General features: G+C 41.6%; 3 long non-coding RNA genes across 4 annotated transcripts; all 3 read left to right on the top strand.

Annotated features, from left to right (window-relative positions):
- The first annotated feature begins 12,271 nt into the window (after window positions 1-12,271).
- LOC125183728 (uncharacterized) lies at window positions 12,272-41,272 on the top strand. Its single transcript, XR_010834322.1, has 5 exons — window positions 12,272-12,454; window positions 13,157-14,940; window positions 15,653-15,819; window positions 28,912-28,975; window positions 41,167-41,272. It is a non-coding gene; the product is annotated as an uncharacterized lncRNA (long non-coding RNA).
- A 14,600-nt stretch (window positions 41,273-55,872) lies between these two features.
- Window positions 55,873-81,352, top strand: LOC125183721 (uncharacterized). Of its 2 annotated transcripts, XR_007166188.2 has the most exons (9): window positions 55,873-56,007; window positions 56,088-56,367; window positions 61,566-61,663; window positions 62,875-62,943; window positions 68,711-68,921; window positions 69,110-69,248; window positions 73,428-73,487; window positions 79,587-79,673; window positions 80,125-81,352. It is a non-coding gene; the product is annotated as an uncharacterized lncRNA (long non-coding RNA). The 2 variants fall into 2 exon arrangements; XR_007166186.2 differs by lacking the exon at window positions 68,711-68,921.
- A 7,923-nt stretch (window positions 81,353-89,275) lies between these two features.
- Window positions 89,276-109,753, top strand: LOC136791689 (uncharacterized). Its single transcript, XR_010834200.1, has 4 exons — window positions 89,276-89,451; window positions 90,419-90,502; window positions 102,202-102,434; window positions 103,990-109,753. It is a non-coding gene; the product is annotated as an uncharacterized lncRNA (long non-coding RNA).
- Window positions 109,754-131,061: the final 21,308 nt, after the last annotated feature.

The following is a 131,061-nucleotide window of genomic DNA, read 5'->3' as shown; positions in this document are numbered from 1 at the left end:
AAAAATACCTGGCTGTTTGGAAGGGTTTGAACTCTTAGCATAAGGCTTTGGAAGATGGATGAGCGGTCAGGGAAGAGGTGACGGGGGTTCAGAGGTCCTGTGGCGTAAGTCACGGATGCGAGGAGTCACGGTCTCGCAGTGAAAGTATTGGAGCTGGCTGGCAGCAGTGTGTTCCTTTGCAGTCACCTCACCAGAAGGATTTCCTGTCTGAATATGCAGATGTGCATGCAATTATTTTACCTATCTGCCCAAACACCATCCGCGTCCCCGCACGCTTAAATAAATCTTGGCGCTGTCCCTTTCAAAAGGCATTTCGGGTTCAGCCTGGTTGCCTGCATCCTGCGTGGTTTTGTTCAGCAGAGTCCTTGCAAACAGCCTGTCTCCTCTTCCCTTTCCGCTTCCCCTTCCTCCTCCTCCCATCCCACCACAATCACTGCTGCCCAGACCCATCCTTCACTCGCACAAAACTGATTTCTGTTTATGGAGCAGCTGGCAGCAGCGCCGCTCGAGCGCTGAGCGATGACTAAGAAACAAGCCCACTTTTCCCTTAGCTGTCAGGAGCTTTTAGAAATAACACCCTCCTCTGAGGAAGTCAGAATAGCAACAGGAAAATAAGTAAAACCTATTATAAAACAGTTGTCCAAGAACTTAGGCACGGCGCGGGGTAGAGATCAATATGCTGTGAAGGTTAAATCTATTTTCACACTGTGTTCTATTTCACAGTTTAATGGTGTTTTAATGTGTCTGTCACTGAGCCCCTTTCATGTTATGCAGGTAGAGCCTTTACAAAGGAGAAATAACGTTGGCTTTACAAGCTTCACAGTAACATCTTATTTACCAGCTGAGATCTGACGCTTTCCTCTCTGGAGATACGCCAGGGTTTGACTATTTTATTTTATTTTTATTTTTTTAGAAGGCACAATGTGGTGTTGCATTTACAATAATCTTTAGATAGCTTTTGGGGAATGCCTGTAGGGATGGGAGCAGCAGGAGCGTGTGTGTGCTTGTGTAGAAGGGACAGAAATATCTACCGCTGTTTGCACAAGCTGAATGCATGGAGGATGTGCAAAATTCCCCAGCTCAGGTTTGCATCCAAAATGGTGTGCTCGAATGCTTTAGCTCAGACTTGGCTGAAGCTGGGATATCGCATTGGGCTTGGGGAGAGTGTAGGGGACAAAGGCAGTGGAGAAAGAGGAGTGATCACAAAGGCAAAGAAGGAGACATGGTACAAAATCCAGGGTATGTGTGTGCTAAAGCACACGTACAGACCTGTCGTCAGTGTTTGGGAAGGGGTTTCTGTTTGCCCACCTCAGCTCATGCCTTTTGCCTAGAAGACTAAGAAGGAAAAAAAAAAGGCAAAACAAAACAACAAAACACCTGTTTTGCTTTAATCCTCTAGGAACAGGCTGTAGGAATAGAGCACACTGGAGAATGAGATAATATTCAGGATTATTTGGAGCAACTTGTTAAAACCCTCAAGCTTTCCCTCCCCCGGCTGCCTTGCCAGGGCAGCATGCGTTTGCTCTGTTGGGGGCTGTTGAAGGCTGCCGCTTGCCCAAGTGTGAGTTTTTAGACTTGCAGAGTGTTGACTTGGCTTACCCTGTGTATCCCTCTGTAGCAGAAATGCCTGCAATGTGTGTTTTGGCTTCGCTGCGCTGCGTGCTCTAAGTCCGTCTCTTTCCCCCTTCCGTTTCCCATTGTTGGAACAACAATCTTCTGGTGGGTGCTGAGCGCCACCGGCCCTGTATTGTGGGTCCAAAACAAACTCTCCACTAGTGAGTTTTCCACCCTCCATACGGTAAAACTCCAGCGCAAACAGCAGCTGAACCCCTGGTGGGAGTCTGCGTCTGGAAATCCTGCGACTGAGCTCATGGGACAAAACTTTGTCTCGAGCGATACTGCTGAGAAATGAGCTTGTGTCCTTCGGAGCCGGGGGATCAAAGGGTTCGGACTCGAGAGCAGAGGTGACCTGGTTTGGGAGGGCTGCAATGGTCCCACCCTACACACACTGCCACCAGACTGCAGCTGGTTGCATTGAAACGGTCACCAGTTTGCTGGACCCCACAGCATCGAGGTCCTTGCTTTACCTCTCCTTTCCAAGCAGGTGAAAACCTCTGTGAAGGTGCACAGCTGGGGACAGAAAACTTTGGGAAGGCAGAGTCTGCTGCCAGACCATTCTTCTGCCCTAATTTTGCAAGTGGGAGATATTCAAACTTCCTACCAAGGCAGGTTGTCACTCCTAGGTTGTCACCTAGTACTCCAAAGTCTATGGTACATTCATTACATTCATACCTGGCATTGTGTAAAAGGCTTAGAAAGATATTTTCTTATCCACACCAGAGCCTTTTTTTTTTTTTGGGGGGGGGGGGGGGGGGGCTGGGGGGGGCGGTGGTAGTGATGGTGGGGAATGGAAACGAACATGAACCTTTTAGGTTCATTTGCCTCTATTGTTTACAGCAAAGCACTAGTCCATGGATATTTGAATTACGAGTTTGGATGTATGCTTCAACAAACGCCCAAGTGAGGCCACCTTTCTGGAAAGAGAACTGGGCACCTGTTGGGGTCCTAACATTTAGGGACCAAATCTATGCAAGTTTGGCTCCTTAATTCTAGAGTTAAAAGATTAAACTGAAAAATAGAGAAAGCTTGCCTGATTGAGCAGCTTTGAAGTTTAATGCCAGCTTTTAGAAGTAAAATTTTAATACCTTTGGCAGTCCATAGCCATGTGCCTTTTATTAGGGGTTGAAGTTTTGGAAAAGTGACAAAAACACCACTAAAATAGAAATGCTTCATTATTATAAACTCACTCTTTCCTGCTTTGCAGATGAGACCTGGGGAAAAATATGTTTGTTTGTTTTGCTCAAAAGAAACATTTACTGAGATCATTAAGTTATAACCTCAGATTTACTGCGAGTTTTCTCCTGAACTATTGAAACACCAAAATCACAGAATAGAAGAAAATAAAGTGTTAGAGACAGTAAGATGTCTAAAATGATGTGACTTTTAAAGAACTAGTGAACACCCAGGAGTTAGGTATTAGTAGTAACACACATGGTAGTTAGGTGCTCATCTGCAAGGCCACATTGGGAACAGAGCATGGCAGCGGAGATAAACCCCGGAGATATGAACAGGTCCATGAAAGGAGAGGGGACTGGATGCTCACAGATGGAAGGACATTAGAATCACTGAGCATCAGCTTGGGGAGAGGTTGTGTTACTGTCAAGAGAGACAGAACGCTGAAGATTTGCTTGCGTGGTCCATAGAAATTAGTTCTAATGATATATAGTTTAGTTTCTCTTTTACATTTTCAGTTCATAAAGCTTGGAAAATGTGTTGAACATTTGAAAATGCTGCATGATGCCACACAGAGACCTCTAGCAGCCTGCACGAAGGTTGTGGCACTGGGCTCCGAGATGTCGACCTTCTGCAGAAGGTCATAGCCGGTCCCACCTGCACATCACATCATCTCCAGTGGACTCATACCTATGGAAATTTTCAGCTTCTTGAGCTGGGTGAGCATGTTTTTGAAGTCATGCTTCTGATGCTGAGGTTCACTTACGTGTGCACTTATGCTCACTTATTGTCTGTTCCAATAAGTTTCCTCACTTCACATAAAATTAATTCTCTGTAACATTAGACCTACCAAAAAAAAAATATCAAATAAGCCTCCAGTGAAGCAACACAATTGAATTTAAATATCCATAAAACATTATTTAAAACTCCTACCTGGGTCTAACAATTTGTGAAATTTAATGGAGAACAAACATCATGAAGAAATCTCTTATCTTGCTACTCAGTAAGTGGTTTCTTTTAAAGAGCCCCTAGTTACACAGCAGTGACATACCAGTACATGCCACCAGACTATTTTTTCTGTTTTTATAATTATAGGACCCAACTTTATATCAGGTACATAGCTTAATGTTTTGTCAGCAATGCTTCTATTTATTTTTTTATATTATTATTTATTATTTTTTATTTTTTATTTTACTGTTAGCTTTGCAGATGTCCAGTCAGTTATGTCTGAGAAGTAAATCAGTTCATAACCTGATAGTAAGTACTGTGCCACAAATAGAAATGTAAATGTTGCTCTGAAACTCCAAGATTTTTTCCATTTCCAAAATAGAAAGTGGCAAACAGTTTAAACTTCTAATCACATTTTGTACATTTTATTTAAATTTCCAGCTATGTTTCATTATAAGACTTGGGAAAATATTTTGTAACAAGGCAATAGTTCTGATAATAAGTGAAATGAAGTTATCACAAAAAAAAAAACTTAACAATTATCCTTCCCACCCAAACCTTTTCTTAGAAGCCCTATTAGAAATGTTTAATGGCATTTTACTCCCACTGCTGCCAAAGAGAGTTTTATCATTGACTTAAAGGGAAGCAAAGTTTAACTCTTTAATTTTTGCATTAGCAGAGAGGAACAGTTCAATAGTTAGTGGATTTTGGACTTAACCATAGCTGTTGCAAATAAGCCTGGTACCATTTAACCCGAACTGAGCTGATCCCAGTTCACCCCATTTAAGTTCTCATCCTCTGCCTGCAATTCCCTGAAAAATCACTGCCAAGGTGTCATCATGATGCAATGGAAAAAAAAAAATCCAGTGATTGTAAAGAAATTGCTATAGTCTGCTGCAGGCAATGCGCAGCCTGAAACGCGATAGTCATGGTCCTGACACAATGCCGACGGGAAGCCAGGAGCTGTCAGAAAGGTCAGAATTTCAATAACATGTCTGTGCATTTAGTGCTCTTTGCATTCTCTTGTCCTGCTCCATTTCCTTTTCATGCCCCTTTCTAGCATATGCATCCTCTCGACAGAATTTCCTGGACAAAAATGTAGTGAGTAAATAAATGAGGAAAGTTTCAAAGCCAGAAATCTCCTTCAAAACCTTATGGAAAGAGGTATATTTTGGAGCATAAAGATAGTTATGGCCCACTGAGCTCTCCCGAGCAGCACTCCTTTCTACTTCAAAAAGTTTGTACTTTTGCTTTTTCTAAAATAATTTGCTAAAGCCCTTCTTATCTTCTCTGTACTTGCCAGTTCTGCTTACAGATGTTGCATAAGATGAAGCGCTTACAAAGTGGGATTGGCTAGGTTTAGGTCTGAAATTTAGTCCTCTATACCTAACAATTTAAGAGTTGTTCTCTGGTTTGTGACTGCAAAATTATATAGACCCAAGTGCAAACTAGATGAGAACTGGTGTCCTGAGTTTATCCAAGTAGCCGGTGCCTGGGGAATCGAGTTGTGGACATTCAGTCCAGTGCTGTAAGTCCTACTTCTGAGCAGATTGCTGATCTTTACTTTCCACTTATGGACCCCTAAAATATTACCAGCAGAGAGGAGGATTCCTGTATAACCATCAGCCTCTGAGAAAGGGCTTGATTTTCACAACTACCTTTGCAGTCTTTTTGGATGCACATATACGATTCCATTCAGTTTGAAATGTTTAATGGCTTATTTGAAACTGGCTGCTTGCTATTTGTTTTTGCCTTGAAGGAAATGTTTCTTTGAGTACAACAATTAATAAATATTTAACAAATAGAGAAATACCCCCAAGTCAGCATCCACAGCCAGTCATTCCAAGCAACCTTTGCTTTTAGATACGCCATTTCTACAGCCTCTTTGTTAAGGCATTCATGTTTTCAAGCCTGTTGTCCACTCTGAGAAGGCACACTGATGTTCTGGTTGCAATTCATCACCGATTGTATCTGAGCCTTTCTTATTTCAGCAGATAAAACAACTACCAGAGGCTGCATGTCTCTCTTAGCAGGCCTTTCTGCTGGAAATGCAGTAGTTCTTTTCTTCCATGGAGTTCTTTAAGAATGAGGAATTATTCACAGCTGCTGGATTTATGAACTGAACACAGCAACTGCATGCTCTGTATAGCCTAAAAATGAAGCTAACTTTGACTTTCAGTTTGTTTCTTAGCAAATCAGCCATGTGTATTCCCAGCAGGACTGCTGGAGAGAAACAGTGTCCAGTGTGTTCTGGCCCTGTGTAATCTGCATTTCTAATTAAGGCTATTCGTAAGTCTACTTATCTGACATGTGCAAAGAGCAAATAATAAAGCAGTGAGAAACCAGCAATCTGCAATGAAACCTTTGTTTTAAATTCCTTCTTTTATCTCTCCCTCATATAAATGCCGTGTGCCTGTCACACAAAGGATGCCTTGACAATGGTATCCGCGGCTGCAGAGGCTCGTGGCACTTTTGGTTGTTCTGATCTGCTTTCTATCTCCAGACCCTTCTCTAGGGAGTTACGCACTTGGACACCATGCATTTGATCAGAAATGGCTCTGAACGCTTCCAGATCCTGTTGATTTACATGGGATTTGGGGTCGTTCAGCACCTTTCAGGGCTGGGACCCTGCTGCAGCTAGGAGTTGATTCAGCTTTTAATTGTACTTTCACCTTGGAGCCCAACATGGCTGGTTCAGGAGCTGTGCTAAAGCACAACCATGTTCAAAACAATGGCTTTTTAAGTTACTCACTTGTGGTGTCTTGAGTCTTTGGTATCTCATCTCTATCAGGAGAAGGGCTGGATTTTAAAACTTTTAAAACAGCTTATACCTTCAGCATTTTCTCTGATAATTTATCCTGTTTTGCAAATAACCTCTGCTTTCACCCAGCTGGAGCCTCACCGAGGAGCAGAGTTTCTTCTACCCACTGTGCCACCCTTTCTGCTTGATACCTTGGAAGCTGACTTGGGCTCCGGTGTTTGCTGACAAGGTACTATGTTTTCAGTGAAGCCTCCTTCTGGGAGAGAAAGTCATCCAGCCTGCCCCACTGATCATCAGGCTGGGTACCTTTGTTTGGGAACTACTCAGAAGAAAGGGGAGAAATGGTGTGGAAACCGAATCTCCAAAGGTATAAAATATTAAGGGAAAGGTTAAAGGAAATAGTACCACCTCCCTGGGATGTGGGGTACTGATATTTCCTCTAGGAGTTTATCACAATCTGTTGCTTCAGGCAAGAATTTAATGGCATTGGAAAACATTAGGAAATGTCATTTTGCTGATCTTTCAATTTTTGATATGTAGCTATAAAGGAAAACTTTTCCAAGTGTTTTAACCCAACATCATCATGCTGCGTAGGGGGAAACTGAGGCTGACTTTTCATCTTTTCTATAACAATGTAAATGTGCAGGTAAATTTTATTGTTTATTTTCTAATTTACTTTTCCAATGCTGATAGAGTACAAATCTTGAAGGTGTGCTGGTAGAGGACTACTCTGTAACACCACAACTTCCCTGCGCATCCATCTGTTGGATTTAGACAAGACTTCATTTCAGAGGGGATTGGTTTAGATCTTGAGACTTCTGCTGTTTCCGTCAACAAAGGTACAACCTGCAATGTTAGATCACAGTTCTAGTACACAGAGCTTTGTTACTATGACAATTTGTTCTGAAACCCCACTATTCTGTCTTTCTCAGGTACCTCATCTAAAATGGTGTGTCTCCTGTACTCAGAAGTCACAACAGACTTGTCTAAATCATGGATTGCTTTAAGAAAGCAAAAAAATTTAAAGCTCTCCGAGGCTTTTTTTTAGGCTTCTTCTCACTGCTGAACTTGCAGCAGTCCCTTCTTTCTGTTTTTCATGATTTCTCCACTGTTCTCTTGCTGAGATGTTTGTACTGTTTCTTGCTTTTAGAAACCAGTGCTAAAAAAAAAAAAAAAAAAAAAAGTCTTGTTATATATAACCACAAGAACTTGGCAATAATTTATTTTTCCTTCAAAATTAGCATCATCTTTTCATATACAGGTTTTCTCAGATTTCTGTTGCTTGAGGAAGGACTCTGGAGCTTTGTTTTTGCTGGGCATAATAGAAGATATAGAAGATAAAAGAAGAGAGAAACGGTGGCCCACTGCTGCGATTGGGGAACCTAGTCCTTCCCTTGGTCTATCAAGTGAGTCAGTGATGGACGGATGGATGGATGAGCTTACTCTCGTGACCAGATGGAGGCAGGTTGGAGCTGGGGCGCGTGATCTTGAATGCTCTCCTCTGTGAAGAGATGGGGAACATAACTGGAAGGGAGGACTCAGAAAAGAGGTAAAGAATCTCTGAAGTGGGTAATCTTTATCCCATTTGGGCTGTTTTGTCTCCTCATCTTTGCGTTGCTCTGCCCATCTTTCTTTTTTGTTGCAATTGAGGTGTGCCATGGACATCTCCAGTTGTACCTTTCAGGGTTTCTGCTGCCTTTGGCACTACGTTTTGCAGAACTGCTTGGTGAACAGGATCAGAGATGCGTTTCAATCATTTCTCACCTGCCACCTCTTTCCCTGGGTTAAAATTCTGCAAGGTCTCATTCCTGGTTTGATTCATAGCCTGGAAGACAAGAACACAGCTGGGGGCTGCAATATGCAACAGGTATGGGAAGGAAGGGAAATGCTTTATGCTGCTCTTGTCACTAAAAATAGATCTGTAGAAATCCTCAAGAGTAAATACAAATAAGAAAGAGTAGAACCAAATCTTTTCTTTTTTTTTTTTTTTTTTTTTGCTAGCCACAGAGGAATAAATGTGTTATGGGCACACACGCACTTCACAATCCCAGACTGCAACATGCAGCTTTTATTTTAAATATGATCTTAGAATAACAACTTGTAAAATGAGAATTTCCTGCTTCTCTCAGTCCTTGCAGAGGCCTAAACCAAGGTCAAAGACATCCCGTCTGTGACCCTTGGGTTAGGAAGATCAGACCTGAGCAAGTCTCACCTACTGCGTGAGAACAGTGACAACCCACCTACCTCACCCATCGGAGGCTGTGAGAATGAACGCACGGGGGTAAAGTGCTTTGAGATCCTCAGACTGGGAAAGGTCAGGAGAGCATCGCCATCTCTTTCAGGAGCTCCAACACCAAGGGGAAAAATAAATCACACAAAACCTTAAATAGGAAACCGCAGCAGCTGTCAGATTAAATCTGTTACAAGTGCATTCCACTGCCTCGCTGAACAGTGTTTTATTTCACACCTCAAAATGTGAGCCCCTGTGCCATGGACTTGCTCCTTTTTCCCTATTCCCCCTAGATGACTTAACAAGCTGAAAGTGCAGCTGGAAATTAATGCTTCCTGTCTTTTTAAATAATGTGACATTGAAATCCCAGTATTTAATGCGTTGGCATTTAACATGCCACAATATTTCAGTTACTTTGCGCTGGTTGGGGTGCAGAAGTGTTATTACAGCTGTTCAGAAATTCTGACAAAGAGGTGCATTTCTCTTTTTTTTTTCCCTCCACTATGTCCCACCATAATTGCTTTTTGCTGCATCTCTGAACCGTAACCATGGCGATCCGCCACATTCATCAGAGGACCCTCTTGTTGTTTTGCTTGTGCGAATGTAAGAAGAGGGGGGGAAAGCAAGAAAAAAAGAAAGGGGGCATAAAATATTTGTGGAACTTTCCCAAAAAGCAGTGTTTTTTTTTTCCTTCTTCTTCTTTTTTCCCCTTTTCTTTTTTTTTCTCTCCTAATGACAGAAGCTGCATTGGAGAAGTGGCCTGGCCTAAACACCAAGGACTTGTTCATAGCCTAAAAAAAGGGAGAGGAGGAGTCTGGTTTTGGAGGTGTCACTCTTTGTGGAAAACAGACTTAGATAACTGGAGCTTTCAAGCCGTTCCCCCCTGAAAGGAGGAATTGTTTTAAGTAGAAGGGGCAGAAAAGGTTGACCCTTTTCCACTTCTGTCTGACAACAAACTGGTCCTTGTTTGGAGAACAAGTTAATGTGGAACATCATTACCATATTAAAGTTGTGCCATTTCTGACTGGGAAGAAGAAACTGCCTGGCTTTGGACAAGGATTTGGAGCTGACCTTTCTCTGGGCTTGCAGGGTAGGTTGTCTGCTACTCATGTCATGGGCAGAGAGGAAGAAGAGATGCAGAAATCAATAGCTGTGGTGGGGCTATGAAGGGGAAAGGCAATGCTCTAGCCAATTCCATCAGCCACTGTTAGTGGATTCTCCAGGACATAATTAAAGAAAACTCATCAGTGGTTCTTAGAGCTTCTGTTTGGGATCCTGTAATGTAGACCATGAGCATGGCATAATTTCTACTGTCCAGTATGTCGGGTGAGATGGCTGGAGGTGAGGGTTTAGAGCCCTGTAAAACCTAGCTGTTCTTTCCTGAGGAGATCTAGGAGCCCCTCAACATGTGTTCATGTTGATCTAGTTGCAGAAGAGATTTGTCCCCCTGTACAGCTAATACAGCTTATTTTCACAGAGTGTGAACAACTATGTGAGATTTCCCTATCCTTCAATGTGAGAGCAAGGCAGGGCGTGATGAAGCAGCTGTGCTCTGGACCCTATGCCAGCAAGCACCAGGTGATCTTGAGAGATTCCCCTAATGTCCTTGCTGTGGCAGTCACCTGTGGCAGTACCCGACTGCCTTGTAAAGCAGTGACTTGAAATAAATCCTCATCTGAATTAATAATTCAATGTCCCAAGGCTGTTAGATGCTATGGTCAAGGACTAGGATTTGTTTAGGTTTTACAGCATTTGTCACGGGGGCTCTGGTCACTGGGACTTCAGAGCAGCAACAGGCAGCTGCTGACTCAATTAATCCTAAAGTCCAGCTTGAAACTCCTTCGTTCAGAATCCTCTTGTACTCCTGTTCTGCAACAGTGGGTAGCACTCATCAACAGTGCACATGGAGCCATGGCAATTAGAGGGGTTTCTAACCCTCCTTTCCCTAGCAGCCAGCTAGGCCTCTGCCATCACTACCTTCCTCACTAGCAGTACTGGTGGAGTACAACCTATGTGCATATCTCCAGCACCCCAATTTGAAGTTAGGGACATCACCAACACATCCAGCCCATGTTGGTGACTTCAGTCAGTTCGCTGGACCACGTGTGGTGCTGTCTGAGGCAGGGGCATGCATCTCCTCCTGCCAGCAGCACGGAAACCCTGGAGGAGGAAGGTTCCTCAGGCAAAGCTACTTATTGAAATGCCTCAGATTGGGCATTTGCAGGAGAGGCAGAGCCACCAGAGCATTGCTCAGTGACCTGAGATGTATTTGGTTGGAAAATGTCTGGTTCTGTTCTCGTCTGGGAGCCATTTGATCCGTCCCCAAAGACGCGGTGTAGCAGAGGGCCTGGGGCCCTCCCATGGGTGACAGTGGATACACTGGGGTCTGCAGAGCAAAATGGGTTGTCGACAAGTCAAAAAGTCTGAGACCCATTTCTAGGTGGGATTGTCAATATAAAACAACAAAGCAAAAAGGACTCCAGGCTAAATGTTAGCAATGATTATTTTTAATGTTATTTTTACTGTTTCTGATGTGTTCTTCAATCTGTCTTGTTGATGTTTATTTTTCCATTTGTGATAAGGGTCATATGTCATGCCTCCATTGCATCAGGTACTATACAACCATGTACTGTCCTTCCCCCAAATAGTTTACAAAGTCTTTCTATGTGGATAGGTTCTCACTGGCACTGAATTGTGCATGCCCTTTAACAGCAGTTTGGTAGAGGATCTAGGACTACTTCTCTTCTCAAAAGCAGTGAAGAGTTATGAATGTCCTTTATGGAAATAAAATGGGATTTAAAAAAAAAAAAAAAGTGACATTTTGAAGTATTTTCCATAATTAAAATGTGAAGCTATTCATAATAATTATCAACATCTGAATATTGAATGGTCTGGATATTAGTATAGTGAATTCTGTTTGTTCCTGGCTTCTTTTCTTCATGTCTGTTCCCTTCTCTCACATAAGGAAAACGTTCTTCCCACTTACTCCCTAAAAATGTGGGCCCTAAATGATGATATCAAAATATCTTCAGATATTTATCAACCTAAATACACAACTTCCAAAATACTCACATTCTTTGCCATATTCAAAAGAAGTGTCTGTACATGGACAAAAGCTCTGTATGCTGCTTGCAGTGTGCAATCAGAAAACAAAGGCAGAACCTTGTTTATGAGCAGGACCTGCACTAAACGCATTTCCAACCATGCTTAATTAGGGATTCACTAAGTAGATGTCTGCAAATGTAGAAACCTATTAGTGAAAAATTCTTATATAAAGCTACTCATGATATAAATACTGAAAAAGGGTAATTTAAACGGTGGTGAGTAAAAAGTGAAATGGCAAGTTTTCATTAAAGAGCTGCCTTCTCTTTTTAGGAAGGAAAACAACACACTGAAAGAGCTGTGTAAGGTCCCACTGGACCACGTGAAATCCCAGCCCGTGAGACTGCAGGAGCTCTGGGAGTACAACTTCTCATCCCAAGCAAAAGGAGTGCAGTATCAGCTGGGCTCGGGAGCTAGCTTTCAAACAGTGCGTGCTTACAACCCTGAGGTGCCAATTTAAACTTGGCTTTTTTTTTCCCCCAGACTTGAGCAACGCCTAGAGTCGTCAGTCTCCTGTGGGTGAAAAACGATAAACAGACTCTCAAGGGATGCATCTTGGCGGAGCTAGAAAGGTGCACTTTCCATTTTGCCAATCTCCGAGTGAATTGCTCTGGTATCAGGTAGGTTCTGAGTCACAGATGATTTACTTTTAACTCTGTTTCAGTTGTTGTGGCTGAACGCAGAACGGGGCTCCGTGGGGCCGTTTGGTGGAGCTGCCACAGGCAGAGGAAACTGTTTGAGGTTTCCTCGGAGCAGCATTGCGGTGGTTTGCATGATGAGCACCAGCGACTGTACTGCCAGGTAGAGCAAATGGAACTCGGAGCTGAAAATTAAATATTTTTAATTAAAATCCACATCTGCAAGCCACTCGCTGGGAGCCAGGATTTGGCTGCTAAATTATGCTGACACGCTGGGATCACCAGTGTCAGAGACAGTAATCCCAGAGTGTCAGCCAGCAGATCTCGCTGGTTAATATTTAAAAAGCTGCTGGCGCCTGATGGAAACCTTTTTGTGAAATACTCCATCAAAGCTGATTGTTTCTGCTTGTGAGTAGTGTCGTACGTGGGCAGCCTTGCTGCCCTTTCTGTCTGTGGGGTAAGCCTGGTCTTGATGCTGCCCGGAGGGTAGGCTCCAAGATGGCTTTAAGATGTTTTGATGCAATGGCCATCAAATTTGGTGTTATGCCAGCAGTGTGCCATGAGCTAATGTGCGATGGCCTAATTAGACCATCCCCAGAGTTCTTCTAAATTGCTCCACTGCTATTTCAGTGGCTGTGGATAATCTTTCTTGACCACTCTGTCTTTTCTCCCAAATGTTTTTAGGCAGGAGGAAGCTGGGGAGAGATGGTTAATGTGCTGCTATGGCCATCAAGCCAGGGGCTTGTACCCTGTGCGTCCTACTCCACTGCTGGTTTGTGCCCCTCTGCTTCCCAGCTCATCACCTTGCAGCATTGGCCATGGCCCTCAGCTGATCTCCAAGAGCAAGGATGTTGTCTTGGTGTGATCTGAAGACACTCTGGAGCTGGAAACACACCAGGAGAAGTTTCTGTTCATCATCTTTTTTGCTGTTAATAACGTAACTCTAAATCCATCTCGGGAAATCCTTTTTAATACAGCTGTAGAGACAGGGAAGAGTTAATTGCGTTCCTCTGCTCTGCTCTGTGTACATTATAGGCCATGAGAGAAAGGGTTTGAAGCCTTTTAGCTGGGATTTCAAAGCCAGAGAGTAGAACAGCACGTTTATAGCTGGTTAATATATCTCAGTTCTCATCAGCATTTAGTAACCCCCTACCCTGTCTTTACTGCTTTGTTGTTGTTTATTTTATTTTATTTTTTTAATGCAAACTTATCTAACAGTATGTATTTCATTAAAAAACAAAACAAAACAATACACATCAGAGCTTGCATCCTAACACCTTTTAGCAGGAAAGGAATGATGTCAAGAAACAGATTAAGAAAAAGGAACCAGAAAGGATTTTTGGAAGAGGAAGACTGGAACCTCCTCTTCAGCTCCTAAATTGCAGATTTGGTGTTTGAGTTTGTGTCGACTTACAGGGAGAAACGGGTGGGTAAGAGAGAACTGAGAATTTACTGACTTCAGACATGAAGATCTCCGTAAGACAAATGCTTGTCACCCTCATACATCTTCCCAATCAGTTGGGAAACAAGACTTAATCAGTTGAGACGGTCTGAGCAAATAGGGTTATCTTGCAGCTCTCTCTAAGAGTGGCCAGATTAATACTTAATTCTGTCGAACAAGAAGTGAAGCCTGGAGAAGGCAGCCTGCCTCGGAGAAGGGCTGCCGTCAGCGCCACAAAGGGGACAATGAAACGCGAGCGGTCAGGTTCACTTTTGTTTAAAATCAATTTCATTTGCTCTATCACAACCTGGTTGTGTTTGTATTTTCAGTAATGGCTGGGAATAATTAATTCTCCTTCATTTAACAGATTCCTTGCTCTCTCATCACTTGAAAGAAACCCCCAAATTATGTTAAAAAATGACTTTCACAACAAATTAACTAGAGATTTAAAACCAGTTGTCGGTGTCCCTTTAAGTCAAATCCTCTTTCTGCTTATAGCACAGATGCATGAAAGAGGAGGATGCTGTTCCTGAGCAAGCGTGGAGGAAGATTGAGTTGTGCGTGGGAGGACAGAACAGGAGAACACTCCAGTTACTTGGGCCACTCCTCCAGCAAATTTAATAAGTATTGTTAGAAAGTACTTTGCAAGGAAAAATAAAGTTAATCTCCTAAGCGTAGTTGAATGATGGGGCTGAGCTGGCAATAATAGTAATTAAGAAAAAAACTTTATTGAAAAAAAGTTGGCTAATTTTCTACACCATTCAGCTTTATTCTGGGGGAAGAGGAGGTAGTGGTTTTTATCACACAGTTTCCGAACTGGATAAATCACCCAATCTATAAGCCATAACAAATTCTTCTTCTGTTCCAGCTTTTTCTGAAGTTATTTTTCCTCCAGAGAGGGAGAATTGTAGCCCCAAACTTGATTCAGAAAGGTCCAGGATATTCAAGCCTTCAAAGGTCATTCAGACACAAACTAAGACAGACCATCTCGCAAGCATATGGGGATTGAGTTCAAAATCAAATCTAGGTAGTACAAATACCCAGAAGAATTTTCTTTCCATTTTCTATTTTGCCCCATCACTCATATATTGTACTATTGAGTTATCTAAAGAAATAAAGCATGTTTATGTTATCTAGGTATATTCAACAAACTTTATTCGGCTCCCAAGAGTTCATCCTTCAGTTCCAGCCTCCATCTAAACTTGGGATGTGTGGATCTGTAAATATGTCAGTGCATCTTTCTACATCCTGTTCCTAGCAATGGCCGATAGCAATACTTCAATGAAAGGCCAAAACTGAACCCAGAATGTCTCTTAACGTAAAAAATTTCTTTCTTCACTCTTCCCCTGGCCCCACCCTCCTGAATCCTGAATACATTTAAGAAGAGTCATAGTAACCTCTTTTAATCTTTAGCTGGTGAAACAAAACAAACTCCCTTAATGTCTTCATAAGTGAGCCATTGCATTCCTGTAATGTATTGGTACCCTTCTTTATACTTGTAACAGTAACTTTGTTCTTAAATACAGGTACCAGAACTAGATGAAATACTCCTACAGGTTTTTACCTTTCAACACCGATATCATTATTTTTGTTTTTAGTAAAAACTCCTCTACTAATGTATTCCAGCCACTCTTCAGGTTAAAAAAAAAAAAAAAAAAAAAATAAATGCTAGATTCTTTTTTTCCTCTGTGGCACTTAATCGATTAAATTGTTCAGAACTATAACTTTCCCTTTTCCAGGGTTTGGTGGATCTTGGGAAGAGTACAGCTGTGGCAATTTCAGTTCGATGAAGCCAGAGGACCCTACACTGTTAATGAAATATTACTCCTTTTCTTGGCATCTCTCCGGTCATTTTCATCGTGACTTGTACTCAAAGCAGGGATGTCTATGTGCCTGGATGGGACTGGTAAGATGAAGAGAAGTCACAATTCTGTCATAATAATTCTATAACAATATGCTAGGTGATTCCCTCTTAGCCTGTGTTCCTAATGTGTTCTCAAACATAGAGATGAAAAAAGGATTTTCAAACACTGAATGGGAGCGTTGGTTGTCCTCTAAGAACCTTTTGCTACTGGGTTGTGCAAAATTAAAAATCGATTCATGTTGCCTATCAGGTTTCTGAAGAGCCGCAAAATCAGTCGAAGCAAATGCTGGGGACTGTGGATTGCACAGATGGTGCTTCAGTAGCTCCATTGTGGTTTCCTCTGCATCATCAGTTTAGTCCAGTAGGGACTGTCCCAAGTTATCATTCACTTTTAGATCAAAGATCATATTTTTTATATGAAGAACACAATTATAAATAGTTTATAAAGCATTAGTAAATTATTAATAGAGAAGAATACTCAAGTCATGAATAACATGTTATAGATTATTAAAAGCACATCAATTCTAGGGGCGTAGATGAATAAACCTGACTAATAATACACTATTGAACAGCCCATAACAATTGATTTACTCATTATTAATATATCTATTGCTACCTTATTAACTTGTTGTTCACTATGAGATTACCCTGACAGTAAATGATTCTAAAATGATTTTTTTTGAAAAAAATAATTTGGCAAAGCCATTTTTCTAGATGCTGAATTTTGATTGTATTAAAGATAAAACATAAGTATTTTTTGTCCCTTTAATAAATTAAAAAATACGTGACTCATTGGTTTTAATGGTTTTCCATAAGCTGTAAGCTTACGAGTAAGCTCTGTAAACTAATTGAGTTAATGTGCAGGCAGGGGAGTAAATGAAAATAATTACATTCATCTAGGGTTTTGAAAGAAGAAAAGTTGACCACTTGTCAGATGGAAGTTAACAGGACTGGTGAAAGCGTTGTCTCTGTGTAAAGTCATCGGTGGTAAGCCTGGGATATACATCTCTCTTGGTAGAAGATATTATCTGAGTGTAGCTTTGGGATGACAGTGGGCAAGGACAGTGGAGGGGGAACGTCAGGAAATGTTTCCTGGCAGCAAGGTCTGTCAGGCTGTGGGATGATCTCCCTGGAGAAACGTCGGAAGTCCTGTCGTTCGAGTCAATTAGAGGGTAGTCTAGACAAATACCCACAAGGATATTCTCCTAAGGACCAGCCTTGTAGCTGGGGAGGGAAATGACATGGGGCATGGGAAAATGACTTCATCAATCTCTGTCACCTTTAAAATGCAGAGGTTATGTTGGTATTGGCTACCCTTCCACAGAGGATGCTAGTGAAGATGTTAATCATAGGGATGGTTTTGTGATATGGGTGGGAAGGAATCAGTAAATACGAAGGTGACTCATAAGAACTGGCAAAAAGTCTTTAGGAGGTGTCCTCTAGTTACTATTTTTTAGTGAGGTCTGTATTAGCTTAGCACATGTGAAAACCTCTTTGGCCTGTTAATAGTGCCTAATCGGTGAGTGTTTGGATTCTGAATGCTCAGATTTTATTATTTTAAACAAAATGTAGAAAAACAAACAAAAAAAAAATTTCAGAGTACCTAAAAACGTTGGAGTGCCTTATGCTGGAGACAGTCATCCTGGCTCCATCCATGGCTGCATTACCCCAGAATTAATGCTGTAGCATAATCGATAAAAGGAGTTCAACCCTACAAGGGTAATTGCACCTGGCTGTACTTCTGTCTTATGGCAGACCTTGGCCCTCTGCAGCAGTGATAGCAGCTCAGTAGCCCTTACTGATGCAGAGCAGCTATGCAGGTGAGGAGGATGATCACCTGAGGGCTTCACCCACCAGCAGAGAGTTGCTTGTAGCAAATGAGCCCCATTGTGGCATTTCTGCTCTCTCCTCCCTGGTTTCTGGCAGATGGGAGGTAATCAGGGCCCCCATCTGCCTGCTTGACCATGGGGTGTTGCAGCAGCCCCCGTTGGTTTTGCAGTCAATGTCAGTGCAATCGGATTTAGAGCTGCTCCAGTTTGGTCAGCACTGGCACCTCCAAGACAGCTGGAAACCAGAAGTGGCTTTAAAGCATCTCAGGGATGCACCAAATAAGCACTTAGCTCAAAAGCCAGCCCTATGCCTCATGCAAGCTGGTAAGGGTCTGTCAAGCACCATCTGTGCTGAGCAATAGGGAAAGAGTTAATGATGGCTTTTACCTGAAGGTAGGAATTATTTTAGTCCTGTACAATAAAAATGTAATATGGTATATCCAAGGCATGACTGTACAAGCCAACCTGTTGTCAGAATGTTATACTGAAGACTGCATTGTAGTTAAAGCACACAGCAATCCTCTCCTTGTCCAGCAGCTTCAAGTCCCCAAAAATCAGGTAGGGAAGGCTAAAAGTCTTTTTCTTTCTCTCACACTATGTAAATTGCCATTGACCTCTTTTGTTTTTGTTGTTATTTTATTTTTTTTTTAAAGCGAGTTCCCAACATCATTAAAAATGAATGCGGGCCTTTACATTTCTAAATACCGGAGGAGCTCCCATTAGCTCTCGCCCTCCTGTCAATGTCTTTTCGGGAATATCAGAGCCACAGATGCAGAGGAAATGCACCCAGCCGGTAGATAACGCCTGACTGCCCTCTGACCCCCGGGTTAAACTGCTGTCTGGGCTGTGCAGACCAGGAGCCCCCTTCCAAGGGATGGAAAGCTGCCAGCCCGCTGTCAGCCTGCCAGGGCATTGCATCCAGCACAGGGACGCGTACACACAATCTCGTTTGGATGCCCTTTCTCTTTGTGCCCCCCTCCCTGCATGACCAGGGCTGGGGGATCGCGCGAGTCGGGGCTGAGCCTCCTATCGGTCGTGTTTTTGTAGCTGCCAACTAAATCTGATTAGTTTGTCTACGTTCCCGGGAAAGCAAATCTGCTGTTTATCGCCAGGTCCATCAGATCCTGGCTATTTCGACTGATGCTTGTTAAGGCGTATTATTATTTATTTTCGTTATTATGCAGTAGCCGCGAGGGTTTTTACAGTCTGTTGAATTATAGGTAAATGGGTGGTTTATCAAGCTAATATAATGAGACTGGTGAGCCAGAGCCAGCGTCTCTGAGCCCCTGGTGCAGTAAGGGAAGGGAGAGGAAGAAAGATGCAGGCAGCTTTGATGTGGTCCTGATGGCACTAAGGAAGGACGAGTGATTGCCTTGATATGCTACAGCTCCATTAACATCATCCTGAGCTGATTGGGGTTCAGTTTTTGGGACTGGAGCTCTTGTTTCTCTTTATCCTATCAGCTGATGGTGTCTCCAGCTGCTATAGCCCTGGTGTGTTCCTCCTCGCCGTGCACTGTCACGGCTGAGCACCTCCCTTGCCCCATCAGTATTTGTGCTCGCAGTGACGCTGCGAGCTCACAGATGGGAAAATGAGATTAAGTGACTCGCCTTGAGTCATGCAAGAAGTCAGCACAGAGCCAGGTGCTGAACTCGGGGCACTCAGGTCCCGCACTCACCCCTTGGCCACCCCGACAGCATCCTCCCTGCCTGTCCTGTCCCATCCCAGCACCACTTACCTTCCTCTGACCTGAGATGGAAAACAGAGGTCATGACCAGGCACACTTTAAAGCACAGCATATAAGCAAGAGTAGTCACAGGACTGAATGGCTTCCAAACAGGATCTTTCTACCTAAAATACATCCGGCTGCTCAGCTGCAGAAAAGTCTTCATTTCCCTCTCTATTATGCTTAGCTGCTGCCTACCCCAGATGTGTCTGTATCTCTGGTGGGTGAAAAGCCTCCTGGGAGGACACAATGCAGAAAGCTTTTATTAGAGTCATTTTTTGTGCACTTGGAGATTCCCATGATTTGCTTTGGCAATGACTGTCAGTGGGACACAGTGTGGTCTTGACGGAATATACACAGACAGACAAATTCCTGGTACTCATCAGTCACCTGGGCAAGAACTTCTACTCTTCACATAGATACTTCTAGTTTTTGTTTTTGCTCTTATTATTATTATTATTTATGCATTTATTATTATGCATTTAGAAAGTGGATTTAAATAAATGTACATATATTTTTCCCACTGTTACTACAAAGGGATTTTTCTTAGGAAAATACAGAAATAAATTTCAAACTGTGAGAAAAGCAGTGAGTACCATGAAAAAGCTTAAGTCAATCATGGATCTTTTCTCAGGTGAAAAAGACCTGGTAGTCTCAGGCTGAATTTTACCTGTTATGCCTATAAAGAAATTGGAAAATGGCACTCAGAATACTACAGGTGCAGCAGGTTTGGTTAGCACTGTCTTCATTTGGAAGCTAGAGGATAGCTCAAGAATGAATTGCTCCAATTTGGATATAAACCATTGCATCAGGCTTAAACACAGCATCACTTAAGCTTCATCCATATGTCCCTCCTGCACCAAAACCCCTCACACACAGAAGCGTACAAGTCTACGCTTAAAACACATATAATCTTGGGAGAGCACATCTGCTGGCAGCAGCTGTACAAAAGCATCCCCTTCTTGCTTTCATCTCCTTCCTAATGGAAAGGAAAATGGAGCATAAAGATATTCTGCAGAAGGTTAAGTGCTCCGTCCAAGCGCGGTGGGTTTGGAGGAGTCAATGAAGCAGAGCCGGGGGGCGGGAAGTGGGCAGGGGGGCCTGGAGGGGATGCAGGGGTTTCTGTTGTTTGGCTGCAGATGTGTTATTCCGATTAACTTGAAAGTGGGAATGCGAGGGGTGAGCAGGAGGGAAGGTGAGGAAGCGTTTTTATGGCAGGAGGTGAAGCTTAGGCTTTAGACAGTGATGGAGATGGCCCTCCTCGTCCCTCCAAGGCCATCTGTTTTTATGTGAGGCGAGGGGTGTAAAACCGGTACGTGAAACCCAAACAGAAGGGGCCCGAATGGCACATGTGGAAGAGCTTAGCAGGCAATGCTTGACCCAGGGCCTGGGCTGCTGCTCACCACTGAGCAGCCCCCGTGAATATGGGCTTTGCTGGACGTGTCACTGGGGTACAGGATAACCCACCTGAAGGGATGGATGATGAGCTCTGCAGTGCGACTATGGTTTTTGTCAAGCTCTGTGGAAAAACTTGTTGGGTTGATGGTTGGCATCAGGGTAGAGATGGAAGGAAGGCTCTACAAAGTCTACCTTCTGCACTATAATACCAAATGTACTTATAACAGCACTGTGGTGAGAGCGGTGTGCTAAACAGAGTTCCAGGCTGGAAGCAAGGAGTAAAGTAAAGGGGGGAAAAAGTACATGATAATATTGAGAATAAAAGTTAATTAAAAAATAAAATCAAGAGAAATGTGTCTCTAAGGCCACTTCTTTCGCAGAGACCACCTGTCAAACACTTCCCTGTCTATAAACCCAAGATTGGCTTCCAATCTACTCTGCAGTTCTTTAATTTTTAATGCCTCTCCCCTGGTCTCACAGGTGGCTATTATAGACAGAAGCTGTCGCCTGTATAGATACAGATGTGCACGATGCAGGCGCTGAACGTGAGTGCTCAGGATTCAGGCACCGACACCAGCCGGGAGTTGGAGCTGCCAAAAGAGGTTGTTAAACTGCAGAGAGCAAGGCGTCTTGGCATTAAGTATTGCCGTGTCTCTTTTCTTCATTCTCTTCTTATTTCTCTCTCTTTTCTTTTTTTTGTATTATTATTATTATTTTTGAGTTTCCAAAACGTCATCTCAATGAGTTTGAACTGACAGCAGCACTAGGTGCTGAGCTGGAGGCAGACAGCTCAAGGTGCGGTTTCTGCATAGGATTTTGAATCTTGAAGCACTGGGTTTAATCCAAGCCCCCTACGTGTTACGATACTTAGCTTTCCCATCACTGTGTTTCCAGGTGAAAAATAGGGGAGTTGTAATTCTTTGCCTGATTCACAGGGGTGTTGTGAGGCTCAGTTAGTTAATTATAGTAAAGCTTCTGAATAATAATCATAATAACATTTAGCAAATGAAAAGCAGGTATTATTATTGTTAAAGTAATGACAAGGCACCCTGCTGAAAGAAGCAAATACGACACTGATTATTAAAATCATTTGTATTTAGTGGTGTAAATGTAGTGGCTGCTTTATAAACCTAGAGATGCAATATTGTCCCCAAGCCATAACAATAAGTAATTCAAAGTGCTTTGTTTGGTTTCCCAGGACATAAGAACAAACAGGTATGTTCAGTCAGAGGGGCCTTCTTTAAAAAAAAAAAAAAAAAAAAAAAAATGAAAGAAAGCAGTGGAAAAGAGAATAAAAGCAACATCTTGTTGAGATGAGGAAAATGCGAGAGTTTTATCTGAGCACAAGTTGGTTACCCTGCCCGATCTGTCTTGTTCCAGCATACTAGAGTTAGGGATGAATTTGGGAAAAGTTGCATGGGGAGTGAAAGAAGCTGGGGCTGTTTTTAGTGCAAGTGGTTGCAGCTATCTCCCCAAAACTTTCCTGCCTTGCCAGGGTACAGCAAGAATATACCCCAAACCCAGCAGGATCTGACCACAGAAGTGCTGTGTGGCATCCTCCTTGGAAAAGGAGCTGACACAAGGGGAAAAAAGGAAGAGTTTGGGTCAAGCCTACTGAAAGCTGGAAACTCATGATTTTGAAGTAAACATCCATCTTTTGGGTAATACTGTATTTTTTTTCTTCCTTTTTCTGCCCTTTAAATGTAGTTTCAGATTTGAGCAGCTGGAAGGGGCCAGTCAAAAAGTCACTGCTGTCAACTGCCCATGGAAAAATGCCTGCTCCCATCAGAGCATCCCTGCCGCTGCTGGTCATAGCCAGCTGACACCAAAGACGCCGTCTCTGAAAAGGGTAAAAATATTGTACAGGGCTCTGGGGAATCTCGTCACTCTCCTGACATGCTATCTTTGAGTCCTGCATTAAAACAAGTGGTAGAGAGAAAAATCTGCGGAGTCACTGTTTGTGTGGTATATTTTTTGTTGATGGATGGATTTGGTTACTAGGGCTATTAATCCAGTATTCTTTTTAGGAACATAAAATTAATTTGGGGGGGGATGTGGGGAATAAACTACATAAATAAAATTAGTATAATTGGATATTGCGCTGGTTACACTGATTCAAAGGCAGTAAATTGCACTTGATGTTTCCAGTGTCGGGCTCCGAGGTCTTTAATTCGGTTCCTCAAAGATGACTTATGCAGTGAGGGGCGAGTGTTTGCTTCAGCAATTTTGAGTAGCTCAAGGGAATCCCAAAATTGCTTTAAAAGAAAAGGACTTGCTTGTTAATAAAACCTCTTTGCTTTTGAGCGGCAATATTTCACCTTAAAGATGGCTTTTGATCCCAGGAAGTGTTATTATTCATATAAATCTGAGGCATGTGACTGTGGCATAAATATTTAGGCTGATGTTCAGGTATTGCTTGAAGTGTATTTGTTCTGTACTCCTGGTTCTGCTGTGGCTGAGGTTGCATTGTTCTCTTGGCCCAGTGACTGCACATCTCTGCTTCTTCCAAGGTCTTTTGTGGCTGGTTTTGGAGAGTTGAATTGTAACTGTTTTCAACTCCTGGGGGGAGAATACATGTATTTCAGCTTGCGAGCAAAGGCCCTTTGACAGAATAAGCTTTAAGGTGCATTAGGCAACTCTTTTCTCATCTTAGACACCGGCCAGTAGGTTTTGATTCATTTCTTCTCTGAAGGGCAACTTTTGAGACCTGGCAATTCATTGCCCTGACTGTAGTGTCCTTAGCACCATGAGCTGCCAAGAATAGGAGACAATTTAGGTGTATGTATTTCCTTTTCCTCTCGTAAGTTCTGTCTTGAAGCTGACATGCTGCTGGATAGTCAGGTGGAACAGAAACTGAATCCACAGAGGTATCTCTTCTGGTCCAGTCTGGCAGGGGCACTTAAACTCTTCACTCTTGTTATTTCTTTGTTTAATTTATTATGCTGTCATGTACAAACATCTTCAGGAAAATATTAATTAGAGTGTGTATTCCTTGACAACTAACTCTAAATGGATTAAACATGCTTTACTCGATGAAGCAAAGAGGTGTTGATTAAGAGAAATTGAATTGTATCCCTGAGATAATTTTCTATCTCTGTGTCTAGAGAATAAATGCAAACCAATGCTTGTAGAAGAAACTGAGCTGCTACACTCCAAGTATCTCAAAACTAATATTCGGGACATACATATTAATTGATTTAATGTAAAAATGCTTGATGCAAACTTGTACTGAGACTTTAAATTGAGGTCCTGACCATACTCTGTGGTCACTAGAGGATCCTCCAAGAATGGGAATGACCTGGCAATTTCCAGTTTGGATAATTATGTTCTGCCTCCTTAATATTTCCCATGCCCTTTCAATTAGTATGATAATCATCTCCACTTTGCAACCTAAACTGAAGTACAAGTGATGGTACATGCTGTTAAATAGCTGCTGTGCTCCACCCTGGAAAGAGCCGCTTTCCAGCGGCGGTGCCAGAGCTGAGAGCTTCAGCGTGCCCTGTCTGATGGGAGCAGGGACCTGGGGCTCCATCAGGGACTCGCAGCTGCCCCTTGTCTGTGAGCTATTTTGGAAACACTTCTGGATGGAAAATCCAAGAGCTCACTTTAAGCAAAGGAGGGACAAATAAATGAACTGCATGGAAAGGGGGGAGTCATTGTAAATTCAGTCAAACAGCAGGTGAGGAGACCTCTGCTGCAGCTCAAGGGTGAATTTTTAGTGTGAGTGGTGCAGTCCATCAAGCAACTGCAGAGGAATTAGAAGGTGCTGCAGCTCCCATCTCCCTGACAGCGTGATTTAAAGAACTGCTCTTCACTGGCCTGGCCTTGTGTCTTTCAGTTGCCTTGAAAAGGAGAGAGAACCACGTCTCTGCTCCCTCATTGGCATTTGTCTTAAAAATAATAAAAATGAAAAAAAAAAAAAAAGAAAAAAAAAGAAGGGAGTGCATGAGAGAGTGTGGGAGAGAGTTTTCCATGCTGAGCACCCTGCTCAGCCACTGAGTAACAACAGGAGTGTTTTGCTGAGCATGGCATGCTTTGTTTAATCTCTCCTTGTTGGTAGAGCGTTTCGTTTTGCTGCCACTACACCTTGTACCAGCTACACTTCACACAGAGTCGGGAGTGCCAGCTGCCTTTGGGACAGCAGAGTTTCCATGCAAGAGAGATGTTGCTGTTTTATATGTTTTCTTGATATGCAGCCTAAATGAAATCTCTGAAGGGGGATCTGTCTTTTCCTAACAGCCGTCATTTTTGTATAAAATCGAAGGTATTCATATTATGTCTTCATCTTCTATATCTCAACTAGTAACAATATCACAACTACTCCCTCTTGACAACTATATTCATTTCTCATTAAAGATATTTCATGTTTTATTCAGGAATTTAAATGAAGCTATCAGAGCCTGTAATAGCAACAGTTTGGGATAATTGTATCTCATTGATGGCAGCCTCAAGAGTTCTAATTAATATATATTTAGCTCCCTGGCTGTCTTTAGACCAAGCGCCTCAGTGTGAAAGACAGGGAGAGGCGACAAGGGGAGAGGGGGAAGGGAACAGGTTCCAAAATAACAAACCCATGCTGAAATTTGGATGGGAAAATCTGTCTTGCAAGAAGAAACTGTGTGATTTGGGATTATTTCCATCCAAAATAACATTTTGAGACATAGGGTCCTTCTCAAAAAAAAAAAAAATATATATATATATATATACACGCACATATATAGATTTACTGTTCACTTTTTGTTGGGGAAGGACTGACAAATTTGTGTTTTTTCTCTAGTGATACACCTGGTATCTGAGTTCAGCTTATCAGTGGTCTCTGCTTTTATTACCTCCTTCCCTACTGCCTCCTCTCTAGCACTTCTTCAGCCACAGAGTGCCCCATTCAAAACTGCTCAGCTTCACAGATATGATCTGCCATGCAAAGGCTCTTGTTACACTTTTTCATACCCCAAAAGGCTTACTTTGGTGTATGACTTAGCTCTTGCCATACAGCTCTTATTTTTCTTATTTCCTTTGGGCTTTCTTATTCTGCCCCCCACCCCTTTCATTTATCACCACCTTTCCCTCTGCTGTATGAAATGAGAATATAGGAAAAGATTTGGGGGTGGGGGGTGTATTCTGTCATTGGAATTCATAGCACTTGTATTCACTTACAAGCTTGAACTATTTTCTCAAATCACTTCAGTCTCTGACTTTCTCAGACTGTAGTTTATAAATCACTTTTGTGGTACACTATCTAGAGGGGATCAAGACCCCTGGAAGCTTGAGTCATATTGAATTGCATTGTGTAACGGAGAGTCATTAGGAGTTTACAGTCGGGGGAAAAAAGAAGTCTTATAAATAGGCTAATTCAACTGGCACTTATATGTTTTAAAGGCATTACTGAAGAAGGAGGATGGTAGTATTATTTGCTCCCAATTTTGCTCTCATCAGCAGCAGCTAAGGGTGGCTCTTGAATAGGACAGGAATAAAGATTTTATAGACCTCCAGCCTCAAATTTTTTTTTTCTTTCCCTTCTCTCCTTTATTATTTAAGCAAGTACTAAGGACTGTTTAGAAGTGTACTTAACTGGCGTCAAAGCTGAAAGCTAATGCAGCATATACGGTCTCAAATTGCCTCAGTTTCTCCTGAATGAGAGTTGCTTTTCCTTTCAGCTGATTTTTTTTAAAGGTGTCTGTTTGATGGAAGCATCTTATGTAGAGCAGAGCAGGGGCTCTCTGACAGTGAAAGGATTTTTGTTAGGAAGTTTACATTTTTTTTTTTTCAATCAGTTTATGACAGTGAAGCTATTCCAGTAAAGTTTTTTTTTCTTTTTTTTTTTTCTCTAACAAAGAAAAGAAAAGGAAGTGATGCCGTAATGAGAATTTATTTATTTATTTATTTATTTATCCTGCTGGGGTGTGTTTCACTTGCAGAATCATCAGCACAAAAGTGGCAAACTCTGGGCGTTGTCTCGCCGCTGTCTGGGTGTTCTTGGCTGCATTTGGAGGGGATCAAATACCTGGATATCCTCACTGCATGCTCACGTGCTTACAGGTGTGGTAGAGGCAGAACAATGACCAGAAGCAGGTGCCTGGCCCTCAGGAACTCCAATTCATTGCCAAAAAGCTTGCTTGTAGCTGAAATAATAATAATTATTATCTTAAAAGGCAATTTTCAGTATTGTTTGCAGATCTCAATCCCATGTCATCCGCTTCCATGCCATCTGTTGGGGCGCTTGGCTTGGTCTGGACAGGATTTTCTCAGAACAAAAAGAATGCAAAGCAAGCCTTGGCAAAACAAGAGTTGTGTCAAAATGTCAGAAGTTTGGAGGATGGAGAGCTCGCGTGGCCAGCAGCAAGCTGTTGTGCTCTGTGGTGGCTTTATGCGAAGCATCTCCTCGGGACCCGGCTGATGGGTTGCTTTGCAGCTCTGCCCCTGCTCTTCTCTAACCTGGGCTGGGAGCCAGCCCAGGCCTGAGAGATGGAGGGTCACTCCGGTTTGATGGTGTAAGGTCAGAAATGGAATGAGGCTGGGATATCTCAATTGAGATTCGAGCGTATAAAAGCATAAATCAAAAAAGCAAAATCCTTGAAGGGACACCTTGCAGCTGTCTCGGGAAATGAAAGGCTTTGAAATGAGAAGGCTGGAGAACAGGAGGATCCTGCAGCCAGTGCAATAATGATGCTCTTCAGCCTCGACTCAGAGAATAGCAAAGTCCTTTCTGTTGTCTGGAAAAGTGCAGGGCGTACTCTCAGACCTGGGGAGAGATGCTCTGCCTTCACACAGTAGCTGCCAGGGTACTGGGGGCGTTATATGTGCATGTAAATACAAATCACATCACTTACACAGCTGCTTTCTGACTAAATGCATCTAAAAGATTATTCTAAAAAGTCTTTGGCAGCTGTATAGCCCCTTCTTGTGTGTCCTTGAAAAGTCTCAATAGGCCCAAAGTTCACCAGCAAAGTCAGGGAAGGAGAGAAGAATGGGCTTTTTCATCTGCACTACCCTGAATGCTGCTGTCTCATTTTGCTGCAGGATACTCATAATTTTATGCTTATTTAAACAGACACATATCTAGTTTATGGGCATATTTCAGCAGAAAAAAAAAAAAAATCTTGTAGCTCAGAGTGCATTTCTCATGGGCAAACACCTGATCCCCTTTAATAAGAGATAAAAGGGAAACTATTCCCTTGCCAAGGGAATTACAGGGCTTTTACTGACAGGAGCACGCTGGTAGCTGTGCTGCTGCCTGGTATGTGGTGCCGTGGAGGCTCAGCTCACAGGTTTGGGGAGCATCCTTGGCTGGCGGCAATGCCATGCGAATCCACAGCAGCAGAACCTGTGGGTATCAGTGAGCACCACACAAGTAGGCTGCAAAAGAGGTCTAGGAGTTCAGGATGTGCACATCTGCCAATCACACATGGGTCAAGGGTGGACCTAATTGATGGTTCAAGTTGCATCAGTCTAAGTCCTTACTCTTTTAAGGATTTTAGTGGTGTTTTTTTTTTTTTCTTCTTCAGTAGTTCGCAGTGGTTTGATATTTTTATTGCTATTAGTATTTTCCATGAGGAAAGCGAGTTGAGTGCTCAGCTCCCATGTGCTAGTCGATTTCCCCACTCCCAAGGATATTTATAAGTTTACCTTTGTGGGTTGTCTGTGAAATAGTTCATGCTGGTGCACTTCTATTCTCTGTGGTGTCTCTTATCTAGTTAGTTCTATGCTTTGGATTACCTTGTTTTGCCTGCAGAGATGGTCAGAGCAGTTTAAAAACTGTTGGCTCAGGTGTATGAAATGACAAAAGCTATGCAGGCTACAACACCAGCCCCACAAATACAGGACCAGCCATCGGGTGTCTCCTCTCACACCTTTAAAGCTGCTGCTTCTGCAGCATTGTCTTTAACCAGGAGCACAATGAGAAATGGTAAAGGTAGGTGCCTGCCTGACACCTAATTGGTCATCTGGGGTCCTTGGGGACCCAAAACAAACGATGTAGGCTGACCTCTATAAGCGCCTCCTCCTGTGAATTAGAGAAAAGTGCCATGAAGGTTTCTATAAGAGGAAGGAATATGCAGAGTCTGGTGCTTGTTATCACTGAAATGAGGAAGCTCATAAGCTCTCTTCTCTAGCTTGGATTCATGAATCTGATCTCCCCTTTGGTCTCTTCTGGATGGAACTGTGGTTTTATTCACTATTTTTCAGGACATTCAAGAACTGATCTCCGAGCATCATTCAGGAGCACCGATTTCAAGAAAAGCCACCATCGGTGAGTTTATTGGTTCTGACTTGTCAAAGTCCAGCAAGTCCTTTCATTCATTTTTAAGCAGAAACATTGTGGATTTTGACAGAATAACTTTGCAGTCAAACTTGTATCTCCACTGAACCAGAAGGTTTCTCTTATTCACACCGATATGGTCACACCAGGAACACTGTAAGAAACTGCGTTTAGAAAGTTCCATTGAGCAAACCCAATGTGCACTTAGTTCAGATAAGCCCTAGAGATTCAACCAGTGAGACCTCAAAGTCCAGTGTAATTTGCAGGCTGATGTATCCCAAACAAACTTCACTGCTCACTTTCTACAAATCAAATGGGGAAAAAAAAAATAAAAGAAAGAGACAAAATTATCAGCTGGATGTGGCTCCAGAATAAGTGTGCAGTCTGTTCTGTGGTGTCCAGGTCTTGTTTGATTTCTGCTCATACACCATTCAGGAAGTCAACATATGTTTTAGTTTGATATTTAACCTGTGTAGAGGCATCTACATGTTTAAAAATAAGGTGGACATTATTCAAATGTAATTCAAGGGTGATGTTGGGATTTTTTGAGAAGGAGAAGAAATTTTAAAGACCACTGTACCCTTTTTTTAGGTTTCATTTCTTTTGGTGGCATGTTACTTCATACCACGTATCCAAGGAGTTCAAACCTTGTGGAACTTCTTGGAGGATGATCAGGATTGTTTCACAATTCAGAGATAGAGACTCTGGATTTGGGTATCTTCTTGTCTGTAAAAAGCAGATGAATGCTACAAGAGCATGGTCTGTAGAGCATATTTTGGGCTTCATCCACTTCAACGAGCTTGCCACTACTAATAAAATACTTATTCTAAAAAAATATAGTTATTTTAAAAATGACTTAAATAAGTGGAAAGACTTAGTTCAAAAGTCTAGTGTTAAATGGGAACTTGGCCTGGGACTGGATGGAGCAAGCAGATGTCCCCTCTGCTGAGTCCAGGCTTCGTGGCCTCGCTGCCCTTTTTTAGGATTTGTTCTATTCCATCACAGCTTTCCAAAATTCTCTGTTCTAAACCCATTTAAGTTTTTGAGGTTCCTGAGCCTCTCAACTCTTCCCTTTCCAAAAAGGAGCAGAAAATTGCACACACCCAGAGAAACTAATGATATTGGAAATCTGCTGAAAGCAGGATGAGCAAGTGAGCAAGGAGCAGAGAGGATTAAGGAAAAGCCCTACTTCGAATCCATCCTTTTGTTTTATGGCCAGCGTAGCCTCTGTTTGACATATCAACAAAAAAAACAAAGAATTGAAATTAAGTGAAAGGTTTGGCGATTAGAAGAGAGTTGTCTGTAGCATTTCAATAAAGCCACTGATCGCTTGTGCCAGCCTTGGCTCCTCTCCCCAGCTTCTCCCCCTCCTCCCCCGTTACACGATACTACTTGGGAACATGTTATCAGGGTCTGAGAATCAGGCCAGTGGCTGCTGATGTTAAAAGGACATGACATGTGCACAAGGCCGGGCATAGGGGCTGGCTGCACATATTAAAGGCAAACACATCACAATCCGATTAGTAGAAATGGAGTGTGTGTGTCGGCTCTGGGATTTTTTTTTTTTTAAAGTAATACTTCTGTGCTTTTTTTTATTGATTTATTTATTTTTGAAAGGAGTAATTCCTTCTTGCTTTTTTTCCCTCCTCTCCTCCCTCCTTCTCCCCAGGTTCAATGCATTCATCCCTGCCTTTTCACCTCACCAGAGCTCCTGAGGAACAGGAGTGCAAAGGCAAGTGGAGTAGGGAGGAGAGGGGAAAAAGGAAAAAAATATATATAAATAACACAAATGCAAAGAGATCTTTAATTTCTTTTTGACCTGTCTTGTACAGCATTCAATTTCTGCAAATCTAACATGCACTTCTGAAACTTTAGTTTGGGGAGACTGGCAGGGATAAAAGCAACACACAGTGTTTCATTAGAATTTAATCTAAATAGCTAAATGTGTGTGTGTGTATACATTTTTGCTAGCCATGTTTTGTAAAGTTGTTTTAGAAGTTTCACATCTTCCTTCGTACATCTCCAAATGACTAACGTTCTTATTATTTTATTAGAATACTTCTCCTGTGGCTTTGTACCATTATTTTAGTAGGAACTTTGATAAGAAGGTTCATAAAGAAAGGACAAGATTCTGATTCTTGGAAAAACGAAACAAAAACAAACAAACAAAATAGATCTGAAGGTGAAATATCTTCAGCACATTTTGCTGAATGTAGAATATATCCTGTATTCAATATCTAAAATGTTTTCAGGTTCTGATAAAATGGGCGGTATATTGTTATTGGCCTGCAATCTTGTTTATTTCGCTCCTAGACTAACTAAATAATTCAACATGTGTAAATTTAAGTTTGCATATAGTACCACTGAGAATAAGGGAATTTCTTGTATGCCTAAAGTTAGACTCAGTGTAAGTTGGTTGAAGCCAAAAGTTTCACCTCAAGTCATTACACTTGAAGGCATTCTTGCTCAGCAAATTACCTAAAAGCCTGCTCCGTTGTGAGTGTGTACCTAAATTCCAATGCTCAGGATTCATCTTGCTAATGTGTGGTCATGAGGTTAGTCTAAGGCAAAGGTCAATTAGCAGAGAAATAGGACAGGCTTTTCTTTGCACACAGGATGGTAAATATGTAGAATTTTGCTAGAGGAAAACAAAAAATCATGGGGAAAAGGAGAAGTTCAAATGAGGTAGGTGGACCTACATGGGCATTCTCGCTTCCTTCCTTCCCACAGCTTCCTCTGTTCCTATAATCTCAGCACAGATGTTTCCTTTTTAATCCCTGGCTCCAGCTGGCAGTACATCTCTGCTCTACCGTACTTAGTCGCAATTACTGTAGACATTAACTCTGCACATGCTTCGGAAATTGACTTCTTTTTCTTCCTTGGAAATGTTGCTCATCATCAGGTTTTTAACAGCCAGAAATAAAGGCCATTTGTGTACTGATGAATCCTATTCCCTTCAAGATTTGTAAGAGAGATAAAAGGCACAAGAAACAGGCTTAAAACAATTGCTGGCATCATGGAAAACTTGGATATATAGTTTGTAATACCTTCTTTTACAAGTATGGGTAGTCTTCATGTGGTAGAGAAGGAATGGCAAAAATGTCAGGCATGTACCATGTTCACCCTCCTGATGTTACTTTTTCAAACTAACCACAAGTGCTTTATCTATTTATTTTGATCAGCAGAGCACAGGCTCAGTGTACTAAGCTGATTTTGCAGTTTGTTTTATTGTAGATAAAGTTGCATTTATTAATGGAGCAGGGATTGATCAAAATTTCTGGAATCAACACAAAATTCACAGGTGGCATCTTTCCCTTGTACCCAGGTGTGAGACTATGTCACCCCCTGTTCACCCATTTGTAGAGCGATGCTGCCCAAATGCCATCTGAACCTGGTGTGGCCCAGGCCAGGTTCTTACCGAGAACAATGAAACTGAAAATCAAAGCACTGTGCCCTGTGCTTGGTGGCGACGCGGGTTCCTTCAGAATATGCTCAGCTCAGCTGGTGATTTCAGGGGTCCCAGTTTACCCTGATTATACTGGTAGTGTCTTTTTTTCTATATCCACATCCAGCAACTTCCCATTGGGTACGTAAGTGACCTGAGACAGCTGCACCGTGCCTGACAGGACTGGTGGGCAAAGGTAGGGTAAAGAATCTGGAGGGTTCACACATCAGGTATGGTAGCTTATTTACTTTGATGCAAACTCTTAAATAGTCTAAATAGACTATAGGAAATATCTTTAAAATGATTAGGAAATACTTTAGTTGAGCTGCACTCTTGTCTTTTTCTGCATGATTCCAGTGAACTCAGATGCTGAAAGCACTGAATACATTCCCGTTGCTTTCCACCACGTTCCTGTGAAGGAAGCGAATGGATAGCATGGCCAGTATTTCAACTGGCTGCTAATACGATGTGTACAACTTCAGACATTTATGTGAGCACCCAGAGTAAGAGGATGAAGTTGGCAGTAGCGTCAGGTCATCTTGCCTATAAACCACCTAACCACTGCCCTCCAGGTAAGAAACTGGAAACCTGTGCTTATCTCTATCAGTTAGTGTTCTTAAGTGAGCAGTCCACTGCAAATTAGATAGATGTGCTGTTACATGCACAAAAACCTTTCAGAGTCCCTGGAGAGCTTTCAGTGTGGATCCGTACTACCTCAGCCAACAAGAAAAGTGGGATTTGTTTCACAATGACAGTTCTAGGACTCAAAAGAGAAGGTTCTGCCAAATGATGATAATTCTGTGTGGTCCTATGGAAAACTTGCAGGGACGTGCGTGCTATTTTCCCAGAAATGACCCATAAAATCTAGATTATTATATTAATGGAGAGGTTTATTTACTCTGCATTGCCTAATAGTGCACGCAGCCTTCAACATCATTACACACCGTTGAAAGGGCACAATGATTGAGTATTTTGGCTTCCTACTGCTATTGTATTCACTCACTGATGGGAAACAAGAAAGGAGAGTGAGAAGTCGAAAGCAAAACTGAAAGTGCTTTAGGACAATTCAACTTTGGATTTGTCTTCATTAAATACAGGAAAAGTTCAAAACGAGACCTCTCTGAAAGTTGTTTAATAAAGGCTGTTGTGAAAGCTTTCCGTATTTTTTGTCAAGCTCTGGCTCTTCTTGGGATCCTGTAGTCAAGACGAAGTGTGTATACAAGCATTACCGAGATCAGCTATTGATAAATTAAAGAAAACCATGAGCAAAACTTTTCTGATGCAGATAAACTAACTGAAAAATCTGCCATGTCAGTAAAGCAAGAAGAAAAGAGAGAGTTAATCAGTTTTTTAGCTGTGGTACTTTTTCTTTGCCCTAATTTCATGTACTGTGGTTAAGAATGACTCAAATAGTTTTATTTCTGTGGCAAATCAAGAAATAATGGGGGCTTAACATTGGATAGTGTTTTTTCTTTGCAGGAAAATTTAAGAAATTGTATAAGAAATACATCCCCCTTCAAATAAAACAATGTTCTGAAGTAGAACTCATTAGGAAGAACTAAGAGCTACAGAGAGGCCAGATGTAATAAGGCTTCTGCAATATAGTGTTAAACATTTGAAACCAGTTCCAGGTGACTTACACAATAGCTGGGCTTGTGAGAATGATCATCAGTTAAAAAATAAAATGGAGCAGTCACATTCCTTGAAGGGATGAAGGCACTTTGAAACAATCTCCCCCTATCCTGCCAATTCTTCCACATTAAATCATAGCAGTGATTATTAAAGTTCTTTTTCTCTATTAAAGAAATTTGGCAAGTTTGTCAGTTTTAACTTTCATGAGTTGACCTGATTTAGCTGGTAGTTGAAAATGTTTAAAAGGAACTAATCTGCATTTTCTTTAACAAATCCACCATATTTTGTACAATAGATTTGCTGCATATAAAGTCAGCAAGGAATAGGGACTCAGCTGCGGTGTGGAACCAGCTAGATTCTCCAATTTTATGAAGTGAAATCTTGGATCTCACAAACCTGTTGGGTCTCTTGCTGCCTGAGCATGTCATCTGGTGCCATGTAATGTCTGGAGCAGAGATCAAGAGAACACTCTTGATGTGCCCTTTCTCTAATAGGAATGGGCTACTGTGGCAGAGCTGAGCGAGAATTCAATTGCGATGGAAGTTAATGGGATTTATTTTTATTGCTGAGGTGCTGGGAAGTGGATGAATCCTTGAGTTTACTTTGGCTCCCAAGTGATGTCAGCTTGTCCTCAGTGGTCTCACTGCCTTCGCTGCTTTCCTTTGGCTTCTTTGCCTATAGCAGGACTGCATCTATATCAATAAGTAGAAGAGCACCTTATGTGCTACTCCACAGTGGGAAATAGTTAATGCTGTTCACTAGATTTCTATGCTACGTTTATTTGGGGAAGGATTTGTCTTTCACCATCTCTAAACTGGGCTCACAAAATGGTTTTCCATTACCAGTTTGGGTATGACCTTAGCTGCTCAAGCTGGCTCAGAGAAGTGACCCTTCTTAAATCAGAAAGACTACTGTAAGCAGCAGGGGAAATGGAGAATCAAGGGTTTATTGTCTGTTTATGGTTTTGAAATATTTATGAGAAGGCAAACAATTGTTTGTATTAACTCATAATTTCAAATAATTATTACATAATTTCTGTAGGTGGTTCTGGATGCTGTTTATCGGGTTTAATTTGGATTGAGAGGTCATATGGTTTGTTTTTGTTCCCTGACTAACTGGACTTGATGTTTAGATTCACATTTCTTGAACTGATACTCTTGTTATGAATTTAAGCTGGCTTCCTACAAACACTCCTAAATAATTGATACAAGCTGGCTATTTCCCTGGGAAAATATGTCTGAAAATATTTGCAAAATAAAATTTGTTTAAAGATTAAAACTTGAACCTACATTTCCCCTCAAAATATTTGCCTATCTCCATTGTGTTTATAGGCAGAGGTTATGTTTTTGACAAGATAGTGTTTATTTTTTTTCTATAGCTCTCTCCAGAAAGAACAAAATTTGGCTGATTGCAATTTTTTTTTTTTACAAGTGTCTATCTGACAAGTTCCAATTCACTCTTTGAAAACTGAGCTATGTAGTTTTCAGTCCCCATACTCTCACAAAGCACGTGTGATAACAAAGCTAGTAAACATTTGTCATGGAGGTAGACTCAGCAATCGAAGGCTATCACTATCTGGAGTTCAGAACCAAGCAAAAGAAGAGCCAAGAAACATACTGCAACATATTTGTTTCAAAGGAGTGGGCAAAATGTACTGATGTCCCTTCCAGCCTTATAAAATTGTTAGAAGATGATCACTTTTTTAGCTAAACCAAAACAGATGGAAAAAAAAGAAAGAAAATGGTGACTATGATAAGGTGGCTAGCAGCCAGGGAACTAACTTCAGAACCATTTACACCCAGACTTCCCCCATGCACAAAGTAATCATACCCCCAGCCCCCTTAAAACTGTGGAGAGAAAGGAGGGGGGAAAAAAAAAATGGAGGGGGAAAGTAAAAAGGCATGGAAAGGCCTTTTAGGTCAGCTAGTCCATCTCTTGCTGATCCAGGCATATGGCTGACAGTATTTTCACATCCATGAGTGCTTTGTCCGGGCTGCTTTAACTCCATCACCAGGGCTTCCATTTGCTCTCAGGAGAGATCATTCCATTTATTTGTTATGAGCTGGCTCTATGGATTTTTTTTTTTTAAGGTTTTATTTCTATTTTCATTGACAAACCAAGCAATGAAGATTGGGTTTCCAGGCCCAAACTTCACAGTGCTGGTATTTTTTTTTTTCCATTTTTTTTTCCTCTCCCTGAGAATGGGAAAAAGCTTTCAAAGTAGAGAGTATCACTTCCCCTTGGTGCTCACCATCACGAAACCCTGACTACAGAAGCATCTCATTCATCCCCTGCAGTGTAATCCCTCGAGATCTCAGAAATACTCCATAACCTGAAAATGCTTTTTGTTTTGAAGGATAAGAAATAATGGACTGTTTCCACAGTAGATAAAATGTAGGGTTTTGTCTTGAATTAGTGTCAGCTTTTACTAGGACATGGGGATTTGTATGTATTTCTGAGCTAGACATGTGTTATGAGCCTGCATGTGTTCTGTGCCACGTTAGCTCTATTACCGAGCAGAGTTTGTCTGTCTAGGGGTCTGCTTCCCACTATCAGACAGTTTTTAGCCTGATCCTGATTTGATTTACACCCCTGCCCTAAATCAGACAGTTGCTATCAGCGCAGTGATTGATGCCAGTGTGAAGCAAAGGTGGGTGAGCCTGACCTGCTGCACTTTCTGTTTGAGGGAGGAATCAAATTTTGCTTCCCTACTTTCACCTTTGGTTATAGGCGAGCCATATCTAGCTTTGCAAAGGGAAACAGTTGGAGGAAGGCTATAGGGGGCAAAATGCAGTTACATTGTGTTCTGCCTGTGAATTTGCAGGCTGCTGTGCTAGGCATCCAGCTCTTTGTACTAACAGGAGTGCTAATATGATGTATTAAATGTCACACCAGCATCGCTGGATATGCATATCTCTCCTGTTGTACTGCCTGTTTATGCTTATTCAGCTTTTTGAATAATTTAACACATTTCATACTCCAAATTACCCACAACAGTTTGACGGGGCTGCTGGCAGTTTACTTGAAACAGTCAGTGTTAGGTCAAAGTAGGGCCCAAGCATCTGCTAAATAGAAGGACATTTCGTACTTAGCAAGGCATAATTAGACGTATCCCTGCACATTTTTCTTTGCACGAATAGGTAAATCCATGCTCATCCCAATGGTACCAACAGAAATAAAAGTCTGTACCTGGCACTGCTATGGACAGCCCTACACCAGAGATAATTTGGGCTGAAGAAGTAGTAGTATGGAGGCTGGTAATTGGTGAGGACAGATAAAACTGAGCAAGATGACACAGCTGTATCAGCGTGTCATTCATGCTGTCACAGAGCAGAGCTGCTGATAGCCTTGGTGCAGTTAGGGTGGAATTAGGGACATGGGAACCTTCGCTGGCAGTAGTGCAATATTCTTCATGTACTTACCCGAGTCTTGTCTTAAAGTGGCTGTCAGTGGGCTGAACAAAGAACCTGGCAGCTAAAGGTAGGGGTCCTTAGAATATCAACTGCCTTGGGGAAAGAAAGAAAATCATGTTGCTCTATTCCAGAGTAGATTTAAACATTTTCAGGCAACAAGTTTAACACAACCCAGGGAAGAAACAACCTGGCCCAGTGTCTGCCTGACCCTTGAGCTGGCCACACGCAGTCACAGCTGAACCTGTGCATCTGTATTAATGTTGTATTGGATCAGCTCTTTCCTCCCTACTTGAGCAGATATAGGGGCATGGCTTGGTAAGGGCATGGAGCAAGCACGCAGAGGTCTGCCCTCATCCATCCCTTGTGCTGCTGTAACCAGTCACCAGAGGTGCCCATCTCAGATGTGCACTGCATGTTCTCAGGGTTCACTTTTCTCTGTTATTGATTAATTCATTAATTAACTCAGGTTCTTGTTTGGGGTGAATGTAGAAGAGAAGTGGGAAAGGGGAGAAAAAGGGGCATGATTCTTGGCCAGACAGCTCGGGATTCATGTGAGCGGTGGTCTTTGAAGTTGTTTGGATAAAATCATGAAGGAGACACTGAGCTGAGAGAGAGGGGAACGTACATGGTGCTTTGTGTTTGTGTTGATTTAGAATGGGGATGCATTTAGCCACTAGGACCGTCATCTCTGTTATTTTATTATAAGCCACATGTAAAATGAGTGTCGCTTTCACAGCAGTGCCTATTCACCTTGCAGAAGTGATAGTCTGTGCTGGACCACTTGCACCTGAGACAAAGCCCAGCAATAAATCGATGGACTCAGCATAGTGCTGTCCAAACTAATTTTGGGGTGGAGCTAGCAGGAGGCTTGAAACTTCAGGCTGCTGCATGCAGGCAGCTCTGAGCCACTGGTGAGGCAGCAGGATGGGGCCGTCCACCTCTCCATCACTGGCAAAGTGACAGCAGGGCGCTGATTGAGTGAACCTCCCAAGTCCAAAGCACCGCATGGCTCCGGAGGATATGCTGAAAATCTTTCTCGGGGATTTGCACATCCTTACAACAACTGAGGGGTTGTAATGAAATGTTTGCTTATCATCCATTTAACCCACTTCGAAGAGGTCTGAGCCTGCATTGTAACCTCAGGTCAAAACTATTTTGGATAGCTGAAACTCATGATAAACACATGCTTTTGAAGGTTAGGAAGCCATCAGTGGGAGACATCAGATTCACTTCTTTATTATTAAAAGGGAAGAAAATCCAGGAGTGTTCAGAGCAGCAAGTTTTGTATAAAACATGAAAAGCAGGCAGGGGGAGGGGGCAGAAGGAAGGAGGAATCTTTTTTGATACCAAACAACATTGCTTCTGCAGCAAATCCTTTTCCTTGTAATTTAAGATTGCACTTGAAATAAGGAGCCAGCTGCACCCGGGGGGAGCAGAGGGCAGCCTGTCCTTTTGGGTACTTGATTGGCTCTTTCGTGTATACCTGATAATTACTAGGGAGCTGGAATCCAGTTGTGCTGCTTCCATGTGCACTGAGCAGCACCATCGTCACAGCAGCCCTGTTCGGTCAGAGACCTCCAAAAGCAGGAAGGATTGTCAGAGAGCACAGGTCTTTGCTAACAGCAAGTTATGCCTTATCTAAACTTACCGTAACCAGACTTGTTAAAGGGTTGTGCCTACTGTGGGGTTTTTAACTGAATTAAGCATGCTTGATTAAGGTATCTAAGTTAGGAAATACACCTTTATTTCCCAGCCCCACACAGAAATCCTGCTCCTCTCTCTGTAATAGGGGAGGATGCCCAGAGTATAGGCTCAGTTGCAGTCTCATGGATGTGGCTTTTAACAGCATCATCAGTCTGGGACTGAGAATTGAGATGAGAAGAGATGGGGAATCGCTTCTCACATGCCAGCTCTGAGCTACTGCTAACTGTTTGAGTATTGCACAGGGCAACCAGAAAAACTTTACTTTTTAATACTGCAGATCTTTATAGATGTGTGGCATGTGTGTCTATATGCGTATATGCAAATATGCAAGTCTCACCCCCAAAATCACAGTCCTGTGCCTTTATGCCACCTCTCTGAACTGTTTTCTGAATAAAGAGTGTAGCTCTGTGCTGCAGCGTTTCTGTTTCTCCTCAGTACCAGCCATACCACATCCAACAGATCCAACAGCGCACCCTTGCAGAACTTCTGCCTCTAATAATCCCGTTGTACAAGGTTCTCTGCCATAGAAGCCAGCTACAGCTGGAGTCAACAAAGTAAGCTCAAGGGATGCTAGCAGAGCATAAAGGCTGCATTGCCTCTTCCTGGGGCCTTTGTGCTAAGTGGGCTCAGTTTCCAAGTTGGGAGATGTTGTGTGCAAATTTTTTTTCCCCTAGTGGTCAGAGATGGCAAACTCCCTCTGGGATCTGTGCGTTCAGCTTTGTTCTTTCTCCCTCCCCTGCTGTCGCTGGTAATTAAAGCTGAGCGAAAAACCAAACATGCTATTTTTTGAATAGATATTTGAAATTTAAAGTGGAAAAAAAAAAGTTGTGAAACTTGTCAGATCAATGATTTGACACATATTATTTAGCTGGCTCTAAATATTCTGGAGTGAGAACTTAGCTAACAACTTGTTAACAAAGCATAATTCGGAATAAAACCCATCTCTCTCTTTGCTAGATGCATTTCAATATGGGGTTGGTTTTAATAACTGTCTTAAATGCTGGTGTGGTCCTTTGCACTGCAGTTTCTAAGGGTTTCTTCCACTGTAGTGCACAGAAGTAAGGGGGAAATGAATGCAGAGGCACCATGCAGCAAAGCCTGGTGCTCAAGGTATTGCCAGACTTTCTGATGGAACTTGCCCGAGCCACACACAGGGCACTGGAGTTGGGCAGCTCAAAGCAGGACTCGTGGCCAGCGCTTAAAACAGCAGCTCATCCTTCTAATTAAGCACCTGAGAACGGATGACACACGAGGAACAACTTCTCTGAGGAAAAAAGAAGAGGTCATTTTTCTCATATCATACCTGTGCTGCAGTCTGCTGTCTCTGGCCAGATTAACAAGCCTCACTATCTTTGGGCATCTTTTATATATCACTTTTTAATGAAAGATTAGCTGGCCTGTCTTTCTCTGAAGTGCATCTGTTCCCCCTCACACCTGTAAACAATAGATTTTTTGCACATGAAGTGAAAGGGCAAGCACACCTTGCTACCAGTTTTGACTCTGTAGAATGATGTAGCATATAATCTCTATTATTTTTCCTGTGATTTGTTAGTGACTGTTGCTAGGTAATGCCTTTTCCACTAAGCATCAGTGAGCTAATGTGAGGGCTTTGAGAATGTTTCATTACATAATTAAGCCCTTGGTGGTGCTGACTTCTACTTTACAAAAGTCTCATATCTTTTCCGTGTGAGCAAAAGAAGTTGTTAGGGCATTACGCATGAAGCCAACACAATTTCTTGTTACCATGTTCTCTATTTTTTCCTTATTTGTTACACACAGCTCTCATCCTCCAGCACGGTGGCATCTAGCTAGAGTCCAAAGTGTTCAGATAGGAAACACAACAAGTAGATGGAATGTATGACCCACCAGAACCATCACTGGATCCCAAATGTGTGTCTGGACTCCAACTGCTATTAAACAAATGGGGTACCTTTTACCTTTATTTTGACATCTGGACACTTAGTCTAACTGTGACCTTTGCTTCCCAGGGATAGGACTGAAATACAGAAGTGCTACCTCGAGAGGACATAACCAGATAGACTGCAAGGCAGAGGCAAGATTTTCCCCAACATCTTCATACTGGTGAGCCTCGAGGTACTATTTTTTTTTTTTTGGGGGGTGGGGGGGTGAGGGTGGGATAAGGAAATGCATGGAGGGCATTAAATTGAGAATATGTTAAAACAGAACAACGACAGCAAAACAGAGTTTGTATTTATTCAGGCTTCACATTAAGTATCAATGTCAGCAACTTCTGCTGAAGGAGGAATGTTTGGACTTCACAGCATACAGGACTGTGAGGCATTAAGCCACCCTGATGCAAATTTGCTTATCATCAAGGATACCTAGCAAATAAGCAAGAAAAAAAAATATACAAGGAGCTTTGATCAGCCCTGGCACTGTGTGTGAAACTCTAGCTTCATTGGAAAGTGTCAGGGTAAGTGAAAGAAGGGCCTTTGTAATTGTTGTCTTACAATTATGTCACTCATTCCTGTAGCCTTCATTTTCCCTGTGCAATTTGTAAGAGATGAGTCATTCAAAGTACCTCTGTTTACAGAGAGCCTCAGTAATCCAACACTGTGGCCAGGCAGATTCCATGAACTGCAGACCCCAGTGTTGACAGATGGGGTTTGTGAGTAATTGTTTGATGGGCACTGTGGGTGAGGCTGTAGGGAAGTAGCAGGAGAAAGGGGTGCTGTGGGTTTTTTTTGAGCTTGGAGGTCACGTCAGCTACCAGCAAGAGCATCTTTCAGTGTTTTTTGATTGCATTGTTATTTTGGTACTGGTGATGATAAAGTTTTAAACGGGGAAGGGCAAGGAGGATACTTCTCTTATCCTACACAGCACTGCAGATGCTGGTGTTAATGTTAGCTAGGGGCAGGATCTCAGGAGCTGCTCACTTTGCACCAGGCACGAGCCAGAAGAAAGGGAATATGAACAAAGTGGGGATTGCTGCATTCATGCAGAGTAGTTTGTGTAGAAAATGTCAATCTGGTGAGCAAAGACAAAATGATATGTCTGAAGATGCAAATTCTTTCCACAGAATGGATGTAGCATAGACAGTAGTGCAAGTCATTCTACACACTGATAAAGTAGCCTTAGACCAGTTCAGTCTATTTTTATGGCTTGGTCAGTTTGGTGATTAAATCCAGTAGATTTCCATTCTGTAATTAAACAACAACAACAAAACAAAGTAATAATAATAAAAACAAAACAAAAACCATAAAATGCAAAAAAAAAAAAAAAAAAAGGCAAAATAAGCAAAATCTCCAGGGTCTGTTGCATGAAAGCCACTCAACAGCAAATTAGCTAATATCGGTAATCTTCTTGCTATGCAAGCTTCAGGATACTGCAAAGCATAGTTCAGGTATTGGAAAGCTAACAATTATTTATTATGTGTCTCAAAGCATTCAAGATCTCAGTCACAGGATCCCTTGTGTTTGAGGGCTGTAAAACCAGGGAACAAAAGAAGAGTCCCCAACTAACACTCACCAAGTAACTACAAGGCAATTGGCAACAGATGAATACCGACAGAGGCAGAGTGGTACGCTGGGAATGATTACAGCAGAGCTGTCAGCATGAAAGGCAGTGCTCATGAAATACCTTTAATCTAGCTACCAGTATTATTCTTTTTCTGGGCAATCAATATTTTCCCTTAGCCCAATATCTCACAAGATGGAGCAAGTTGTGTTCAGAAGTGCTGTGCTCCTGTGTGAGAGTGACCTCTGTTCTCTTCTCCACCAGGTGAGAGACAGAGAGCTCCCAGCCTGTTAAAAGCCAGACTGAAGCAAAGGGGGGGGATCCCCAGGATCCTGGCCCTGGGCGTCTCGCCCTGAAGCAGAAGACAACATTGTCACTGAAAACAGCAAGTTCTCATTCACAGTTATGTCTCATGTTAATTACTACAGACAAAATTCTCCTTGATCTTAATCATGCAGGTCAAAACAGAGAAGTTTATCACTTCAGAACATCAAGCTTTGCTTTCATCTGCATGCAGGACATCATTCTGAAATTGCTTTTAATCAATTAAGGGGAAAAAAAAAAGACAAAGAATTCAAAAGTTTGCTAGTAACTGGAGTTGTCATCTCTTTGTTAAAACTGAGGGAAAAGGAGGCTCTCTAGTCATTAGTCGTTGGTTGGATGTGTCCATAAACACACACCCTCACCAGAGCAGGTAAAGCATGAGCGAGAGCCATGAACAAATATTGACAATCGCTTCCCGCAGTAGTCATGCAGGAGCCTCGTCACATCATTCTTACTTCGTTAATTTAAATCCAAGTTGTTAGCTCTATTAGATCCCTGTTTACTGTGCCATAGGAAATACCGCTGGCTCAAAAATCCAACATTTTTCACAGCAAGTGGATGCATATCGGCTGTAATTTACTGCACAGTGTACCTACGCGCTCCCACATTAGCAGTAATCTCTGTCGTGCTCACGCCAACATTCCAGCAGTATTTGGCATTTCACAAATGCAGTATTTATCACTGAAGTTCATGTAAAGTTGCCAACCCTAACAAGGCTTATCAGCTTTTACAAACCATCTCTGTCCACTGGATTGTGACGTGCTGAGGGTAATTCTGCTCACTGTGCAGCCATCAGGTGCAAAGGGGGAAGGGGAGCTTCAAAGCAGCATTTTGGATCACTTTAAATGAATCGTGAAATCAAATGTCCATATAGTTTTTAAGTTCCTGCAGGTGAGATGTAACCTGCAAGCTGGGCACCTAGAGCAGTCTCTCAGTCATGTAAAAACGTCTCATCGTTACCGATGTGGCAATTATGCCCTGAAAAATCCCAGTACAGTGGCTGAATGAGGGGAGCTGGGTCTCGAAGCTCAGCTCCAGTGGTTGCCCCGGGTGGCTGGGGGGACATCAGGGCACTCTGGTTCACTTCCCCTTCTGCCGAGAATGAAAATATCACCGTTGCTGGATTTATTTCAGAGCCATATCGTCAAGTATTATCAAATACATAAGTGTATAAATCTTTGCCTCTGATTTTTTTAAAAGATTTGGAGGATGTGGAGAAAGTTTTTTATGTATGGTATTGTCACGGAGGACTTGGTGGCCTCCTTCCCTGCTGATCCAGCCCTGTATCGAGGACAAGAATGAAGGCAATAAGGTTTGAAAAGGGGCTTGCCGTACCTGTGTCATGTGTGTATGCATGCCCCTGGGTATATAACGCCCCATCACCACCCCTTTCCTGCTCATCATGCACAAATGTGACACACTGATGTGGGTGGAATTTGATTGAGAAATGAGCTACTGTTTGTATTGTCATCACAGAGCGTTCAAACAGCAGGAAGCCAGTCTGAAAAAATCAAGATGCTAAAAATTGCTGCTCCCCCTCTCCCCATGCTTTTGGAATCTTCGGTCCACATTCAGATCACTTGTGCAAGGTGGTGTTGGGATTTTTGTTATAAATAGGAGTCAGAAACATCTCTTTTAAACATTTGTGAGGTCTTGTTTGATTCGCTCTCATTTAATTCCATGATTTCAAGAGTCAGACTGTTAAGTTTAATGTCTTGAAATAATTTCTTGAATATTGTGTATGCTTTCATAGTTCTATTGACTTCAGCTGAGATATTCCAATTCACACCAATTGAAGATATGTCCCCTAGCATTGGAAGTGTAAAAGAATAAGACCAGGCAAAATTCGTGTACAGAGCAAAGTAATTTATCCCCTGCCAGGTGAACATTTGCAATGGCTGAAGAACAGACTAGGAGATCTTACAGAGTTATGAAATGAAAGACACATTAATTGTATTTGAAAAGTCTGAAGCTTAGGTAGTTTCGTGCATGCTGATGCGGAGCTGCAAACACATTTCCTTGCTAGCAAGTGCTTCAGGGCCATCGGTGTGTCTGTTTAATTGCCATCACCACATTTACTTGCTGTACTCACACTGGCCACGGCAGCCTGTGCTACTGAGCAGGCACAGCCCCAAGCTGACTCCTTCAGCTGGCCATGGGAGCCCCACTGAAGAGCATCCCTTCAATTAAAACAGACACGGTCACACCTACAGGCAATGTTTCCATTGCCTGTTATTTATCATCCACTGTGCTCTTTGCACATACAGTCCATGGCAAAATTTTCCATAGTAGCAGTTTGAACTGCTACTTTTTTGAACAACAAATGTTCATGAAAAGGGAATGCCTTTTTTTTTCTTTCCATTTTTTTTTTTTTTTCTCCAAGGATCCTTGTTGGTGGTGTTTTTTTTTGCAGCTAGTGAAATCCAAGGCACAGGCGTTGTGGCTTGGAGAGCAGAAGTGGGTTCCCTGCCTGCCTCCGTGGCTGACTCATGCTCTAACCTTGCTCAGGTCACCTAGGTGGTGTTGTTGTTTTCTGTTTCTCAGTCTTTCCCCTCACAGTTCTGACATCATAACATCATCTTGGCTCTAGCACCAATCTGTATCACTTCAGATATACGTTACCTTCTACAAAAATACCCTCCCACCCTTATACCCTAAAAAATCAAAGTAGTCAAAAGTCCAAATTTAGATTGAAAAAGGACAACCGTGCAGACAAGAGGATGTTTTTCAAATTTGAGTTGATAACTTTTTTTTTTTTTTCCTTTTCTTGAAACACTCTTGGTTATAAAACCTTAATCTTTAAGTTGATAATTCAGCCTGCTACCAGGAGTTCCTGAGTGTGCTGGGCCAGCCGGCAGCCTGAGCTGGGAAACGTTCTTCATCACTTTGCCAAGGGTGAGGATGATTTCTTTGCAGGTGTCACACAGCTGCAGGATGATGCCCTGTCCCCGTCCACCCAGTCCCATCCCCTGCGTACTCCCTGCCCTCTCCCCACAGCTGGTTTTTGCATTACTTCTGCTGCTGTCTCCGTGCTGCCTCAGTTACAGCAACGGAGGAAGAGGAGGAAGCAAGAACAGACAAAACAGTCTTCCTACTGCATCCTAGCCTGGCTGTACAAACATTTGCAGCAACAAAAACCAGCAGTCTCAAGGAGATTCCTGCTCTAGACCTGTAATCCTGGGCTGGAAAAATCTCTGTTCAGATGCAATCATCAGTGGATCCTACTGCCATCCCATTAATCTTCTCTCCTTTCCCACCTCGCCCCTGCCAAAGCTTAAAGCCCATAGCCAGGGCAGCTTTGCATCAAAGATATGCAATTCCTTCTCTTTTTTCTTTCTTCCCTTCAAATATTTTTGAGGGACTAGTGAGAAGCAGTTAATGAAAAAAATAAATAAAAGCTTGTTTTGCTGCATTTTGGGAGGAAATGAACTTGGGTATGTCGAAATGCTCCCACAAGGCTCAGATTTTAGAGAGCGATGAATCACTTGCTGAAGATGTGTTTTTCTCCTCTGACTGCACAAGGTGCCCAGACACCTTCTGTAGGCACTGTGCAAGAGCCCCTGTGTGTAGGCAGGCTGAACGCGGCTCCGCTGGCAGGCTGCTTGTGCCGCTTTGCAAGTGGGTGGCATTACCGTGCCCGCAGGGCAGCGCCGTTGCTGGCCAGTTACCCCAGGCCAATCTGCCAGCATGCTATGCTTGGGTAGTCTCAGCTCGGGGGCTGTGCCATGCTGCTCCTGCACCCCCTAGGACAGCATCTCCTCAAGGGTGCACTGGTCTGGATGGAGAGCTCTGCTGACGTGGCTGCAGCCCTTTGCATGGTGATGGGTGCTCCTGGCCCTGTTTGGACATTGCTTCAACACCCCAGCCTGGCTCTGGAGGACTAAGTGAGCACACACTAAATATGAGGTGTAGCTACTGTGTGGTAAATCTGTATCATTCACGTATCTAAACCCTTAAGCCCTGAGCCACCATTCCTTGCAGAGAGCTTGGCATGGGTTCCCCTGCTCCTCCAACAGGTTGGTGGTGGCTCCTGGTGTTTGTTGGGGCTTGAGCCTCGGTGGCTAGCTGTGAGGAATGGATTAGAGAGTCAAAGACCTTTCACAGAGAAAGTCCTGACCCCAGATCCATAAATAAGTCACCCTCTAGCCCTCTTTGCCTATGTCTGTGCCATCCTGAGCACGAACAGAGGGAGGCTGTGAGCCCGGGCTCTCCAGCAGATCTTCACTGTCACAGAGGCACAGAAGGAAAAGTAGTCTGTAAGACAGAGAACACACATCATGCCTTTACATTGTACTGCAATCTCTCGATATTTTGTATGTACTTATTGCTCTGAGTTTGTATCTCTTTCCCACCTGTACTTACACTGTCTTTTTTCTGTGGCTTGTTATTATTTCTATTGAGCAATCTTCAGCCGAACTGGGAGATCTCGCAGTGACTCACTTACTTGAACATTATTGCCTAGTTCTTTACACAAGACAGATTGGATATGAATGAGATCTCTTGTCCTCATGAGCATTATATTTATTTCACAAGACATTTTCTTCAGAACTCTCCCTGCAATAAATTATGTGGTATATTTATTTTTTCTTCTACCATGCTATAGCTCTGTGCTTTTTTTGTTGTTTCTCATTTTTCAGACACTACTACTTCTATGATCTGCTGTTGTTTTCTGCCTTTTTTTTTTTCCTTACAATCTTTTAGCTATATTCTTGGGATTTTTTCCCTTGTGCATTTTTTTAGCATACTGCGTGCATTTGACGAAGTCAAACTGAGAGCTTGAGATAAGTATTTAAAGTAACAAAATGAATTCCCTCTTTTATCTTTCAGACTTTGTGTAATGACTGGGAAAAAAAAAAGAAAAGGAGAAAAGAAAAGCAGGTGAAACATTTTAAATGAAGTGTAGAACTGTAGGGAATATACACATATGTATTATTTTCTGATCATCATAATGTCAGCTGGGTGAAAGACTTTGGAGAGGTTTACTTCTAAAGAATCACTTGCCTGGATTTCAACAACTGCCTTTGGGAAGAGCCTGTAATAACACATTTGCTGAAACCCCTCTGTAATCAGAGGGAGGGTGAGTATGTTCGGGGTAGATGGCACTGAGATGGGACTTGGAGATATCACATGTCTAAGGTATTTATAGGAGTCTAATCGTAGGACTATATCTCGTTGTCAGTGTATCCATCAAAACTTCTCCATGTTTCTTTGTTTCCCAGCTCTCCTGCCCGATCTCTCATGACATCTTGGCCTTTTTACTCCCATGTTCTTTGATAAAGATGTGATAGATAGAAGCCCAGATTAAATCCAGTTCTGGCCTTTCTCTGGGAGAGTGCTGGAGGTAAACACAGTTTGAATTGAAGCTCAAGTATAAGTAATCCAGTGGGCAATTTGAAATCTAGGTACAAACTGGACTTTGAGCATTGCTGCTTAGTTCTATTTCTATTTTCCCAGAAAGGGAAACTACATTATTCAAACAGAAAGTTCTGCTAGTCACAGGGCAGAAGGCTTCTTCTGAAGCAGGTCTAACTTGTTGTACCCCAGCTGTGCCAGCTGTTTTTAACTTAAGTAACATCTCTAGTTGATGAAACAGACAGGTTAGTAGGGGATTCATCTCATATATGTCATATAAAATCAGAGTTGACTTTAAGAAGGTACTGATTTATTTTTGTATAGCTTCAAGAAGAAAGTCAAGTACCAAAACATCTGCTCACAGAGGGAGCCTTTGACGATCTATTCATTAAAATACACTGACAATTAGTCTGTGGCGCTATGCCCATCCTGGCTGAGCCTTAGTGTCCAACACGTAGTGTTAGGCAGGAGTATAGGAAGATATAAAGGGTCTGCCAGACTATTCCTCCAAGTCTACTGCTGTACTGTGTTTAACTACTAATGACTGTTTGTTTCTCCTCGAGATTACTGGCTGGTGTTTAAAGCTAGAACTAAACTTCTTCACCCAGAGTGCAGTACAGAACTAGGACATGTCTTTCAGGGAAGTGGTGGGATTTCGCTCCCTGGTGACTTTCAGGGATCATCTACACAAAGCCATCACCGACCTGATCTAGTGTTGATGTTAAAGCTGCTTCAAGCGGAGGTTGGCCTAGAAACCCCCGGAGGTCCTTTTCAAATGTTTTTTTTTCCTATGATTTTACAGTTCTGGTAAGTGTGTTACAGTAAAATAACCAGATGGATTTTTTGGAAGTATAGAACAGATACCCTGAAGGCAGAAAACAGTATGTGGAGAGAGAAGACAAGGAGGGGGAAGAAGCTCACTTCTTTCCATTTATGAGTTAGAGAACCAGGACTCTTACAAGGAGTTGAGAAATTCATCTTGATTTGGAGATGAGAAAAACAAACACTTCTAAGTAGCCTCTCGCTCTCCGCCTGCCTGGCTTGTGATCCTCATCCAGTCTTGAGAAGGGTAGACAGTGTTTCAAATGTAAGGGTCAGCCTGGTTCCTGCTCTATCTAATCAGTTCACTGTACATATCTTTCCAGTAGGGATTAAATATGTCTTGTCTCCTGTGGTTTTATTAAAGGGCAGAGAGGAGGCAAGGAGCCTTTTGCTTCTGACAATGTTTCGGCTGCTTGCCCGAGGTATCTGCTGCTGGAGAAGAGGGAAGGAAGAACAGAGAGATCTCATTGCTGTGCCCCGTGCTACTGCAGGAGAACTTGATGGTGTGCTGGGTTCATACCTTATACTTGCTCCCTCTGTGCACGGGGCCAAATCAGCAGGAGTGAGGGTAGAGGGAGTGTTAGAAAAGTGGAGGTTCAGAAAGTGCCTAGCATCCTTCTCTATCACCTCCACAGGCAATAGTTCTAATGGTCGTTGTGTGCCTGGAACAGTTTTGCAGCCAGGGTTGCTCAGCTAAGGACACCTCACCCTGGGATCTGAAGTTTAATTTTACCCTTGGGACAAGCCAGTCTCATTTGCTCGCTTTCCTGCATGTCTTCCTCCTACTGGATTAGGCAAAACCTGCTGCTGCCACTGAAACTGTTGATTTTTCATGCAAAGCTGGAGTTTTTGTACTCAGCAAGGGAAAGGGCCCGCTCTGGCTGTTCTGCCAGTAGATGTCCCTGCACGCACGGCTGTGGTGGACGTGCTGTGTCTGCCCAAGCAGAACCAGCCTCTGAGATGCTGAACTTCATGTCACTTCTGATGAGATTTGTTCACATAGATTTTTTTTTTTTTTCCTTCCCATTTGGTCTTCTGGTGTAAAGTTTGATAAAACCCTTTAAATACTGACACTAATTTTATTTATTTATTTATTTATTTATTCTTAAAAGGTTATTTTTTCATTGCAAAACACACTTTATGTTACCGATAAATATTTTTGTGTTTATTTATAAGGACAGTCAGAGTAGTGAGCTCAGACAAAGACCCTGAACTGCTTTACTCTCTGCCCTTCTGTTCTGTGGTCAAATAACTTCCACAATTTTTCCCTTCCTTGCTTTTTGTTCGAGCAGACCTTGTTTTGGTGTACTGCAAAGAAGAAAACAAGACCAAACAAAAGCAAACAGTGCTGAGCACCAGGTCCTCGCTGTTTGGTGGGCGTCGCTTAACAATTTTACAGACATCTGTGTGTCTCAGCCTTCAGCCTGCAACACATCTTCTGTAACATGAGAATTTATCAGCTGGCTTTCATAGTCCTGTAGGTGAGTTTTACTCAGTGCTCTGTATTATAATCCTACAATTACATGCTTACATGCATACCAAAGGACCACCAGAAAGTTATCTTCAAAAGTGCAAAGACCCTTACTGCTCCTCTCCCTGGGAATAAGGGGATGATAATTGCTTCGGAGGGCAATTACCTTTACGCACTATTGTTTCCCCCCCCCCCCCCCCCCCCCCCATGCCTGCCAGCCCTCGGTAGGAGCTTTTTCCAGCGCAGGACTGCTCCAACTGTGCCCAGAACACGCAGGGAGACGGCTCCTGGTCGGCAGAGGAGGGCCTGGACATGCTCGTGCTACGATGCTGCTGCCAGCCCTGCAGCTCACAGTGCTCGGCTCGGAGGAGGACTGCCACTCTCCCTGGCAGCCTCTTGCTCCAGCTTTGAAGCAGTGGTGGCAAGGGGCTTCAAAAAGACGAGTGCCGCAGCCACGAGCAGGGGAACGGCTCAGTAAGTGATTGGTGGAATAGGAATATTTATTGATTTAAGAGCATTCTTTTCTTTTGCCTTGCCTTTGTCTTCTAAGGCAACTTTCTTTTAAATTTATGTCCCACATTGTCACATCAGGAGGAAAATACATGAGAAATGTTTTGTTATTTCAAATTTATTGCATATTACGTCAGCTGGCATTGTGGACTCACAATATGTAATGCTTCATAAATTATGAAAAATAAATGTTTTATGGGCTTACTATGCACTCTGAAAACCGTTGAGCTGGGGAGACTCACTGACCCCCGTACAAATTAATGCGCACAATATTTTCATTATTGCAGTTCATATGGGAAGTTTGAATATCTTTATTTATTTCTTTAAAGGAAAACGAAGACAGAAGTTGCTTAAATCCAGTTAGCTTTTCTGGCAAGAAGCAGGTATCATTTCACCCAGCTCATAACCTATTGCTTCCCTCACAGTCATTGTTATTCCAGGCCAAAGCTGAAACTCAAAATCAAAACTGCAAGGACTTAGCACACTCTTCCAAAGGTCAAATCCTGCAGTCCTTCACCAGGCAAACTAAACCTCTACTTTGGTAGGATTTTGTCTACACAAGGACTGCGGCGTTTGCAGAAAGCTAGGAAAGCACAAATCAGTCTCCTTCAGCAGGGAAGGCAGTAAAAGAGATTTCTACCCAACTTTCCAGCTCTGCTTTCCCTGAGTGCGATGAGGAGCAGCAATCAGACTAGTACTGTGTAGCTCAGCCATCAAGGGCCCCACCAGCAGCAAAAAGCTAAATCTCAAGGCACCAGAGATCTTAAACCTTATTGAACACAGCAGTCTTCAGCTCCAAGCTGCAGGAATTGGAGGGAAACTTCATCTGCCTGCACGGGAAAATGTGTCGTCCCATTTTCTGAGGAGCAAAAGTTCACTCCAACATGTGGTGCATGGGAGGTGTGTGTGTTTGGGGGTAGAGGGCACGGTGACGTTAGGTACGAGGAATGGTGAAGCACTCTCAGCTGCTTTTTTTATTATTTATATTTTCCCTCTCTTGCACCCAAATATTTCTGCTCCTTGCAAAAAGAGGTCAGGTGTTGTAACTCTCCCCGGATGGCTTTCGTACTGCCCAGATCCACCGCTGTGTTTCTAATAAAGCCACCAAGAGCATAACCAGGAGCTCCCTGCATGAGCTTATGTGATGTGATCCACTGCTTCAGAGGACTCCTTTAACTTGGGGCTGGATGGAGTGAAAAACCTTCCAAGTTATTTTCTCCTAATTCAAGTCAGCTGAGGCATCAAAATGTCGGGCAGATGGACAAGATCTTTGGCTGGAGCCATCCTGTTTGCTGCTGCTGCTAGGGCTATTGCAGTCAACACTTAGAGATTTTACTTTATTTATTTAAACTTCAATGAGTTTTTCAGAACATTAGCCTTTACATAAGCATGTCAAAGGAGACTCCTGTGTGCTTTTTAGTCTAAGAGCCCATGCTCTCAGGACGACAAATTGCAATAAAGTGGATTAAACTGAGACCACTACCCATTCCCCCCAAAACAGTTTCCTTCTCTCTCCCTCTTTCCCTTCATAGCGCTAGGAAGAAATATTGGATTTAAATGTTGTGGTTAAATGACAGTCATCATTACGGCCACTTGGCCAGGACACAGTGAAAATTATTTTCTTGGCAACTGTATTTTCTCAGAATTGTTAACTCCAGTCGTGCTAACCCCGGGGACTCTTTGTGCTGGGGAGACGCAGGAGAACAAACAAAATGAACAAAGTACACCCCAAGTTTGTACTTTTTTTTTTTTTTTTTTGGCCGTGATTTTTTTTTTTTTCAGTGGAAAGGAAGCCTGCTTTTGCCTTTCTCATCCAGTGGAGGGCAGTTGAGTTCCACGACAAAGAACGAAGCGAAATTGCACCACGGTGTAAAACTCTCAAGGAGGCAAGCGATGATTGAAATTAACTGTTCTTTGCCTGCGTGAAATATCACTTAGGAATACCTGAAGAATTAAAAGGAGGAAATGGAAAGCTTTTCAATTTAAACTGCTTTTTAAACCGCTTTGTTAGTAGAGCAGGAGCAGATCTAAAAGTTTTCTTCAGCAGTTGAAGAAAAAAAGACATATCCATATACACAAGTTTCAAGGGTCTCTATTTTATATGTTAATCAGAATTTCCAGTATATGGATATTAATGAATAAAGTTCCTGGTTTTCCTTTTGCTTCCTGACCTCAACAGTCTTTAAGTTTTAATTCTGTACTCATAATTTCAGCATGAGGAACATTTTTTAAAGCCAAATGATCCTTTCTTGATGTTTCAGCTGTACCAGAAAGAATAAGACAAATCTCAGGAACTGGGATTGCAAGGTAAATTTAGCCATTGCTGAAACTGTGACCAGTTTTGAAATGTTCCCCTAAACGAAAAGTTTAAAACAAACATTCCAATCAGAAACAGAAACCTTACCATGTTGCTCTTAAAAACTGGTCTCGTCAAACTCCTCCAGTTTATAGCATGGACCCTTGGGCTATTGCAGTCTAGAAAAATCTGAAATAAAAACCACACTGTTTTCTGGGTCTGATCATGCATCACTCCTTTAAAAAAAAAAAAAAAAGGAAAAAAAAAAAAAGGGCCTCCTAAGAAATACAAAGTTTAGGCCTTCTTTACATGTGGTGTTCTTTTTAAAAGAAAACAGTCCAGTGTGTCCTTATTGAAAATACACCATTTTAGGTGCATTCACTTTAAAGGGAATCACAGGTGTTTAGAAACAGAAAGCTTTAAAAATGTTTGCAATCGCAGTTGCACATAAATATTATTATGGTCAGCATTCTAGTTATTTTTCACATTATCAGGGTTATTTACTTCTCAGATTTTATTTGCTTCCCATCGTTAGTCTCATGCTACTGTAGTAGAAGATCAGGCACAAATAAGTGCTTACACTGAAAATTAAGTTTCTGTAAGTAACTATTTTAAAATGGTTGCTTTTATGTTTACTGCTGAAGGATCTCAAGCACTCCTGCCAGAAAGGAAAGTATTTATTATCTCTCTTTTACAGATGAGGAAACTGAGACACTGTGAAATTAAAAGCTTGGGGAAATTAGTACACAGTAAATTACGGTGTGAATTTACTGTGTACTACCCACCCTGCACGAACTCATCATGTGGACTGGCAAAGAAAAAGGATTAAATTCCTTTAAATTATCTCACATTTGCCATGGACAGACAGCTACCATGGATCAGCTGACATGCAGCAACTTCATAACCCGCAGCGAGCCGTTCGCACGGTGAATCCCCTCGGAGAAGAGGGGCAGAGTCACAGGGCACTGTGCCGAGCAGCTCATCCCCTGCAACTTCATGCAAGAGTTTATTAGTCGCTAATTTCCCCAGCTGGCCAGATCCTAAGGGGGTTTACTTAAAAATCACAAAGGAAATCTCTGGCAGAACTCAAAGTAAGACTCAAGCATCCTTGCAGCCTTGAAATCTGAAGCTGTGAGTTAAAAGCAAAAATAGCAGGAGGAAATAAGTGGTGTTTGCTTCGAAGGACAGACTGACTGCGGGGTGTTTCTAGGGGATGTATGAGTTAAACCAGTGAGTTAGAGCGGTGAGATCAGAAGGTGAGCCATGGCACTTGAAAACCACCCTGATGTCTTGGAGTTTGGGGTCTTAAAGCCGCTTCCAGCAGCTGCACAGCCTAGCAAACCTGCAGGAGTTTGATCTGCAAAGCCACACGGCATCCGTCTGTCCTGGGAGTCCCACCGGGCACCTCCTGCAGCCCTCCAGCTGGGTCAGGTCCGTGTGCGTGTGTGTGAGAGCAGGGCACTCAGCCTGCACAGTGACCTCCTTGCCAAGTGCCCTTCACCCTCAGCAGTGCCACTTCTGGGAAGCAGAGCGGCTGGACACGACTGCCGTGGCTCTGCCCAGCCCTGGCAGGGACCTCTGGGCTTGGGAGGCCGCTGGCGAGGCTCCGGGAGCGACCTCCTTGCTCCACAGCACGCTGAAGGGCTGATGTTGAAACGGCTTTGGCAGGAGCACTCCCCATTGTTGCCGACCCCAGCCGGCGAGATGAGCGTGTAGGGAGCTGGGACGGGGGCTGGCTGGTGGGAATACAATTACTGACAAGTTCATTCCACTAATAAACAAAGACATAAATGATGACGCTGTAAAGAAGAAGCAGGATTCTGTGGAGAAAGCCCTAGAGAGACCTAGTAAGGAGAGAGATGTTTAGACGACTGTTTTACATTACACCACTTTGTAAAATATGTGCTATTTTAGCTCCAAGCTTGAGTCCAGTTAGAGCTGCATCAGGACTTAGGAAACAGCATGTATTTTAATGCCCTGTGAACAGGAATAGCTGATAACTAGTACATTTAAATGTGAAAAGCAGAACTTTTCTCTGGGGGATGTATTATTTTTTTCGTATGGATTTAGTCTTCATAGTTTACGTTACAGCTATAGCATTCCACTGGCAGTCATTTATCTAATGACTTACATCTTTCAGGCTGCGGAAAATGCAGGATAAGAGAGAGAGAGAGAGAAAGTGATTGTTGGGGGGAGTTCTTTTTAATTTGCATTTCAGGGCTGTACCTAGGATCATAAATATACAGAAGTTAGCACCTACCTATCATCCCTCAGCTATCTTATTTCCAGAGCATTACGATACGAAAACAATGGGATTAGGGCACTATATGCTTCAATCCCTATCACCCCCGATCCCCAAAGTAAGTCTAAATAGAGCTGGATTTGCTTCTGGTATGGCTGAAATTAAGACAAAGGGGTATGTCTGAGATAATTTTTTTTTTTTCCCCTGTAAAGCTTAATCTTAGAAAATGCCTGTCTGTGCTAGAGAAATGGATTGCACGTAACATGACAACCGTCTTTTATAGAGGCAAACCAGACTCACTGGGCTCTAATGCTGTAAAGGAAAAAGCTTAACAGGTATAATTAACCTGTGGAATGCCCTACCACAAGATATTCTTGAAGTACTGGCACTAATACCGTCTGTCTTCATAACTCAGGGCATCAGCGGCCTACTAGCTGAGAGCAAGAAGCAATCTACTGTGTCCCTGCATGACGTGACTCCGCTGAATGAATTAAGAGGTCGCGGTGACTTTTGGAGCGATGGTCAACTGCTGGAGTTGGAGGAGGATTGGGTTTCTGTGGGAAAACGTGCAGTTATTTGCAGAAACGAGCAAGAGGGAGCAGCACAGGATCTGCCACGAGGATCTCCCAGGCTGCTGGTCTGCGTGAGGAGGAGAGGAAGGCCTGCACACACGAGGAAGGCTGTGAAGGAGAAAGGTAGGTCATGGTGGGGGTTGCACGTATTCCTCAGCTCTCAAAAAACTGGAAGTTGCTAATTGAGATGGTGGATGAGTAGGAATATTCAGTGCCTCTATGATCATCGCTGAGTGGTGAAGGAGCAAAAGTGACTGTCCATTTTGGGCCTCGCAGCAGTTTGGCATTCAGCACAGCCTTGGCTCTCTTGCATATGGGAGGCAGCAGTGCCCTCACATCCCAGGGGTTCACACCTAAAGCCTCTGGGGGAGATGTTCCAGGCACCAGACTGTACCAGGGAGTTGGTGTGTGTGTGCAGTGTTGGGGGAAGGACTACTAGGCCGTGCCTGTTTCACTTGTTTCACTAAAAGCTCATTTGGAAGGAGAGAGAACTAGAAGCAAGGGTGTGAATGAAGCGTCTCTAGAGAGATGAGCCTTGGTCTGAGGATAACTGTGCTTGGAGATGAGCTGGGCTCCTGTGTTTTGGTGCCATGAAGCCCTTGTACAGCAGTACAAGTTTCAGCAGCACTGGTCCTCAGGAACTTTGATACCAAAGACATGGGAAACACTTGAACTTTAGATGACTTCAGACTTCAATAGCAGTTTAGCAGGATTTTAAGGCTGGCGCTTTATATATGTAAAGGATATATAAATACACACACACACACAATATATATATGTGTGTGTATTTTTATATATGCTTTAGTTTTTTTCTCTTCTGTCAAATAAATTCAGTAACTTTCTCTTAGGCTAGAACTGGGGGAGCCTCTCTGGCAGGAAGAGGTTTGATGGAGCCATATGAAGCGTTGAGGCATCTGCATCAGAGCTTCTGCAAATGTTTCATTCAAGGCCAGCTGATCATTAACATGAATATTTGATTTGAAGTCCTGCTGGTTTCACATGTCACGCTACCCTGGCACTGTGTGAAAGTGGTGGGAGGAGAGACTGGAGGAGGGGAGCGAGCAAGCAGGGAAGGATTTGGTTATCAAAGCAGAGGACTTAGATTCAAAAGTAATCGACAGAAGGAGATTACTTCGGCTCATAGTCCAGACAGGGGGTCTATCCCAGTAAATTAGGCCACCCCCTCATCCAGACACAAACCACTCTATGTGCATTACCAGCTTCATCCAGAGAGAAGGAGACAGTGCCATCACTTTGCTGCCAACCTGGCCAAACAGCAGTTTTTGCTGAATCCTGACTCTCAAGAATATTAATAAAAATAAATGATTTTACCCTTTCTGGTCTCACTTACAGCAGGCTGCTAATAATGCCTTATGAGGCTGCTACACAGTTCAATCAATAGTTTGATTTTTCTGCCCTGGAGCTGCCGCAAACACAAACCCCACGCTCAACTGGCGGAGCGAGGACCTGACCGCAGAGACAGCTGGGGACGAAGGGGGAACACAGGATGCAGCTCCTCATGACTTCTGGGAAACTTGGGCATGGACCACTCCTGCCAAGTCCCATCCCGAGCCTCCTACCACCACGGCCGCATCCTGCTGAACCCACTGATGCTCCTTGGTGCCTGGCGCCGGTTATTTATTTATTTCCACGTCGCCTATGGAAACATTCGGGTTTGACAAAGGGGAAAAAAGCAATTCAGCGTCTTTTGACAGAGGGAGGTTGATTTTCATTCGAGACAGAATGGCTCATTTTTACCTTTTTAGCTCCTGGAAGAGTAAAAAGTGAGAGGTCAAACCTGCATCACCATGACAACCCCTGCAGTGAGGGGTTTTGAGCAGATGAAGGGGAGTGATAATGGAGCTGAAGTTTTCTGCCTGTTCTCATAGTCGCTGGGATTTTTGTTTTGTTTTTCCTCGTTTCTTCTCTTCAGGCCCTGCAAGGTGTGGCCCTGTGTATTTTTCAGGGGTTGAAAGGTAACATAGGGGAGTTTAAAATGCTGCCATACTCAGTTTAGGAGCAGGCCTTGGTGTAGCACTGCCTGGTGTTAAACATACAAACCGTATAAAAAAGAGCATCATAAAGAGCTAGCTGTGGAAGATCAAATATCACCTCACTTGCATTCCCTTCTCTAGTGTAGGTACAATATGCCAGCAAGTGCCTTCACATTATCAGGTTTGCATCAAAGAGAACTGTCATCCCTGCCTTTCCTTGCAGCACCTTTGGAGTCCAAAAATAAGCTCATTAAAACAGCCCTTCTCTGAGGAGAGAAGGGATTGCACTAATGAAGCAATCAAAAATGGGGTGGGGGGCTGAGGTGACATGCTTTGGAGGGATTGCAGGTAAAACTGGAAGCTTATTCAAGATGCTGAGCTCATGTCCTAATTTCTTAGACCTGTGCAAGGAGGAATGTGCAACAGCAGATTGCAAAGAGCTGAGGTTACAGCCATTGAGCAAAAACAAGTTAAATTAATGTGACCTGGACAATCCTCCAAATTTTCTTCTACCTAGAAACTGAGCCCAGTATAGGGAAAAACACACAAAAGATCAGACTACATATTTTTCTAGCATTTTTTTCCAGGTACTTACTAAAGGCTGTATTCCCTAAGATGGGAAGCCCTCTCAGACAAGAATATGTCCCCTTTGGTTTGCAAACATAGCACCTGGAAAAGGTTGTACTCAAACCCCATCTCCAGATGTTGTCTTTTGAACATGAAGCTTCTTCAGTGTTTTCTTCAGTTTTGAAACAACCTTTTGTTGTACAACTGATATTTGAGTTGTGATTGCAACAACAAAAAAAGAAGCAGAGCAAGAAATTCTAAAGCATATATTCAAGTGTCAGAAAAGTTAATTTTGCTGGAAGAGGTAGTCAGACTTCAGTGAGATTTATACAGCAATCAGACAGTTATGCAGAGAAGAGGAATAGTCAGAGTTAGCATTAAAAAAGTTTTCAGTGACTATAAAACCTCAAGCTGAAGCTGGTCTCTGTGTCCAAAGAATTAGGCTAAAGTTTTCACAGTGGGGATGAATCATTACATTTGTGCCTAGTGAGAGGTTTCTCATATCTTCTTCCAGTGTGGTGGAAGTGGCCCCTGTGTCAGGATGGAGCCCATCATCCAGACAGGCAAAATGCAAAGAAAGAGCACGACTATGGTCTGTCTACCGTGAGATTTGGGACAATAGCTGCATCAACACATCCACCCAGCAGGAAAGCAGAGCTGGGCTATTGGGATCAGCCTGCAGATAAATCAAAGCAAATCTGAGCGATAGTGATATGATGTAGCAATAATAATTCACTCCTCATGCTGATTTAGAAGAGGAAGCCAATTCAGCGTTTCACAAGCATGAGGGCCAGCATACAGCCCTGTGGGACAGTGTGAAAGAGAATAATCAGTTCAGATGGAAAGAAACTGTAGGTTATCAATTGCATAAAATACAGGCCTGGCAGAAAACAGATGAGATAATTTGTGGACAGGCCTTGGATTATAATCTGTGTTTAGACAAGTGATGTATGAACTGCTGGACATTTGTATTTTAATTGACCAATCTGAGAAATTAGGTTAAATATGAAGACCCTGTATATGATAGTGTTGCAGCAACATTAATTTAAACAAGATGTTTGAGTATGACAGAAAATGCAATTTCATCCTGATAGTGATGGGCTAGAAACCTCAGCTTTCCTCTTCCTGTGATGTGCTTGGGCTCTCTTCAGTGAAATTTGAACTTTCATTATGGTCTTGGAGAAGGGGAGAGCCCCTTTCTGCTGGTGCAGCTCAGGGAAAAACTCTTTTTGGGAGCTCATTCTCCGTGGACAAAATAATAAATGCCAATCACATTGGCATCAGACCATTTGGATGCTTTAATTACATTTATTTGATTTTTATTCCTCACTGCAACTCTATTCAGCATATTGGAGTCAATGAAACCTGATGTTGTTTTGGATTTACTAACAACTCTTTGAAAACCAGACTCATCTCAATGTGGAAACGTTCTGAAAATGAATTGCAACCATCCACAACTTTGCCCTGCCCCCTCCCCCCCCCCCCCCCCCCCCCAAAAAAAAAGAGAAAAATCAAATTCCATAGCTTTTCAAACATTTGAATGTTTGAATGATACCTGGTAATTATATTTTCTTGGAAATTATACTTTTAACATTGCAGATTACTGATATGGCTGGAGCTCATTAACTTTGAAACATTTCAATTTTAAGAAAAAAACTTTCCCATGGCAATGGAGTGCTCAATCGTAAGAATAAAACTAGCCTAGAGAAGACGTCAGGACTGGCACAGAAAGTGTGAAAACCCATGCAAGTTCTGCAAAAATTCAAAAGGGTATCACCTAATGCTTGAGAGAAGAAAATCACAAGCAATTCATTTCTCTCTCTCCAGAGCTACTCCAGCTTACCTTTCGTCTGTGAAAGATGCTGGCATGGCAAGCAAATATTGCTGTCCATGGGTTAAAGTTCAAATGCATCACTTGAGTAGATGAGGAGTTCAACCAGGGCAGAATGACTACCCGTTTCCTTTGGGGAGTGGTGACAGTGGGGTGGGGTGGGGTGGGGACAGACGTGGGTGTGTGGTGTAGGATGTAGACAGCCACAGCCCTTGTACAGCAGTTACCATAAAGTTTAAATAAATACAATAGCCTAATTTCGTATGGAAGTACACTTTAATTAAGTCTCTGCAGAACAATGAGCTGCTTCCATAAGAGCTGTGAAAATCATCACCAGGGACTGTCCAGAGGAAGAGAGAAACAAACAAGAGAAGCTCTCTTTGTATAGAAACTATGTACAGGAAGTATTTTGAAAAGCTGTTTCCAGTTAATTTACCTAGGAAGAATTAAAACGAACTCCATTTTTTTTTTGCTCTGATTTTATACAAACTCCCTAGCCCAGAGTCTCATCATGCTTACCAGGTTGAGGAAGATGCAACTTATTTGCAGACTAATGCAAAAACATCACAGTATATTGTGTGTGATGTACACCAGTAGGCTTAGCTGAGACTGAAATGAGTTGCTTCTGGGGTGAAAAACTTGGTGCAAGATAAACTCCAGATGTATAAGGAAAAAAATCTGTTATTGATGCATTCCTTATGTTAATATGGTCAGGTATAGAGATCAGTAGGTGCTGGGAAAACACCACATTTCCCATTGCTTTCTTAAATTCCTTTATTTCCTTAATTAGGTCTGAGTTCCTAATGCACTGGAATTACTGTGTGAAAACAAATAAATTTGCCTTAGCATTTCTACTAAACCTTGGATGCTTAAGCACATGTAAGCACAGGTAAGACTAGCCATGTTCATCACATTATTCTCTTTCTCAGACTGGGATGCCCAACAAAGGAAATTTCAGCTGCAAAGAGTTCCATCAGGCACGCTAGAACTTGTGATGATTTGGGGCTCAATAACACCTACAGAACAGGTACGTTCATTACAAAGACCAAGTTGAGATGTTCCCTAAACACCCGCCAAATGCAAATCTGCTCAGGTAACAGAGCAGATTGATGTTCAGCTAGATGTTTCCAAAGTATGATTTTTCCTTGAAGCCTTGGTGAGTAATGGGTATAAATTACCAGTAGTCTAATTTTTATCTATTTATTTTTTGATTGATTTATTGATTTCCTCATAGTATATTATAGATAATTTTATTTATTTTATTTTCAACTTTTTATAGGTTTAGAAGTTGCCAACTTATCACTTGCAGCTATACAAGACTCAGGCAAGTTAGACCTAGGGAAGCACAAAATCATTTGATGCTTGTCTTATATCTAGGCTCTAAAGGCTTTTGTCCAGGCACTGCCTTTGTTTGCTTTTTTTTGTTTTTATGCAGCTAGGTAACATAGCTGGGCCCAGCTCCATATCAGTTGTCTTGGGCATGGCTGCACTGCGACCAGAAAATCATTACCACCAGACAATCAGCTCTCAGTGCATGCAAGTTTCTGCCGCCTGTTTGAAAGCAAGTTGAAGCGCTTGTGGAGGTTTAATCGAAATCTAAATACATGTGACTGAAATTGGCTCTCTGTGATTATTTATACAAGTAAATCTCTGCTTCTCAGAAGCTCCCAGAAATCAAATGCCAGCCTTGTATGATTTTTTTTTTTTTCCAAAGGAGTAAATATTTGGTGAAAATACTTTGCTGTATTAATTTTGCTCTGCCTTCTCTCAGGCAGGCCTGATAGGGATGGAGAGACTCCTGGTGTGCATCAATCAGCCCACAGTGAAGAGGGACCAAGCTAGCTGATTACTTGGTCCATAATGAGTTATCCTCAGAGTGAAACCCAAACATTTCAGGTAGCCTAGAAAAGATCTTAAAATAGCTCATTTTTCCTTATACATCTACATATCCAGCTAAAATCTTCCAGGAAATGTTCCTCATTTCAACACTAGGTACGTCAGGTGTATTTTAAGCAGGAGGTAGTTTAAGCAGAGTAACACATATTTCCATGTTTTCCTAACCCCCACCTGAAAGCACATCTGCCAGTAGGTGGTTTATAACTTGACAGTCAGCCACTGCTAATTTCTTAATGCTATATAATGTTCTCATTCCCTGATGGTGACCTTTTTTTTTTTTCTTTTACTTTTTTTTTTTTTTGGGTGTGTGGTAACCCTTTTACCTTCTTTTTCCCTACTCAGGCCCATTAGCAGGATGTTGTGCAATATGGTGCTTGTCATCTGTTTCAAAGACACAGTGATGAGATACAGGTATGCCAGATGGATAAACCTAGTGTGACTAATTATTGTGTATTTGCCTTTAATTATTATCATTTATTACCAGAGAAAAGACAATAGAGGTTCCCAGACTCAGAAAGGAATGTCGGCAGAAGGGGATTTTTTTTTTTTTTCATGAGACTGGTACATCAGCAAGAAAAGTTTTCTTTCTGGGGAGAAATATAAGCAAATGTCAAGAAAAGAGGAGTCAGTGTGACCCGTGCAATGCTCTCCTTTCCTTGACATGCTTGAGAATCAGATATCTCACAGGTAATACATAGTTTCTTTGTAACTGTAGAACAGCTTTTCCCTTGCTTGAATGTGCATGCAGGACATAATGAATGTATGGGGATCCCTTAGTGATTTGCAGGGATATCTACCCTGGGATGCAGTACACTGCCTTTGGTCCTCTTTCTGGTCATGTCCTGGGAGGTGAGGACAGCCTGAGCTCTGCCCTTTTGGCACTGGAAGACGGGGGGGTGAGCTGGTCTGGGTACAAATGGGCATCCAGGTGAATGGGAGATGGGGCTTTCCATTGCTCTGTAAGCCAGATGGACCTCAACTGCTTCATGGTGAAGTTAAACCCACAAGTCCTGAAGCTGCAATTTTTGTATAAAATATAGGCTCAGGGTAGAAAATATCTTCAGAAGGTTTCTGTACCATCAGGCTGAGCCCTCAGACCTTTGGATGGAATTTGCCTCCCTATCCAAACCTGATATACAGGGTCTCTACAGTGTTTGTTGTAGACGTAGACTTTCCACTTTTAGGTATTACAGCCTTATTACCAATAAGATCCTCTCAAAAACAAAACAAAACAAAACAACAGCAACAAAAAACACGTATAAGACAAATATTTTAAAATAAAGGGGATATCTCCATTGCATCTCAGTAGATCTAGGCCAGACACTTTGCTCAGCTCAGGACCCACAGCCTGGCCTGACATGCAAGACAACTTTGAATGCCAGAAGGCTGATATCAGTAGGGAACTTCTGGAAGTGTTAACACTATGGCCCCCAAAGTAGCTTTCATTTTACAGCTGAAATAGCTATTATTTACTAGTGCAAGTAGGATTATGATGGCTCATAATTCTGATCTTCTTGCTTATAGGGTACAGCACTTTAATTTGGGAGCAACCATACTGATTTAGTAAACAGATTGAGGAAGAGCTTCAAACATGGTCTTTAAAATTCATAAGAATCTGATTTAGTACATCTTACACTGATATTTTAGCATATTGACTCTATGGCTAAATTGCATCATAACCTAGAGGACCAGTGATACACCAAGATCTATCGCAGAAAGTACAAGACATAATCAATGTCACCAATCTGCTGCAATATTTTTATATATAGTATTTGTCAGAAAAATATGTGCAAAGGCACTAAAAAAACAAAGTCCATACATGGACAATTTACAAACAGGAGAAAGGGCTAAATTTGCCACTGTTTGCTCTGAATAGCTTACCCAGATTACAGGCCAATTTTGTTTCAGACAGAAGTATTTTCCATAACAGAGTCTGCTAAAGTCAAAAGAGTACTATTCCTTTGGCTGCAGGATGGGCTCATGGGCTGGGTTGTATTTTGGGATTGGCAGCTCTGACCATCTCCCTTTAACCCATTTCACCACAGTTTGACTGGGACTTGACTAAGCACTTAATATTCTGTGATTGCCTTGATCCTGGACTTCTACTTCTAAACCTAATGCAACGTCATTAATATATAGCAAGAAAAAGCTGCCCCTGATAACCAAGAAATATTGCATTAAGTAGGCAGACTGGGAAATAAATATGCAGAATCAGCCTAATGAAATAACTTGCCTTTGGTTGCAAGAACCTTCATCGTTCTTAAGAAGATTTAAAGCTAATCTGACTTGGAGCTGTTTCAGTCCAATTATTTTTCAGGAATTTTTTGGGGCTTTATTTTCCTTTTCAGTACCATTATTTAGTCTTGACAGTTTTTATTTTGTTAATTTTTTGCATATTGAGTAAATGGGAAATAAGTTTACCACCATTTTTAAGGAGAAATGAAATGCCACGTAATCCAATTTTGATCAAAATTCATTTTTGCTTTCAGGGACAAACCAGTCTTTGCAGTTATCTCCACATGCACAGAGTTGATAATAAAGCAAAGTAAAGCTCACATTCTTTTCCCAATGAGAGAAAATTGCACGTGGTGGGAATGGGGCATTGTTTGGCTGAAGAACAATGTGCCATTCCTCCAGTGTGTGGCAAAGCAGGAGAATGACAAGAAGATGATTTCTCCCTGTGCTTCCACTTCTGTTTCTCAAATGTTTACAGGCTCAAAGTAAGCCTTTTTTTCCCACCTCTGGCTGGGTGGTTCTCTTCCCTGGAAACCTTTCTGTCTCTCTCTCTATATGCCTTGTGTTCAAAGAAGATAGCTCGATACCGCAGCACCTTTTCCAAAGGCAGCCTTGAGAAAGAGAGACAGATTCATCTGTCTTCACAGACCTGTTTTACAGCTCCTCTGCCTTCCATTTCAGTATCCATTGTCATTTGGTTTTGTGGAAAAAAAAAAAAAGCCACAATGCATCACAAAAATACAATCCTTTTCAAAACAGTGACTGTACAAACAAGCCTTGTATGTGTTACATGGTGCATAAAGGTATTTTCCTTCCTTCCTTTCCTTCCTTTCCTTCCTTTCCTTCCTTTCCTTCCTTTCTTCCTTTCCTTCCTTTCCTTCCTTTCCTTCCTTTCCTTCCTTTCCTTCTCTCTCTCTTTCTCTCTCTCTCTCTTTCCTTTTTCATTATTATTATTGTTGTTGTTATTATTATGATGATGATGATGATGCTGGCTTCAGTGATTCCTGTTAAGTTCCTAACTTGTTCACCTGGTATGGTATTCACCTTTGCCCTGGAGAACCAATACCTAAAGGAGGCATTGCGTTTCTCTTGTGCAACATCAGCAAAATTGGTGGTTTTGAAACAGTTCTTTGTAATCAAGCAAAGCCACTCCATTCCTCCTATAAATGCCCTTCTTCCTTCCCACTACTCATTTGCTCGCCAGCTGCTCTGAACTATGGGGCAGTCTTTTCTCCATGTTCATTCTTCTCTGACATCAGTTTACTTCTCCATGTTCTCAGAGGTCCTTTGTGTGTATATATACCTTTTGTCTTGCAATGGCTATATACTGATGTTGCTTCAGGTAGGTAAGCAGTGGAGAGAAAATAAATGGTTTGAGGAACTCTGGGAACAATGCTGGGAGTTGTAAGTGAGGGGACAGGCAGTAGAGAACAAGAATATAGGGGAATGGGGATTTGGGCCTGTAAAAATCTTTGATCTTCACTTTCGTACTAGTGGAAAACATAGCTTTTAGTGAACTTCCTTTTATCTTCAAATAAAACTAGTCATTCAAAGATAGCTGTGTCAAATACTCATTCACATACCAATACTGACAGCTTTTTCTTCTCCACGTTAAGGTTAGTTTAAAGATGTCTTATGGTTACATACATGTGATTCAGAACCGATAGCATTTACACAAGCTCTGCTGCTGGAGAGGATTCTCCGATCTCTGAAATTTTAAGAACAAGTTCCCCCCATGCTGTTGTTCAAATAGTGAAAAAAAAATATTTCAAAAGCAACACATACAGGAATACTTGTGGACTTTATTCACCTAGGTTTGTCTATCTGCATTCATATGGACATCTCCCAGAAATGTGCCTAGCGTTAGCCATTGTCCCCACCAAAAAAGGCCAATAAGATTTACATTATAAGTAAGTGGCCACAATGGGCATATATTAACTGTAAGTATGCAGGATCCCTGTTTCCTTAGAAAGGTTCACAGTTGGACCCTTCAAATTAGACAAACAGAAAGCACGAACAGTTGGTGTAGTCCATAACTCAGCTGCTGAAAAAGAGGAGACTGAATCTAATTGTTTTGTTCCTGGTTTCTTTCTCTGTAACCTATAGAACTATAAAACTATATGAAAAGATATTGGGTATATGAATGAAGCCAGATGCATTGTATCCTGGCATTATCCTCCACGATATGAAAGCACTTGGAAGCCCTGCTGAATTGTTTTTAGATCCCCCCCCTTGAGGTATGGTGCAACCAGATTTATGTTGCATCGTGAGCTGATACCAGGGTTAAGAGTAGACTTTGGATTTCCAAGCTTCCCGCTAAAGTACATTTCTACTGTATTTCACCTCTGTTTTAAAGGGCTTCAGCAGTTTAGAAAAATAAGGACTGCTATCCGTTGGTTCAAGAGAAGGCAATGCAAAGGGCATTTTTCTAGACTGAGGCAGAGCATTGAATATCAAGTAGATTTATTCAACCAAAAGAGCTTTTTTCCCAGACATCTGTCACTGTATCACCCATCCATGTGAACCACTTGGGATTCTGAGCCCACATAATTCTGTGAAAAAAGTAGAAATGGAACAATTCACTCCTGTGTGTGGCTGGGCTGTTCTCTGAGATGAGCTTGGCCACACACCTGAGTCTGTGTTGTCACATAAAGTAAGCATTAGATGGGAGGATCAGTTGTTTAATAATCATCTTGACATTATTTGCAACTGCCAATTGTCCCCAAAGGAGGAAGCTGAGAGAGGTAATGCATCGGTATGGGATATTATGAAATGGATCTCTATGGTACTCTCCCAAGACAGATAGCAAATGTCTTCTTTTCCACAGTGGCAGGAAGCACCCATGCTTGTAACTAAAACCATGAACTTTTTATACATGCTGTGTTGCCTTTTCAAGTTACCCTTATTTTCGTTTACTTCTCATTAGTTACCTCCTTGTTTGTATCTATTCTCCTTGAGATCTTGCAGTTTCTTGACTCTTCACCCCTTCTATTTTCCTCACCATCTAACCTTAGAGCATTCTTCTTTCTTTCTCTCTCAAAATCTGCCTTCTGGTATTTTCCATGAATCCATCTGCATTGAATTATTTATAGTTACAATAAAGTCCGCTTTTGTCTAATGTTTATTTTCTTTAATAACAAGAAACATGGGGAAAATGTTCCAAAGAACCGAAAAAGGACTTGACTTTTCCTGGACGCTAGGCAACGGTAGCCAAAAAGTACAAAACAAGCTGTAGGATGTTCGTAAGATGCCTTCTAAAAATAATAATACTTAGTAGCTTGGTATCTAATGTGCTTTTTGCCTTCATTATATTTCTCAAGTCTGAGCCTTGGTTATAATGTTGTCATGTCACTCCAAAGGCCCTAATAGACAAGGAGTTACTGTAGAGGCAACCAGGGACAATAAGCAGATGGATATGGCTGATGGGGCCAGGTCTCTGCTACCTTCTCATTGTCCTAGGTGTTTTATATAGGTCATGGAAGTCACTTATGCTGGTCATTCCTGGCCAACGGGTTTATCTTGTGTCTGGGAGAAATTAGAGCAAACAATATATCTTACTTAATGAGTCATTGCTAGTCCTTTGTTACCTTTTATTGCTTGTTTGAATTTTCTTTTCATTATGATTTAAGGGCTTTTCCCATCTCCTTTTCAAGTGGAAGGTTTATGTTGTTCATTTGCTTCTTTCTTCCCTTCAATTATGCGAGTCATGCAAGCATTTCCCCTTGAACACTTTCCAGCATCTCCCACCCCATACCTCTCCCCTCCATGTCCTCCCCCTCATTTACACAGCTCCATTCTCCTCTGTGTTTCCTGCACTGCCTACAGTAATTGCACTTAGCATGGATGCCGTGGGGGAGGGAATATGGAAAGGGAGATGGTAAAGAAAGGACTTCTGAGCGATCTGGGTGAGTTAAAACTGGACATTCCTCTGCACATATTAAAGATTGAAGGTGTGAAATAAGCAGCGGAAGGAAAGGAAGAGAATAACAAGTCAAAGTCCAGGTCCAGGGTGACAAGAGTCATTCCCAGCATGGAGGCAGTTGGATCTTGTCTCTCCAGAGGGAGCAAGGAGGGACCTGGAAGCTACAGAGATGGGATCCCAGAAGATGTGGTCCTTGCTCTCCACTCCACCCACATGAAGCAAAAGCCAGAGGGTAAGGCTTACTGAGCCCTCCTTACCACCTCTTCTGGCAAAAAGATTGTTCGGGGTGGTTGTTCAGATGCAGGGGTGGTTTATTTTTTCTCTCACTCATTCTGTTTCCTTTTCTGTTCCATATCCCTTGACCACTTGTTTTATTGCAATTTCTTGTCTAAAAAAATGTCTTAACTGCTTCTGTTCCAGCTCCAGTGTCTAAACCACAGGAAAAGTAAGATTCTGGCACCACAGAAGCAGTGTCCTCCAAACTTTGGGGCTGTATCTACAGGCTGGGGATGAAATCTGCCTCCAGGACTTGCAGTGACCTAACCCTGTGCTCCCCAAGGTACGTTATGGCTGTGAACACCACCCCTCTTTCTCAGAGCTGCTTTTAAGTGTTTGCCTCAGAAAGAACAAACACATGCCATCAAACAGCCTAACTAACAAACAAGCCTTCAGAGACCGGCAGTTCCCCAAATTAGCCCTCAAAACTCTCTGAAACTTCACTCATTTGGATTAAAAGCTATCTGGATGCAGAACACTTGAGCTAGAGGAGCTGCACATCTGTGGCAGGTACCTACTTATTTGTTTGTTTTTCATTCTCACACTCACCTACGTTAGCTGATCTCTAGCTATCAAATTGTGATGGAGCAAAGGTAATAAAATGGCTGTAGGACAGAAAATCCTGCCTGAAGTTCTCCCATGGCTCAGCCAGACCTAGAAGATGCACAATTCAATTAAAAGAAATACAAAGTTTTTCTCTCTTCATCTTGCTGCTTTTTCTGTCTCTTCTGTGTATTTCATATATCCATATATATATATAAATAAATACCCACGCACGCGCATACGCACATACACGCACAAACCCACCCCTCCCCTTTCCAATCCTTCCTTTAAGGTTTAATTTAACAATAACATTTGCGATCGGGGTCCTGAGCATCTCAAGGGCATTGCGCTTGAAATTGCACACACTCCGCACCATTTATCATAGCCTGACATGTGTCATGTTCCAGACTGCAGCTCCAAGAGGTTACAGCTCACGACTGCTCCTTTGTTGATCAGCTGCCGAGACAACTGAGGCACCTTTCTTTCTTTTTTTCTTTCTTTCTTTCCTTTTTTTTTTTTTTTTTTTATTATTAAAGCTGCACTGTCCTCTTTTCAAAGGGTTCATTTTGACACAATAGAGAAAGCAAATGAATCCTTCTCCGCTCTCTGCAGTCTCCCCACCCAATCTTTGTCAGCACCAATTCGGATCCTATTTACCATCGGTTTGATAGGCTAGCCTGTGCTGGTTAATATTACTGCTTAGTATTAACTGTGAGATGGATAAACTCTTTTCAAGTTAGGTCTCTGCTTCAGGAGAAGAACAGGGTGCTGTTAACTGCTAAGGATAACAGGGACAACGGTAAGGGAGCCCTCAAATGTTTTCTGGTGGCAAAATCCAGGCAAGATTTTGCCAAGCCAGTGAGCTTCTTCCATTGCTGAACTTAAGCCCTGCAACTTCGGGATAATGAATTTTCCCTCCTCCGCAGTTTCTGACTCGATTACTCCATCCCTTCTCCTTTACTTCCTTGGTGTCTTGCAGAGCTCTTGCTGCCTGCAGAGCACCTGAGACCTGCGTGTATCTTTGCAGAAATGATGCCTACAGCAATTCAAGGAACCAGGCTGTTCATAAAGCATATTGACAAGAGCTACTGAATTGTGCTCATAAATCACTTGTAGATTGTACTTCTGCCAGTCTTCATCCTTCCAATCAGCATTCGTACAGGGTATGGGTACAGGTGTCATCACAACTTAATGGGTAAGGGATGCAAAATGCTATCGAAAGAAAGAAATGGGGTTGGCATACTTGTCTAGGATATGAACAAAAGCAGACTTTGCTTCATATTTTTCTGTTTTCTAGAGGAAGTAGGTATGTCAGGTGAGCTAGTCATTTCTTTTGTAATAATTTAAAAATCAAGGCAATTTTAAAGCAAGAAATGCTGAGCTGGAGCTGATTTCCACATTTCCTCTCCCTGTTTTCAAGTTCATGTCTGTCCTGGAAGACTCAGAGCCTGAATGTTCAGGTCCCAAAGCCTGGCTGTGTTTTGGAATGATATTTGATCCTTCAGATTCCTATTCCCCTCTGAGCTCTAAATCATGCGATGTTCATCACCACCTGTTAGCATCAAGCACAGCCTCTGCAGACACAGTTGGGGTTGCCTTACTTTCTCTCCCTCTCTCAGCTCTTGTTGATGGATATTTTCAGAGGTTTCCTTGGCTTTAGAGGCTTTTGATTAATCAGAAGTGCCAGATGGGAAGGCTCAACTACTACCACCACATTTGTGTCACACGCCTATTAGAGTCACAAATGGAGGTTTGGTGTTCTTTTGCTCCTTGCTGGCAAGATTTGGCACTCCATCCTTCACTGTATGTTGCTCACAGCCACCCATCGTGACCCTCTTTGCCTTCCAGATCAGCACAGGCCTCTTTTACAGACCCAAACTGCACTTTGCTGTGTGAAGCTGGCTCTTTTTGTCCCCCCTTCTCTAGTTTTACGGCCGTAGCTGGGTAGCTCCATGCTCACAACACCCTTCCTGATTCCACAAGGAGCCGGCTCCCCTTGCATCACCTTCCTGACCTTGACTCCTGCTTGATCCCTTCCCTCCCCCTCTGCCAGTGCTGGGGCACCTGCGGGGCCCTGCAGGGATGATGTAGTGCCACCAGCTGGGACTCAAGGCGACGGCAGGGCTCCGCCAACTTTCAGTCACATAACTCTCCCTGTCCCGGGGCACATGGCCACCTGCACGGTCTTGCCTTCCCCCACGTTGAAGGATGGGAAAGGATTTGCAAAAGCAGGAGAAAGCGTGGAGGAAAGCCATGAGTAAAGGGAGAGACCACCATAAATGCTGCTGCCTCATCAGTCTGCCAGCTTCAGCAAGTGCTGGGTGTTGGCGCTGCTCCTCTGCCCCCAAGCAGAGAAGCAGCTTTATGCTGCTGGGCTGCATGGTCTTGAGCGAATATAATGGCTCCCCACAACTCCTAGTGAGACTTACTAAGGATATTTAAGAGGGCTGGAGCCACATTATTTATGGAGAGGCTGTGCCCTGGGTGTGCCTGTGCCTCACTCTCTTTTTAGGACAGCTGTTCCCATGAAAGCTGCTACGGTGTTTTAATTCCTTGCTCCAGAAAGCACAGGGACCGGTCTGGCCCCCAGCAGTTTTAAATGGAAGATAAATAATTTTAAAAGTATTCTGTGGACTTGTAGGGAGGCTGCAGGAAGAAAGAAAAAAGAACATATTTTATTGTCAAGCTCCCCCCCCCCCCCCCAAAAAAAAAATAAAAAAACCCTTCAGCTCCCCCACCTCTGACAAGAGAGATTCTCACCATAGTATTGCTCAGGAATGAGTTTCCTTTGGGCAGGGATACACAGATACTCTGAGCACAACAGAAACATGACAAGGAAGGCAGCTCACACAGCAGTCAGGCAAGTGGTCAGTCCTCTGAATATCTCAACCATGCAGTAGCACTATGAGTGGATTCAGAATTGGCTGAACATCCTGGTCTCCCTCTGGAAGGAAATATGGCTACAGCAGCCTCTATTTATTGGGATGGCATTGGGGGAGGCTGGAAGTTAATTGGCTCCTCGGATATGAAGAATAAAAGTAACCTTGGGTCCCTCTGCTAATAAGAAAAGGAGATAACCACTGAGCCCAGCAACATATAAATAAGAGGAGAACCAATAATGACTTAAAAAAAGTATTTAAATGCAATCAGGCAGAGCTGTTTGAGATATCAGAGGAAAGAATAATGACATGTGTACAGTAGACACAATGTAGATTACAATTTATAACAGGATACAGGATGGAGCCAGCACTTGATTAGGGGACCATGTTACAAATTTTTCAGCATATGTCCTCTGTTTTTCTTTGCCTTGGCATAGAGAGCTGGGCACTGATGGTAAGTAAATCAGATTGTCAGAAAATGCCCATGTTGATGAGATTTGCAGGATCCAAAGAAATTAACTTGACTTGTATTTTAGACAATTCTGCCATATCCATTCCTTGCCCAGAGCTGTCAACTGGAAAAGAGTTGTGCCTGCTCACAGCTTTAATCAGAGATAAAAATTATCCCTAGTTCATGAATATGTTTATCATGAAGATATGTCAGTGGCAGACAATAGATTCTCAGCACAGTTCTGCATGTCTTCCACTAAAACATGTCATATACTGAAGTGTCTTGTTCTCTGAACAGCACCCTCATACTCAACACATTGCCCAGCTCATGCCCAGACACACGCAGAGCCTGAGAAAGGGGAAGTCCTCCAGGATGAAACACAAGGAGCTTCTGTTGATGAGCCTGTAGGACCTTAAAGCTCCCTGGGTATCTGCTTGCAGTGCCTTTGCTGCATACAAACTGTTCACCTGCTTACCAGGGATGAAGTCGGGAAGGAATTTTTCCCTCCATCTGATCACAAGGGCTGCCGGGGCTTCTTTTATCTTCTTCCATGGTTTAAGGCTCAGTTTTCCCCTGGATGTGTTCGCAGAAGCGTTCCCTGCAGTTGTTGGGACCTGAGATGTCGGCATGGCTCTTGACCACTCCTGTGGTAAGTAGTGCTTCCAGTGGGGTGGGGGAGGCTGCGATGTGTCATTTCCTACGGATAGTCAGGCTATGACAAAAAGAAGTGCTCTCCATGGTTTGAGTAATCCTTTCCACTTCTAAATGTCTTTTCCATGCCAGCCTGGTAACCTCCCAATCCTTGGAGTATCCTAAATTAAAGAAACCAACACCAGAAAAAACAACAAAATCAGGAATGCAACTGGCAGGGTAGCAAAGCCGAGTAAATGGTTGATAAGGGATGTTTATGTGTTGCAGTGTGTTATTTTGGCTGCTCTGCTTGTCAAAAATCCCCCTAGAAAACAGAGAGAGCACAAGCAGCTAAATGAAGGCTTCTTGCGGGGCAAGGGCTGGCTGGCTGGCAACGTGTGTGCGTATGGCGTGGGTATAGTTTTGTGCATACAGTGAGGAGGAGGGAAGCTTGTCGTTGTGTTTTCTTTTCTAGACAGTCATAAACACCTCTGTTTATTTCCAGCATGCCATCTATATTCAAAATTAGCATAAGCTGATGATGTTAATTGATTTATATGCATGCAGGCAGTGCTTTATCAAAGGTAGAGGGACATAAGGTCGTTCCCCTAAGGGCCTCCAGGGAGCAAGTACCCATCTGAGATAATATTGAGATTGGCATAGTTGGGTATATAACTGCTTCCAAGTATGGAGAAATTGAGTTCTTTGTCATTAGCAAAACAAAAATAAAATAATATTTTTTTTCCTATTAATATTTTAATTCTCCTTTTAATAAATGCTGCCCTCGTTGAGGTCTAGGAAAGTGCCCTCCAGGTCCACCGGGGGGTGGCACAGGCTGCAGCTGGCAGGCTGGCAGCCTTCCCAGAGAACGAGAAAGTCATGTCACAGTGGCCAGCTGAGCAAGGCACTAGAAATTTTATTCCCTTCAGGTCACTCTACCACAGCCATCGTGGAAGTGTCAGGGTGCTTCCTTAGAGGAGGCCAGCGATGACATCTAGACAGTGAGTAAAAAACAGAAAGTTCTCTACCTTCTAAAGAATTTCATGAAAATATTATTTCATTTCTATCCCCTAGAGCTGTACCAAGAGCAGAGCCTCAGCTTGCAAGTTTCAAAGGACAGAAAATATTTCTCATCTTACACTGCCACCACCTTAGAAAGGGAGGGAAGGAGAGGAAACAGTCTCAAATATACTGTGGTCATCAAAATATCTCACTATTCCAATTGGTTTTCATCACCTGTTTTAAAAACTTAATTTTTGCTAAGCATGAATATGGGATAATCCGAGTTGACAGTTATTACTATTATTTTTTTTTTCCCCTAAGCCTGGGGATCTAGAAGAGAAATCTATCTCAAAAAAGAATCTTACTCTTGTAGGCAAACATCCCCTGCCTGGCAAATTGGGAATTTTGCCTTCCTTAATGGGAGCTGCACTATCTGATTGCTGCCTGATGAAGTAGTAGCTCGGTGAGGCCACCTCTATGCCGAACAACCCCGTACATCAGAGGCCATCCGTTTGAATTCAATGGCTTTACTGGTGCTAAGAGAGGATATTGGAAACCTGGTCTTAAATCACACTTTTCAGGTACTAAGTGGCAATGAATGGAAGAGAAAAGGAAGCAGGAAGCTTATAGGATTTAAGGAGTTTCTTTTGAAAAAGGAATCTACCCCACTGCTGATGGCCAGATGCTCATGTGTGTGTGGAGATGTGCAAATAAAAGCAGGGTGTAAAGCTGTTAGCGGTGGTTCACAGCAACAGACTAGCTCCTGTCAAGGAAAAGCAGGTTAGGTAAACTTTTCAGGTGTTTGGAGGTGAATCTTTTCATTTGTGCACAGCCCTCATTTGACCCAACTATTTCACATCATTACCAATTGCTTTGTTCGTACGTATCAAACTTCCTTCTTGTGCTTTATTGGTTTCTGCTCTCACTGACCTCTTCCAGCAGTTTACTTTCTAACATCCTGAAAGCTTCATCATGTCTGTTCAGTACACCTCACCTAGGGCTGAGATTAAAAGTTAAAAAAGAGAAAGAGTGAACACAACAGGAGAAAAAACAGAAGAGCTTTTGGCAGCAGCCTGGTGACACACTGGAGTAAGTGAAATGGGATGGGTAACCACCTGGAATAATGGCAGGGGGAAAAAAAAAAGGAGAGAGAAGAAGCTCAGAGGATTGGCTCAAAGAGCAGGGCCTGTGTGAGAGCATTAGTTGAAATAGCAAGCTGAGCAGCCCCCAGGAATGGAGAAAGCAGAAAGTGTATCATCTCGGCTCTCTGTTACAAAGAGAGATGCTGAGAGCAATTAAAATAGAATATGGGCTCATTTGAATCACAACACCAAGCCCAGATTCCTTGTATCCTCTCCCAGAATAAAACTAAAGTGCAAGATGAGTCACAAGGATATCTAAAGTGAGGGGAGGGAGGAGAGAAGGTAGATATCAAAGAGGGGAGAGCAGATCACGTCTGACCCCAGTTGCCGGACATTTTGCTATAGCACAATGGCCTACGAGGGACAGAAAGGAGGTGAGGGGATATCAGCCTGGACAAATTTCACGCAGGCTGAGCCCAGAATCTTCCGCCTCTTCTGTTCTGGGAACTCACAGCAGGGTTATGTTTGGGCTGCCTAAACAGAGCATTGCTGCCATTGGTGGAGGATAAACATTTTAATCAGCATAGAGGGAGTAAGGTTTGGGAGTCTGTCTCTGCTTTCAATGGGAGTGACAATGGAAACATTCAGTACTTTTGCCAGGAAACATCTTAAGATTTATTTGGTGTCAAAAAAAAATAAAATTTCTTTGACAAAATAGAACTTTTTTTTTTTTTTTTTTTTTTTAATTCTCTACTATGTAGTAGAAAATTAAAGTGCAAAGACAAATATTGTGTCCCCTCAAAAAGCTGGCCTGGATTCTCTAACACAGTCAGAATCTTTCTTTCAGTTTTCCTCCAAAATGTATTTCTGACAAAATTAGTTTTTTGTTATGAGTGTTTCTATGTTGAAACTATATAACTTGCAGTTGGTATACATGTGACTATCTCTAACACACTGAGAAACCCGACCTGCAGGTGTTTGTCTCTCAGGTTATCCTTTAAATTGCAAATTTCAGTCTTTGCTTTAGGTTTACAGTACCAAGAAATGTCATAAAGTTCAGTGATGCTTGGATTGGGACTTTTGATTTTGACACATCACAGCAAAACACTGGGAGGTCATGTTAAATGAGAAGGAATTTGAGAAAAGAGCATCAGGAAGTCTATTTTGTAATGACAATAAAAATTATGTGGCTGCCACTGCAACTACATGAAGTCTCTTAGTAAAAGGCGCTATACAAATTTCAAAATAGAACTTTTGGTTTGGGGAAAAAAAATGCATTTGGCCTGAACTCTTTTTTAAAGAACTATATGATTTTTTTTTTTCTTTTCTGTGTACATACTGCTTATTTTATAATGCTAATGAAGAATTAAATTGCTACATCTTCAGACTAATGACCCTTTTCAAGACTATTTTAACAATGCCTTCACAGCCTTTCCAAATCACTGCTCTGCATTTAGGAGACAGAGGGAAGTTTAGATTCCATGTCTGCCTTTAGTCTTTCTGCCAACTGTAGATTTGAGAAATGCAATGCCATGTCCCAGGGTACATAAAGCTTCACTTTGGCGTCCTTGACATCTTTGGTCCTTGTTGTGGCTATCTCATAATTCATGCAAGTGATGCCATACAACTGTAAGTTTTTCATGAGGTCATAAAACTGATTTATAGAGGTTTTTCCCATAATCTCCAGGCAAATTAAAGAAGGCTGATGGAGCTATGCAACTCACTGTTGCCTCAACAATGGTTTCATTCAGAAATGACACTGAATAAGATTGAGGTATTAAGATAGCAAGAATGTCCTTAAGAAGTCTTGTCTGTCTGTAAAAAATGGGGTGCCTAAAAACCAAGAAGGGTTGTTTCTTCTATACATTTTGTTGATTTTACCCATGGCATCTACCATAAGATTAGTCAGACATTTTCTTCCTTTGCTTTCTGCTTCCAAATGCGAAAGTCTGATTAATCCACTGCAGATCTCTACTTGGTAAAATAATATGAGTTTGCAATTCTTTCCTTCTGATATATTTGAAGTTAAAGATTATCTTTCCTTCAGTCAGCATATTATATTGACTTTTGACTTTTAGAATAATTTCACATTAATAGACTAAATTCTATATGTATGTATATATGCATAGACTATATATATGCATACACATAAATGTGTAGATACGTATGTATATCAATATATGTAAAATTTTGTAGAAAAATATATTATTGCAAAACACAAACATCAAGCTACTGCATTTCCAAGCTGCTTAAAGTGGACATTTCAGAACTGTAGTAACTTTACACTTCCATCTTTACTTCTGAAGCTGTACGTAAAGTGCTTGCATTTTGACAGAACTATATAGTCCAAATAAGCTCTCAATAAACTACCTCCAACTTCAATATATGCCCTGTGTCAGACTTGGAGAAAGCTTGGATGTAGTTCCAACCTCCGTGGCTGGGGCTGAGTGCCAATTATACAGTAGCCAATGGTCTATACCTCTCTTTTTTTTTTTTTTTTGCCTCTGAGAATCTCTCTTTTCTAGCTAAAATGTTCGGGAGAGCTTGCAAATTATTTGCTACTATTGCTCTGGAGTTGAAAATAACCTTAAAAACATTTCTCCATAGTAGCAGTCGAGGTGATTCTTCCATCCTTTCTTAAAAATGGTAGCATATCATTCCTATCTTTGCTCCTCAAACTCTCCCCAGAAGGTTTCTGAAGACCTTTTTGAGGTAGGTGATATCCTTTTTTGCTTTCTTTTACATTTGAATATTTCATCTCAAACTTCACAGGGAGACGACTATCTCCCAGCTGCATGAAACCAGCCAGGAGTGTTTTATATGTATGTTCTAAAGGATTTGATGCAATCTGTACTATGATTATATATAAATAAAGACAGAAATTCTTTTGAAAATCACCTTTTTATTGGAATGAGTGGGCCTCTTAGCGGAAAAAGACCATAAAGATCATACACAAACTGAGAAGGATCTAAAGGTGAGAAATTCAAGCACTTTAAACAGTATTTGAAACACAAACATTTAAACAAGACAGAGCACAGAAGACATCTTCCCTTCAGAAAATTAATTCTTAGAAGGACTCCTTGAGTGATTTAATAATGAAAATACTGGACAAAATTCTGATCTCATAGTTTTGTGAAATAGATGTAACTTGACAATATGAGTTTATTAAAAGGGTGATGGCATCAACTTTGTCATGTTCAGGTGGCGTGTGAATGGATTTAGGTAAATAAATAAAAGACAGCTTCTTTGACACACACAACAAAACTGTATTTCAAGGCAATGCCAGCTCATGGCCAGTGTACTACAACAGGATAGTAAAAGAAAACAATGAAATCATTAGGTACTGTGGCCTTGCATTTTATTTTTGGTTCATGTATTATTATTACTATTATTATTATTGTTCTATTGTTAATTCTTGTAATTTTCTCATGGCATTCCTTAAAACCTCATCTGTTAGAATCACGGGATCATTGGGAGAATTTTAATTATTTATTTTTATATAATACCCTAGATTTTTTAGTTGTAGAAAGAAGCTCAAAACCATATTTTGAGTGCAACTTGCAAACTAAAAGGAGGCACATAAAAAGACACCTATATAAGGCCTGCTATAAAATACAAAATTTACAGAAGAAAAAAAAATACGTGTGTGAAACACAGAAGCTGCCCTAAAGATCCCAGCACTTAATTTAAATGTCCCCAGTGCCAGTAATTAGAATGAGCCTGGCATTCCTTGTTACCCTGTGAAATTACCTGCAAGGCCTTTTCATATTGTTTTCATGCCACTATTTTCATGCTCAGTAGAGCACTAAGAGTCAATGATGGGCAGCTCTTGTGTTAGTCTGTGAGTCACGGAGTATCCTCCTTTGGCCACTCTTGAAAATCCTCAAGGTGTTTAATGATAATTCCTACAGACTTTTGAAATGGAGAATTCTCCTTTTTCTGCCTGCTCCTCGGTACCTACAAGGCCCATTTTCTCTGCATGCAAGCACGCTGTTTCAAAAAAATATAAATACTTTTTTTTTTTTTTTCTTCAGTACCCTCTGTAATATACTCCTCAACAGAAGCTATGGATGAAGCTATGGATTTGGCCTTCTAGACCAAAGGCATTCCAGCTTTGAAAAGTGAGTGCACTGCCATTTCCCCTCCATTTTTTTCTATGGTGCTGACTATATGTGCGGCCATCCATAAGGGTGTTGAGATACCCTGGAGAGTGAAGGGCTGTTGTTATTTTTCATTATTATATACTTCACTTTGTAATAAATGAGATCCACGGCATATGAATATTGGTCTTTTAGATCATCATATCATGAAGCACAAGGAATCTTATGTGCCTCAAAGCTAAATAAAATAAGGTAAGTAAGCCCAAGAAAAATAGTCTGGTGAGGCAGTAGAGTGTTCAGGACTGTGCAGTGCATCCTGTCTGACTGAGAATTACGTTAGGACTTAGGGAACTAGAGAACAATTACTTTTAAAGCTAAAGCATTGCCTGTATCTATAACTCATCTCTATCTATATACATAGGTTTTCTTCCATAACATAAATGTATAGACTTATATTTCCATTGTCTTGCAGATGTCTTTGGGATAACAGAGAACAGCAAACAACTTGTGATCCAAAAGGAAATAGCAGCACTAGCAACAAGACTGGCGTTCAGCACTGGTGGTGATGGTGAGTGTTGAGTGTCTATCTAGAGCAGATTGGATCAGATGTGGTATTTTAAAACCAAGCTTATAACAGATCTGGATTTTGAGAAACATCCATGGACACGCAGATAGGATATCTGTCTGTCTGCATCACCGTGCAGGAGGGTTGGATGGTCCTGCTGAGGCCCTAAAGTGAATTTCCAACCCTGGTTGGCATTTTGACCAATAATCCAGGGATGAGAACTATTGAACACCTAATCAGTGCTAAGAAAGTTATGGATATCTATTCCCAGAACAGCAGTTAAGCTCCAGGAGAAATATATTGTTATTTCCACTGCTCAATGATGCTTTGGTACCTCCTGCCTTTGCATAGTGATCTGATTTTTGGAAGCACTAACAGCCAGTCCTAAGGCTGGGCTGATTTTGTGTATGCAGACAAGTGCCAGCAAGAGCCTCCAGAATGCCAAAACTTGGTTTTGAAAAACCACACTCAGAACCACAAATCATACCAAAGAAAAGGAATTAAGAAAACATATCTAGCATCTCAAAATGCTACCATTATGTCCAGAGTGAGATGTTTAACCCCTTACAATTTAAGCTACAGGAGACAGGCCTGAAACGTTTCATTTTGATTTTTTGGTTCTTTTCCTGATCAGTTTTCACTGATTTTATGGGTTTACCCTCTTTCTGAAGAAGGAATGGGATTTCTGTGTTAGCAGCTGAGTCCAGTGACTCCACCCTATCTACAGCCTGTTAGCTATTCATGCTGCAAGAGGTTGGCTTTCTAATTCTGGCAGGGTTTCAAAACTCGTGGCAGAGTATAAAGAGCTTATAAGATCTTCCATATTGCAGACTTCTGGAGGGAAGGGCTCTACCTAACAATTCATTTGGCATCATTAAATTGTAAAATTGCACACAAAAATTTACACATGCACATACACTTTCCTACTGTTTCAAAATACAGTGGTTTTCTCCACTGTTTGCCTTGGAGTGAGTTGAGAGAATTCTGGTTTGGTTAAACTTTCTGCCTCTCAGATAAAAAACAGCAGCAATTTTCTGCTTGAATTTCTCTGTGACTAAATCCATTGATCATCCTTTCTCTCTGTGAGTGAGGAGTGTGTTTTCTCTTTAATAACTCCTATCCTTCTCCCTGAATATTTTTTTCTCTCCTCTTCGCTTGTTTGTGTTGTGTTGGTCAGTCCAGCGCACTATTCCTCTGAGAGACAGAGAGAGCGCAAAATTGAAGTTATTTTATGCTTGGTCTCCCTTGGTCCCAATTTTCAAATCTTCATGTCAATTTTCACACATCAGTGTCATATGGTGAATGCTATGGAAATTTCAGTGGGGTCCTTGGGAGACAATTTATACATGACCCCCCTATTCCCTCCCCTAACCAGGCTGCAGAGCCTGCCCTTATAAAGAATAAGTGTATTTATAATTAATGTGGATTTTAAAACATAACTACATTCAGAATTTTTCCTGTTGGTTGTCTCTTTTGCAAAAGGAGTGCAAAGGAGTACAAGCTCTCTCCCTCTCCTAATAAATTGGCTCAAGTTAAATGAATAAAAATTATAGCATGTTGAAAGAAAAAATCAACTCATTATTCATTTTAGGTTTTTTTTTTTTTTTTCCTAAAAGGTTTATCATGCAACTAATTTGGTAATCACCAGTTAGCAAATGCACTCACTGCCACCTACCTAGGTGAATTAGAAGGTTAGTAGCAAATGAAACATGGTACAGTTTGGATTGGTAATTGTATCTTCTTGTAAACTAATGAACATACATCACCTTAAAAGTCCTTGGTGAGTAAAATCCTAGCAACGGACGCAAAAACTCAGCTGACACCGTCAGAGCATTTCAATCATTGACCTTAAAATAGGCCCCTGACATCAGAAAGGGGTGCACTGAGCCTACTCCATTTTACAGCATTAATTATCCTCTCTGTGGGGGGGAAAGAAATGATAAATTGTCCAGATTATTTCTTAGAGCATCTTAAATCTTAGCCATTCATGAGGAGACCTAAACAGCCCCCTGATCCTCAGTCTTTTGATTTTACTTAAGGAGGTTAGCAGTGCATCATATGAACTTGTTTCTCTGTCTCACCTATCATTGACACTTAAAGGAAGATTTTCTATCTATGCCAACCATCACGTAGTCTCCTTTTCTTTTCTTTTCTTTTTTTTTTTTTTCTTTTTTTTTTTTCTCCTAATTTCCAAAGGACCCCATCTTCCCTCAGCCCCATATCTCCTATGGACACTCAGCACCTTTCGCAGATCCCCTGTTCTACCATCTGCCTAAGAAGCTTTTTATCACTCAGTTCCTGTATGTCCTTCCCCTCAGCCTTATCTGACTTTTTATGCTTTTGGGAAACTCTTTGGAACCACAGAGGTAGTGGGACAGTTGAGGGAGTTTTTCTTGTGAAAACTCTGGAGATCGGTTTTGGGCTTTGCAATTCAATGCCTCATCCACAAGGTATAGAAATCAGAATCACTTCATCCTCCAGTTTGTTTAACTTGCTTCAAAGCCAACTGGAACGTGTGCAGCAGTGCACTACAAACCTCTCCTGAGCCCCCTACTCTGGTGACTGTGAGCAGCCTCTGGAAGGGATAGCTTTATCGTAATTGTTCTCCTCCTTCGATCCGGTCAGAGGGAAATGATCTGGATGAGCGCTCTTGCTTTGCCACCCAGAGACCAGCCAATGCTCTCCGCAGGGTCAGCAAGCAAAAAGCACACCATAGCCCAAAGCTGGTTGGCTAAAATGATCCTCAGAAAGGGCTGTAGGAAATATATTTGTATGGCATTTCTGTCACTTCACTGCTGGCTGTGATCTTATCACATATCCCAGGCTAAGGCAGGGAGAGGCCAGGTAAATTCCTGAAGGACAATTCAATAGGGGAAAGGGAGTATCCTATAGATCCTGGGGCTGCCCCTTCCTTTAGGTGCAGGTGTCTCTGGAGTCACCATAGTGTCAGACACTCTTAAAGAGGTCATCTAGGCCTGGAGGAACCCCCTAATGCAAAGCCGAAAGCTGTGGGAGATGTTCACCATGTGAAGAGCTCTTAGTTTGGTGCCTTACTGGAGGAATCATCCCTGGGGCTGTGACCAAGCTTTTACACTTTATCAGGGACCTGCCTGTAGCACTATTACAACAAGTCTTCTGGTGGTGCATGAGGATCTAGCTCTGGGACAGCTTTGCACCATGGAGTCATAGCAACATCATCTGGGAGCTGCAAAATGCACTAAAGCTGAAAGTCCATCTTTCCACAGCCCATGACACCTCCAGTACAGTCCTTGTTTCTCCCTCCCAAAAGCAAAGTTACCAACCAATTTCTGTGGCAAATTCTAATGCAGGCAGTTAGGTGCCCCAGTTTCCCCATAGATTAGCAGGATCTGATGGAAGAAGATTCAGTAACATGTCTTTTCTGAGTTGACTAGAGAAGGGTTTAATTCAAAGAGTTGTGGTGGAAGGCAGGCAGTACACCTGGCGGGCCCAAATGCCTACTGGGGACTCTGCTCCATGGGATACTCTGGGGAAGGCAGTGGTCAGACATGCTTGAGACTGAAATCTAGCTCCACTAATGATTCTTTCCAAGATCTTAGTCAACTTACTTATTATTCTTGTATCTCAGCTACCCTTTCTAAAGCTACAAGTACCTCATTTCAGGGACTGTCATGAAGATTTACTAATTATACAGATTTTACCACAATTAACTCAATAATTACTGTTAAATTTCTGTGTACCAAGGAACACAAAACTGTGGGCAGAGAAAGCCTGATTTCCAGGGATGTTCTTGCTAGCTCCAGCTGAATCAGAACAGACTGTGTCTAGAGTCAAATCATCTGAGGCATATTCACTGCTGGTGAAGTCTGTGTTACACTGATGTAGCTGACAGAAGGATAGAGCCCTCAGCTATACTATATATATTTCTATGTAGACAGAGGCAATCCACCAAAGCAAGGCACTATAGCACATAACTCACATGTGCCTGTGCGCGTGTGTGCACCTGGGTATGTGAGAGACAGAGAAAAAGATGAGATATATCGGGAAACATATGAGAGATGAGACGGGAGAGATAATTTTCAGAAAGTACAGCCACCATCAGAAACTCTGTCTTTCCAGCTGGAGGGGTTTGTGCTGCTGGCGCTTTTCTCTTAACTTGACAGCTCAACTCTTAGGCCAGCTGATAGTCGCTGCCTATAAATTTAATTAGAATGGGGGTAGGGGAGGAACAAGCCTGTTCGGCACTCGGCACAGAGCTGAAAATAACCAGCTTTAATACCTTTGACATTGAAGCACCTGCTAAGGGCACAAATCGCTGTACAGCTGACTGACCCTTCTCTGACGACAGGATGTGTCACTTCACTTGTCCTCGATACGTGCTGCCTGGCTGGGGAATCACATGCAGGGCTCTGCAGGTCTGCTTTTCCTATGGCACCACAAGGCAGTACTTCACTCCAGAGCAATCAGAGAGGGGAGTTCAGCGTCTCCGACCATGTGAAAAGGGGAGAGACTCAGCCACTGTAGTGGCTGGTATGCCTTAGATATTTCATTTTTCTCTCTCTGATGTAGAGGGTTATTTTCCGTGCTTGCAGCTAAGCACTGTGCTGCAGCCAGCCGTGAACGTTTCTGTTGGCCCAGCTGGCCTCTTGCTTTAATGCTATTCTCAGGGCTTTCTCTGGGTAAAGTGGTGAAGTAAACATTGAAACTTTACTGTTATATATACGTTTAATTGTGTACTGATTTTATGCTAGGGAAAAGACTGTTCATTTCAGGTAGAAAACTCCCAGCTGAGACAAGAGTTTAGAGAATCCCTCACTTCTGGTACTTCTTGAGATGCACCAGTGCTCACCTAGGTGCTGACTCCATGGTAGAGATGGAGCTTTTGATACCATGTCTTATAACCTCTGGGTGGTGCAGAAGCTATTTAGCGATTCTGGGGTGTTTGGCCTCTTTCCTAGGCGTGCTGCAGGGAATCACTTGTGATGGCTTTTGGTCGTGGGGTTTGGATATCTCTTGTACTGCCCAGTGGTAGTCTGTCAAGAATGCAGACAACACCTGGATATGTTCAACCTTGATATTGCCAGCAAAGGGCACTATTGCTACCACAACCATTTTTCAGAAGTGTGATTTTTCATTTTTTTCTATTGTTGTTGAATTTAAAGCAAATATAATTCAAAGTAAGTTAATCAAAATCAATTCAAGATCATGGTTAATCCCCCCCAAATTTGGGGGTATTTTTACAACTTTCAGGGAAGGACTATGTGGAGCTGTCTTAACCTCAGGAAGAGACTATCAATGCCTTTAATGCATCTTCCTCACCCCCTTTCTTTTTAGGGTCTCTCTGCCATGCACCATGCTACCTGGCTATCATACCCCTCTGGTCACAGCCTGAACCAGCACACCCAGCCTCCGAGTAGGGCACGATGCCAGGCAAAAAGGGTCTAGGCAGCCTTTGCATCAACCATGCAAAACCTCTGAGGGCAAGACAAAATGCTGTTCAAATGTGCAACTGAATTTTGCAATATTCGACCTCTTCAGACTTAGCAAATGCCTTCAAGTCAGAGATCAGGCTACCAGGTACCACAAGTATAATTGTGACTATGCAACAGTCCGTAATGCAACAGCTCTAATGTGAAGTTATTACTGGAGGCACAGTGTTGATACCTGTGTTAAGCCTCTGAGCATTGCCCAGTGTGAACTATGTGTTTCCACAAGACTGAGCAGACCCAGACAGAGCTGATTGCTCTTGCAGTTAATAAAAAGCGCTGCACTTTCTCTCTTGACAATCCCGACACCTGAGTGCTTCCTACGTATGACAGTTAGCACATTCTGGTTGCTCAGTGGCCTGTGAGAAATGAGCCTCTTCTCAATTTAGTTCCTATCATCAGACAAGCGGTACACACAATAAAAAACACACCTTGACAGTCAGCCCCCAAAGTAGCCCCGGGGACCGAGGGTCCAGACTTCCCTTTCTCTCATATATGATCCCCATTAAATTGATGCAATTTATTGGACTGGATCCTGCTCCCTACTACCTCCAGGTAAATCAGGGTAACTCCACTGAGGTCACTCTGGTTCAGTGTCAGAGCACAGAATGACCTAGAGGAGGGGAACCTCTCCTGACCCCACCAAGTTTCTTCTCTAGATGGAGCTTGTCAGGCTTCCCTCTAGTCAAGGCAGGGTAAAAGTATTGCCTCTGTCATTACCTGAACATTTGGCTGAGGAATTGCCCTTCCTGCAGCAAAGAGCATCAGGGTGGGTATGAACTCCTTCTCCCCCAGGATGGTGAGAAAGGTGCATGGCAGAGGTGGGCTGGGGCAGGAGGAAGTGGGTGGATATTGCACGGACTTCACTCCAGCCCGGCCCAGCCCATCAGGTTGTGTCAAACGGAGCTAATATAAATGTCAGTGCACTGCTTTCAGTGGTGAAATCTCTGTTTGTTGTAATACGGTTCATTTTCAGTCTTCCAGCTCTATGGATGCTATCAGCTGACAAGTCTGGCTAGTATCCTCTGCCAAAAATACACGCGCTCTCAACATTTCTCAAGAGTTTTTTTTTTCTTTTTTTTTTTCCCCCTCCTGTGACATACTCATGTCAAATTTCTTCCCAGTGCTGTGAGACACAAGACTGTCCACACCTCCCAGATAATGAGTTTAACATTTCAAGGACAGAAGCTCTCAATCTGAGTGAGACACGGGTAGGATTTGCAGGCCTGATTTGGGGCAGGTGCCAAAGGTGGCAGTGCTCTCCTAAGCTTCTTTGGCACGCTCTGTTTTAAAGTAATCAAAACCAGCAGAAACAGATGATGTATAGCTTGAAGTACCATCGTTATTATTGCTATAGTTAAACAGTAAGTTGTTATTAACTGTAGCTTGAATTCTTTCCTCACCATCCTTTGCTTTTAGGTTAAATTCAATGCCCTTTTTGCAGGTCAGGATGGAGCTGGGATCTCATCTGCTGCTGGGATCCTCCACAAGGTTATCCTATCCTGGCCCTCCTTTGGTACAGTTATCTGGTCCATTTCTGCTTCACTTTCTCACCCACATCAGAGCCATTTGTCTCCTCTTTCCTGGCAATGTCCTCTCTCTTCCCCTCCTCCAACCCTGGTCCCAGTCTCTCATGACTTCTTCCAACCACATTTTCGACTTCTTCCTCAACTTTCCCCTTTTTGTCTTTGTCTGTAGCAGTGTACAGGCTCTTGCTGATTTCTCTGATGAGAAAATTGAATCAGGTTGTTTTTCTCTTTTTCCTCCTTTTGTCATTACAGTCACAAACATTTTTCTTCCTTTTTTTTTTTTTTTAACCCTTATAACCCAGAAGTCTAATTTCATCTCTTCATCTTTATTTTCCCTTCTCATTTCCTTCCTCATACTCCCAAAACCTTTCACCATTCTCTCTTCAGCAGGTCTCACAGCTCAATGCTTTATTCCTTCAATCTGTAAGCATTTCTCCTTGTCTGTGTTTGCCTCTCTGGAGACCTTGCTCCCTTACCTCTCTAGGCTTGCTCAATATCCTTTCTCCACCTCCTCTGTCCTGTGCACCCAACCTTACATCCCACAGAAATAGCTCTCAAAAAATCTTTCCGTGTTTCTTCTTGGACAAAACCTGGTGGCAGAATGCCACCCTCAGCCTCTTGAACCATCAGCCACTTTTGACATCATTGCTTACTTTTTGAATTCTGTTTTTCTGGGCATCTGTGACTCAGTTCTGTATCGATGCTGCCCTTGTTGACTGAAGGCCCCTCACCATCATCCCCACCTTCCAGTTCTGTGTTGGCTTTGCAGATATTAATCCTTAGTCTCTTTCTTTTCTGCTCCCATAGTCTTCTCTAGGCAACCTTGTCTGCATATACAAACTCAATCACCATTGCTATGACAATGACTCACAAGTCTACTCCAAATTTATTTTCTTTTGTCCAAAAGTAAAATTTCAGGCAGTGCCTTTGACATTTACTCATGCATGGTGAGCCATCATCTTAAGCTGACCATGAATTTCTAATTTTCACTCCACAAAATCCTGCTTGCCTCATCTTAGTTCTGTCATGACCTGCAGCCCACACTTACTGTTACTAAAACTTCTAATGTGAATGATTTCTTCAACTTGTTCTAATTCCTCTAATTTATTGCATACAGAATGTGTCTATGTCTTTCTGAGTTTTACTTATAACAAACAGAAAAGATGTTGAATTTTCTGACCCTCTACTAAACTAAAACTCTTACAGAGGATTGGAACTGCTTGCCTATTATCTGTGGAAACATCCCCTTTTCTGGACAAATTGGATCACATGCCTGTGTTTTAAAATTGTTCTGTAAATGTAATTTCCCTAACTTATTAGTGTGACCAAGTCAGAACTGTCTTGGCTTCATTCCCCTGGCAGCCCTTTTCTCATGGCAGTTCCTCAGTTTCACTAAACACAAGCTACTCTTCACTTCAGAGGCACTCTTCTGACTCTCACACACCCTACAACTGCAGCCTGGTCTGCTGAAACATTGCTGTCTCTACTCAGGAACGGGTCTTAGGAGCAGTCGAGGAGCCAGAGCCCCTTTACCCTCTCAGGATGGCTGGCTAGAACATACACACCGTCTCCTTTTGAGGGCAAGAGATGTGTTTGCAAAGCTCCTCTTCCCTGGCTGCAGCTGTATTTTGCTTGTTTTGGTTTTGCTTGTGCATTCCCAGGGATGACAACAAGATTTCCTATTTCATCAGGACCAAGCACAGCATCTTCATAACCTCTCTAAAGGGTACTCTGGGGTACCTCATGCGATACAGGTGATAAACAACATGCATTAGAAAAATGGTTTAACTGGCCGTAGGGGAACAGTATGGGACAGTAACCGGCAGTAACTGCTTCAGACTGGGTCTCTGAAACACCCAGACTTTGCTCTGGCCAACTGGTGGGCGAGCTCACCTGGCCTCAGTTGCTCTGCTCTGACTTTGTCACACTGCCTGCAGAAACACAGGATCACCAGGATCAGAGTCAGTCAGTTCCTCCAGCCAGTGAGCATCAGTGGTGCTTTTATTCTGGCAGGCCAGCATCATTCCAGCAACCAGCACCAGGGAAAAACAGGCACACACACAGCCCTCTCCTGCCCATGGCAGCCAGAGCACCTTTCAGACATCCTGCCTCACCTGCTGACACAATCCATCAGTGCCCACTGAAATCAAATGCAGCTAATTGGAAGGCGATGACAGCCCAGGGACTGCTGGATTTGCATGCTAATTCCTCTATTTTGGAGTCACACAGCCAAGCTACAGGTAAAATGAGACTGAGCACTTCATTCCAGATGATTTCCTGTCTTCTCTTCCCCAGCACACATACACACATACACATACACTTTCTCTTGGGCTTTGCTGTCCTGAAGCCAAAAATCAGCTGGAGATTGCATTACATGTGCTTTCCAAAAAGCCAGCCAAGAACTGCAAGGGGCAACATGTTTTTGTCCTCTCGGTGGGACAGGGCTGCAGCCTGCAGCTGTAGATGAGCCTTTAAACGGCACAGCAGCACAGCTTGCGGCTGGGAAGCGGAGCTTTTTCTGCAGGTTGGGTTACAGCTTCCTCCTGCTTTTTATGCCAGAGCCTAGGATGGATTCCTGGCTCTTGTTTCACGCAAAATTGTTGAAGTTTTGCTTCGAGTATCCAACCTCCTCTCCTGTTCTACCACTGGTGTCTGCCCCTGCTCCAAGTCTACCAATTATTTCCTTTAAGTGTCAGCAGCACACCAGACACACAGAGATATAACCTTTCTTCAAGTTGATGCTGTTAAACTATTACTTGAAACTGAAGTCGCAGTTGACAAGTGCTACTTCAGTCACTAATAACTACTTCAGAAGTGCTAGTGGTGTCTTGGCTCTTAATGTTGTGGCTCAGGGCTCAGAGAACGTCTTAACAGGTCATTTAGAGCCATCCATCTGATCCGAAACAAGATCAGTCAATCTCCCCACTGGCTTTGCGCCTTGCTTGCCTCAAGGTCCTCTGTTCATGCCCCCAGAGCTGCAGCAGTGGTGCATCTGGGTGGCTGGAGTGGCCATCCATCTTCTGGAAGGGCTGAATATGGCCCATTTGTGGGATGAGGCTCTCATCTCCTTGCCCTCATCACAATTTCTACTATTTTATTTTATTTTATTTTATTTTATTTTATTTTATTTTATTTTATTTTATTTTATTTTATTTTATTTTATTTTATTTTATTTTATTTTTAAATATTTTTATCTTTTTAAAACAGGCTGAATACTTGAGAAAATCAGGATGCCTGTATGGAAGGAGCAGGACAAGTGTTCATGCACAATTCCCAGCCCTGCAGCAGCAGGTAGGAAATAGTCTTCCTTTTGTTTCACACTCCCCTATTTTCAGGTTCAGCTCCTTCAGTCTAATCAAAACATCTGAGGTATCTCAGAGCCAGAGGCTTCTCTGTTTGGCAGGGGTCACACACATTTCCCTTATATTTTGGCAGGTTTTTGGCACAGTCTTAGGATAAATTGGGAAGAGAGTAATATAAGACAAGGCCAGATCATCTAGGTCACTGAGCCTTATGCCCTGTTACTGCAGACAATCCTATAAGAGATGTTAAATCCAAAACAACTTCCACTTTTCCTTTGCCTCCTGCACATAACAAGCCACAATGTGGTATAACAAACTAGGGCTGGCTTTTCAACAGAAAAAAAGACATGTCAGTTTTTAAGTCTCCTTGACATGACAATGTCTTCATCTAAATCCTGAAGCCATATTTTGGATAGGCCAGCCTTGGTCTAATGTCTTTTAGAAAATGATGCTCATTTAATTCCTGAAATGTGAAATCTAGGTCTCAGGTCAAGAGCAGAGATGTTCTTTAGCTGAAAAATTCAGATCCATCAGAAGCTGTCTGTATGAGTCTGTAACTTTCCAAACTTCGGATTGCACCTCGACTTCTACATCTATATATAGTCTTTTGAAGAGTGGGATCTAAATAAAAATACCCTTGAAGAATGGGGCATTTTTTATGCTTTCACCCCTGCAATTTATTTGAAGACAAAAGACCAGGGCCACAACCTGTCTGCACAGAACAAATAGCCAGACCTCAGCTTAAACTTTATCCCTCCTTTATGCAATATCCAGCCCAAAATTGCTTCTCAGGCAGCAGTTTGATGGGATGTGATGGGAGATTCTCCTAAGACACGGAGGGTGAAGGGACTTGCCACCGTGAGAGACGTGGAAGCACCCCTGCCAGAGCAAGGCTGCTTTGTGGAGTGCTGTACACGCTCCCAGAAACTCAGGTTGGTAAAAGAGCTGTCAGAGACTTGAGTCTATTGAAAAGCATGTGGATTACATCTAAACAATCATAACTGCTATTACTGTCAGTGGCAATATTCCCTTCTTGACACATATGTATTACTACTAACCTTCCAAGCTATTTCCAGATATTAACTTTACAAAACCCACAGAGATGGTTAAGGATTGTGGAGTTGTGCCCATTCCACAGGCAGGTAAAATGTACCAGAGACTAAACTTAGGCTGATCTGGGATAAAATATAGATAAATAAACAAAACAAATTATTGTCCTAATAATCATATGGACAACTTAAATCTAGTCCCAAACAATTAAGATTCACCCTTTTATGACTCCTAGATGACAGACCTCTGGTCAAGCCACATACCCCCTGGTAGTAATAGGCTTAGTTAAATCTCTTGCCAGGCAAATTTCTAACCTTCATAAGTTGTGTTGGTTATTGGCAGAATGTATCTACATCACAGGGAAATTTTTATCCTCAGTGGGGAATACAGCTGGGCGAAAGGAAAGCTCGTGTTCCACCTGTATCTAGCGCTGATCGTGTATGCATATGAGAAGGCAACAGAAAGCCCATTCATAAGGCAGTTGGGTCTTTATATCCTCTCCATGTGTATGAACTTATGGTTGTATGAACAGCCATACCCAGTTATTGAAGTGTTTGATGACCCCAAGTGCTCAAGGCCTTCTTATTCCATCTCATTTCCCATTGAAGTTTTGTACAACCTTTTTACTGGCTTTCAGCCTGCAATAAATACAAATGACTTGCCAATAAAAGCTGGTGTCTCCCTCTGTCAGGAGGACTGTAGCATCATTGTTATTTAAGAGGTGGCAGTTTTGACACAATGCTTATTTAAAATTCGTAAAAGAAAAAAAAAAAATGATGTAATAAATCTGCGTGTTCTTCCTAAGCATCTATTGAAAGTCTGAGTGCTCTTCCCCTTTCCAAAAGCTTCAGCCGTTTAATGTTTCCTAAGTTGTTTTTACATGAATTAGGGCGTTTGAGTGAAGCACTGTCAGTTACAAAACCGCGCTGTTGTCTCCAGCTAATTTTGTTTTAGCAGCTCTTTTAAACTGCTAAATCTAGTTTTTAGTGTATGATGATTTTGTTTTGTGATGGTGTAAAACAGCTGCTACTTTTCTGATGAGTTGCCTGTTTTCCATTTTATGTCTCTGCAAGATGTTGAGTTTCATCATGGCCCAGTCTGACAAGCAGCTGAGAAGAACCTGCAAAAAAACAAAATCACAACAAAAAAACAAAGATCCTCCAGTCCAGGGGTTCAAACATCTATATGCCCAAACTTAGAATGATCAGTCCCTCCTCATTCTTACCCTGAGATTATCTTGGATCTATATTAGGACCATCAAAATAAGGATGAAAAAGTCATATTAGAAGGGAAGCAGATTACTTGCTGTGTTAGGACGTGAGAGGATGTCCAAGTCCCCCAGGCTGTTTCTGGGGTGCTGGTACGGACTTGGACAACTGTGCTGGTTGTGCTGTTGATGTGCATGTTGCTAAAGAAGACACCACAAATCCCTTGCAGCAATTGGTAGGGGACATGGCCAAACGGGCACCTACCAGGCTTTTCTGCACTGGGGTGACAGAAGACAGATGTCCAAGAGGGTGAACTGAATTTGAGCATTTGGTGCTTACTTCACCTGGATTCCCCCCAATACCAGAATGAGAAAGTAGAGCCAGATAATTTTTTACCAGATAATTTTTTACCCATTTACATATTGTTAAACTTTAGCAAAGGCCAGATACAGAAGCCCAATGAGGCTGGCATACAGCAATGAAAGGTGGCCCAGACATTCACTTCTCTTCCCTCCGGCCAGTGCTGCATTTCCTGGGGCATGAGTTTTGTAACATTTCTCTCATACTCCCACCTCTCTGTCCAGGTATGCCAGAAGGATGAAATTATGGCTGGGAGTGGCTTTCCAAACTCCACGTCAGGCTCTTCTGAAATTCTTGGGTACCAAGCTCTTCTCATCAGCAGGACCCAGGATGTAGCCCCTTGTGGCAGTCAGGAGATGGGAGCAAGGACCAGACTGACTGTGAATTAGCTACACCTCAGTAACACTTTGGTCTCCCTTAGGGCAAATTCCTATTACCTTTGTGCAAGGTATCTTGCACTTTATGTTTGCCAGAAGTGCTCATGAGGATGCACATTGCATTCTGTATGTCACCCTTTAGCTACTCACTTTCCCACACAGGCAAACAACCCTTCTTTACTCAGTGGCAGAAGGCTGAACAATTGTCTTTGATCTGTCTTATCCCCTGTATTCTCTGGGCTGGCATTTTTTCCATGTGTACAAAAGCAAGAAAATGATGAAAAGTATAAAAGAAGTGCTCAAGGAACTCCTCAAAGAGATGAAGACTAAGATCTTTTCAATAATAACTCACATCCCATAAATGCATCTTAGATTTGGATAGACAAATTGGAAGCAGCTCGCCTCCCTGATTCTTCCTTCCCTTTGTGCTTACCTCTCCCCAGAACAACACGCAGGCTTTTCCATAAGCTGTGCAGCCCATTGAACAGCAGTGGTCCAAACTATTATGGAGATCTTAAACTGCTGAATTGTTACAAGCTAAAATTGATTGCCTACTGAGCCTGTGAACTGAAGTGCTAGAAAGTGCACAGAGAAAGATAGGGAAAGGGTGCTAAGGATTTTGCTTCTTTATGCTTCTTTTTTCCACTTTTCTTTTGCACGAAACACCATCATAAGCTTTCCAAGCAATCTTGCCTTAATGAGTTCTACATCTCCCTCTCTCAATAATCATTGGACAGTTTCTCCTGGTATTTCCAAAAAAAAAGGTATTCTCAGTTTGTCTTCTAATTTTCTTGTTGCTGTGTCATTGCTGAAGAACTGCACAAGTGCTTCAAAGTCAAATCCAGAGGGAAAATTGATGACGTGGATAGTATGACATTTAATCCACCCTCAAGCTAAAAAGCCTTTTTAGCTTTCTAAATCTAAAAATCCTTTCTTAGCCCGTTTCACTCTATTCTGCATTGGTTTTATTAGCACCCTCATCACCAGAGCATCTGAACACCTTCAAGTAGTACATTAAGCAACGTGACTAACATCTGTCACGTATAGTTTTCTCGTTCTCTCTCAGCATCCTTAAAATGAATTTAGTTCTTGTGCTGGATCAATAGTACTGGAGACAGACGGTCTCTCTATAGCCCTGGCACAGGCACAGCATGCATGAGACCCCTGGATGGATCCCCCCAGACCTGTTGCCCCTCTGCCATCACCCTCATTTTGGGTACAAATTTGGACCAAGTTTTGTCACAGCAGGACAGAGAAGTACGAGCTGTTCTGGGAGGTCAGACAAGGTTATCCATGGTAAATTTCTGCCACTTGGAGCCTTCAACAGAGACAGTGGTTTCAGGTACTTGAACTCAGGTCAATACAGGTCCCATGCTGAGTAGGGCTGGCAGAACTATCCGATGGAGCCAGCACCAGGAGCAGGATCCAGGCATCCTGAGGCACTGTAATTTCAAGCAATATGTTTTCTTAATGGGCCAAGTACACTTTGCCTAATTTTGCTTTGAGTGCATGGGACTGTTATTGCTCAGTGGCCTCACACAGGTGTTTAAGCAGTTCTGTGGTTTGATTTCTCAATAGCAGCATAAGGTTTTATTGGCTGTTACCTAAAGAGTAACTTCAGAGTAAACGAGCATTCACATACAGTTGTGATGGATGCACATGGAACTATGGCAGAAATCTCATGAGCTAGTGACCTCTTTATCGTGGTCTGAGTATTTTGGGTAAGAGTGTAAAGTAACTGAAAAAGGAACTTCTTTTTGTATAGTAAGAAGAATTAGGAGAATTTATGCTTCCCCAGAAAACTGTTGGCTTCTCAGTTCTGATAATATGAACTTACTGAGGAAAATTCAATAAGTAAATAAAATTCTGACATTTGTGAGGATACTGCAGTAAGGGATATGTTTTGGCTTATGAATATGTGTTACATGGCTGACTAGGGGACTCTGGTCTCTGTGTGATAACCTAAATTATATAGATTTTGAAGCATAAGAGAAGTATAATCCAGTGCACAACTTCTCCTTGTTCTAGTTCCACAGTAGGTCAAAAACCACTCACCAGCTTGTACCTTCCTATCCGTAAAAACAAACCCAGGTACCTGGCTGGTTGGAAACCCAGCACCCTCCAGCAGAAATCAATCACGTCATGTTCTGGAGCCTTTCTCTGGACAAAGCCCCAGACTGTGCTACAGAGTTAGCAGTAATGGAAACATCAGATATCCGATCAAGAAAGACAAATACATCTATTTCAGAATACATAATCTTACCACATATGTGAAGTAGTTTTACCATTAGCAAGTTGTCAAGCATTATTGAATGGAATTAACCTCTTTATTTCTGTGCAGGATCAATTCTGTTCCCCCTCCCTCTCCCTTTCCCAGTACAACGAGCTTTTATACGGTACACATTGCAACGCCTGGGGCAGATGACACTTGCCAAAGGGCTTGATGATCAATTCTAATACAAATCTGACATGAAAAGGCTTGGGAGAATCTGGATCAGATGATCAATGGGAGACAGAAATCCACATTTAATGCTGTGATGCTCCTAAATGCCTGTGCCTATCTCAAAAACACTAAGATCCAAAAGAAATCATGATCCACAAAGACAACGTATGGACCAGTACATGGAAAGCAGCAGGAGGATGGCATTTCACATGCCCTTTCTGAACTGAATATCATGGAAGTGTTAGGAGTAGGATTGACAGCCCTTCAGAATTAAGTATGAAATTAATCATAAAAATATAGACCAGAGAAATGCTAGTGGTCTCTTGTCCACCAACTCTGTGCTACAGAGTCCATGGGCAGAAATGACCCCAGGATTTTTATTCAGTAAAAATCTCTGTTAGATTCACATCTCTTATTCAAAGATGAAAGAGAGACCTATTACCAGTCCCAGACCTTGGAGCCATGCCTTCATTTACCTCCAGTTGTCTTTGCTCCTCTCTCTTTTTCTTTCCAAGCCTGGCTGTGTTTGAGTATTCATGAATGCTCTTTATTATTTCTCCCCTCACAGTTGCTTTTTTCTTCCCACACCTGCCAACATTAGCTCCTTCCTTTGAATCACGCTGCCATACAGTCTAATGCATGTGATCTCCATGCCAAGATGTTATTTAATTTCCCAACAAAGTTCTTTTGGTGTGGAATGAGCCGAGCAGTAAGAGCACAGGAGGGGAGGCATAGACAGGGGTGGCAAGGGGAACGAGAAGGAAGAAGGACTCAAACTTATGTTGCCTCTGGCTTCGACAATCAGAGTTGTTTCAGCAAGAGGCTGGGGAGCAGCGTGGGTGGGGTGGAAGTGGCAGCAGGGGGTTCATAGACAGCAGGTTGCTGAATCAGGAACCCTGACACTTGTGAAGTACTCTGTCAGGAACATTAAGTATCCAAAAGTGATAAAGCTTCAATTTGCTAGTCCATTAGACTAATTACTGCAATAATTAAGTAACTACTTGATTAGAACTAATGGGTACCTAATTATCCAGGAGAAAAGTATCAGGTGGCAATTATCAGGTGGCAATTAATAGACTGGAGTTAATGTCTTAGCACTGTCTTTGTATGAATTCATAAGCAAGGTAAAGAAAACAAACAATAACTTATTAATATTTATTGGTGCCACAGTGTTTTTCAGCTTGTTTCATTTACACAGAACCAATTAGTGAAAAGACAGTTAGTGTTGCAAAGACGTAAAGTGACTGCAGCAGGAGTTTGATTTTAAAGGAACAGGATCACATTAGCACTTATAAGCAAAGACAAATGGGTATCAGCCAGGGACTTGGTACTGGTGCTACTAATTCATCAACAGAAGAAATCAGAGTAATTGAACTAAGTATTAATAATGAAACACACAGGAAGGCAGCTCCTGTCTTAATGGGGTTCACTTTAGTTTTGGTCCCTCCCTGAGTCTTCATCAGCATTTTCTGCAGTGCTTGGGAATTGGAGAGAGTACCTTCGTGAACGAAGGGGAGCGTCCCGTGGGCATGGGTGGGAGACGCTGCAATAAAATCTTCCAGATCAATGCTGCAAACTCTTTAAGGCAGACAGCTTTCCTAGGCAGCTAATGCCTGGTTGCAAAGCTGCTACAAATACAGTTTCCATGTGAAGGTGGTAGAACAGAATTCTTGCCTATATACTATGTTTACCTGTGGAAAGAAACCATAATGAAAACCATAATGAAACCATCTCCATTCCTGGTAATTTCTCCTTAGCTTAGCACCCATCCAGAACACCACTGGTAATTAGCACAAGCAAAGTCCAAAAATAAATCTAACACTCAGCTTAGAGTGTTTTGTTGTCGCTGCTGTTTTCCTTTGATGGCCATGCAAAGGGCTAGTTTCTTAGATGACATAAATTGATGCTGTTTCTTGGGTGTCAACACAACTGTAGTGATTTACACAGAACCAAAATATGGGCCTAGCATCTATGTTTCTCACTTTCTTCACCGAATTCCACTGGCTTCAAAATTCAATATAAAAAAAAAGAAAAAAAAGAAAAAAAAAAGAATTCTTTCCTACGTATCTTTATGTCCCTAATCATCATTGCTCCTCCTAAATGTGTTTCAAACGAAAAACCATTCTGCATGCCAGTTATCTCCTAGTCTCTCTATAATAGAGCTCATATTAGCAATAATTACTCTCATGAGTAAGAGTTTTTACAATGTGACATGCAATGAGCTGGCGACAGCTTTTAGAACAGAGAATGAAGCCTGGGTTGCCTTATACACTTTTAAATCCTTTAAAATTCAACTGTTAACAAATGAAAGATCAAATTCTCAGATGGATTTATATCACTGTGGTGAGATGTAGCTTTGCTAAGTATATCGCTTTATAGAAGTTGAGGATCTAGCCCCTACGCTAGCTATTTTCCCCCCTCCATCCTTTTCTCTGTGATATAAATAAATGAAAGGTGTCCAAATCATATTTTAGACTGTGTGCAGAGTCACATGCTAAACCATAATGTCTCTATATTCGAACATGCAGAATGATAAATGGAGATAAATCTAAAATTTATAGAACATGAACATTTGCATAAACTGCAATATCCAAACATATAGGCTGTTAAGTAACAATTGTCACAAAGGACATAAAAAATTCAACTTTGTTTCATGAAAAGAACTCAAATTCCTAACATGATTAAGATAATATATCATTTGTTCCTATCTTATTAAAGACGTAATTGTTGTTAGACACAGAAGTGGCATTAACTCTAATCTGGCTTTATATATGTACAAATAGAAGGGGAGGTGAATGTGAAAATTGATGCTTTTGGTGATCCATAGGCATTTTATTAATGTTTGAATAATAACTGCCTGGAGGGCCTGTTATAAATTAAAGGGATGAATTGAGATATAAATTTTTATGAGGACTAGTTATACATTTCCATTATGTGTTTAAAAATGAAGGAATTACTGTGAACACAGCAGAACTCACATTTATTTGAGGTGATTTGGATGGGAGGGAAGGTGCAGTGAAGGAAGCTTCATGCTGGCTGTAAGAAAGATGTATCTGTTCCTCTGAAAAGATATATCATATGTCATGCATGAACTCAGTTCTACAGGAGACTTTTCTCTGCAGCTGATTTCGCATGATTATTTATTTGACAACAGCAAGTGATGATATAGCAGTGAGTTTTAAGCCACTTAGAGAGGAATTCTTATTCTTAAATCATAGAGGAGTTCCCAAACCCCAACCATTGTCAAACCAGAGTTAATCTATGAGAGGAATCCAGTAATCCCTTTGGCATTTATTTCTCATTATTCCTCCTGTCTGGATATACACATCTTCATTTGTAGTGCATCTATGGGACCAGCAGTGTATCTCAGAGCTGCCTCCTGCCCTTTGTTGTGGCTGTGTGTGGGAGCTCAGCTCTCATTGCTGAGCAAGCACTGTACCTCCTTTGTTATCCTCCAGTGCAGATGTCCTGCAAGATCCTCAGATAGTCCCATCAAAGTGCTTTTGCTGTGACACTGTGGGGTGACCATAACCCAGTATCTTCACTGAGGCAAGCATTTTGGCCTGAGAACATGCCTGTTCATAATGGAGAGGGTGTATTACCCCAGTATTAGGCATCCACTTAATATTCCGGGGACCTGTTTTCTACCTGCTGGTTTATTGCAATTGACCTCCAAGAGCAAAGCCCATTAGATCAAATTCTCCAGATTATTTTGGATTTAACCCTTGTTTAAAGTCTTGATTTCTCTTGATTTCAATAGGTTCCAGCAAACTGATACCCTGGAAGTCTCAAGCTGTTTCCTCTGTGCCCCAGTTCTCTGGTTGTAAAATGGGGAGACTCACGGGAGTGGTTTGAAAAGACAGAATGTCCTCATAGTTCTCATTAAGGTTCCTAGTTTTAGCAGCCCTTTGAGTCTGGACCAGCACCACAAGTAGCTCGCTCTATGACAATAGACCTCACTCTGTGATAGTAAGAGGAATGATCCACATTTTTCCTTCACTGATGCAGATGGATCAGCTTTCCAGGACCTTATTTCTTCTTCTTTCAGCTGAGGGACCCAATTTGTGACCCTCCTAATTTTACTCAGATCAGGTTCCCGGTGTCCATTTCCTTCAAGAATAACACTATGTTTGTGGCTATCATCTATGTGGTACTCACATAATGAAGGTTCTCTCTCATAATGTCATACAACTGACCTGACTGCCTGGGAGCTGATCTTGAAAATATCTTCTGACTAGCACCAAAGCAGTGAAAACTGTTCTCTAGTCAATAAAAACATTTTCTAAATGTATTTCAGTGCTGGACAAGTGACTAATTAAGCAAAAGAATCGCACTGTCTGTTTTCCAAAACTATATTTTTGTCTGTGTGTGTGTTATTCAAAGGACAGATTCACAAGAATTTCTTCAGGGAAGGTGCAGGGGAATGTTATAGAGAGTAAGCTCTATGACAGAATTAGCAAATGTATTAAGTACAGTGCCAATCTGGTATAGCAGAAATGACTAAATACCCATCAGGGCCTGTCACTCGTCAAGAAGTGAAATCTTAGACCCATTTAAGTCAATGACAAATGTTCACAGAATCTGGCTGCAAGTTAATAAATGTTTGGAGCCTGTATAACTCAAACTCTGATATTTGTCAAATTAATTATTTGATTGATCTTATTGTCTGTCAAAAAATTCTTTGTGGAGTTAGAAAGCTTTGTGTTTTACTATCTATAATCTTGATGAAGAAAATGTCATACAAGTATAGGGATATATCATTGTATGTTTATGTTGGGTAACAGACGATTATTATACATAACATAAAATCATATAGCTAAATATGGAATTGTAAAATGCTCAAAATGGACCACAGCTAAGGTTATATCTTCTGCCTCCTTTGAGTGGTTTCTTGGTATGGGAATTTCTTTTATCATATTCTTTTAATTAGGCTACATATACGTAAAATGAAAGAAAATAACTCCACACGTACACCAATTCCTTCAGCTTACCCTTGCCTGTAACACAAAACAGAGGATTTCAAGACTATATACATCAGGTGTTTTCAGCAAAGTAGCAGCAGCAGCAGCAAATCATAGACATTTGTCATTCCTTGGAGCTGTCTGACAGTTCTGACAATTCATTAGGCTGGGCTGAAAAGAGGTTTAGAAAGCAAAGGAAGGATCACAGGTAGTGGAGTTGCTTTTGCATGATCCAGTAATAGCTGATTTGTATCATTTTTGGTGATGGATACACTGTTCAGATTAAACTCAGCTGAATTTTTCCCCTTTATTCTTCTCTTTTTCTCCTTCACTAGGAGCTTCTGGGCACTTTAGTCTAGATTTAGACCTCGATTTATCCCAAGAAGTAGATGCCAAGGAAATTCTTCCTGGTAAATACTGATATTTGTGGCTTATGAGAGCTATGGAGAAGTGAAGTGAGTTTTGCTATTCTGTTCCTACCTAGCAAAGCTTTTCTTTTTTGTCACATTTGAGTTATATTCTTTTGTATGGCTATATCGTGACATGTGCCATTCTTCAAAGTCAGAGTCATTCCCACCTGAATGTATGCAAACCAAACCTGCATCTTTGTTCAGTGATAAATGCTTCCATTATTCTGCTCTTTCCACTTACTGATTTGCTTCTGAGACCCGTATACAAGCAAATTTTTTTTTTTTTTTTTTTACTTGAAGGCAAATCTTTTGCAATAATGCTGAATCTGCAGAATAGACCACCTGGAAAATATTTGATCTTCTACTGGAAAACATTTCCCTTTTGCAGGCTGGTGGACTGTCTCAAATCATGCCACAATGTAAAATGCTTGGGTCAAATTCTGCGCAGATGAGGCAATGCTGTCTGGCCAGATTATCCCTGGGGTCAGGAGATGATGGTCTCGGGGATCAGTGCTATCATGGAGCCCACTTTGTCCTGTAGAGGATGAATAGCTTTCCATCTTCATTCTGTCTATTTTATAGCTGCCACAGAAGAAGCAGTCTGAGAGTCTGAGATTGATCCTGACCCAGTATTGTTATAGGTAGGTCCAACAAGAGCAATGTTTGCTCTTGATGACTGTTGGAACATACTCATTTAAAAAACTCTAACATACACGTAAAGGAAGGCCTTATAGAACTTTTTTTTTTTTTTATATATGTGAATTTTCCCAGAATCTTAAAACCTTCATTAAAATTCTAACTACTTACAAGTTTTACCTGTTAAAAATTTATTTATTTATTTGTTTGTTTGTTTGTTTGTTTGTTTATTTTTTCCCTGAGGTTCAAAATGCCAGCTGTACTACCTGGACATCCATCTGAGATGCAACTCCTTCTCCAAGCAGAATTTCCTACGTGTCTCAAGCCAAAGGCTTTGCAGCTTTCAGCCACTGAGAACTCAGAGACAGCTTTTTAGCTGGACAATCCCAGAACTAACCACAAATTATGTTGGTGTTCTGCTTCTTCCAGTTTGTCTTGATGGGCCTGAAGTCAGCTTCTTTCTTGTGGAAATAAAGGTATTTCTGACCCTGTCATCCTACACAGAGGACTAGGCAGTATAAAGCAATTCACAGTGACACTTGTGGATGCTGGCTTGTGTGTCGTGTTGTCTGATGTGCCTCCTTATTTGCTTGTAGGTTGTGTGATTTTTGCAGTTGTTTGTGAGCGGCAGGCTGCACTTGCTGGTTTGTTATTCTGGAGTTGTGCATGTGGGTTGAACTGTTGGCATTAATTAGTTTTAATAATGAGTCATATACTGAATTACAGGATCCTACCCATGGATAGAAGAACAAACAAAGAAGCAAATAGCCCTCCTCTCCCACCCCCAACATAAGTCATATTTTGTCTCCTCTGACCTCAACTGGCCCCTTAAATTTCGTATCAAACATTAGAAAGAAAGAGGTCAAAGTGAGAGCCCTGTTAAAAAAAACAAACACAACCAGCCCAGATATGAACTATGGGAACTTGTCATCTTATCATCCTAATTGAAGTCGTTCTGCAATGTATGACAGTCCATCATATATTCTGCCAGTCAGTGTGTCATACACAATGTGTAACGAGAGAGCTCATAAACCCAGAGGGGAAGCCCCTTCTTTTTTATTACTTTATTTGATCATTTTCATAAAAATTCCCTTTGCTCAGTACAGAGGGATGTGTTTATTAGCCCCATTAAAGCTTTGTCCATTCATTTGACACTGATTTACACAGCTTTACCCACAAAAAAAAAATCCCATTATTTCTAGTCTGGAGAGGTGTCTTTTTTTATTGTGTGATGAAAAATAAGTATTTAATCCCACAGGTGAAGGCAAAGAAAGGGGAGGTTGTTGTCAGAAGCTCAGATGTAAACAAAAGGATTCTTTAGGTATAATTGACTCGGAGAAAGAAAACATTTCCAGTAAACATAGAAAAATAAATAAATAAAGATGCTCTTCCCAAGGAGCGCGCATTGAACCAGGCTCAGCTGAACTTTTTTTTTTTTTCCCCTGTGTGCCTTCATTAAAAACAGCAAAATTTGGCAAAATTTCCCTCTGTGTTCTACTCATGAATGTTTCTAGAAAATATCAGCTTTCATACGCAAATATTCTTGAAGTGAAATTGGTGGCTTCCTTTGAACACAGCTAGTGCCTCAAATCCCATCTGCTTTTCCTACAACACGCCCACTCATTATCTAGCTTATTTGGCTTTATTTTATTTTTTTTTAAATGAACACAAATTAAGCTATTTAATCAAATATGTACATGATTACATGGCATTTTTGCATAAGAGTTATACACCCACGGAAATCATTAATCACAGATAACAACACTGTGTTAAAATTAGACATTTTGCTTTCTTTCTTTTTGTGTGTGTGTGTGTGCTTTTTAACATAATATCCTGCGTAGCTCTAATTTCACCTCTACTCTCATTTGAATAAAGCAGGATTGTTTTACATCAAATTATTCATTTGTCTGTAGCTCTGATAATTGGTATTTATGTTTAGGCTTGATCTCAGAGGAATAATAATACAGGACTTGAAAATAAAATTGGAATGGATCAAGTCTTTTTTGTTTCTTTCCCCTTTTGCTTGCACAGAATGTCACCATGAATGTCCATGGGCAAACTGGATAAGAAGGAGTGTCACAATGCAGGACAACCTAGGAGATGACAGGTATTTCCAGGCATAGCAATGATGAGATCAAATTCCCCTCAACCTGCCTTGTTTGCTGATCTTTTAATCAGATTCAACTTCACTGCAGCTATAGCACAAGGTTCCCTGACAATGTATGACAGCATGTGACAGAAAAATATTTTGATTTTTTTTCTTTTGACCATTTGATGCTATTTCAGATATATCTGAAGCCCCAGCAGCACCTGTTAAATCTGCTGAACTATTTTAGTGGTGGTTTTTAAAAGTGCATAAATGAACCACAGGGTTTGGGACTTGTGTTCATATGCGTGTAGTGGAATCCAAACAGGAAAGCTGGGAAATGATCTAAACCCTTTGAGGTTAACGTGCCATGAAAGAGCATCAACGACTGAAGAGGACATTATTAAAAAGCAGCCAACCTAGCTCAAAAAGAACCACTGTGTGAAGCAAGAGCCTGCAGAACAACACCCAGGGCTGTTTGTGATCCCACAGGGATGTGTATTTCATCCCCTGTCTTCATCTCTCCAAATTTCCTCTGAACTGCTTCTGAGCCACATTCTTGAAAAAGAAAAACACCAGCAACTACTGAATGCTTCTTATCAACCTTTTCCCTGCAATCTGTTTCATATTCCTCTCACACCCGTGTTCTCACAGTGTCTTGGGGAAATGCTCGGATCAAAGATAAGAGAGAACAAGGAAAGGAATGAAGCAAGAGACAAACAACAAAACAAAAACCACCCCCCAAACTTTTTTGACTAAACTCCTCTGCGAGTCATATGCATGATTACAGCAAAGTTAAAACTGCCTTCTTCTTCGCCAGTACTTAATTCCTGCTTTTAAAATCAGGCTCCCTTTGATCTTGAGGATTGAAATGATCTGGAAATGAAACAGCCATTGCTTTGCAGAAAATCTGGATAGGGTCCCAGACATGGCTTTTACCTGGAAAGCTTCCAAAATAGGATGAAATCTCTCTAGTTTCAGAACAAATTGCAAGATTTTTTCTCTATGTCTAGTCCAACTGTGGAACTCCAGCCCTGATGTCTGCTAGTTCCCAAAGTGCAGATGCAATAACCTCTAAGGTGAACTGTGAGAGTTATTCCTCCATTTTCTACCCTCTGCCTCTCCTCTGAGGATCAAGGGCTGGGAGAATTTTATTAAAGCAAAGGCTTAAATTTCTGGGCAAATTTAAGCTGAGGAGACAGTTGGCTATAACCCGGGCTAGGTCCAGCCGCATGAGGGTTGGAAAGGACAAAGGACCAGGAGCATTTGTAACATCTGGATCTTGTTGCATGCACAGAAATATCTGCCTGGCTTTGTATGACCTGGTCTCACAGCCAAAAGGGCTGAGAAATGTGGTTAAGAGACACTGAAGCTGGCTTTGCCCTAGCAAATAAGTCCCACCGAGAAAGCAAGCACATCAATATTTCTTTGAGTGTGTTTCTTTTAGTTAATATATATCCATATGTTGCATGAATATTTCTTTTATTGGGGATTGTAAGTCCATCTGGTACTTGTTGGGAAGGCTTGAGCTGGCAGATCCCTACCCCATGCTGTTACACAGAGATCCTGACTGCTCTTACGAGGACGGATACGTTGTTGGGTAGAGACGACTACTTCTCAGCTATCTTTTCAGCTAGAAGAATTTCCAAAGAAACACGGACAACCGGGTTACATACAATCAATAAGTTCCCATAGTACCATTTTTTTTAATGTTACAAAATGTGTGAGGGCTCCATCTCTGAAGGACAGCAGTCCATGGAGAGAAACCCTTCTCTTTTTGTGTGCACTGCCCAGTGCACCAACCCTGACCTAGGAAGCATAAAGGAGAAAGGGCCTGAATATGCCTGAACGTCAATACTAAGTGGAAAATGTGCTGAAATATCAGAGTTTGCCAAGACAATGAGAATCACTTTCCCTTGCATGTGTTATTAAGGAGCTGGGGAATAATTATCTGCTTTAATATAAGCTTTTTCCTTCTGCATGATTAACTTCACTGATATCAACAGAGAGTGTGATGACTCTGAAATGACAGCTCCTGGTAGCACGTTCTGGGATTAGCAAAAACAGGTTGTCACTTTACCCCAGTGAAGAACAGTCAGTCCTGTTGTGCGGAGTGCAGGACAGAAGAGCCGGGTTTGGCAGCAGGCATTTGACAGCCAAAGTGTGCAGCGGGTCCAGCCTCCTGCCGGGTGGCTCTCAGCTTGGGCACGCAGGGCTGGAGACTCGGTTCTTCTCATGCAGGGCCATGTTGTGGTGGTTTTGCAGCTTTCAGACCCAAATCACCTGGTCACCCTCATGATAATTTATGATTTACCACCTCAGATCTACATTAGCCTGGAGATCTCTGAGATGCCTTACCCTGAAGTACTGGCTCTCCTGGTTTCACCACTTTTTACAGCAATGCACAATAGACACAGCTAAGACTAAAATATTATATACTTTAAAATGGCTTCTGATGGTAGCCCTATCTCTGACCACTCAAGGTGCAAAGCAAGAGCACATACGTCAGCTTAAGGAAGGGTTGGATGGAGAGGCAAGACAAAGACACAAAAGAGTAAATCAGAGTAATGGTATGAACCAACCAACCAATCTTTTTATTCTTACTAAAGTTGTCAAAAAATCTGTCATATGCTTCTGTGGAAATTAATCAATACATAGAAAACTGCATAGCAACTACGGGGACAACAGGAACGTGCCTATAAATTAAAAGAAGCTACTGTGAGTATGCAGAGCTATCTGAGGGAAGCACTGGGGCAGGGTAGCAGGGCTCAGTGGAGCTAGGACAGGGTCCATATAAATGGATCCTTCACTGAAGTCCGTATTTTGTCAATGTCAAGAAACATAGGAGCTGAAAAACAAAGCAAACTCTGCCTGGAACCAAAATAAAAAAATTAGTCCAGCATCATGTTCCTCTGGAAACGTCATAATCCTTTTAAAAAGATGACAAAATGTCTGTATGTTTTTAAAGAAACATCACAGGTGAAAGGACTCATTCTCAAAATCCATGAAGTATACGGTGATGAGTTATTGAGGACTGGGGGTGGGGGAGAAGAGAAGGGAGGGGCGGACGTGTTTTTGTAATTCTGTAGGCATCTCAGTCCTCTGGTGAAATGATGTATGGGGCAATCGTCTGGTAGGGGCTGATGGGATGTAAATGAAACTAATTAAGGAAATGTCAAACATAATTAATAAAACAGGTTTAAGTTGCAAAAGCACTGTCAGCTGAATGAATGGGGAAGAATGCTGCATTCCTATTGTTGTGGGGCTTGCTTGCTTATTTATATATTTATTTACTTATTCCTTGCTTGCCCCTTTGGCGTCCCACCAGTTTTGCAGTTGCACCATTCAATTAGATCTCAGAAAGCTCTTGGTAGACGCTTGCATTTCCACCTTGCCCCCCTTCTGAGCTGGGGTCCCATAGAATAGGAGGAATATAAATTTGCCCTGTCGGCTTGCAGCCTGGGAAGAAGAAGAAAAAAATTAATTGCTAACTCCTCATCTTCCCCAAGTACTACAGGACATTAACATAACCAATTTGCTTGAACTCCTCACTGGCTGCTTAATAGAGCATCTGACCAGCTGATAAGACCTGGGTGCTGCTGCCTATGATACCTTGTTATTAGCATTTTCATAATATTTAAATATTACAGCCCCATGATTCACTAGCCTCCATTCATTATTGATAAGTACTAAAATAAATAAAAAGGGTTTATAAATAGCAAAGGGGGGTGAGCGACCTATAATTATGGCAAGCAAATTAGGGTGCATGGTAGAGTCAGTTACATTTGCCTAGGAGTAATGATGCTCAAGAACTTTTTCTCCCCAGGGACCAGAAAAATAATGGATCCCTGGCAGCTGCAGATGGGCTAGGAAAGGCTGTCACCCAGGACACTGTTTATATAAGTTAGGCAGAGCATATGGCTCTGCGTCCTGCCTGTAGCCTCCTCCAGATATTGCAGTTTCAATTAAAAAAAAATAAATACATAAACAAAAATAACTCTACGCTGGACGGTGATCATGGGGAAAAGAGATGAAGAGGAGAAAGTTGTGGGGAGAGAAAAGCAAACAACCTCAGTGAGTCCACCCAAAAGTTTCTGATGAGGGCACTCGCAGCAGCTCAGTGATCCAGTAGGGGTGATACCCATAAAAATAGAGGCTATTCAGCTGAACCATTGAAGACAGAAAGACAAAATGCTGTTTCTGCTAAAGCAAAACCTTTTCCATGTTCCAGTCTAAGACAGACATATTTATATAACAAAGATTTGAGCCTGAGATGATAAAAACATGGCCCCAGTTGCAAGTAAGAGCTACTAGAAATAACCACTGGATACTTTATAATTTAGTCCCTGTGGTTTTATTTCCATTAATCCAATCAAGGGCCTTTTTTCTTTACTAATGAAACTGGAATGAAACACAAAAGGGAGGCTGATCTGTTAGCAGGTGACTGTTCCTTATAAGTTATTCATTAAAAACACCCCAATGCTCTGGTGCTGAAGGAGGCCGTACCTACTTCTGTATAAATTAAACATAAGTGACTTGGTTACAAGAAAAAAAAAAAAAAGTTATTTCTCTTAACTTCAAACCATTATACTGCACTTAGAGGAAATTACACCCTTGCAGACGATTGAAGACTAACCCGTACATACCAGCTGCCCCCATTGTTTTCTATTCCAAGTACCTCTAAATATCTACTGTGGGCATGAATATTACCAATATTTTGCAGTCAATGTACTTTAGGTAAGTTAGGAATGGGTCTTGGTTTGGCATTTCTTGTGAATGTTAGAGTAGGCTCAGAAACAGCAGGGAAGAACTTTGGCAGAAAAAAAAAAAAAGTACAGTTGGGAGGACTTCCCCATTTTGATTTGTTTCTTAATTAAATTCAATTACATTCCTAGTGAAATTCCTTTTGTCTTCTTATTCTTGTTTTTCAATCCATTCATTGGAAACTTTGAAGAATGTGCCACCGGTATTTCTTGGAAAAACAACAACAACATTATCTGAAAATGTTAACTTGTCCACAGATTTCACAGTTCATTTTTGACTTTCCACTGCTGTTTTCAGTTTCTTCTGGAAGTCTTCTCTGGACTGCATTCTTATTGCAATGTAAAATTCTTGAAAATTTTTCTGCACCTTATCCAAAAAAAAAAAAAAAGACTGAGAAGAGAAGGGAGGGTATTTGTAAGAGCAATCTTCCAGTTTGCCATCCTCAACAGCCCATGCCTGGAGCCTTGTCCAGTTTGATATATCCAAGAAAAAGTCGTATCTCACACCTATTCATCCTTACACTTTGAAGGTTTACCAAGTAGACAAAAGCTCGGCAATGAACCCTAGTTCTGCAGCAAGCAGAAAGAGAAGCTTTCTCCCCAGAACATTCCCAGTCCTGTGAAAGTTCAAGCTTGGGTCTAAGCTGTCCATCTTCAACACAAGCATCCATCTTACAAAAGGATCCTTAGGCATCGTGTAGATTCTGTTTTGCCTTAAAACTCATGTTAACATCATTGCGAAGAAATACAAATCCAAACTGACACAGACTTGCTTGTCTCTGCCTTTGTGTTTAAACACAGATGGTTGCTTTTGTTGTGCCGCCGCATTTCAGCCAATATAAGCAGCAAAGTACTTATCTGGAATATGTATCTCTTTTCTCCAAACCCTCACAGTTTTTTGTAGGTGAAATATCATTCTTAAGAATAAATACAGCGTTTTCATGCATCTTGATCTAATCCATTAGTCCTTATAATTTATTGTTAAGTGCTTCAACATAGGAACCATGACAGCTTTAAGTAAAGCATATAAGCAGGCATCTGCTTTGTATAAATTATAGGAACCTTGGTTGCACAAGTTTTCAGAGACAAAGGTCTGTTACAAACATCTGTAGCTCTGATCTTTGTAGTGATTTTTTTCACTGTAAGAGGCTTTGGATCTTGGAAACAGAAACAGAGCAAATCTATGAACTACCTGCAGACTTGTTATTTACATTTGTATTTGGTATTGTGCTAATGGCTCCAAGGAAGGAGGAATGTGATTGACATGGGGGTTGGGAGATGGAAAACACTTTATTAGTCTCAAATCAGCTCCTTGGAGGCTAAAGCCCTGATTAACTATAACTGGAGTGGATTGTCTTAATCTGACTGCTGTAGTATTTTATGTCTAGTCATTTAGGCTTATTTCTGTAAATACTTAGATAAGCTTGAATCAATTACTTCAGTGTCTCCCTTTGTCTCCTGCCATCGGAAATGGCATAGTGTCATGATATAAGCAGGCAGAACAGCAGGATCAGGGAAATAATACCTGGCTGCACACTGAGCAAGGAATATGTGCTAGCATGGGAGAAGCATTTTTTCAGAAGATGGCTTCTTATGCACAAAAAAAAGGATGTTTCACGTTCTTGCTCAGTGCCTCTCAAAAAGGAAACCTTCTAACCCAGAGAGGCTGCAAAATCAATGTTATTCCAAATATTAGACTGCCCCAAAGGCCTTTCTCCCCTCTTTCTATCACTTTTTTATTTTTTTTCCCCCCGGCTTTTAATGGACTATGAGACATCTGAAAGGACAACAGGACTTTTGCTGGTGATATGCAGTTGACCAAAGGTCTGATGTGCAGATGCTTTTGTCACCTCCTTGCTTGTGCTACTTGGATTAATTTGGCTCACTTATGAAGCCTTACGCATTGCACATTCCCTGACTAAAACTGAAAAAAGACCAGCAGAACAAATTAATTGAAACACGGTAGTCTGCATCTCACTTCAGCACCATCGCTCTATGCTGGAGCTGTGCGGTTCAAAGTTAATAAATAGGCTGCAGTGCCAGGAATGCCACTCACCAGGGTAAAATGCAACACAATGGTAGACAAGCCTGGTGAGCGGTTTTCCTCTTCAAAAGTAGCTTGGAGACACGACTTCACTCTCTTTAGTACCTCCAGATACACAAAGGCATAGCTGTGAAGGTGATGGGATCATATCAAACTTACCCAAGTGCAGAGCTTTGGTTTAATTTTTTTTTATATCAATGGCTGGTCTCAGCTCTAATTAACCTACTCCCCTATCGGTCCATTCCCTCCCCACATGCAGTCTTTTCCCCTTCCTCTCTGTGATCTCCATTTCACTGCAGAGATGGCCTGGCAAAGAGACATTATTCTATTTAGAAGCTGAGCACCTCACTAGGGGTGACAGGCCTGTTTTTAGGTCATTTATCTAATTGCTCTTTGCAGATAAGAATTAATTAGCCCGATTATTTTTCTTAGTTTTTGGATGGGTTCCCCACCTGGAGAGAAGAAATTCCTCCATGTCAGTGATTAATTGCTGAGCCAGAAGCTTACTGCCTTGCATTTGTAATAAATGCCGACTGGTTCTTTAGGTCGCATTAGGAACCAGGCAGATTGTGGTTAAAATGCACAGGATAATAAAGCATTCGTACAAACAAGATCACTGCCATTAGATTTTGATTAAATATTTTAATTTATCTGGAGGTTGAAGGACTGCGGGAATCAAAAGGTTTAAGGTCTCTTTTCCCAGCACTTTCCAATGAGAGCTGCCCTATAACCCTTTGATCTAAAACAGATGAACCCCATGGCAAGGCTTCAGTTTAGGATTTGGCACAGCTGGTTTGTCTCATACTGGTCTGGGTGCTCTGAGGGTCATAAGTGTGCAGCCAGCTCAACTCGGCTGTGATAACATTTTGTGAACTAAAATGGAGCAGAGATTTGGGTGAGGTTAAGGGAAAAAGGCTAGGATTTGTGTGTGAAATTATGGCAGGTTTATATTCAGCCGAATTTATTGCAGTAGAAGTCGCCTTTCTCTTCTTTCTCTTCTTTTTTCCCTCCTTCTCTTCTTTTTCCCCCCTTTTTCTTTTACTTTTCCTTTTCTTCTTATTTTCCTTTCCTTTCCTTTCCTTTCCTTTCCTTTCCTTTCCTTTCCTTTCCTTTCCTTTCCTTTCCTTTCCTTTCCTTTCCTTTCCTTTCCTTTCCTTTCCTTTCCTTTCCTTTCCTTTCCTTTCCTTTCCTTTCCTTTCCTTTCCTTTCCTTTCCTTTTCCTTTCCTTTCCTTTCCTTTCCTTTCCTTTCCTTTCCTTTCCTTTCCTTTCCTTTCCTTTCCTTTCCTTTCCTTTCCTTTCCTTTCCTTTCCTTTCCTTTCCTTTCCTTTCCTTTCCTTTCCTTTCCTTTCCTTTCCTTTCCTTTCCTTTCCTTTCCTTTCCTTTGTTAGCATTCAGCTCAAATAAGTTAATGCCGTTCTGCAGGACATGCTAAAGAAAAGCACCATGGCCTCAATTCACATGCTGGCCAACCTAGGACAGGCCTCTTTCCAGGATTATATAGCAAGTCAGACAGTATGATCTCTTGTGCCCTTAAAACCTGATTTCTGCCCTAGAAAGTTCCTAGAAGAAAATGGGAGTCTTACCATTTATTTCACTGTGCTCATGAACTGTTTGAAGCCCCTGATGGCCCAACAGGAGAAATTAATTGCTGGTGTTAGAGCTGTTTCTCTAACACAGCTGATCACAAAATACATTTAGCTGCCTGCTTCACAGTGATCACTACCACCTCAGAGAGATGAGGACTGAAAAGGCAGAGCAATGAGATACTGACTGTCTTCCCTTGGTCTGACTCCTGTCTCACAGTTGAGAGATGTTAGGAGGGCAGTACCGGGGCATTTGGCAGTCGATGCTTTTGCTGTGTCTGTTCTCCAGAAAAAAATAAATCTTCCTCATCTCTAAACGCTTACAGAGCCTTTAAATCGGAGAGAAGTCAATTAGGGTCCCTGGGTGGACTTTTGTTGTTAGTGGGCAGAGCTATTTTATGGGTGGTCGTTTGTTTGCTTTTTAATGGAAAAGGAAAAAGAAAAAAAAAAAAGTAAAAAAAAAAAGAAAAAAAGAAAGAAAGAAAACCCAGAAACATGGCAATTTCTTTCCCGCTAAGTAAGCTGGAGGCAGAAGAGGAGAACTGATATTTCTCTAATATATAGGAACAATATTACATTGTAAAAAGTAACTTTCCATGGAACTTTGATTCTTACTCAACCCCAGTATTTTGGAAATACCATTCCCAACTGTGATTTAAAGACAGAAAAATCTACTGCTACACTGATGCTTAGTCAAAAATCAATGCTTAGAAATTGCTCTTACCTTCAACTTCCAGCTACAGGACATTATTTTGGCTTTGAGCATCAAGTACAGCCTGTGTGAATCAGATACAACTGATATTTCTCACTACCTAGAAAACGATCAAAATTCTTTTACCTGTTCTTTTGTTAAATTGAGATTTTATTGTTGTCATCATAGCTGTCCACATTTCATACCTTGACCTATGAGAACACAGGCCCAAGACAACAGAGGACCTAACAATTTTATTCATGGATATCCAAGGGGAGTCAGATACTTGAGTTCAGTGAGAGTTGAGCTGATAAATACTTTTTTTTTTTTTTTTTTTATGCTAGCTACTGGGCCCTAATTTAACTAATACATTACATAATAATTTGGGAATAAAGACAATATCTCACCATGTCACTGGGAAGATACATCACAACCTCTGTTTTTCACACGTGGAAATGGAGCCCCCACGAGTCTGAATTCTTTCCCTAATGCCACAAAATGTGTCACTGGAAAAACTTCACACAAAACCTTAGCAGTCTGCTCTCCTTTAAAGCCCACACCAAACCATTTAATTTAAGTAAGATTTACCTCCCCCACCTGCAGTGTCATTTCTGGCACTGTACATGAGGAAAATTAACAATATCGGATGGCCTGAGTTATTACAATGAAAGATGGTTGCTAAGAAAAACCATGATGATAGCCAAGAAATTAATATTACAGAGATGAAAATCTTCTTATAGACCCAAAATAATAGATGTTCTGTATCAATATATGACTAATCAGCACTCAAGGATTTATCTTTCAAATTACAGAACATGGTGGAGACATTTAATGCAATATGGTCTCCCTTCAGAGAGATACAGTATGTGACTAAATATCTCCAGTGAGTAATATTCACACTTACTCAAGTACTGTAAATATATCCCTGATAAATCTGGAGAGTGAATTCTTGTAAATTCTTGTTTAACACTGTAAGGAAGCTCAATAACTTTCCAATCTATCAACATGTTTTAATTTCCTACTGTGCACTTTCTAACCGTAGCAGGGCATTTAACAGAGGAGATTCAAAACTAACAGAGAACGGACTGCCATGTATCATTTCTGTTCGAAAACCTTGGTATCAAATATGCAGCTGAGTTACTGTGTGGGTTTGGGCAGGAGGTTTTTGCATGTGAATGTTTCATTGCAGCTATGCCTAATTACGCATGCAATTTTTCATGTAAAATTAAGTGCATGTGCAATGTGCAGATTAAAAAATGAAAAAAAAAAACCTAACTACTACTAAGTAGAAATGGCTAAGAAGCTAACAGATGGGTGCAGCCAGGTAGTTAAATCAGCAAGTATCATACTGAGGCAGATTTTCTAAGGTCCAAAATGCAGGCTGAATAGAAATACTGATAAAAATCATGCCATACATAACAAAGTCAACCTATTTTAAAATGAGATTTAAGAATGGTAACTTACATGTACTTTGCATTGCTTGGAAGTGTACAGATTGTCTTATTAATAAATTCGCTTTATGTGTATTTATTCCTTTATTATTATTATTATAATTTTTTTAACCATGTGAATGGTTAAAATCATGGGCCAGGATATTTGGCCTTGCTAGGTCTGGTGAAAAATAGACAACAAGGTGAAGATACCATCACCAAGATACTACCAGGATAGGTTTCATCTCCCTTAAAGCAGTGCATATTCATAGACTAGAGTAAATTACATAATGATATTGCTCTCCTCCGCTTCATGAGACTAGTGAACTTTGCTCAGACCTGTAGAACAGCTGGGACACAAGCCATGCAAGGTCGTAAGGAGCAGGAAGGAGAAATCAGTGCAGCTTCTTAAAATCGTGGGGATTGCACTGCAGTAAAATGTCAGCAGCCACACTGGCCAAAACCTTATCTGCCCAGTGTTCTCAGATACTGCTCTAAGAATAAAGTTCAGAAATAATCAGGTCTATGAGAGAGAGAGATGCCTGAACCATACCTGCTACATTTGGAATCGATCTTTACTGATCTGAAAATGTTTTTTTTTTTTCACATTTGGTAATTATCTCTGTCTATTTACAGTGTTTAGTTTTGCTTGTTTGTTTGTTTTTCCCTAAACTTCAAGATATTTTTATATGCTTTAATTTCATGAAATGTATTTATTTATTTCTCAGTAATTTTGTATTGAAGGCCAGAATCTGTGGTCTGTTGCTCTGGCATTTTCTTTGAAGATTTCTTCTACAGATATCTTCTAGGGAATGATTTTAAGGCAGTGAGTTGCTGTGCTCTTTTATGAAAACATATGCAGCAATGGCCGTATACTATTTTATAAAGTGTTCAAGTTTTTTTTTTTTTTTAAAGTATAAATTATTCAGTTATGATGATGATGCTACTATGGATATAAACATGTTTCTAGTCCCAGAATGGGCATAAACTACTTACTTGGAATAGCAAACATAGCAAACACCAAAGAAAACAACCGATCTGAGAACTGATGACTCACTTTTTTTTTTTTTTTTTTTTTTTTCCCCAGATCTAGGCATCTCTGCAAAAGAAACATCTTCCTACGAGTGATAGTATGAAATTCCCCTGTTCCTCCTACTTGCATTTCCCCTCCATAGGGTCTTTAAACTTACTTCAAGTATTTGAAAAACTTCCTACATTTTTCCTATAAACTTCCAAACCAAGTTCCCAGAGTTTGTTGAAAACGTTTTAATCCTCTGCCACCTGACAGGACTTTCTACTTATCTCTGAAAAATAGATAATTTCTGATTTATTTTTTTTTTTTTCCCACACAAAAAATTCAGATTGGAAAAAGCAACAACAATAACAACAAAAAACACACAGAAAACACAACACTTAAAACATTACAAGACATATCCAACAGGCCGAGGAGTGAAATCATTATTTTCTGACCACATCAAGTCACCTTTTGCCTAGCACAGGACAGAGAAATTAGGAGTACAGAGAGATATCTCCTTTTTGTCTGTTATTCATGTAATGAGCAACATCACAGCAATTCACAGCAATCTTTTAAATGTGAATATTATCAGTACCAGTACTTCCCTTGGACAGGGCATTCCCAGACATCTCCTGTTATGCTTCACACCTATATGGTGTAATTGAGCTCCTGGTAACTCTCACAAAAGTTTTTGAGATTATATTTATTTCCATCATTTCAGGACCTTCTTTGTAAAGATGATTATCTTTTAATACCTATTGCCTGTGCGCAAGAGGTGACTCTGCTTTTTGCAAAATCTTCTTTGCAAAACACTTGCTGAGTGTATTAAGGTCCTGATGAGATACAGCACTGGTGAGAGAATCCTTCAAACATTGCTTTTTCTCCTCCATAAAGTGGAAAACTCTAAATTATATTGTTGATATTAGATACAGCATATTGGTAAAGGTCTCGCTAGCTCTCCTGAGCATGTCTGCTTGACTTCTAAATTCACAGCACTAAAATGTTTTCATTCCCTTTTCCTTCATTCCCCACTTAATCCTTAAGCATTTTCACCTTAATCCAGAAGTTTTCAAATGCTCTGACAAACCAGCTAAATGTAAAGAAATAGCTGCTTCTCTTAGCTTTTTTCCCTGTCAATCATTTAAAACCCAGCGGAATGTGTGATGAGGATGACTCAGTTTGTAGAAAAGCAGCAACTTAGCAGTTGGCTAATGTTTTGCGAGCTGCTCGGTTTAGACAGATGGAATACTTGCATTTCACATCTCAGCACCGTCCCTGATTATGGTTTTTTAGTAGTCCCAGGTACTAACTATCTCAGCATGGGAAGAGATTGGTGGCAGTCTGGTGTTCACAGCTTACTTGTGATTCTGTAAGGTTTTCTTATTATATTCAATAGTTCTGTCAGACAGGTGTTGGAGGGATGCAGTTGTACTTTGGGGAATAGCAGGTAAATTTATGCATCTTTAAAGAACTGGCAGATTCGGCTGCCTACATATGATTTAAGGGCCTGATCCCAAACCCATTAAACTTAATGGGAGTTTTTCATTGACTTAGTTGGCTTTGGATTAGCTCCTAAGTGAATTTCCAGTAGAAGGCAAAACCTCAGCCAACAAACCTGTCGATTTCTTGGCACAGTCATCTCCTTTTAGTGAGCAGTGGCACAACTAAACTTTGCAGAGCTGTCCAATGAAATTATTCAGACAAATACAACTTTTACCTATAAGTGAAACATACTTTCACTCTCTCATCTTGAACCTCCAGAATCCTTGATAAAAGAATATATTGCAGGATTTTCCCCACAGAAATTTTGATAAAATTGGGAAGATGAAATGTAGGCTTTATTTAAAAAGGAAGAATTCATTGTCTTGGAATTGGGAATTGCTGAATGACGTTGGATCTAAGGCCCATAGTGCTGTGTGCTGAATTCAGCTAATAGCAGATATCTGAGGAACAAAATAAGGATTTATTTTTTTTTTCTAAAATACTCCATTGTTTTTCAGTGACCTGTGGCTCAGAAACTTCCTGAACAAGAGGAGAGCTCTATGCATTGAATAGCTCTTAGTGCATTTTTGCTTCCATGAGCTTCTCCATCGACTGTTTTTGAAACTACGCAACCACCCCTATGTCTTGTGGCAAAGAGTTTTACAAGTTGTCTTTGTGCTGCAAAAAGAGAAGTCTTGTTCATTTTGAACATACCTTTTGCTAGCTTCATTTGATGACTTTTAAGTTGTAGATTAGTAGAGACAGTGAGCACTCATTATCTGTTTGCCATTTCCAGGAGAGCCAGAATGTTAAAGACCTGTATCTGACCTCCTCCTCCCCCTCCTAGGTTGTTCTTTTTCAAGATAAAAAGTCCTGATCTGTTTAGCTTAACTCAGAAAATATAATGCAACTTTTCCTAACCTCAAATAATTGTGGAGCTGCAATTAAATTTTGTGGCCAGCTTGGATTCAATCAATACATTAGGCTTACTGGACATGATGCTATTTGTTCTTTTTTTTTTTTTTAAATATGGAAATTAATCTGACTCAACCTCCCCCATGAGATATTGAAGAGGAATATACAGGAGGAAAAAAAATCTCTATTTTGAGGATTCCAACCAGTGCATTAGTTAATAATGAGGGACATATTAGTATTCTTGAAGTTCCTATAGTCTCTATGCTTCATACAGAGCTGTAAAATAAAACAGCCATACCTATTAATATGCTAATGTTATATGCTATGACCATGTTGCTCTCTCTCTGAGTATCTCCACCGTCGTCCTGTCTCTTTCCACATCACATTAACACTCCCTGGGTGAAATCCTGACCCTGTTGAAGTCAATGGCAAAACTCCCATTGACTTCACTAGAGTTAGGATTATCTCCTCCGAGGAGCTTTATGACTTTGCTCCTGACTGTTTTTCTGTTTTCTCATCCTACTGTATTCCCTACTCTCTTTTCCTCTTTTCTGATAAATGCTTACCCTTGTGCTCTCATTTATTTTCATTGTGCACTCCTAATTCAGCACCTTCTTGAAATGAGTCTGCCAGCATGGAGAAGTCTGTTTAAATTTTGTATGACTAACCTTTCACTGCTCACCACTGCTTAGGCATTCTCTCCTTTTCCTGCATCCAACCATGGATATACTAAAACTGCAAGAATAGGTGGAAATTGCCTGCCTGCCTTCTCAGATGTCTTCAGAGAAGGTTTTCATATGCAAGACACCTACAGTTAGGGAAATGCTTTCCACCTTGAATTAAGTATTTGCATTCAATAGACTCATGATATTAATTCCTCACAGTCCCGCCTTATATTTTAAATTTTATTTTATTAGAGTTATGCACAGTTATAGAAAAATAAATTACCCTAAAATTAGCATGTTGAATAGGCTGAGGAGTATTTAGAAATGAGCAGAGAGTAATGCTTTGTAGATAATTTATCATGCAGGCAGGAAGAAAGAGTTTGCCTGACTAAGGACTTCCGACCCTCCATGAATATATAGTGTAATCAGTAAAATAAGGAGTTTGCATGATCGAGCACTAACTAGAAAAAGGTCACAACACAAGGTTCACTTAAATCAATAGAAAGACTCCAATTGTCTTGGGTAGAGGCCTAAGAAAGGATTTCAGGATTTGACCCACTGCATTGCATGGCACAGAAAAAATATGTACATTTTTTTTCTTTAATTTAAATGCATAGGCTGAGCAGCTTTATACTGTTGACTTTGAATAGTTTTGAGTCTAAGCTGAAAGACCCCAGAAACTATTAATACTCTCCAGAGAAATATCAGCCTGCAATAGTGAGTATGGATCCCTCTTGTTGACCTAGTTTATATCTACAGAATCAACCTACACAATTCTTTTCACCAGCTGCTCTGTGGCTTAGGGAGATGGGGTGTTAATTAATGAGACATTTGTTGAAATTTATAAGGGCTTTTCCTATCCAGGTTAGACATAAATTATGAAGGCTCTGGCAAAGTGGGCAGAATATTGTTGACTGTAACTGTTCTGCTTATTTTAGCCAGTACTGGAGAAAATAGGACTTCAAAGAAGACCTAAGAAGACCTACGTGAGCGAGCAAAGAAGACCTATGTACACACGCAAACTTGATGAGAAAAAGATATTTTTCTATTTTTTTTTTAAAGAAAGTAGCAATATGTAGCCATTTGTTTTTCCTCTTCACTACGCTGTTACTTTTGACATTTCTTTTCCAGTAGGGCCTTTTAGTCCCTGACCTGTGAGGTAAAGCATAATCCCATACTTATGGGATAGCGATCAAATAACTATGATGTCATACAAAATTGAGTATTATCTGCTGCAGGGATTCCAGAGAGATAAATACACTGGCAATGCACACACACACAGAAAATTAGACAGATTTGCTTTGAGTATTATGTAGTCTCCTTTTTAATGTTAATTTCTCACAAATATTCTAGTATGGGAATTTAGTAGCAGACATGTTTATAGAAACAGCTACTTTTAAATGAGTGTTGGAGAACGGTGGTTTTCTTAATAATGAAAAGCAAATTCCCATTTCTGAATCATAAGCATTGTCATTGTCAAGCTAATTCAAAGTCTGACATTTTATCAGTCAGGAAAAAAAAACATATAACATGCATTTAATTAATATCTCCCTCTGAGTGTTTGAACACACACAGGAGTCTATGATAGCCATTCATTTATGAGGCTTTTGGACTCAAGCAGTATATCCAGATCTGGAGGTCCCTGTTTCCATTCACCCTCAACCCTTCTCTTTTCTTATGACGTGCCAAATTATACATTGATGGGGCTGATATTTTGTAACGAAATGCATTTTTATCAGAAAATGCTGATTCACCAAAACCAAAATGTTACATGAAAACCTATTGCTTTTGATGAGCTTCTAACAAAATACAGGTGGGCTCTCCTGTGTTCATTCTCTCTCTCTCTCTCTCTCTCTCTCTCTCTCTCTTTTTTTTTTTTTTTTTTTTATTCATTCACCTTGCCTGATAGCTCCTAGGGCCTGCTTGAGGATCTGCAAACTCCAAACTTTCAGAACTTGTGGTCTGATTACTTGGGAGATCCCATCCTAGCCATTAATCATTCAAAATTAAGAGCTTTGCAGATCTAGAAAGCTTATCAGAGCTTTTACAGAGCTTGTAATTTGGGTGCTTGGCTTGTGGGTTCAATTCCATTCTGATTTTTTTTTTCCCCCTTGTACAAAATTTTGATTCATTCTGAAAGTAAAAACCAATAAACAAACCAAAGAAATAAAACTCCCCACATACCATAAATAAATAAATAAATACGAATCATTCCACATTTTCTTGTTTCTTTTTCTCCAGAATTTCTAGCAGAATCACGTTTGGGCTTTTTTATCAGCTTGCATTGTAACCGTTTTTTTTTTTTTTTTGCATGAGCACCATACACACCTGCTTCACAAACCATTCTGAAGATGAGAACCTGAATTTAGTCATGAGATTGTTCTTATCGCTAAGAGCTTCTACAAGCAGAAAGAGAGGGGTGAAATCCATCAAACAAATATCTTCCTGAATTACTACTATAGCAAATTCAAGGAGCTGCAACTTCCTTTTGCAGTTGCTAGACCATTAACAAAACCAGCACAAGCCTATATCTTGAGGACAGTGGTTGAGCTTTGCTGAAGACAATTCTTGAACTCCTGTAAATGCTATTTTCCTGAGAGACCATACAGTTCTCATAGACTTGGAAATAAAAGAAGGCCTGCTGCTCAAATGGCTTTCAAATCCTTTGCTCTCTCCTTACTACAGTCTCTACCCTGTGGCTGCGTCTTCCCTGGGAGCAACTAGCTCCTTGCTAGTCCCATTACTGCTTAAGTGCAGTGATCTGTGTGGCAATCAAAGAAGCCATTTCATGTTCCTTGTCAGGCACCAGTCCTCCTGATCTCTTATCAATTATCTGTCAAAAGAAGAGGGTGTTCTTCTTCATTAACACATTGCAGTGTGGTAATTAACAACCACATAGGACAGGACTTAAAAAGTGGCCTCTCTTGACCACTTGTTCAATAAATATTGACATAAGCACCAGTAAAATATGTCATATGGGTCCTAGATAAAAACAACAAGCCAGAAAGGAGGAGAAAAGCAAACAAAGTGCATCACAACTTGTTTTTTGAAAATGGCTCTATCAGGTTTTAACAGCAAATGGAAATTGGTGTTTACCAGTTGGGCATTATTCAAGCCTAGGTTGCCTTGTTTCTCGTTTCTCTCCTGACTAAAGATGCTTCCCCCTCCCCCTGTCTTTGGGTGGGGGGCAGAAAGGGGAGGTTACCTTCCTGTTGAAATAAGCCAGCAAGAACTTTGTCAAGGAATGAACTCTTACTGTAACCCACACCTCATTTGTCACCCTGATGGGCTGAGGAAAAGTGACATTTACAAACTGAGAATGAAAGTACATCCATTTCACCAGTCTGACACCCTGATATAATAACTATTTACCTTGAGAAAGAGGGACTGAGATTTCCGATTCTTGTGAATCTTCTCACTTTGGCACTTATTTTCTCACTCTGTCAAACAGCCCCAGATTAATGGAACAATTTGTTCAACAAATCATATTAGCAGAAAGCGCACAGGGTAAAGAGAAGGAGGCGGGGGAGCAGGAAATTTTTACTCATTCATAGCAGTGGTATCTCTGCAAATAAAAATGTAGTTATGCCTGACATTTACAGAGGTACAATGTGAAAGGGAAAAAGTGTAATGACTTTGGGCAGTTGAGAGATCACTTTGCAAGAACAGTAGTGCTCAAAAGGGAATAAGATAAAGTTACACATAACATCTAGATTGAGCTTCTTTCTGGAACATATTTGTCAAACACAGCAGGATCCGTCTGTGTTTAAAAAAGAGTTTTCCATTAAAATTAAGCACCGTGTACTTTCCTAACTATAAAAGAATGCTCCCTTACAGTCTGCATTTCAGAAATGTTAGGTAAAGAATTAAAGTAAGTTGGAGCCATATGGTGAATGCTACGAATCCTTCTTGCTGGTTTGATAACATTCAAGGGACTGATCCAACCCCCGTCAAAGTCAATGGAGGATTTCCCATCGACTTCCCAGGACTCCAAATTGGGTACAGAGTAATAAGAAACCCAGCTCTTTTTCTGTGACTGTTGCTCATATACGCTGTATAACACTTTTTTTTTTTTTAAGAAAATAAGAAAGAAAAACATTTTTTTTTTTGTATTTTCCTATACGTGTATAGTTTTCACCATGGAGGTGAGAGAATGGAAGAATGCAAAAATAGTTATCCCAGCTTTATAGAGGCAAAAATGTAAGCATAACTGATCCTGAAAAGTCATCTTGGGTGTATGTTTTGGTTAGGAATTGTAATGAGCTAAGACTGTATTGATGAGTAATTCACTGGGCAGCAAACTATACTTATTCCTCACAGTTCTTTAACCCAGAGGTCCCTGCAAAAAATGTGTCTCAGTATTTATAGTATATACACAGTAGATTATCTTTAAAAAATGTTTATTTCCAAGTCTGTGATGCCTGTTTCTGATAGCCATGAAAATATACAGAGCAATGCAGCATCATCCCCCCACATGCATGCTCACACACTTACAAACACATTTTAAGAGGACATTCTAAGTTTGCCATCATGTTAATTTATTTCTGTTAGCTTGGTACAGCAGCACTGTACCCTGCATCTTCAATGAAAATTGACGTTCCCTTGTTCCACGTTTCTTTATGCCATGACCTTGGGTGTCAAGGGAAAATATTGCTTTGCATCCTTGTGTTGCTTGAGTCCTGCTTCTCTCTTTATAGCTTATTACTTGGCACACTTCAGAGCACTGTGTACTGCAATGAGATATGCACTGTACAGCTGGCAACACTAGAAATACTTCAGGCTATGGAGATAAGGAGAGCTGAGTCTGATTGTGCACATAATGTTTTGCCCCAAATTCAAGAATTTAAATGTATGGTTCAAACATTTCTGATGGTAAATTGTCATTTTCCTAATAAAATTCCTTCCTTTATGGCTTGTCCTATAGCCAAGTAAAGCTATAGATCAGGGCTTTTCCATGAGGATGCTGATTCTCTCCAGGTATCTTAGGTACTTTTGTATGCTGAGCTGGATGAAAGGGGAGGACCCAGCCTTCTACCTGACTGGGGAAAAAAATATCTGAGAAGCCAAAGTCATTGCTTATTAATTCAACTGTTTTTTTTTTCTTGTTGTTGTTGTTGTTGTTTTTCATTTGTTTGTTTGTCTGTTTTTACCTGTTTTAGAGAAGAAAATACATGTATAATTTGCTGAGGATCAGAATTAAGGGAATCCAGTGCAGTTAATGCAACTGCACTTTACAGCAATACTGCAGAGAGCAGAATCTGGCCTCTTCAAAATGTAGTACAGGTTAAGGGTGTCCACTGCCGACATTTCCTGAGCAAGCACAGCAAAAGAAGAGTTGCTAAAGCTAACCCGATTTTAAGTGGCTCAACCTCTTCAAGCTATTTCAGTAAATCAAGAGCTTCTGCAGAAATATTGCCCCTTTCCCCTCTCCACCATGCTGAGGAGGACACAGACCTTAGGAAGGCTGTAAAGTGCCTCTGCTGTTCCTTCTCTCCCCACACACCATTTTACTTTGTTGTTGTTGTTGTTGTTGTTGTTTGTGGGTGTTTTTTTTTGAATTCCTGAAGTTCCCAGTTTTAGATGGTCCTGAGGGCAGAAACACCAACATCCCCTACAGCTTGAATAGTAACCAAAGACGGTAGTAGAGGCTTCTTGGCTGCTTCTCCTTGGAAGTCTCCAACGTAGCACATACACAAGAAACAACGTAATTAGTTCAGAACAAAACTTTTTTTTTACACTTTGAGGTTTACACCTCACTGATCCTTTTGGATGCATCCCTGTTTCACAGAAAGTAAATTACAGCACAAGGACTCAATTACAAGAAGAAGTCTGCGAGACTTGGCACATGCCATGGTCAGATGGCAGGTTCTCCTGCCAGTCTGCAACCCCCGAGGTAAACAGAGATCAATACCAGCCTGGTAGGAGGAGTTTCTGGGGATTTTATTTTATTAATAGCAATTCTATTCTTTCATTTTGGTAGGCTACCACAAAGGAAAACAAAAAAATCAAAAAAATCTGGCTTTATATCTTGGGGGTTCAAGACAGTATTGGATTTTTTTTCTTGTAAATGTGAAATTTTGTAGATGGAGCCTCCATATATATATATACACATATACATATATACTGAAATAAGCTTTCAGTAAGGGTTATTTTATCTGACAGTGGCCTTAAAAGGATAAAGAAGGTGCCAAGGTGGCTATATTACAAGAGGAAATATGCCATAAGGAGGTTAAAAACAAAACAAAAATCAAAAACAGAACAGCTCTCCCTCTCCAGAGAACTGGAAAAGAAAGAGACACAAAGCACTGATTGTGGGTCTGTGCTTCCCAAAGCATCTCTGTTTGCCAACATATTTATATTACAGAAGCAAGTGCTCTCATCTTTTCTCAGCTGGGGATTCTCCATCTCTCCAGGCCTGTTCGTTTCCACTTAGTCACAGATGGAAAGATGGGCTAGAGGTATTTAATACCGTTTGTAATTTTCTAGGAAGGACTAGAAGGCACAAGGACTCTTTTTCAGAAACGGGTTCTACAGCAGTGGTCAGTTTGCAGACTGTGAACAGTGAGGGATGCTTCAAGAAATAGCAATTAATCCATTAAAAAAAAAAAAAAAGAATAAAATCTGAATCTCAATGACTAAAATCCACATGTTGATGTAGGGGAGCATTTTCTTCAAGAAGAGCAAATCCTGTATTTTAATACTGACCTCTTCAAATTTTTCATTTTTACTGTTATGGCAACTGGTGTTTTTCCTTTAGAAATATCAGCAATTCAAGCCATAATTCCTTTTCCCTTCCTGGATCCTCCATATCACTGGATTATTCTCCCTGAAAAAGAACTGTAGTAAATGGTCTGTGCTCCCGCTGTACCATTAGAGATGAGGCAATCTAATATCACACACAGTGTACACAGTGCCTACCTGGGCACTAGAGTAGCTCTCCCAGTCAAAGAGATGGATTTTTGGCAGGAACCGGGACTTCTCCAGGTGCAATCACAGCTGTTTGAGTTGGATTTTATTGTGTAAGCATCACCACAACCCAACTCTCTGTTGTGTGTATGAAGATCAATGCCAAGACAGTATTAAAAAAAAAAAAAAAAAAAAAATAAGGTACTGTCCTACATTAAACCCTATATAACCCTATGTTAAATCCTATGTTCATAATTGTATCTCCATTGGCTAAAGCTGGAGGAACACCGAGGACCATAAGCAGAAGTTGTGCTAACCAGACCTTGTTCTGGAGTCGTCATTTTGCAGAGCATATGAGCTCAAGACCTTTCTGACTTACCACTCATGAACATTTGAGGGTAAGCTTTAACTCCCAAACACTAGCATTAGCTTGTGTGTCATGTGAGAAGGTTTTGGTCATGTGAGAGTGCAATCTCCTGAAAGCTGGGCTCTTCCCAGAGCTGCAAACCTGTATACATATAGCCAACGGGAAAATTTTATAAACTGAAAACTAAAACACTTAAATGTAAATATATATATACATATATATCTTGCAGTGAAAAATGCAGCAGACTAATATGAATTATGAGTAACATTTTAATTCTTTGGTGACATCCTTTATAACTTATTATCTGTAAGGATTCTTTCAATATTAATTAAGTAGTTCCACAAGTGTAGGACTTAACAAAGCCTAATAAAAATTTTTAATGGATAGGTGTTTCGTGGTTGGACTCACTGCTGTCTAATAAGGTGAAAATTCTGACAGAAACTATTTCTCCAGAAAGCTTTTTCTGGTCTAGGGACATTCATTTTGCCTCTCTCCTGTGTAAATTTTCTGATGTCTAATGGTGACAGACGTGTACACACATACACAGACTGTGATTGCATAAGACTTGTTTCCTGAGTAAACCATGCTGAAAAAGCTCATCAAGAATGCTAATCAGAATTCGAGACCTTCAAATGCTGTATGATACAACATAGCTACAGCTTTTCGTGTACCGAAAGCTGCAAAACATAATATACATAAGACTATATGTGTGTATAGAGAGTTTATAGATATATGTGTATATATTTGTGTATGTATATATAAGCAGAGTTTTTCCACATACTAGAAAAAAACTCTTTTCTTCAGGCACCAAGTTACCAGTTTTGTTGCCTGTGCCATTGAACACATATTAATTTGACGTGGCTCAGCTTGCTGCAGAACTCATCCAAAATATGAAAGGGGACAGAGTGGGTGGGTTGTCATATACCCATAACACAGCCTGGGGCAAATGGGCCCTGGACACCCACGTATTTAGAAATCTGATGTACCTGTGAAACCTTTTTTCACCCCTCAGGTTAATATGGAGATACTGGTGTGTTTTACACCCTCTTCTCATCAGGCCAATGGATAGTGACTTGCTGAGCTGAGACATAAATATGGCCTAATCATCAAATGTGGATTCAGGTCTCCCCTGTTGAGCAGGTAACAGTCTAAAGTGTTTAAACTGATACCTGCACAGCATGGGGTATCTTAATCAGCGACACATTCCTGCACTTCCTCCCTCTCTTCAGTCTACAGAGACAATGATCTCAGGAAGACAATTTTATTTTAGTGTTCAAATTTGACTATATGAACATATTTTTAACTCCTGCATTGCCTCATGGATGGGCACTGCAGTCTCTGCACAAAGGAGAAGGTTGTCTTTATGAAGGGAATTATAATGAGAGGTCACCAGATTCAAGGATGAGCACCTTAACAATCAGTTTAAACAGCTTAGAACTTTTTAAAATGTTCATCATTTTAGGCCAAAACCAGAAGTTAGGCCGGTACCAAACAGATTTACAAGTCACATTCTCCTGCAAGCTGGAGTTGCAGCATGGCTGCAAACCCCTGGGGTCCAGCTTGGAGGGAAACCTGTTTTTCCCATTGCTGTTCAACGCCTGCTGGGCACAGACTGCATGGTAGGGAAGAAGTCAGCAGTTGCTTTTTGAATCTCAAGCCTGTTTGTGGCCATTAGAGGCATATTCCCTTGAAGAGGCCTGGTCTTGAGTGAGTGCTTGGTTTCCCTTTAAGGAGACCTGGTGCTTGGCTGGAGGAAGGGCCTAACACCCCGGAAACCCATGGATTTCATATGTGCCTCAGATTTTTTTATGATGGGCTGAAACAGCCTCTTTACACACTGATTTTAGGACAGGGTAATGGACTGGGAAGGGGGCTGAAAATTTCAAGGCCTGAGCCCAGCCCTGAGCATTCTTCCCCTTGTGTAACCCCAGCAGCCTGGGGTTCCCCACCATGCTCATTCGCTCCCCTCCAACATATTGCCGGTCCCTGTCCTTCTCGCAAACCGGGGCTGGAGACACTGCGCGTCCCCTTCCAGTTCGGGAGACTTCCCGGCCTCCTTGGCTTTGTTTCCCACTTTCACCACGGCGGTGGCAGCGGGAGGCCTTATCTTCACCTCCCAGCACTTCCCCCGGTGTGCGTGTGGGAGCCGGCGTGCCACAAACTTCCAGCGGCGGCCGGGCTGACAGGAAAGCTCTCTCGCCTTGCGCCCGATCGCCTAGGCCGTGTCCCGCCGGCCGCGGCAGCGCAATCTGGCAGCTGCAGGGATTTCCCGTCGCTTCCGCCAGCGCTGGCTCTGGGCCCTCCATCTCTTCCTGCGAGGCCTACGGTTGGGGCCAGCAGCAGCCGCCCGGCCTCAGGAAGCCGCCGGCCGCAAGCAACGGCGGGCGGGCGGGCGGGGGCGAGGAGGTGGCGGTGGCCAAAACCTATTTGTCCGGTGGCCGCCGCACCGACACGCGCTGGCCGAGCCGGAGGAAAACAAAAGGGGGATGTCTGCTTCAAAAAGGCAGGAAATGAAGCAGCACGGGGGACGACAGACCTATTGGGACTGGGCTGGGGCTTTTCTCTCTTAACCTATTGTTTCATTATGTATGAAAAAAAAAAAAAAAAGTAAAAAGAAAGAGAGAAAAAAAATAAAAGAAATTGAACACATCCTGTGACCTCTTATCAAGCCATCGGGAAGAAAAACAAACAGCTCATTCATCTAAGGGCTGAGGGTGTTTTTGATGTGACTGCTGGACTCGTTAAACCCGCCAGGCCAGACGGACTGCAGAGGGGTCAGTCTGTCCGTCCGTCCCGCCCCCCCCGGCACCCCCGGCTGCCATGCGGGCTGGCCGCTGTGCCATGCGGGAGCTGTTTGTTTGTGAGGGTTTCTGTATACAGGGCCAGGCATTTCCCAGCTGGCCGCGGCCCCCACGCCCCCCGGGACCTCTGTTCCCTGTGTCAGGAAGTCTTTCATTCCCCTCTTATCTGCAGAGCAGAAGATTTTGATCCATGTGTCCCCTCCCTTTTTTTGGCCAGACACCTATAATTTTCCACTCTTCTTTTTCTTCCAAAGGAGATGACATTTAAGGGAAAACAATGCCACTGCTTTATTTAGCTCCTACCTATGGTTTTGCTTTTAATTATTCTTTTATGGTTGCTGTATTTGTGAAGAACAGCTCTAAAGTGCTACAAATCTGACCTACCAGCACCTTGGTGATCCTGGTTCACACACATTCACATAAACTTGTTTACATCATGCCTATAAAAAAGCTGTATTCACTTCTTGGATCTTTGGCTAAGCTCTTAGATTTTTAAAGCCAGAAGGGGTCATCAGGTCACCTGTGCTAAGCTGCTCTGTAATTCCAGTCTTAGTATTTTACCCATTTCCCACTGTAGTGAGCCTAATAAATCATACTGAGCTAAACGATATCTTTCGGAAAGGCATCCACTCTTGATTTGAAGACTTCACAAGGTGGAGAACCCTCCATATCTGCTAGTAGCCTGGGTCATTCAACTTTAGCAGAGCACTTAAAGTATCTTCTGAGTAGAAACTGATGTGCTGTTCCGGCACATCATGCACTCTAACGGACAAGTCTTTTCCAGCTTCAGAAGGGTGCAGTTAAGTGACCAGCTCTACTGAGCAGATGTATAAACCAGTAAAAGCTGCATTTAACAGAGATACATCCCTCTTTTGCGGTGTAGAGTGGGCCTGCAGACTCGCATTGGCCTTGGCTGAAGGCCATAATAATGGCAGTGCAAAGGTAAAAGGGAATAGTTCAAATATTACATTCCCAGGAACTGGAAAGGTCCCTTAGTCCTCAGCATAAGGACTATGGCTTCAGCAGCTTGGAGTAGGGGAAGCTGTCCATCTGAAAGGTTTCTCATGAGAAAGAACAATGTGTTTATACTGTTGTACTAGCTCAATGTTGAAACAAAATCCAGTTATTCTCAACAAGATAATTTACTCCCTGGTCTGCTTGAGACAGGTAATGGGAGTTTGGGCTGTCCTGACTTGGTCCAACACCAGAAAAAGCCTCATCTGCAGATATCTTCATACCACACCCAGTCTGAAATATTAAAACACCGGTCTGGACACAGTGCTACCACCAGTTCAGGTTCCTTGAACTGAAAAAGCTATAGGAATATAAAGAAACCCCATAAGTCCCGAAGGAAACACAAATTAAGCAGCATGATTATTAATAAAATCAGGCTGTGGCACTGTGAAGATTATTTCTTCAGGTACACTGTTGCTACCGGTCCTTTATTTTCTAGATAGCAGGCCAGAGTAAAAGTGCAATGATATATCATTGTAAAACACTGTTTGGAAGCTCACTTGACCTTTCAATCTTGGTTCTTTCTGTATTAATCCCATGCTGCATAAATTATAAGAGGGAAGATAAATATTTAGTTTCTTGCTGTTCTGAACAAAGTCCCACAATGTTTTCTTTACAGACTGGAGCAATTCATAGGAAACCAGGAAGGAGGCAGACGGCCCAGTTGTCTTCCCATGATACTGGTAACATAGACTGCACATCTAATTGCTAAAACAGAGAATAAGGAACTGCAGACATTTTTTTTTTTTCCAAAATTTTCAGAGAAACATGAGCAAGTAAAGTGGAGGGAGAAAAGGAAATAGGAGACATAAGGGTAAAGGTTTTATTGAATTCACTGATATTGTGGCACCTAAATGTGCTCTAGATTATGCAAAGACTTCCAGAAGAACAAAGAGGCTTTAAACCCTCACCCCAAATTAATATTCAACACAAATTGCTCTCAGAGGCTTTGAACATTTCCCCACCAGGTGCTTCAAAAAAGAAAAACAAAAAATGTCAAAACAAAACACACAACTCAGAATCTGATTTTCTTTTGCTCTGATTTATCAGCTTAAATTAGGACTGTTTGGTTGGAAGATTTTGTCCTGAGGATTTAGATATATTTATGCATTTTTTCTCCTATTTCCATGACATTGTTACATTCGAAAGCATTTCAAGAACTTGATAAAGTTGCCCAGTAGGTCTAATGGTTAACTTGAACCAATTGCTCTGAGTAACATTGTTGTTCTCTTTAGCTAATTTATCCTTGGCTAAATCTTCAGTGAGCTAAAACTGTGTCCTGAAGCAGCTTCTAAGTTCCCATGAAGTTTAGGTACAGTTTTAATTTCAATGGAAGCAGA

This window comes from Anser cygnoides, chromosome 11, assembly GCF_040182565.1.
Source record: "Anser cygnoides isolate HZ-2024a breed goose chromosome 11, Taihu_goose_T2T_genome, whole genome shotgun sequence".
Taxonomy (NCBI): Eukaryota; Metazoa; Chordata; class Aves; order Anseriformes; family Anatidae; genus Anser; species Anser cygnoides.
Note: the sequence above shows the minus strand (reverse complement) of the source record. Positions and strands in the feature narration are given on the sequence as shown.